We start from the raw sequence: 143,502 nt of genomic DNA on the forward strand, positions 1-143,502 counted from the left end.
TTAGGAGTCTTGAAATGAACGCACATACATTTCTCTCATTAACTAATACTTAACATCCCATATATCAGGTGACATAAAAATGAATATACCAGAATTACACTGTATTAAACTTTTTGCCATAACACTTTATTTCAATTCTTCACTACATGAAAGAAAATGACGTTTAGTAACAATTATTCACTCGTCCATTCCAAACAAACAAAAATAAATGTAAAAAACAGTGTTGTGTTTCAGCCTCCTGCGGGACTGACATGTAAAACCTTGCAGTGTTTGGAGCAGTATGGGCTCGTTGTCGAAGCAAAATGAATTAGCTGCTTGGATAGCCTGATCCTCCAGAGGATCTATCCGGGGAAGGTCAAATTACATTTGTTTGATAGTTGTTCAAGCAAGAACAGAGCACTTAATAAAGACACCCTGGTTCTGCTTGCCTGAATTAATTATACACAGTTCAAAGCTTCCCTCTGCTTTGAAGTAACTACATCTCCTAGCCAGACTCCTGCAGAAAGCGCGTGATACCTTTTGATTTATTCACCGAAATGCCCCACACTTTTATAATGTAAACAGCACAGTCAAGACAAGTTTGTCTTGGAAATTGAAATTAATTATGAAGTTTAAAATCTTTACGCTGGAGGTTTCTTTGAAAAACTAAAATAAGAAAGTTGAAGTCTATTTTTGTTCAGTAGCTGTAGCAAAACATATAAATCTTGTTGGGCAAACTTGCATGCATGAACCGCTGTTTGTTTACTGGAAATGTACATGCAAACTGTTCATTTACAGACGTCAGCTAACTGAAAACTTGGCTCACTGATTCAAAGTCTCTATTGACTTAGCGTCAACTTTATCCACCTGAAAAGGGTCTCTTGTTCTCCTGATAACTGCCCCTCTCCCTAAGACTGTACTGTATGCGATGACGAAAGCAAGATGTCAGATAAAATACAACGTGTCTATGTTGTCAATGCTCTGTGGATGTATTTGTTTTTCACTTTCATGGAAAACTAACTTTCTGTCATGGTAGATTCAACAGAGAAGCACATTCCAATTAAATGGCACTGCTAAGTTTGATTTTCAGTGTCAAACAGAAATGTCAGAACTTATGTCAACATCTCTATTGATTCCAGCTCTGCAAAACAACATGTTTACCTCTGTTAGCTGTTACACATCGTTACGTCCCCACTAGGGATGAGGAAATGCAACACACACCAGTTGGAATTGGTAATAATTATAAATGGTTTTAATGTATGACAGGTAGAATAAAATGGCAGGCAAGCAGCCTGGGACAAACAAAAGGCCAAAAAAACACCGGTTTAAATAACAAACAAAAGTGGCCACAAGGGCGCAAGTTTAAATGGGCAACCAACCAAAGGGAGGACTCTAATAAGTGATCCTACTTAAATACAAAGGTATATACATAACTAAACAAAATAACGCTCACTATGGCAGTGGTACAAACTAAAGAAAAGGAGGCTGTAAGAAAACACAGCTAAGCTAAGTAATACAGTCAACGTAGAGGCTAAGATACTCTAGTCACATCTAATCATATCAACACTACCAAACACAGACCACGCAAGTTAACCACAGCTAACAGATTTATACATGAACGAAGAGCAAGTAGCGAGAGGCTCTGTTCACCCAACAGAGCCTCCAGAGTGATAATTGTCCCCAGGTTTTGTAGTCATCTCCAGCAGGTGCGCGCCGGTGGTGCGCGCCGGCGGTGCGCTGCGATTGGAGTGCGTTGGGCCCGGCGTGCTCCAATCACAATCTTCAGGAGGCGGACCAGGAGATGGCAGCCAATCACGTCAGGGCAACCGCACAGCTCATTTACATACAACACAGATTAACACAGTTAAGCCGACCAGGAAGGCGACAGTTGTAACAACATCTTTTAGAGGAGGAAATCATGTTTTTATAAATGTTCTCAAAACAGAGCAGTAGACAGACACATGGACATATACTATTTGTTAGCCATCTATCCTTTAATGTATCATTTAAACACTTCTATGTATGTCCCAGACTGTATGAGGCACATTTCAAGGAAGAAACTGGGAAGAAAATAGACATGAGACTGGATTTTCTGAAGTTCTTCTCCACTGAAATGTCAAACATGAATTTTCTCCCCCTTTTGATCTACAAACTGATTTGTTGTGCTGTTGCATTCCCTGAATGTCTTTTCACAGTGTAGTTATGTGCTTCTATGTCAGAGCTTACTTGGATGGAGGATTGGTTACTCGGATGTCAACATGCTATTGCTTCAGGAGTTGAAAAAAAGCACAAACATTTTGAAGTGATTTCCACAATGGGGTCAATCCACTAAGGGTTCTCCTGCAGCCTCCTAGTAACCAGTGGCGGCTGGTGGAAAATATTTTTGGTGAGGCTGTTGATATAGTGAGTAAAAAAAAATGTTTTGGGAGAAATGACCCCTTAAATTAGGACTTCTGGTGATGTAATGGCGCGTTTCCAGTGCAGCGCGGAGCTCGCTTTAATGCTGCGTTCAGACCTGACGCGATGCGAATATTCGCTTCGCTCTAAACGCTCCTATCGCATCGCTCTAGTCGCTCGAGTTTCACCGCGGCTGCCAGCTGTGTTTACTCGCATCATTCAAACAAGACGCGCTCGGGAGCTACAACTACAACAACATGAACATATTTTACCGTGATTAAATTGTAATACACGTTTCTAAATGATGCCGACGTAACAACATACTGATACCAGTTAGTAAAAACCATGAATTAATGCTTTGACAAGTCTGCAGACAGACGGCAGGCGAAAAACCTTTTAGAATGCTTGTTTTCCGAATGGAGATTGGGTCGACCAGGCTAAGCTAACGTTGTATATGCTCACTCCACATTCATAACAACGGCCTACAGACATAAATAAACCAGCGACTGTATTCGCCATGACACAGACAGTGCCGAGCCGTGCGGGGCCCGTTTTTGGTTGCGTTTCCACTTGGCCTAGTACCGGCTAGCGGGTCCTAATTCACAGTTTTTATGGCCCCATAAAATCGTGGTTCTAGGGCCAGGAACAACCAGGCTGAGTCGGGCTGAGTATGCTAAACTAGAGAGAGAATCGCTGGCAAGGGGGCTACAACTACAACAAGATGAACATATTTTACCGTGATTTAATTGTAATACACATTTCAAAATGATACCGAATTAACAACATACTGATACCGGTTAGTAAAAATCATGAATTAATGCTTTGCCAAGTCTGCAGACAGACGGCAGGCGAAAAACCCTTTTAAAATGCGTGGTTTCTAAATGGAGCTTGGCTAAGCTAACGTTATATATGCTCCGACCGTCCACACTCACAACAACGGCCTATACAGACATAAATAAACCAGCGACTGTATTCTCCATGACACAGACAGTCTGTGGTTTGTACTTGTTGTAACTTTTGTCTAGTTTATGAACAGATCGTATCTGTCCCCGGCTGTTTGAAGAGCAAGCATGGGAAACAAAAGACAGCATTTACCTGTTTGCATCCAGCTAGCCATGCCTTTCTGGTGTACCAGCTACGTGAGAAGCCTCCTTGATACGTTTTGTCTTTTTCACGAGCTTGCTGCGATATATACAAATCGGGTTGGTCCGGTCCAAGGTCTTTAAGCAACAGTTTATCTCCCAAACTTCTCCTTTCGAAAGGATTGGAGATTAGCTCTTGAACGGAATTGGGCGGGGACCGAGGTCCGGCGACTCCACCTGCACACGAAGCCATTCTCATCCAACTACTGCGTCACCTTGGTCACTCACGAGTCTAAAAAACAACTCACGTCAACGCACGTAAGCAACGTGGGCGCCAACGTGGGCACCAACGTGAGCGCCCTCGTGACCAAAATATTTGACGGGGCTGATTGGCTGAAATTATGTTTCGGCGGCACAGTTTACTATTTAGACTTTTGCAACGTGCTGGTTGCTGCTGTTTGGCTCGGGGGCTCCTTGCACGGCGCCCGGTAATGATAAACTAATGCCACGGGCAAGGCCAGGCAGGAAACATGTGACTTATCAGTAACTTTAGACATCGTAACACAATTTTAAACGAGATTTTATTGTAGATTATACATTTTACTGATACCAATTGTATGATATTTACCTTGTTCATTAAAAATAAAAATATAAAATTTTTTTTTTTTTTTTAAATATTTTTTTTTTATTTAATATTTTTTTTAATATTTTGTTTTGTATGTGGGAAGAGGTGGGGCGGCGCCCCTAGCGCCCCTATGGGCCGGCCGCCACTGAGTACAACTATGGTGCAATGGTTTACTCAGCCTTATTTGTATCTGTTTCTGGGCGTCTTGGAGTTTCAAAGATGTGTCACAGAAAGAAGGGCATAATGTCTTCTCTGTCTCACAGGACAAAACACTCATTGCCAGACGCACACAGGAGATCTGTAAGCCGCCATGACTGGAACCCGGTTCTCTCTCCTTTCTCTACTCGTCTGCTACCCAGTCACCTCCTTGGTGGTCTGTTCACAACCACAAGTGTGTTTATGTGTCTTTGTAACGTGACAGTTTCAAGTAGGCCTAACTAAAGCAAAACCCACAGCATGTTGCGAAAGTGCTGCAAGATTAATAACTCAGGTTTAGAGATGGGGTCGTTACTAAAAAAAAAAGTAATATATTACACTACTTCATTACTCTCTAGGCTACAAAGTAATTTGTTACTTTACTCGTTGCTTTACTCGCAGGGCTGGCCCGCCCCTCCCAGATCACGCAGACTGCGGCGCACCTACAGTGCAAGCGCGTCACAGTTTTGCCTCTGCGAGACTCCACTTGCACCCCCAATTACTATTGCATTAAGGAAGACATAACACAAGTCTTTCTTTTTATATGCTCTTTAATAAAATAGGCTACCAGCCAAGCTAATAGTCTGTGAAACGTAAAGACACTAATTAATGAAACCAGTTCAAGACGCATTATTCTTATCATTCTTTATGAGCGCAGTAACGGTAAGGTATGCAATTACTTATTTATTTAGTATTCCATAACTTAGTAACAGAGATGGTCAAACTAAAGTGGTAGAGACATGGCAGAATTCCTACAATGAAGCGGGACATTGAACTGTTCACCCGTGAGAGGGCGATCAAGAAAAGAGAGCGAGCGGCCTGTTGAGGGAGTTTACAGATGAAAAGACCGACAATGAACCGTGCCCGTAAGGCTTCACTCCTATTGGCTAACACACACACATATACAATAACACCACAAATATTAAATAAAATGTTGACGCTGACATGTGAGTTGTCTTGTTTTGCGACGAGTTTGTGCTCCTTCCCTTAGGCACCAAAGAATAGTTGAGGTTATTACATCACACAGAACAAACCGCAGTCATTTAAAGTGTGAGAAGAGTCAATTTATTACACACAAGATTCATTTATATATAAAGTTATATACAACATAGTTACATACATATAAATATAAACTTCTACACCAAGACTGGGCTCTTCTGACTTTCATTTAACCAACTGAAAAGGTGGATGTCCTTTAAAACCAAAACACTAAAGCCCCAAGCTTTTCACAGATTGCTGACATTCAAAACCCCTAATATGCAGTCTTGAGGCTGTTCGTCATCTTATGTCCACAGAAAAACCACAGGAATGCTAAGGTGAAGTTACGTAACAGCAAGGTGCAGCTTGGTGTTTTACCATTACTTATTGAGAGAACGTTGATTTACTTCATTGGTCAAATTAGTTTGCAAACACGCGTTTTGTTCCACTGGAGAATGATTTGCCAGCAGGTCAAAATAAACTGCCGGTCAACATGGTCACGGCCTGTTCGCTGCCGTTGTGTAACGTGTAAGACAAACAGAACAGTGAGTCAAAGGTTGCACAGGCCTAATTTCTAAAGGCCACCAAACTTAAGAGTCCTTATGAAGGTAAGTTTTCCAAACATAAAGGACAGGAGGGCAGATTCAAGTAATGAAATGGTCGTAACAAGAAAAGATCTTTGCCCTCATCACTTACAGAAGATAGTGTAAGTTTCCCACCCAGACCGAGCTTAATAAAGAACTATGGTACTTGGATTGTACAGATTGACATTTTTGGGACATATATATAATACAATAATGTATAATATGCACATTAGCTCTCTTGATTAGAGTTAGATCTGAAGATTCACAACAATTCCATGTATGTGTGTTAAGTATAAAGCCACAGCCAGAAGCTAAGTTTAGCATTAAGAATGGAAACAGGGGAGAACAGCTTATGTGGTTACGTCTAAAAATTACAACATTTATTAAATAAACAGGTTAAATTAAATGTCTTTGATCTGTTAAGAACTGAAATATAAAGAAAACATGTTGCAGTTCAATGGGGAATTCCAAAAGACTACAGGAAGTCACTGCAAGTCCAATAAATAGTACCTTCGTACAACCGCAGCCATTGTTTTCACATTTAGTTTTTCGTATTGATTTAACAAACAAGTTATTTAGTGAGCTCAAGAAGTTCTTTGGACAGAGCCAGGCTAGCTGTTTCCCTCTGTTTCCAGGCGTTGTGCTAAGCTAGCATGTTGTTGGCTATATTGCTTCATATTGGACCAACTAATATCAGAATCTTCTCATCTAGCGCTCGGCTATTAAACAAATCAGCACATTTCCCAAAATATCTAACTATCCCTTTAAACATTTCAATAAAGCATCACATTCAAAGTCAAATAAAATGATCTTAGTGGTCAAGAGTTGAAAAATCAGTGTGGATATGATGAGCAAAGCACAGAAGGTTTTGTATTACACTGCATGTATGTGCATTTTAAGAAAACATCACAACTGGTTTGAGTGCAAAAAGCTCTTAATATGGTCCCACTTTAAATGAAGTACATAACAAACAGTATGAACATTACGCAAAAAGTTGGATTTATTAAAAAGTATCTACCAGTTCAGGCTAAATGTAAAGGTTGAAAGAAACAGATCAGTTTTAAGTAGTTTTTTCTGAAAGGTACAGCATTTTTTATACTTCTGTCAAGAGTTTGTGTATGCTACTTTAAACCTTTAAGACATATTCCAAAAGCTCACCTTGGAACAGAGGTAATTAAGTGAAAGTAACAAAAAAGTGTTTTGTATATCAGAGCAGATAAGGCACGGCTCTCGCTTTAGGATTGTACTGGCGTGGTTATACTCTCAGAAGGTGGTTGTACGACGTGTTGTCCAACCATGCTAGAAATCTAAAGTGTTAATGGTTATATCCAACGTCAGAAAGCTGTTGGTGTGAGGGGAGTTTCTGAAGCTATTCGACCACTTGGCAAGCACTTCTGATGGACTATACTGGCCCCTTTAAGGATTGGTCAATTTCCACAGGCACTGTTCCTACAACACGACGCCCTCCACATTACAGCTGAGCACCTCGTTGTGTTGGACCTGTCCCAGCTGCCGGTGGAACTGTCCCTGTTTCTGTGTCCTCCAGCATTGGATGCTCCGCCCTAATGTGATACTCTTAATGCTGGGCAGGTGTGTCAGCATGTTATTTGGCAAGGACGCCACAGCAGAGCCAGATAAATTCAGCTCCAGCAGGGAGTCCAGTCCGCTGAAAACTGCGGGGCTTAAAGTCTTGAGCTTGGGGTTGTTTGAGAGATCCAGTACTTGCAGGCTTAGGAGGCCCGTGAAGCTGTTTGGCATGATCTCGTGAAGGTCCTGGAGGCCACTGATGGATAAATAAACTAGATTTTTCAAATGAGCAAAAGCTCCCTCCTTGATCTGTGTGATGGGGTTACCATCCAGATTGAGGTACCTCAGCGGAAGTCCTGCCAGCGCCGGTACGCTCAGCAGCCGGTTTGCTGACAGATTCAAGGTTTGAATGTGCAGCTCTCTCCCACGCAAAGTCGTGGAGACTGACACAAGCCTGTTGTGAGACAGATCCACGCTGACAGGCTCACCATTTACTTTGGTGGCGAACACGTCCATGTCAAACTCTTGGAAGCTGTTGTGGCTGAGGTCAACTTCAGCCAATGGGAGGCAGGAGAAACAGCCGAGAGAGAGGCTCTGCAGGTTGTTGTGGCTCAGATCCAGAGTCTCCAGGTAACGCAGCTTGGACAGAACATTGGCTGTTATCTGAAAATGTGAAGGCAAGATAGAGAGAAAGAGAAAAGAAACCGTAAAACATTGGCCAGGTACATTTTTCAGATGTGAAGATACATTGAAATAACTTGTTCAACTTTTTTCAGTGCTGTGTAGATAGGCAAGTCTATGCGGGACACAATACACACAAATGTATTAAAAAATCCCAAAATATGAATCCGTAATCATTCTTTTTACACTTTTTTTACTCCACTACCCATATCTGGCTTAATTGCTGCTAAGACCTTCACTGTTGAGCTGCTTACTATGTCTCTCTCTACCATTGGGTGCTTGGGAGTTATATTAAGTAAGGTTTAACACTGTTTCCCTGAAAACTGATGCAGCTAAAAACCACTGTAAATGAGAGGTAAGAGTGAACCACCACAACAATAAATATATATCTTATATATCTAAAGTTAGCTAACACTTGCTAGCATTTGCTAGAAGCTGTGTCCAAATATACCACACTGTAGCTCAAAAAGCCCACATTTTATTGATTATAAATGACAATTTTTATAAATACAAATGTGTCGTTAAAGTCAAAGGAAACATAACCTCATGATGTACTAGAGCTCCTTTAAACACTGACCGTTGTTATAAGGTTGCTGCTGAGGTCCAAGCTAACGAGGGTGGTGTAGCCTGGACCGGACAACATGGTGTCGGTGAGTGGGCCCATGGTGTTGGAGGACAGGTCCAGGTGGGAGGTGTCCAGTGGGATGGGGATAGGCATGGTGGTCCCGGGTCCCAGCCCCCGACAGTCCACCCTGGTCAGGCTAAAGCTGTCGAACAGGCCGAAGCTTTCCACCTCACAGTGGCAGCCGTGGTGGCAGTTCTTGACGTTGCTGGACTGGACAGAGGCCAGTAGCGACAGGCCAATGCAAAGGAGGAGTGCCATTATGCTCTGGAAAACATAAATATTTACATAACTTTTTAACATGTCAGTTAGAGAGGTTTTGTAGTTGTTGGGGCTGAATGATTTGGAAAAAATAACTCATTTTGACTGATATTGCGATTTAGAGGGATTGATTGGTTTTGCATCCTTATTCCTATCATCATTAAAATATATTAAAAATGATTATGGTGTGATCTTCTTAAGAGTATCTGTATGAGACAAATGTTTTGTTTACTTTGTAGAACACTAGTTGGCTCGGATATCTTTGCAAGCACCACAATTTTAGCCTTTAACAATATTGAGCTTCCACAATTTGGAAAATGTGCTAGACCATATTACAATTTTGATAAAAGTTTGATTCATTGAGCAGCCCTAGTCTTTATCATGTTCAAATTTGCTTCCAAGCTGCGATCACCATCTGAGAAAAAACCCCAATCAGCAGATTAGATCAGTACGCCTTGTCCAAACTCTCCCAGAACACCTTGTTGGTGGTTTCAGAATAAGAGCTGTTCCTGCTCAAATGCCATCTCCTAGGTATTTGTTAATCTTTGTGATAAGACTTTGAGCTTTTATCCCGGCTACTTGAGTAGCCCCGATTCCCCTCCTTCTTGGCTTCCCAACGGGCGTGACCTAATTTATTTGATCAAGGAGTTCATTTGCACTTTCTAAGTTTACTCACTGGAATGAGTATGCATGGTTGTAAATCAAAGCCCTTAAGATATAGAATCACTGTTCTATCTTAAAATTAGGAAACATTTGTTTTGCTCACTTTATGAGCACATTCTCTAAACCTCAGAGCATTTATACAAAAAATTAAAAAATAATCCAAAAATATAATAGCCCTGCATCTGAAATAATATCATACGGGAAAGCCAAAAAAGAAAGAAAACAAAGCTTGCACATTCAAAATATATGGATCAATAATGTGTAAGATTAATAAAAAATGCATAGTGCAGTTAAAAGCACAAATATATGATTAGTGAAATAAATATAAAAGCCCTGCATTTGAAAAAAAAAAGCATACAGAAAGCCTCAAAATGAAAAAAAGGTAACAAAGCCTATTGAAAAATATGCATCAATAATTTGTAAGATTTATTTAAAATACATAAAGAAGAGAAGTAAATTAAATGTGTACAAATAACGATAAGTGAATTAATAAAATTCAACACATATTTTTTATTTAAAACCAGAGAAAAATACCGTTTTTTAGTTGTTGCTGTTGCTGTAGTCCCTCTATGTGTAAATAATAGCTGAATAGAGCTTACCCAGTTCAACTCAAGCAACGTCACGTGTACACACACACCCACACCCATGCACACACACACACACACACACACACACACACACACACAACGCTGATATAAGCATGAAAATTGGACAGAGGTTAAGAGTTACGTAACAGGTAGAAATGAACAGTCATGTGTCAGTGGCCGAGGCATGACACAGCAAAGCGAGTTAAAGATACAACACAGAGTTTTACAGCATATGTCCCATAATGCAATGCTGTGAGCACTTGTTCACAACTTAAGTATTTTCTCATAATCAAATTCAGCCTCCCAGGGAATTACTTGTTCATATGTAAAAAGTAAAATAACAATGCTTTCTTATCCTTGAACTGACATTTATTTTTCATTCTGTCTCATTTTGGGGTATGCGGTGAGATTGTACTCAGGCTGTTATCAGGTATATCTAACAGGGGTTAGGGTTATTCATCTTGGCTTATGTAAGAGGATGAGGTTACATAGCTGCATAGTGGGTCAACATATACAGGCTGATTACTGTGGCTCAAAGTCTTTTAGTCTGAGCTGATCACCTCTGTGTCGTGTTTCTTTTGTGTTGACCCCTGAACCCCTGACTAACTACTGATAACTAGGGTTGCAAAATTCCGGGAATTTTCAAAGATGGAAACTTTCCATGGGAATTAACGGGAATTTATGGGAATAAACTGGGACATTTCAAAATTGAAGGTTGGCTCTTCATTGGGAACTTAAATGTAGTTGGGGAAAGTATATTTTAGCATAATCTTGACTAAAACAAACAGATGCCATTCAATTCTATTGAGACCACACCCCCTCCACTCCTCCATCACATGCACAGATGAGTAATATTTAACTCAACATTCCTATTTTCGTTCTTCAATAAAACAAATAATTGTTCAATTAAATAATTAAAAGTTGTTCTGTTCTACTTTTAAAAATATTAAAAATCTGTTGAAATGTCATGTTTTTTGTTTAATTTTGCATCGAATATTTCCAAAATTCCCCAGCTTAACTTCCCATGGAAACTTTCCGGAAATATACCGGAAACTTTCCGCCCCTTTGCAACCCTACTTGTAACACTGATAGTAAAACATTTTTTGATGTATTCTACATAAAGGGTGTAACTTGTAATGCTGTAACTTGTAATATGAATATAAACTAAGTTGGTTGAGACTGCTTTGGGGTTCACTTTTTAACGTGTAAAAGTCATGATTTAAAAAGGCAAGAATCCATTTTATTCCCATGTATGTGTGAGTCTCTCCAGCTTCAGGTTTTGACCAAACACGAGCAGCCAAGTTTTATGACTGTCAAATTGAGCTGAGTACACAAATCTCTCACTCACTGAACACAATCTTTTTTTTCTGGTTGAGCTCTTCAGAAGCGAAATAGTCCGCCCACAGAATAAACCACACGTAAAAGGACACAGGTCAAACCGTGATTAATGAATTCTCGATGTTTATCGCAACATAATGTGTCGATACATGTTTTTCAAATTTACAGTTAAACGGCTCAACTCTTCTTGTGTATGACATCATTAGCTGCAGCCTGTTGTGAAATAGGATAATAAAGGTCCTTCCCGCCTTCTCTGCAATTACAAGTTTTGTCTCCCCTCAAGCAAACTACAGGCTTCAAAGGGATCAGCCTTGTTAGTAAACCACAGACGCAATATGCAGACTAAACATGGGAAACTGCCAGTAAAACCGAGCGATTACACGTTCTTTACGTCTACCACACTGGTCTTCAGCCGCTCGTCACCTCCGTGTGGTTTTGTGGCCACATTTGTCTGGACCGCCTTCTCTTTCCTGCATCATTTGCTCCATCTGTTGCCTCGGCGTGGATTGTGAACTCTCTGCACCAGTTGTTCCTCTCGACCTCTCACCAATAAATGTCAGCTAACAGCAAACTGCTGCTGCCGCTGCCTTCAAATCATACACATTCTAACTACTGCAATTACCCAAAAGGCAACGGCAGTTCGAGCTGCAAACCCTCTGAGTGGACAATTGGCAAATGCATGTGAGATATCACGCCCCAACACCTTCTCACTTTCAGAGGTCTTTTGGCACCTCATAACCTGGCATCCTGCTGTTCTCAGAGGATCATCGGCCATTTGCTATTATTTATTTTCTTTCCCGCAGCAGTGATTACTTTGCATGGTGTGTTTTCTTTACAAAAGGATAATTTCCTGGCAAATGCAAGCAGACTTTTAGCCAATTTGTCAGTGTAGAGACAAAATCATTTAGTGTGTCAAAAGCCATTACAATACAGCACTTTTACTTACTCATACATACTTATCTAATGTCTTGACAAGATGTTTTGCCAGCTTGAATTTCTTTATCTAAATGTGTGCAAAGAAGTAATAAACTGCACATTTATGGCAGTGTAAATCTTCAAAATATCAACTTAATTCTCCTAATAAACACATTTCTGTATTTTCAAACAGCACTGATCCTTCAATTTATAAAATCCTCCTGTTGTCTATTATTCATGTTATTGAGACCCCTAAATGAAATCTTAAGGCTAAAACTATCAAATGAAAAAAATGGATGCCGTGCTAATCCTGTTAAGCCAAATGAATGCACAACACTGAGGGGGAAGCGTGAGTCTAAGAAACTGATGGCACTCAAGTGATTTAAAACACTTGAGTGCATCAATGGGACGCCTACAGTTACAGTGAATAAATAGGTTCACAAGAAAGGAGACTGATCAAATGTATCAGAGTAAATCCAAGCAGTTAGAAGAGACAGTATTACAGAAAGTGGTAAAAGATTCACTGAAGGTGTAGCTAACAGCATGGCCAGAATCGAATGACCACTTTTGTCAATGAGACAGTGTAATGTACTGAAATAAGATAACTACCCAGTAGAGTGATCCTTGGCAAGAAGGTGCCCAGACTTGTTGTTATGTGTAAAAAGGCCTATGTCTTTTTGGTCATTTTGGATATATTCCCCAACTGAATCAAGCCTGTACCAGTTATGACAACACATTGGTGTATCTGTTCCTACCATTTGACCCAATAAGACATTTTATATTGAAGTATTCTAACTTAATAGAGTAGTATAAATTGGCCAAAACTTTTAAGGACTATGTGTTTTTCCTCTGGGGATGTATTATGTACCATTTCATGCTACTTTGGCTTTAGTTACACATTCTGTGAATTAAGATCTTACATATACAAAACCTGCGAGAAGTTTGTTATAAATTAAACTATGTGTATTACAAAGTAGCTTAATTTATTTCATCATGAATCCATTAGTATTACTAATAATCCAATAATCCAAAATATAATAACAAAAATAGGGTCTTTCTGAAACTAGTGTTTTAACTTTTGAAAATAAAGTTGTTTGCTACTTATACTTAGTAATACCTATTTGAATAATACTTTACCTTTTATCATTGCAGTATTGCTACTTAAAAACAAGTAACATTCATAATTATTCTACCAATGTGTCCAGTGGTGTGTTCACTTTACTTTAGAAGACAATGTTGTATTTTTTACTCACTACATTTATCTGACAGCCGTAGTTTAATACTAAGCTTATGGCTAATACAACATATAAATCTTGTAAAAAAACATTGGTTATAGGTTAAGATATCTAGCAGCACTATACACATTAATTAAATGCAGGACTTTAACTGGTAACAGAGTGTTTTTTAAGATTGAGTATTTTCTACTTTTACTGAGTAGCCTACCCCCACTAACTCATAGGTCCATCAGAAGGACCTTTTCCATGAAACCCTAGTTAAACTCCTCTTGTTGCCGTTTAACAGTCTGTCTCCAGCTGATTTTCAGACTACCACATCATAAAAAGTGTGACTAACTGTGACCGATGTGTCCTGCCCTGTGTGCATTACCACGCTGCACCGCTGCCCTGGGACCTCAACCAGGAGGCGGGCCGGTGTACTCGGTGTACTCTCACTGCATGGGCACCTCCGCAGATCAAATTTCTTGCAGCTGTACGTGGCAAACCCCGGAGGACTCCACTGAAGCCTTTCTGGATAAAACACCCAAAACAAGTAGCCTATCACTATGAGTACTTATACTATAACAACTTTAACGTCTACCCCGTCCCTCTTGGCTGTCAATCACAGCTCCACATGTCACCACTGTGGGCATCGGACCGCAAGAGTTTGCACACTTCGTAACGTTTCTTTCTCCGTGTGAATAATTTGCGGTTAACGATATGGTCAGTCCAGAACTGTGGGACACCATGCAGGGGCGGTTTCTTAAAACCAAGAGGCAACCGTGAAACCTGATCTGACCACAGCTCTGTGTCCGAAACTATCGCAACACTGATGATAGGCGAAGAGTTAACAAAACCACTTTCTGACAAACAGGGAAAGAAACGTGTGAAAAATATGAAACATTTTGCTTTTTCATTACTTTTCTGTACCGAGAAAGTTACGTGGACTTACTTTGGTGTCTTTCCCCCAGACAGTCCGCTTCTCGGCCGTTTTTTCACTTCACCGCTCCCATTCCCCAGACCCCCGCAGGGCTCCCGTCCCGCCGGTTGCAGTGTGCCCGCTGCTCGGCATGAGCTCTGCGGATCCCTCCTGTGTCTGCCCGTCACAATACACTGTCAGGAGCTGGAAAACACTGGGACACACTCGTCTGTTCCCATCCCATAAAGTCTTGACTTGCTTCGGGCTCGTTTTACCATCGTCAAGCCACCCCAGCGTCCAAATTAAGACCACTTCCTGTTGATGCTTTCCAAAATAAAATGCTACAAATGCAGCCTATTGATACAAATGCTTTGGTTCTATTCAATCACATTTGTATTGTTTCCTCGGCTACCGTTGCCAGGGTGCTTTTGATGTCAGGTCAGGATATTGACAATATTGTTATGTAGGCAACAAGAATACATTAATATTACATAATCATTACATTGTGAAAGGTGTGATGATATCCATCAGTTTCGTTCATACCGTGATTTATCATTGAATACAATTATTAGTCATCAGGCTGTTTGTAGTTGCTCTGTTGTAGCTACCAACTTGCGCAATGACGTTTGTCAATAGGCTATTGTGTTTTGATGGTCATACCACTAAACATTGATGTAATGTAACTATTTACTCAATAACTAATACTTTTTAGTTATTGAGTATGTAGCCTACTTGTACTTTATTCTATAATTTTCACATTATGCTACTTTCTACTTTTTACTCCACTAAATGTATTTACTTATTAAGTTACAAGTTATTTAGCAGATTTAGTTGAATACAACATATACATTGACACATACAGTATATTATCATATTTTATTATAAGTTAAGCTACCCAGTATATAAAGTAGAGCAAATAAACCAAACTGCAACAGTGAAGTGATGAGCACATTAATCAATAATCAAATAGTATTTTTTGGTTATTTTTTCAATTTGTCACACACACGTAACTTTAAAGAATATATATAGCAATGTATATAGACATTTTTATTGATTGGGATAAACCCCTTGAGATGCACCATCTCGTTTTCAAGGGGGTCCCGACAATAGCAACAACTTACAGACATACATAAACAAAAAGACAAAATGCAAAACATGACACACAAGACAAACCACATACAGTCTGTTAAGTACAATTCAAGCAATGCATACAATCATTACAATTTGAGACAGTCAAGCAAATCAGTTTCATCAATATCAGTTTAATTAATAACAAGTACAGACCAGTTGAAAGTGAGATGATAATGCATGTTTAAACATACCCAATGATGCAAGAGATCTAATAGCAGCAGGTAAAGTATTCCAGTCAGTTGGGGCTTTGAACATGAACGCTCTTCTGCGAATCAATTTCTTTGCAGAGGGGACAGAGAAATAAATCTGAACAGAATGTCTAACTTGATGATTTGGTGAGTAGGGTACGAAATACTGCTTTAAATAAGGGGGATAGTTAAGATAAATGCATTTAAATATCAGCTGAAGTCAATGCGTGTGTCTTCTTACATTTAAAGAAGGCCATTTAAGTTGGTTATACATTGTGCAGTGATGTGTACGAAAAGGACAACCAAGAACAAATCTGCATAGTCTATTGTAGGCTATGTTGAGTAGTAAATAGTATTTTTTGGTTATTTTTTCAATTTGTCACACACACGTAACTTTAAAGAATATGCACTGAAACAAACAATATTTTCTCAAGGCAGTAAAGTAATTTAGATATTGAGCTCCGTCCTTAACCAATGTTATGCTTTTACTTTGAAGGCCAACACGTCCAACTTCCGGTGTTGGACTGTATTTCTGACGCTGCTTCTCCATCCGCCCTCTAGTGGAGAGACATTGCAAACAAACCCACTGAGAAGGAAATCTGACATTCAGTATTGCAAAATACAACAAGGTGGCGGTTTGTTTCTATTGGCCTCAACACACATTTTGATTAAACTGATTATGTGAACGGAAACGCAGACTTTTCCTGTTGCTACCCTCTGAAAGGTTATTTTACACGAGGGAACTTGTACTATGGTGGAAATCTTTGTTAAGACAGACCCTTCATATTTATGTAAAGTAATTGATTATAGTGCTTATATTTTCCTTATTATGATGTGTTATGAGGATAACATTGTTTGTAATTAGTTTTCAATAAGAAATTAGATAATTTCAAACACTATTCTAGTTTTCTACAAAGGAGAGCCAATCTATAGGAACACATTATGTTATTGTCACATGCCAAAACTAATCTGTGGAGACATTTGGCTACTTCCTGTTACAAGAGATAATCTCTAGAAGGGCCAGAAATACAGAGGTCAAGTGATGAGTTATGGTGAACATCTGTTGCTGCTCACACAGCACGAAGGGGCCTCCGCTCTTAATTTGAACCCTCATTTTGCTTTCCTCGTGAGAGCATGACAGCATCATTGCACACACCCATTGTAGGCTCAATACACACAAATTCACTAATATTTGCACTCTCAGCGGCACATGCATTGGTCTTGGAAAAAGCGTTAAAAAAACATTTGATATAAAAGAATACAGACCATGATAATGTTGTTCCCTACAAAAAGGCATGTCACACACTGAGCTGTGATAGAAAGAGGAACCTATTTTGACATGTCATTTGTTGTTAGACGTGTAGCAACTTGTATTCACACACACACACACACACACACACACACACACACACACACACACACACACACACACACACACACATACACACGCACAGATACACACACACACACACACACACACACACACAGATACACACACAGACATACACACACACAGAGATACACACACACACGGATATATACACACACACACACACACACACACACACACACACATACATACTATTGCATGAGTGTCTGGAATTCTTCAAGCCTGTAAAGATAAGATAGGGGCACAGGCAGAGAGATTGCAGAACAGAGCATGAAAAACCTTTGAAAGAAGCATGTGAAAGAGAAAACTGATATATGATGAGGCAAACATGACCCAAGTGAACATATATTATCACAAAGTATAGTGCGACACATTAGCCTCTAACTGTCTTTTAATTACTCAAGAAATGAGCTCGCAGTTTTTATTCTAGGTTGTTTACATTTAGCCAGTCATTCCCAGCACACGTAAACGTTATATGTACATAGAAATGTCCATATGATGTTTGCGGCATAAGGTAATTATAAAAAATATACCTCCTTCACAGAACATACCAGCTCTTTTTGACTGATGTGTTACTCTTTATTAAATAGTGTGTTGTTGAAAATATCCCAATTGAATATGGGTTGAACGCATTCTGTTTTCAGCATCCATGGAGTTACATTTAAAGATTAGATATACACACTGTAAATACGTTTTTCTTTCCCAGTGGATAATATATTATGTTCCGCTAGATGGCAGCAGTGCTACAGTGAGCCTTTAATAAAACATTTAATATTAAATCAGGACCTTCACTGTTGTTGTTATCAGGCACGTGCAGAGGATGTTAGAGGGGCATGCCATGAGCCCAAATTCATAAAAAGGCAATCAGCCATTTGTTGTTACTTTTAAATAAATATATGCCTGATATAACTACTTGTGTGACAGTTTGAAGGGATATACAATGTATATATTTAAATAAACCTATGACTAGGGTTGGTTCAAACACTGATACATGACAGTTTATTAATGATACGTGAAGAAATATGAGTTATATTTCAGTACATTCTTCTAACAGATATAGCCCAACTCTGATCTATACATCAGTACTGCCTGCAAAGATGCTGCCCCTCTCTTGCCTCCTTTTTTCTCTTACCACCTTACCAAATGCATCAGGAACAATGGTTCAGTAATGACAGGCAATAGGAAGATTCTGATATTGTACGGCTAAGATACTGCGCCAACAAATGAGTATAACGTAATTCACATTTCATAAGATACTAAAGCACACAATTATAAAAAGCAACACATTAGATAAGGTGTATTAGACACAGGTGTATCATTTTCTTTGCTTTATGTGAGATAATGATACGGATTTGTAAAAACAGTTCATTCAAAAAAGGGCACTTCTCTAATAGGAGAGCAAAAGGGCATGTGCTCAAGCCCCATTTGAGGTCTATCTGTGCACTTGCCTGATTGTGATTTCAGTTGAATCTTCAGAAAATATAGGTTCATTGTGTGGTGTCCGGGTCTGTGGGACCCGTTTTCATTATTTATCTAAAGAAACATTGTATGATCAATTATTTTTTCAAACTCACACTCAATGGCCTTGGCTCATTTTCTGTGAAGAACATATATCAGAACACATTTTCAATGACCGCCCACTGTACACCCCCCCTACACATTTACATTACATATAGGGTGTTCGTGTCCACTGGGGCTAGCAAAAGTGTGGAAATTGTAGGTCCTGTGCACCTGTCTGGGCCTGTGTGTGTGTGTGTGTGTGTGTGTGTGTGTGTGTGTGTGTGTGTATTATGTCTTGCAGGAGCCAATCTTTATTTTTTTCACACTCTATCCAAGTTTCAAATTTGGGGCGGAACACAATAAAGAAAGCTTCGCCAGTTTGGGTCCTTATCACAACTGATCAAGATGGCCAACATATTCTCTGCTCAGAGGGCCTTGCAAATGATTCTGGAAGAGAGAGAACCATTTGATGATGATGTAGAGGAAGAGGTTTCAGAATGTGAGGATCACATTTCTGAGAATTCTGAGTCTGACAGTGACTTTGAAGAAGAGGATGAGATTGAGCATCAGCTAGTTACAAAAAAAAAACGAGTCACAGGACCAGCCGGTCAGTGGGCAACAAAACAAGTAGCACTTTAATTCATTAATGTGATCTAAGAAATGTAAAAGAGCAAATAGTAACCATATGCTGTTTATATTGCTTGTACACAAGGGTTAAAGACCTGATTTTAAATCTGATACCGCATGAATCATGTTGAATATCTAGTTATTAAAGTGACTTGTCATTAAGAGTCAAAGCCACTCAAGCTTTTGTAAGTTGAGTTAAAATGAACAATCCCATATACATCATAATTGCTGGAAGAACCTTCACAGTCTTCATTGATATGGTGTGTTAAAGGACCTTTGTTTAAATATGAATATGCAGTGTGAGTGACTTCAAAATATATTGTTCCCAAAAGTCTTTATCTACGTCTCACATGCGTTTTGAATTCCTCATTTATCCTTTTTTAAGATTCAGAGGATAATAATAATAATAATAATAATAATAATAATAATAATAATAATTCCTTACATTTATTAAAGCGCTTTTCCAGATGCTCAAAGCGCTTTTACAAATACACATTACACATATTTTTTATACATGCAATTGTCACTGTGGACAATACCCACAGGAGCAAGTTCAGGTGAAGTGTCTTGCCCAAGGACACAAGACACAGGATATCATATTACATCATCCTCTTTCAGCCCACACTACATTTAAATGTCCCTTACCGTTCCATACTGTGTGACGAGAGAGTTTTATATCTTAGTTAGGTGGATACTTATACGATTTAGTTATTTTTAAATATACCTCCCCTCCTAATTATTCTTTTTGATTTGCTTGTGGAGAGTTGTTTCATTTCACATGTTCTAACAAAGCACAGAGCAGCATCAGATAGTGTAGTGCTGAGTCATCATTCTCTATTCCTGAAGCAGGACAGCGATGTCAAGGTGTTATGTTTAAGGAGATCATCAGCTTACGTGGAATATGGGTCAACAGAGGTGAAATCTCTCTCGAGTATCATGTTACACATTCATGTTATATTTCTGAATCATGTCTATAACCTTTGTTTACTGGCCCATTGTCCTTAGTAGTCAGGAATCACTTTTAAAGGTTATGTTATTCACACACACACACACACACACACACACACACACACACACACACACACACACACACACACACACACACACACACACACACACACACACACACACACACACACACACACACACACACACACACACACACACACACACACACACACACACACACACACACACACACACACAGGGAGAATGACAGACAAACAGATGGGTGAAGGAGATCGACCGGTCGGATGGGACACACTCTTTGTAACACGCACACACACACACACACACACACACACACACACACACACACACACGGAGAATGACATAGACAAACAGATGGGTGAAGGAGATCGACCGGTCGGATGGGACACACTCTTTGTAACACACACACACACACACACACACACACACACACACACACACACACACACACACACACACACACACACACACACACACACACACACACACACACACACACACACACACACACACACACACACACACACACACACACACACACACACACACACACACACACACACACACACACACACACACACACACACACACACACACACACACACACACACACACACACACACACACACACACACAGCTGATGTCAGATGTTGACTGAAGTATTACCCTTGTGGTTTTTAAAAGCTTTTGTTATTTCTACCTGAATGCAAGTTGAAAGGGATGGTTTTTGTTTACTTCCTCAGCCAATATGCATGTAACATTACTGGGTTCAGATTCAGGATACTTTCTTGTCCATTAAATTGATACATGATGTGTCTTTGGCACTGGCAAATAAACTCACCATACACAGAACCACATACAATTCATACACACACAAAAAACAATAAAAAGGGAAATGTGATATGGCAGTTTACTTAAGTAATACAAAAACGAACAAAGATAAAAAGGAGTGAAGGCATATAAATGCGTTGCTATGTGTCACTAGAAACGGAATTGCATTTGAGAGTGAGGGAGAGTGTGAGATGCGGGCGACAAAGCTTTAAGTAATCTGAAAGACAGACTGCTTTTTGAATACTTACAGTATGTTGATTGATTTTGTACACATTTGACACTAATGACAATAAATACCTTATATTTAATATACTAACACCACTTTTGTGAAATGTAATCCTAGTAAACTACTCTTATATGAAATACATTTAAACCTATGTTGGACTTCACATAAAAAATCAATAGTGAAGAGTTGTAGACTATATGTAATAGTGGTTTACCCTATCACCTTATAATGGAATAATAGAATCAAATATCTAATGTATAATCACTGACATTCACTTGATCCAGGCTTTGGTTCTGGTATATAATTCACCCAGTCCATAGTTTGTCTTTTACACCGTCACCCACTGTTGATGTCGTGGCAACCATTTGTTTGTGACTCATTTGTCAGGCAAGGTTGCTTTACCTGGTGGCGTCTTTTGAAAAAGAGCTGAAAAGACTGACGCAGGCAAAACAGGCAGCAGAACTCAGGGGACCTGCAGGGAAGGTCCTTCGTTATCTTTAATTACTACCACTCCTAATTCACTTAATCTGGAGCCTGCTGTACAGCGTGTATATTATACCAATTAAAGCACGTTCCAGGTGTCCTCTTGCAGTATGGCTGAGGTGTCTCCATGGCAAGGAAATGTCCCCACCTGGAACATCAGGACATGTTTGTTTACCAAAAACAGCATATGGAGGTCGATGCTATGGATAAACTGTATTTCCATGATATACACTTAGTATATTAACATCAAAATATCATTATCAATACACATTACTTCCAGAGGAGTATGGTAACTGAGGGGGAGAGGCCTTGTGTGGCTCCAGCCTGAATGATAACACGGCTTTTAGAGTAGACTAAGGCCTGTTGTCAATCCTCTTACATTGTGCCTCACTGAAAATGGATTAGAGGCTAACACCTACGTTTTAGCCCAGAGTAACTTTGAAGGGATTTGACTGAATAGGCTTGTAGCTGACACTGGCTTTATATATTGACAAATGTTTTCCCAATTTTAAATATACTTTTTCTTAGGGAAGTTCGCTCAAAGTTCGATTTGCATTTCAATTTTCAATTGGATATTTATGTTTGTGATGGTAAGGAACCCCTAGGGGCTGGATGGGATTTGATCTGTCTTTCTTCAGACATGCTTCCCGTGAACAGAAGTGTTTGTGGAAACGCTCAGGAGCCTTCAGAGGCGCTGACTGCGGGACATAAGTAGCTCTCCAGGGTGCTGAAGTTGTCTCCAAACGCGACAGACGCACCGCGCAGCCCTCTGCCTGCAGCCTGTCACTTTCAGCTGATAATCCAAACACAATGAATTGGCTGTGTCTTCAGCGGAGCAACACCGTGGATGCTCGGGATCAATAGCTAATTCAGAATATTTGGAATCAGAAAAGCAGAACCTTGGGAACACGTGTGTGAATGCCTCATTGGACCCTGAAACTGACCTGATGGCACTAGATAAATGGTAGGTGGTCCATTTGTTTAAAATCCGCCATTCACGACTTACTATAGCCTTTTGTTTAAGAATTAGAAATACTTTTATCTTTGCCTGTTTTGCAGGTGTCACTGTTAATTCATTAGTGAACATGAAGATTCATTATCTTGGACATCCTGGAAGGACAATGCAAAATATTCATCCACCTTTCAGAGGGGCACTGTGGGAGTCCAACCATCCATGTATGCCAGTAATTAAAAGCAGACCAACTTTTACGACACTGCCCTTTTATAACTTTCTGTTATGGGTCCTCCTCGGGGTATTGACATTCCCTTGTTGTGTCCGCTGTTTAATATTCAAAGTGGGGGTCCTGGGGCCTTGGAATTGCGACCCTGTGCAGAACAGGGCTCTGCCGGCTACAGCCGCAAGGCTCGCTGTAAACAGGATAAACGGAGACCTCAATCTGGATCTAGGCCTTAAACTGGACTTTATCATTCTCCAGGAACCTTGCGAAACCTCCACAGCTCTCACTGCATTTATTTACAATGAGAACAAGGCGGATGTGTTTATTGGCCCCACAAACCCGGGATACTGTGTTGCCGCTTCTCTGCTTTCCAAGAACTGGGATAAGGCCATATTCTCGTATGGCTGTGTTAACTATGAGCTGGACTGGGTCATGGGATACCCGACCTTTTCCAGGACAGTACCTTTTCCCTCTGAGGTGCTGTTCATCGTGTTGAAATACTTTAGGTGGGCCAGTGTTGTGGTGATCTCATCCAATGAGGATATATGGAGGGACACTGCTGCGAGAGTTGCTACTGCTCTCAGACGTGAGGGGCTTCCTGTTGGCCTGGTTACATCCATTGGCATGAACGAGACGGAGATGGAGAGCACACTGAGGAAAATCCAGGAAGCAGGAGAAATCAGGGGTGAGTCTATGCTGACATTAATACAGGAGCTAGCAATTATAACATGTGAGACTGTATATGTTAAGGTGATACCAGATGATGAAAAAGTAGAATAATATATTAAAATGTTATTATATGCAGTTGTAGTCGTTTTTACAAAAAGAGATAGTAATATAAAAACATGAGGAGCAGGTATTAAATCACAGGTGAACTCCTGGCTGAACTGCAAAACATCAAACCATCATCCGTTTTGATTTTCCCCACCAGGATTTTCTCCCTTTGAAGCTGTAGGCAACACATCCTCTTTAATAGGCTTATCATTCCAAACATGCTTCATTGGCATGAGTGTAACAAAAACAGCCTTGCGAGAGTATCGAGTACGAGTGAGATTAAAGAGAAAATAATGCCATTTGACACTGCAGATTTCACCTTGTGGTTAAGGTGAACTGGGGCAGAAGCTTCATTTGTTTGTTTTAAATAATAATCAAGTGGAAAAAGCTGATAGAAAAGAGGAGTTTGGGAGAAAAGTGAAATTACAGGGAACCTCGACTTCTTATTTTTAACAACTTTGAACACTCGCGCTTGAACACTTGAACTAAATGTGTAGGAATATATACTATAATCAGACTTCAGCTGCATGGTAATGTGCTGCCACTTGCATCTAATCACAAGTACCCTTCTTTCTGATTTGTCTTCAACTTTTGGAGTACATTGTGTAAACTCCACTTGTGCTAACACACGTTATCACTCTACCAATATATAATTTTTACTTATCTATTTCAGTCATCATCATGTGCATGCACTCAGTCCTCATTGGAGGGGAGCAGCAGGCTACCTTTCTTCTCAAAGCACAGGAAATGGGCCTGACCTCAGGGAAGTATGTCTTCATGCCCTACGACACCCTCCATTACAGCCTGCCCTACACGAACGTCTCGTTCTTCCCCCTGCAAAACAACAGCAGGCTGAGGGAAGCCTATGATGCTGTGCTCACCATCACCATGGCCTCTGAGCCTTTTTCCTTCAATGAGGCATTCGCTGCCGCCAAGAGGAGTCAGGAAATCACCCTAGACGTGCAGCCTGAGCAGGTAGTAACCATGTCAAAAGCTAATCATCTACAGCTGGTTTTTTAATTAAAATGTTACTTATTTTATTCTTCCACCACAGCCCCCTAACTGAAAGCGAGTTGACTACAAATGTTGCAACTTGTACTTTTGCCGTGTTTGCTAACACCGCTAGCATGTTAGCATAGATGGGAGTAGTAGTCTACTCAGATCATATAGGGGAGAGTGGGGTCAATTCAGCCATTTTTTAGTTATGCTGTCCTCTAAGCAACGAGAAATGACACATAGTAAACATGAAAACACACACCTATAATTCAGGATGTCTCCTATCAATGGTAATGATAATAATTAATATTTAATCAAGGGCAGTGAAAATATTACTTCTTAAAAAAAAAAAGTCTTGTGACTCAACTTGCCCCAGTGTAGGGGTAAGTTTATCCAGGTCAGGGGGTAAATTGAACCACTGTTCAGACCTGGGCATACCTGTTCAAACCTGGGCATACCTACAACAAATCTTAAAGGTAACTATAAACAATAAATAACAAACCAAATACAAGCTTAGTTTTTCAAATATGTATAAATAAATTTCGATTGAATTGATTGATTTTTTTAAATATGTTAAAAGGAAAAATTATCATTTTTCATTATCAAAAGTAATCATACAAATGGTGATACAATTTCATACATCTTACCAATCAAACACAGGGTAAATTCAACTTTAAATGTAGCCTACAATGAGCTCTTATTATCAACTTGGCCTACTTTCATTCATTTCTCCATTGAAAAACTGGCTCAACTTACCCCAAGGCCCGTGGTTCACTTTACCCCATAGCCACCATTTTAGAAAAAATAGCCTAGCATTAAAATTCAGAGTCATCTTTAGCTTAATGATTCACATGGTTTAATACGCTGCCAACACATCAACATATACAATATATGTGTTTAAACCTAGATACATTTTTTTTGACATGACAGCCGATATAGCTGACATCTAGAAAGTGTACTTTGACCAGCAAAAAACGTTTTTTTGTAAAAATGTTTACTTACCAGACCACAATGAGTATCCCTCTTTCACAGGCAATGAGAAATGGGTGGAGCTTGCATAATATCTGGTCACTTGGTTACAACTATAAGGCGTTGCCTGGTTACAGGGGGTGGTTCAATTTACCCACTGGCTCAACTAACCCCTTCTCCCCTACTTGAGTAAAAGTAGAACATTTAGGAATACTCTGTTACAAGTGAAATTCCTGTGATATGTGCCTTAAAGCACTTTGAGCTGCACCTGACGCATGCAAAGTGCTTTACACATTAATTGTATAGTTAATTATTCAAAGTAAAAGTGCTCATTATGCAAATGTGACACGTATTTGACACATGGGTCATTCCAGAATTGGAGGACAATTTAGACAACAACATTTTTGAAAAATTAACCTTTTATTTTATTGTATTTAGGAAAAACAGATAATAAACCATCAAAAAAAGGGATTTGCCCAGCTAAGGCATCAAATGTACACTTTTGTGCACAGATGGAAGGCTGACAGGCAGGTAGGCCATCCAGTTATTTTAGCCGGGCCGGCTCAAATGATTGGTCGTGCTTTTTACAGTACTACGGCTTCCACAGATTACATTTTTTTATGGATTTTTTGTCAAAGCACTTAAGATATTCATTGCTATCGGGATGTTAAGAGCATTCCATGGAATACAACAAAAAGTGTATCTCGAGCCGGTTTCTCAAACTCCTATGTACAGCGACCTTGGGTCCCTTGAAAGGCGCTATATAAATATCACTTATTATTATTATTATTATTATTACCCCACCTTTAAGTAAAGAAAGGCACATTTACATTAAATACTCATGTCATTTTTGGATCAAATTGGTTTAATCTTATTATTTTAATAGAAAAAATGATAGGCTATAGTAACAGGGTTGAAATTAGAGTAACAGGGTTGCGTAAGGTTTAAATGGCTACATAACCTTTGATTGTAGATCATGACATAAATTAGACAAATAAATACTCAGGACAACAGAAATGTTGTTTGATAATATTTTATATATATTTTCCAATGAAGAATTAACCCTGTTACTCTAATTATAATAACAGGGTTGCAGGCTTTTACCTCAGGAATTAATGCTAGCTGCACAATGTAATGCTATTGTCAAGGAATGGACACACTTAGATATTTAACTAACGAAAGATACATTTGAAATTAATTTGTTTTAGTCTCATAATGTGAGTAACAGGGTTGCATTTGGATGAGTGCCACACTCCTTCAAGAGTGACAAGATTGGAAATATATAAAAAATAAAAGAGAGGACTTAGTTTTGGTCTACTCATGGTAGTAGCACATGGCTTGCTGGTGTCCTTTCCACTGTGTCATGTGTCAAACTGTTTTTTCACTTCCTCTGCCAAGCTAAAAAGGTTTGGGTAACAGGGTTGGGCGCATGTTGAGGGACACACCTTCTGTGCAAAATTACTGTTATTTAAAATGTGTTTGTGATTTAACAAATTGATTTTACCATTACAAGAGACATATATCAATAGAATAATACCAACAAAAGTAAATAAAAAACACATTTTAAATGTTACATTTGACATGCAAGTTGGTCACCAAGAAACTGGGACAAGAGAAAAAGGCAATTTTAGGGGATGCTCGAGAGCTATTTGATATTTTAAATATGATTTTGAAATCACTTTTTCCACAACTTTATATGCACATTGTCTGAAGGCAAGTATATGTAACACAATACGTGCATGTTTTAGCTTTTTGGGCATGGATTATTTGATTTGTTATATGTGGGACATGAAATGTCCCCCAATTCGGGAATGGCCCACATATTGTATGTTTTGATTATAATTATGGAGGCATTCATGCTTCTTTCAAAGCTGGTAAAGGTGCAGCCTTGTACTCTGCAGGGTGGCTTGTGAATGTTACTCAAAGTGTAACTAAAGTCCTTTTAAAGTGTTGTTTATATTTGTCATTATTAATGCAAATGTGCAAAGTAACTAAAGGTATTAAATAAATGTAGTGGAGTAAAAGTACACCATTTACCTCTATATTGTAATAGGGTGAAAGTACAAATTAGCAAAAAATCTCTCAAATGTGACTTTAATACAGTACTTGAGTAAATGTACATAGTTACATAAGACCACTGCATGTTAGCAAACAGACTGCGACAATTTACTGCTCAAATTTCATGAGGGGGTGATATAAAGTTGAAATATAATGCTTAACACATCATGTCTTTTCTTGCAGGTTAATCCACTATTTGGAACTATCTATAACAGCATCTACCTGGTGGCCAAGTCCATCCACAATGTCAGGAAGGCAGGAGAGCTGCTGTCAGGAGTCAACCTGGCGTACTTCAAAAAGAACACAAACTTCACCGGCTTCAACCAGAGGATCACGGTGGACGCTGCTGGGGACGTTCTGACCAAGTACGTCATCCTGGACTCTGACGGCATTGGGAGCCAGCTCTACCATACCTTTCTGTTGGACCTTAAGTCCAGAGTGCTTCGTTTTGCTGGCCATTCCATTCACTATCCTGGAGGATATCCTCCGCCATCTGATTCAAGCTGCTGGTTTGACAAAAAAATCCTCTGCACTGGAGGTAAGGGGCTTCGCTTTGGTGTGTGTGTGTGTGTGTGTGTGTGTGTGTGTGTGTGTGTGTGTGTGTGTGTGTGTTGTGTGTGTGTGTGTGTGTGTGTGTGTGGTGTGTGTGTGTGTGTGTGTGTTGTGTGTGTGTGTGTGTGTGTGTGTGTGTGTGTGGTGTGTGTGTGTGGTGTGTGTGTGTGTGTGTGTGTGTGTGTGTGTGTGTGTGTGTGTGTGTGTGTGTGTGTGTGGCCTAGCATTACTATACTTGTGGGGACCTAAATCTGTTTACACAGTCACGTGTGGGGACACATTGGAGGTCCCCATGAGGGGAATCATTAATTTTAGGGTGAAGACTTGGTTAGGGTAAGGGTAAGGGTTAGGGTTAGGCATGTGTTGGTTATGGTTAAGGTTAGGATAAGTCTCCATGAAATGCATGTAAGTCAATGTAATGTCCCCTGAAGTGATGTTTACATGGTGTGTGTGTGTGTGTGTGTTCATGTGAATGACGTATGGATGTGTGGTTTCTCAAGCCCTTCACAGTTGCATCTACTCCATGCTTTTCCCCCAACATCAAGTTACCTGTTGTCATCCCCAGGTGTGGAGGTCACCTACATCATAGTGGTGTTTGCTGTCATCTTTTCTTTGGCTGTTGGAGGGCTCCTTGTTGGTCTTTACATCAGGTACAGCCTGTAGATAGATATAGGTTCTTCTTTTAAAGCAAACAAGTAGCAGTGTTCCTCTCCTGTGCTTTTCTTCAGCTGCATCGCATTTAGTGTGCACAATAATGGATGTTCTGTGTAGATGCTTGAGCATGAAAAGGGTATATAGAAAAATAGTAACAAAAACAAAAGGTAGAGAATAATATTTGGCAAAAGAAAGCAGAATAACCAAAACATCTATAAATACTGTTGAAATCAAATTAACGTATTTTCCAAAAGTGTATTGCTGATAATCCTGACCCTTATTTAATATCCAAGTACTTTTTGCCGACAGGATACTAGAAGTAGTTCTCACATAAGAAGGTGCATTTATTTTGGTTATCTGTCTTCGCTCTGAAGATAAGAGAATCCTGAGTTAGACTTATGAATCCCGCTACCTACTTTTGTACCAATTCATTTATCTTTTTCTTGATCTAATTTACAGGAGGAGACTCCAACAAATCCGACTGCTCAAAGGTCCTAATCGGATACTTCTGACTTTGGAAGATCTCACGTTTATCGATCCTCAGCCAAGCAACAAGGTAAGCATCAGCAAATCTCTTTTCCATGTGTTTTCTGAATTATACTAAGTAGACATATCACATTGAATGAAACGTTTCAGGATGGTACTCATTCCATAAAATATTCCACTGTTGTTTTATTTCCCTCAGAAACTTAATTTAGAAGATCTAGGCGACTCAAAGAGTGCTATAGAGGAGAAAAATGGAGACCGCTCACACTCTGTTAACAGCTTACAGACAACCACTCATGAGACCACCAATGTAGCCGTGTACGAGGTATGTAACACTGAGAGTCATTCCTCCTGCTGCTTCAGCCTGTATGTGACGTTGTCCTTCTAAAGCTAATGTCTGGGCTGTTAACTCTTATAGGACATTCAACAATGACACAACTCTTGCCATGTTTTTAAGACAGTGTAAACCCATTCGACACTTGGTTTTAATGTGTCATTGATTTATGTTTAAATCAATTTTTGAGGGAGGTTGAGGTTAGGTTTGACTATTTGTTCTAGGTTAGTGAAGATTTAATTTGGCTTTAGTTCTTGTCCTCTCAAATATTGTGCACGATTTAAAGTGGTTTTAAATCAGGAATCACAACAGTACGTCCCAGATACTCACATGAAATGTGGATGGATGAATGATCAGGCGGCAATAAATGTTTGTTTTTTAGTAGTAAAATACATATTTTGTCTAAAAGAGTTTAAAACGTTTTGAAGTCAATAAAACCATATGTAAAAAATGTGAAACACTGAAGTGGATCCCACTGCAAACACATGACTTCTCTTCCAGGGCGACTGGGTGTGGCTGAGGAAATTTAAGAAGGGTCAGTTCAAAGAAGTGAAGCAGAGCACCACCAGGATTTTCACAAAGGTAGAGAAGCATGTCCTCACCTAAGTTCCAGTAGTAATAAGTGCTGTAGCTAACTATTGTAATAAAACATTCATTCATACTTCTGGATCATTACAACATAATTCCTTATCTGCTTTCTCAGATGAAAGACCTGAGAAACGAGAACGTGAATCCGTTCCTTGGGTTCTTTCTGGACTGCTCTATGTTTGCGGTGGTGACGGAGCACTGCTCCCGGGGCAGTCTGCAGGACTTGCTGAGAAGAGAGGACGTCAAATTAGACTGGATGTTCAAGTCTTCGCTTTTGCTCGACCTCATCAAGGTAAACGCTGATGAACTGCCCCATTGGTTTGTTGACATTTATTCTATGGTTAACCTCATTGTAAAACATATTGTGCGTCCAGGGTATGAAATACCTTCACCACAAAGAATTCCCCCATGGCAGACTTAAATCTCGTAACTGTGTGGTGGACGGGCGTTTTGTCCTGAAGATTACTGACCATGGCTTCAATGAGCTGCTGGATGCTCAAAAAGCTCCTTTAGAAGAACCTCCACCTGAAGGTATGAAAGAATGCCTCACTGCTATTCATGACTATCCAATATACAACATTAGCCTTTCAAAAGTGCTGTTAAGATGAGGTTGAATGTTTTAACTTATGCGTGTATTTATATTTGTTTTTATTTATTTATTTAAGAAGGTGCTATGCACATTTGTTGTCCACACACATTCTTCCTCTGCAGTTTCTGGCAGGTTGATGGCATTAACAAAAACATACAAAAGCGCAGTAGCACAGAAAAAAACCCAAGTACAATTACTAAACATAATCAAAGACAAAAACAAATGAGCAAATTGACAACCCACTTGAAGCACAATTACAGCACATACTAGAGCACACCCTCTGAAAAAAGAACATTAAATGTATTATGTCAACAATTTACACATAATTGTATAAGGTAAGTTGCAAGCAATAATATTAAGTTGAAACTAATATTCTTTATTTAAACTTAATTGCTTTTAGTATGTGTAATTTGTTGAAATAATACATTTAATTTAAGTCAATGTTTCACTTTGTTCATTGTATCATGTTTCAAACCTATTTCTTTGGCCATTCTTTTTTCCACAAGAGTTATTTTGGACAGCTCCAGAGTTCTTAAGGGACAATGCGAACTCACGCAAAGGCACCTACAAAGGAGACGTGTACAGCTTCTCCATCATCCTTCAGGAGGTGGTGGTCAGAGGGCTTCCATACTGCATGCTGGGTCTGACACCCGAGGGTGCGTATCCATCACGGAGAGAGAGAGGACTGTTCATTAGTTTGAGATCAATGAGGTGGAGATTTGAGGAACATTTCATACATTTTTACTGCATTCTGATTTGTTCCATGTCTTCTGTCTCCTCACTAGAGATCATACGTAAGGTGAAGAAGCCCCCGCCCATGTGCCGCCCCACTGTGGCCCCGGACCAGGCACCTCTGGAGTGTATCCAGCTGATGAAGCAGTGCTGGAGCGAAATGCCAGAACGCCGACCAACATTTCATGAGATCTTTGACAGGGTACATTTTGATATTGTTTGCACAGTTTAACAGAACACAAACATGTACAGTGCAGGAAGAGGCAGAAAACACACTGGGCTTATTTGAACCCTCAACCTGAATAATGGTAAATGTCAAGATTGATTATACAAAAAGTAATATGAATTCAATATTAATTGCATATTGTCACTATGAGTTAAACAATACAAAGCAAATACAATTATACAATATTGATAGATGGATTTCAAACACATAGGGAAAAGCAGATACACGTTTTTTTTATGTGTTCAACAATTTATAGAGATTTATTTTGTAAGGTGGAAAAAGCCATTTCATAATTAGGTAACCTAATCTATAAATTATTGAAAATGTACTTTGGTAAGTGATACATTTGGGGTGATGAAGATCTGAAGATTGACAAGTTGTGTAAGAATGAATTTTGAATTGCTTAAGATTATTCCCTTCATCAAACTTTTCTTATTTTACGGCCGGTTATTAGAATAGAATTTTACGAGTATCATTTAATGTGATTCTGTATTGTTTTTTATTGCGAGTAGTTCAAGATAATCAACAAGGGGAAGAAGACAAACATAATTGACTCCATGCTGCGGATGCTGGAGCAGTACAGCTCCAACCTGGAGGATCTCATCAGAGAGAGAACCGAAGAGCTGGAGGCGGAAAAACAGAGAACAGAAAAACTGCTGTCAGAGATGCTGCCACCGTGAGTACACACACAAACACACACACACACACACACACACACACACACACACACACACACACACACACACACACACACACACACACACACACACACACACACACACACACACACACACACACACACACACACACACACACACACACACACACACACACACACACACACAACAACATTATGCTCATTTTCAGGTTCATATTAGTATGTTGTGCCTCTACTGTGACATGTCTCCATGCTTTAATGTTCAAAAAGCTCTTTATTTTTCTCATACTGCCTGTTAGCGCATAATAGATCATGAATTAGGTAATTGCATACTTTTTAAACTGTCACTCTTAGCGAATTCAGAGCCATTATTACCAGCTGCTAAAGCAACGCTGGTATTGTTTTCACCTATTGAGTCTGCATGTGTGTGTCGTCATGGCAATGTGGTCCTGAAGACACACAGAGGTGCTTTTGAGTACTTTGCCTAGTGTTTAAATGCATGTGGACAGATTTTGTCAATCACAACCGTGCAAGTTTTAGTGTATCTTCTCATCTTTTTTGCAGGTTCCATACAATATGTGAACTGGTTAAGTGAAGAGCAGAAGCCACTTTTCAAATTGTACACAATCCTTTTCCCATGCCATTGCTGTCAACACCTATCCATGCTGAACGTTGCTACGATATTATTGATTGGGGTGTGGCCAAAAGTGCAATATGCTTCAAAATGTAACTGACAGAGAGCAGTGCTTTTGTCCTGTGTTTTTACACTGTGCCCGTGGATTTTATTTTATTTCAAGATTTTTAATTACGTCGCTAAACTCCTTGAAAAGGTCCTCTTCCTTTTCTCCAAGGTACACGACAAGGCAGCGGTTTCTATAGTTCTCTGCGCACTTCAATTGTATTGTGCTATTTTTGAAAAAGGAAAAAAAGAGAAATGACCTAAATGAATATATTCTGAATGGGTGACTGCCAACAACTTGCATTTCAATGACAACTCTAAATAACGATCCTACCTCAAGAAGCATGTCCTTGATCTGCTTCACCGAGATTCATTTTGAATAAAAAGCGATATCACAATAGTATTTTTACTCTCACAGTAGCCTCTACTACTATGTATCCTCTCACAGAACTATTCACAGTTCAAAGGCTGCTAATGTTGGTCAAACAGCAATTTGCCTATACAGTGCAACTACAAGGCTATCTACTGTATTTGAATGACAAAAGATGACACTCACCTTAAAATGTCCTTTGTATATTTCTATTTGTCTTAACTGTGGGAACTTGTCCAGGCATGTTAAGTGGGAGTGGACTTGAAATCCTTAACTCAAGGTGCAGAACCATTAAGTTATCAAGCCAATTGCATTACTTACTACAACTTGAATTTAGCTTTAAGTAAATTAACGCAGAAATCAGAGTTCAAATTACACACAATATTAAGTTGATGTAATTACCAACATTATTACGTCAACACAACTTATAAATTAATGTGTGCAACTTAAAATGTTTATCTAAATCAATTAACTCACATTTTTATCTTGCAACCATGCATTTAATTAAGTGGAGGTGAAAGGTCGCCTGAATTCGTTTTTAGAGTGTAGAGATGTCGCGCAGTGTGCTGTCAGTGATGTCAATATGTTCAGGAAGTAAACAAAGCAGTCCCTTTCGATGCAATTTAGAGATGTTACCCTTTGCAAACCATTTACATTCACAAAAAATAACAGGAAAGGGAAAACCCCAAAAGCATACAAGGGCCCCTTTGAGATAAAACAACTGACTATCTGTTTCTTGTCACTGTTCTGCCCGTCTTTAGATCTGTGGCCGAGGCCCTGAAGACCGGAGCCACAGTGGAGCCAGAGTACTTCGACCAGGTGACGATCTACTTCAGCGACATTGTAGGTTTCACCACCATCTCCTCGCTCAGTGATCCCATCGAGGTGGTCGACCTTCTGAATGACCTCTACTCTCTGTTTGACGCCGTGCTCAGCAACCATGATGTCTACAAGGTCAGAAAACATGCTCGATATTTATAAGGGTCATTTAAGTGTTAACATGCAATTCAACAGCTTGTGTCTACAGTCCAAACACTGATTCAAAATCTAAGATTTAAAGGTTTTATTGTCAAACGCACAAAAGTCACAGCGTGGTTGTTGGCAATGGAAACTCCCAGGCTTTTCCAACAGTGCAACATACAGGACATTCAATGAGACATAAGTGACACAACGGTGCAAGAAAAATGCAGAAATAAGTGAACTACTTCATTTCAAATATGATGGAGAATGTCAAATAAAATACTGTACAGTGGAATAAAATACTTTTGACTGTGCTTCAAAGAGCTCAGGAATGTTACAGTCTTATGTGCCCATAACTGAATAAATATGTTGATAATATCTAGGTGGAGACCATTGGGGATGCTTACATGGTAGCATCTGGTTTGCCCAAAAGAAATGGCAACAAGCACGCTGCTGAGATTGCCAACATGTCCCTGAACATTCTCAGCTCGGTGGGAACCTTCCAAATGCGGCACATGCCAAACGTGCCCGTCAGGATACGCATAGGCATCCATTCAGGTGAGATTCTTCACATTGTTATTGTTCTAACACTCGATAAGCACGTTGGACGAATACATTATTTTCTGATTATCTTTGTTGTGTTTCAGGGCCCTGTGTTGCTGGAGTGGTCGGTCTGACGATGCCTCGGTACTGCCTTTTTGGAGACACCGTCAACACTGCGTCCCGTATGGAATCCACTGGGCTGCGTGAGTTTCCTGGGCACACATTTAGTTGTGTAGTTTCATGTTTTGTAATAGTGTAATAACTTCTTCCCCCCTCTTTGTCCCTCAGCTTATAGAATCCATGTTAACATGAACACTGTGAAAATCCTCCATTCCCTAAATGAAGGTTATAAAATAGATGTGAGAGGCAAGACAGAGCTGAAGGTAACGTGGCATTTTACAAATATGTAACTTCAGTGTTTGGTATGTGGACAAATATTTTGAAGGAGACCTATAAATCCATGTTTTCTCGTTTGTTTTTTAGGGTAAAGGTATTGAAGAGACATACTGGCTTGTAGGGAAAACAAACTTTACAAAGCCTTTGCCAAGTCCGCCAGAGATCAAACCGGGGTAAGACATTCAAATGTTGTTACTTCTTTCACCTTTTGTATGGCTTAATTCTAAGATAATAAGTAAATGTATACAAAATCCCAAAATGATTACCTGTCCCCAAGTTGAAATTGCCAATTTGGATGTTACGTTTCATTAATGCTATCAATCCATGTCTGCCTGCTGCCTCTGATACACTTTCGATGATACAAATTATAACTATCTGAATGTTACTTCAGGGAAGATAGCCACGGTCTGAACCCTGAGGATATAGCTGAGTACAAGAGAAAGAAAGCTGAGAAAAAGGCTTGACTCTCTCAGTCCAAACACAGGAGGTTAGAGACCTGCATGGCAGCCGGTGTTGTGTTGTGGAAATGTGGCTGTGTCAGTTTGATGTGACCAGAAACGACGCCTGAGTCCGACCTCTCTCATTTATTCTGTGCTGTATTAGTCTCAATAATCTCTTGATCTTATCACCTTCTACATCTTCTTAAGCAGATTGGGGAAAGCCCTCTTTGTTTGTTTCACTCGTTTTTACTGTGACTAACTCATTTATTCTACTGTGTTTTTGTGTTTCTTGTGGCATGCCTTCAAGTGTCTCTGTAAAACCCAATATCGGTCTTAACTCCACCATCTGCATCTCCTAGGGACAACTGGCAGGAAATGGTGACTGAGGAGATCAAGACTCTTTTTCGCGAGGCCAACAGGCAGGTGGATAAAAAGACCTGAAAGAAAGGAAGAGAAGGAAAGATGTTACAAAGGAAGGAAACCAGAGGAAGGATAGACAGAAGGACACATCCTGAGGAATAGAGAGCTGGAGCACCCAGGCTCTCACTGTGGCTTAGTGCCGACTTGTTTAAGAGGATTGTCCCCGGACTGGCTAATCCACCTGCAGCCAGCACAGCAGAACATTACGGTGCTAATGTAATGAGAGTCGTCCTTCGCATTACCTATCTACGTACAAGCTGCAACGCGGGGAAGGTGAACCGCTCCTTAGTGAAGGATGCACTTATTCACTCCTCTTATTCACTCCTCCGTGCACTCACCGGCCACTGGGTGGTCACCTAGCTATTTCACCCATCAGAATGATTGCCCCAAACGCCTGTTTCAAAATGAAATGTAATTTTTTTTGGGGGTAATATCTTTTTTTGTTTGCCACGAAAGCTCATAATAGAGTTGTGGAGCTGAGGATGTTACTTTGTTGTGGCCAGGTTTAAGTTATTAGACGTTTGAGACAATGGCTGCTATTATATGATCATCAAAAGAGAGAATATTTAAAACACTCATCATACAACAATATATTTCTACTTTGATTGAGAAAGATGACAAGGAATATTAAGAATGAAACACTAAAATAGAGCTTTAACCTTTTTTTACACTTATGAAAGTGTGACTCAGTAATGACAATGCAACAAACATATTCTTCTTTCATATAGATTTATATGAAATACAGTTTTCAGGTCCTTTAGTGATATGTATCGCTATTCTGTCACATGTGGTTCATCCTAACTCTTTGAACCAATGACACACTGCTGTGCTTAATCTAAATCGTTCTCTCTTATTTTAATGATGAAATATGAGTCTGGGTTTGCATTTTCCAGAGATATTTTCAGTGAAGTTCATGAATATATTGAACAAACCCAACACACAAGGTTAGTACTTCTCTTCATAATGTACATTTGCAACTCCATGCATTTCCAAAGGTTGCATTTTGCAGAGTAAATACAAACAAACACATTTATCTCATAAACATAGCAAAAACATTCATGGCGACCAAAAAACAGGCATACTCACCTGTTGCCTTTTTATTGTGCATAAATGGATTGATTGGTGAATAACTGCACGCACCAACGTGTCTGTACACCTAACAGCTGTGTATCAACATAGGAAAGAACGCAGCATAGGAAAGTATGTTGTACATCAAATCAATGTCTATTTATATAGCACCAAATCATAAAAGAAGACCTAGACCGTAAACGGTTGCATTACAATTGCAAAGAAGTGACATCAAGTTATATCTCTGTGTTCAATGAAGAGAAGTGTGTTTATTGTGAGGCTGATGATGTGCTAATTGTTGTGCAAATCTGGGCTACAGTTTTTCTCTTTGAGTGTCTATATCAATGATTGTATGTCATTTCATTGTGTTAGCAATACAAACTAGGGTTACAGATTGTAACCCAAGTTCTTTAAGCAGGTATGATACATTTAAAGATTTTCATAACGATGCAAGATGTGTCTGAAAGTTGTCCAGCCGCTGAAGAGCCCCATCTAGTGTTCAACATTACGATTTCTAAGGGGCATTAAGTGGATTTGAATGCTTCCGAGTAAACAATATTAATCAATATGCAATTTATCAAAAAAGGACATATAGGTATATTATAAGGGAATACCAGAGGATGCACATATTTCAACCTAAAAAGATAATAATAATGAAATGTGTTATTTGATAGAAATGTTTTTGAAAAAGCGTTGTTTTGATCCAAACCCCTAGATATTGAGTCAACGGTAAATTAAATTATACTCTTTTTTTTTTTAAATAACTTAAAATCTTTATGTCAACATCTTAATATTGGTAATATAAGCATGTTTTATTCATGTTTTGGTGTTCAAAACAACAACAGTCAGTCTGAAATATGTATATTGTGTAATTTATGTTATTTGTCTGTAAATATAGAAAGAAATGCAAAGAATACATTTATGAGAATATGACTTCATAAAATAATTAAATGATTCAAGATCTATTGTTATTTGCATTTTTGACACATTTATGTGTTCAAATGTACAATAAATGAAAAGTAGGCTTAAGTAATGCTTGGTCTGTATGGGAGCACCTTTGAGACTTCTAATTTGTTTTTGGTCTAATTACTACACCTTTTTATCTGCTGTGCTGGAACTGCATGAGATTGCCACTCGCCATCAGAACCCTGCACTCCAGTTCCTGCACTGCTGAGTCTGCTTTTCCTCTGTTTGGGACATCCCAACTGAAATCCCACTGACTTTCCCAGTGGTGGTTAGGGAAGTGAACCACGAAATATTCGGCATAGTTTTCTACGGGAGATTAGCAATGACCCCTACATTCCAGACCTGGAGGTTTTGTTCATCCTCCAGCCGACTGGAAAGATTGTTTACCTTTTCCTTTCAGATGTTATCTCTAGCGAGCTCACACTCCTCTGCTTAAACCTCCAGAAGACTCTATCAACTGTTTGGATGGTATTCAGACATAACTTGCAAAAAAAAAAAACACACGCTCGTTTTGTTTTTTTATTGAAAAACTCATATATGACATAACACGATTCCAACAGCTTTTTATGTTGAAAATACCTACAGCAACAACATGAAACAGTATGGTTGGCAAGTGAACATGAATAAGGCACAATAACAAAAACCAGCATGTGAAGGGAATGAGTGAGACAAAGCTTGTGCAAAGATCTTTCTTAACTTTAAACATTAAAGATGATGCAAGAAAACGTACATGGATCAGGGTCAAAGCCTTACTTACAGGTTGTGAAGAAAACGCACTTAGTATAAGCTTGTTGTCTCGCGTTTGTTCATAAAGATCTTAAATAGGGGGACTAAAGGTTGAAACCTAATGTGTTGGCTTTGAGAAATTGTTCCCTGGAAAATTTGATCTTGTACAAAAACAGAGGGCTAAGGAACTAAGTCCACAGATTGCCAACAGGAATGTGCTCACGAGTTAACAGTCATACCAAAAATACACAGTTTCCTGCCACCATTTCAGAAATAACTAATCTACCCAACCCAATTCCCATTAACATTACAACTCGTCGCGTAACACGTCACCTTTAGGTCTGACCACCCTGCCAATGTACAGGATAGAGTTACTCTTGTTGTCCTTCAACAGGAAAATGAAGGGGTGATCTACGTAGAAAAGTTGGGGGTTGCTCAGCTTTCCTGAGCTGTAGATGCTGGTGTCGAACGGGTTTCCTATCACGTCCATCTCCATGGCTGACGCGTGGAAAACGTTGGACAGGTACAGGTCTTTCTTTCCGGAGATGTTGGACAGGTCAGCCTTGGCTTTGTCCACAGCCTCGGTCAGGCCAAGCTCAGCCAGGTGTTTCTAGAAAATACAGAGATGTTTTTTTATAATTCAAATGGCTTCTGGTTGGTATTTAGACTATCTTCTCACAACCATCACATTTCCGACACTTACCTGCAGATTGTGGCTGACTTCCATTGCGATTTTTGGCAGGGAAATGGCCACAGCCCTGTTTTCCAACTTGCTGATCCAGGTGTCCACCTGCTTCCTGGTCAGGAGTTTCTCTAGGCGTTCGAGGGGCTCCAGATAGTAGGGCATGATGAGGATCAAAGAGGCCTGCTTCTGACCCAGAGGCATGTTCAGCACAAAGACACGGTTCTCCTTGTCCTCGTGGAAGTCATACAGACCTGCAGAGAGCACAACAATCTTGCTTGCTCTCATTGGCAGACTTTTTAATGACATAATGAGTTAAGGTCCAAAGTCTAGAGACATTGGAGAAAACCCACCTGTACGATGCATCATAGGAACTCCAATGGTGAGTGATCGGGTAACCAGGAATGCACGCTTGTCCACCATGTCACCATTGAATGTCTCAAACCAGTGAGCTGTGGGACAAAACAAACACAGTTACTCATCTGCATTATGTATTTTAAAAATATCAATAAAAGTCAGTATTTATACTCACGCTTGAAGTACATAGCGTTGACAATCATGGCTCCATCTGGGTTCGGAACATCCTTGGTGACCTCAGCCAGTTTGCCGTCTGTGGACTTTGCTGCCCACTCGTTGATGGAGTTCACTGCACTCCTCTTGTCTCTGATGTTTATTTTTGAATGGTCGTAGTTGTAGTGCTTCTTGCTGTTTTTCACAAAGTCATTAGCAAACGAGACGGAGCTGGGACCATAGAGGCGGTTGTTGATCTTCCAGGTAGTGTTGCGTGTCTTGGCATCGCTCACCTGAAAAAGGTGTAACATACATAATAGTGACAAAAGAGCAATACATAAAAAGGAATGAAGGTGTCCTTTGAGTTTTGTGAAGAAATAAAGTCCAATACGTACTGTAGGATGTAACATTGTTCTTACGCCAGAGAGCAGTTCTGAAAGGCCTGCATGCAGATGCTCATCCTTCATATTGTCAGCACTGAGGACCTTTTTGACCTGGGAGGCAGTGGAAGACTTGCCCCCAAGAGCCACCATCCCCAGGGAGGAGGCCACCACCACAGGAGAGATGAGGATGTTCTCTGTGCCTTTCTCCTTTGCCATTTTGTTGTAGAGGCTGAAAGGAAATCACAAGAAGAGATGATTTGCTTTTGTTTCTAACCAGAAAAATATAACAACAAATGGATAGGAAAAACCAAGTGAAGCTAAGAGTTGATTTCAGACCTAAATGCCAGGTTGGCACTTTTATCAGCCAGCGTGGTGGCATGGCTGCTCAGCTTCTTGTCCTCTGCAGAGGCCACGAGGGCCAGCAAACAAAGAGCGACGACGTTTGTCATCCACATCCTGTTTGTCTCCAAAAGCAGCTACAACAGCCTGTGAAAAAGGAACAGAAGACACAGCTAGGGTTAACATCTTTGAACCTGACTTTGTTTTGTAAAATCTAATAAATGTGTATGTTTGAGATGGAAGGCACACGTCAGAATGTTTCCTCAGGGGGAGTCTGTGGAATAAATGATTCATCAACTGAGAAATTCTGAATGCCATGACATAGACTATATTTGAGATGTGGAGCAGATCGTTGAAGGGCAGGGCTGGCTGAGGCTAAGCTGTATAGCTGGTACGTCCTCTCAGAGTGAAGCTGTGCAGACACTGAAATATGATGCCTCTTTGTTCTCTACATAGATTCGAACCACTGCACGTCTGCACTTCAATGACTTTAAAAACCTCTTTTCCACTTTGACATGTTCGCTTTAGCAGCACTCGGAGCCATGTTTCTTCCTAGAGAAAAGTGTTGTGCCTGCAGGTAACATCTAGCTCATCCCATACGTTTTTCAAACAAAGGACCAGATTTATAGGACTGTAATTATCGCCCTGCATCAGCATCTTGTTTCTGAGCCTTATCCACCATTCTGAGAGCAGAGATATAATGTCTTCATCTCTATATTTGCATTTTTGTGATACTTTGCATCATATTCGGATACCTTTAGATGTTTTCATGTCTGCCATTTTCATTCTGAAAGACAAGAGGTGTATTTAACAATCTCCATAAAGCAGGCAGAAATATTATACAGGCTCTGATGGAGTTTTGTTTTCACGTTTAAGTTATTATGCATGTTAGTAATCACTATCAATGAGACACTTCATATTTTGTATTCCTCGCTTTGTGACCCAGAAAAAAAAGGTTCATCTAGTCAGCTGGGACACAAACGGGCAGTTTTGACTTCTCTACATTAAAAAGTGATGGATTCAAGTATTTAAAAAAAACAAAACACATGGGTGCATATACGGTACTTCTCATTTCAATGCAATTAATGCATTTAAATGGACTGGAAAGGGACATGCAAGAGTCAAAAAACTTCAGTATCCTCATATATATTGTATGACAACAATGCAATGCAGATAAACTATAAAATGATGTGTGCGGGTCATGAAGATAGTGAAAAACGTTTTGAATGTTTGAGGGTTGAATTGGAAAAATGCTGCACTGTAACGATGAAACAAATTACTCCATTACTCTGCATTTCTTCCTGAATTAAAGACAATTATCTTCCGATCCTTACCTGGCAAAGATTAGCAGGGTTCTCTTCTCTCTTCTGACTTGTGTCCTGTGGATAATGTGACTGTAACAAACTACCCTGCTTTTTATAGCCAGAAAAAGAACTTTCTAGAAGTGGGAATGGGCAAAAGAGGGTGTGTGTCTTTCCTCAGGAAGCTGGGAGCAGGGAGCTGGGACGTCCCACTTCAAACCACAGGCTGGAATGAGAGGGGTTGCCTGAAATGAACTCCCCAGCGCTGATCTGGGTTCAGCTTTCAAACCTTTCTTGCTGTGGCTTCAGACAGAAACACAGAGAACATCTGATTCTGGGTCAGAACAGACAAAACTCCTTAGCCTTTAGCTTCTTACGCTGCTTGCTGACTCAATCTCTAACATGGGTTTCATCACATACAAAAGATGATTTTTTAATTTTAATAATTCTAATAATTCATGTTAATATGTCGCATGTAAACACTTTTTGCAGTTGTTTTACGAGTGCATTACCCTCTTAAATGTTGTTTTATAAAATGTAATATTGTTTTATAAAATGTAAATTTGTCTCTAGATTTGTAGAAGTGTTTCGCATCTTGTTAAAAAAATGTTGTCAATGTTAAATTGATTTTTTCCTTGTTTAAAGTGTTTTGCTAATGTAATTTTGTTTTATATAATGTATATCTGTCTCAAGCTTTGTTTCACGCTTTGTAATTATTGTTTGCCCTTCCCAGCCACCGTACATAATCCTTCTGCAATCTCAGCAGGCAAGACATCAGTGAATGGGCACGCACATTGGTTGCCAATGTAGAAGAAAGAAAAGCATTAATTACATTTTTGTTAACATTGTTACACATATGTCTCATTTAAGATGGGAATGAGAATACATTTGAAAGCTCACCTCTGTCGTAGTCCTATTCTTGCTTCACAGAGGGTCTCCAGCCCTTCCCCCACCCCCACAGTGCCACGTCTGTCCTGCTCAGCTGCTGGAGCACAGCGGTGGAAGGACGGGGGTTTTAAATAGAAACACTGTCGTAAAAACTGCTGTGTGCAGAGCAGAATCTCTTGTTCTTGAATTGTGGAAGAACATCATGTAATTAAATAAATTGTAAAGACTTGTGTCAAACAAATCAGATTGATGTCATTTACATAATCTTAGTTATAAAGATACTTTTTCTGCTGTGTAATCTGTGTCAATAATCTACAATCAAAGAGGCCCGCAAGAACATGAATAGAATGAAATAAGGTATATACAATTAGATTGATAGATTAATTTACACAATGGTAGTTTTAAAGTTTCCCCTGTATAATCTGTTATTTGTCCACGGAAATCAACGACACATTTGCCGAATCACATAGAAGGACAGGTAAAGTAATCATTCTGAAATACACACTATCCATTTTGATCATGGTGTCTATTTTCCAACTCAAGGAATTCCTTCCATCTCCTAATCCCACAAACTCCTCCTCTTTTACAGCCCCTGCAAATTGTCCTGACATGCCATCTGATGAGTGGCTTCCATTCTTCAGGGACTTGTTGAGGCAGGTATCCAGAGAGCTCTAAGAAAGAAAAGCTCCCCAAAGGCTAACACCACATATCTCTAGTAGATATTATAATAATACAATGATTGCAGTCTATGGACTCAGCTAACAACTTCTCCTTTGAAAGGTTTGACACAGGATTGAAGCCCTCTTCCTCCCGTCAGGAGGTGTTTGTTATTCTGAATAAACCCCTAGTTTACACTTAGATTCCTCACCCTGTAAAGAGGGTTACTTCTGGGTCAAGCAAGTCTGGTCAAATCTCCCAATACACACAATTCCCATTTAAATAGCAATCCTTAAATTGCCTTCCTTTGAGGGGCAAAGGCCTGGAAGATCCAATTAGTAAAGGAAAGGGAAGAAAATGAGGTTCACAACCGCAAAAAAAGATTTGTTTAATATATTAATTGTGTCACGTCAATCTAGATTTATGTTTGTGACTCTACATTATCATACAGAAAATGTTCATGCAACAGTAGTGCACATTGGTGTGGCAAAATAATATATATGTCATTCTTTCTTTTAATGGATGAGGTTTGTGTTTTGTGTCTTTACATGAATCCACTCAAAGTACCTCCTGCACGCTGACTAAATACTGACATTCTGTGTGTGGACGTGATTGTGTGAGCTTATAGAAACTTCCAGTACTTTTCCAAACCACCACATGCAAACAGTTAGGAAGGATTCAACATATATAAGCACAATATCAAATGATGCAATATTTCACAACCTATCAAGATAGTAAGGAGTTTGCTTTAAACTATAGTCGTTACGTGATGAACCACGCATGTTTTTGTTTTTTTGACAGACATATATATTCAAAAGCAGACCTCAGAGGGTGGAGCGACTGCATCTACAGTAAGAAAGGGTTATTTGACGACAGGAGCCAATTCAACATCTGGAAGTCATTACACCTCAGCACTGAGTGTGTTAGCACTCTGTGGGTTGCAACCAGTTGTGTCTCTCTTAGTGCTGCTAAAATACAAATATATCAATAAGGTTAATCTTGTCTATTTTTTTATTAATTTCTAGTCTATTCACTTGGATTTAAATAAGAAAGTATGTATGGTCAACAGAAAATCAATACATATACTACAGAATGATATTATCTGTATACGTTGTACATCTTTGCTGTTTGTTAAAGTTTAAGGTTTGTGTTGTAATAGAATAAAACAAAACAGATGGCCATGCAGCTGCATCATGGTTTAAGTGGCTACTGTCGTCATGTGGGGGATGTGAATAAACAGAGGACATCTGTGTTAGTCCTTCAAACCGATAGACTGACATGGGGGGGGGGGGGGGGGGGGGGGGGGGGTTCTAAACACCTCCCTTTCTGCATATCTCTTCCAGAAGGTTCAGTGTTTGGTTTCCACTCCAGTATGCTTTCCAGATGGGCTCTGATTTTGTTGTTTATTGTTTCCAATGGTAGACTTTCCCCAGGTGCATCGTGTTTGAAGTATTCTCTTAAAAAAGTTTGTTATCATTCAAAGTTTCCAAAAAACACAAGTTTTTACACTGTTTTAAAGATGAAATATATATGATATATTCTTCTGTCTCAGTTGGATGTAATCATGCAATTCTGTCACAGGCTGCTTCGACCATGAGGGGACATGTTGGACACAAAGACTCCACTGAAGGAAGCAGAGCGCAGCAGCTGGAACGCCATGACGCAAGACCTGAGAAATGTTTCAGTCTGCTGCGTGATGTAACTTTCTGAAGTTTGATGCCTGGGATCAAATGGAGTTTGTTATGTGCTTTGTCAATCTAAATCCACCGGATGTTAAAGACATGAAGTGTGATGTAACTGTATAGCAACTGCCTCTTTACAATCAAAACAGTTTAATAAATTGTCCCCCGGAAACTAAATTGTAAACTACATTTTCAGTAGAATAATGTAAAGAAAAAAGAAGGTGTATCTTCATATCAGTTACATCCTGTTGCTAGACAGTTCTTCATCAAGTTATTTACTAAAATATTAAGTCTTAAATGTATTTAAAAATATTTTTGGGGGGATTGTAATGCATTAACCCTCCTGTTATCCTCAAATTGACTATACACCCTTAAACTACTGGGGTCAATTTGACCCCAGTAGTTTAAAACTCAAGACAATGATCATATTCCAAATGTTAACCAACATGTTTGTCTCTAGGTATCTTAGTTGACTACCTACATAACCATTTAAATAAAACATTACCCCAACCTTCCCCTCTACAGACCCCTTTATACATTCGGAATTCCTATTATGTGAATATCGAAAAATATATAAATCACCATAAAATCTCACTGACTGATATAAAATGTTAAAGTAAGATCTTTTTGATGTTGTTAAAAGACCAATAACTAAAGCAGAGGGTAGTTTTGTTTTACAATGATACATTTGCATGTAATAGTCACCTCAATATCATCCTACACAATCTACACAAATGTGTGTAAAATATTGACATTGGTATATGTTTTATACTACTAAAACAGACTGGGGTCAAATTGACGCCAAGGAACACCGATGCGTTCATTTTATGTTTACCCATTAGTCCTCACTAAATTAGGAAAAGTCATGAAATACTAAGCAAAATAATTATAATGTCAACCATTTTTTTAAAATACGTTAAACATTGAATGGGGTCAAATTGACCCCAAGCATAACAGGAGGGTTAACTGTATTACACAAACACTATTATTCTGGCCATGTTGACCACATGTTTTAAATCTTGGTTCAGGAAAAACAAATGCAAGACATTTTTGTTATTTACATCAGAATCAGAAATTATTTTTTCGTCCCACAGAGAGGATGTACATTTGAGCTTGTATCAGAAAGAGCAATGACAATGCACCACACATTCATCTTTCAAATGGTTTCATACTGATCGATTATGCCCCCTGGTGGGAGAAACTAGAGAGCTTCCTCTAAAGGCATCAACGTCTTTGTAGTCAGTAATAAGATTATATTCGGGTTGGTATTTTACTTTGACTCAAAATAAATTTTTAAATGTAATGTGGAATTTTGTGTTTTTATATTATCTACTGTATGTGCTTGAGGAAAAATCGAAACCAATAATGCTTGCTCAGAAGTAAAGACGCAGAACTCATTTAAATTCTTTGCCAGCTGCAGTTTTTGCTGCTGCCTTGCATTGTTGTCAAACCACCGCTAGATGGGGTAAAAAGAAACCAAATGAATGTACACCCACTTCATCAGATAAAGTTATTTGCTTAACAGGACAATTTGGTCAACAGGAGGAGTTCAAGTAACAGTCACTTCCACTTTCTCTCAAGATCACACTGGCACAATACCTCTGTTTTTATAGCTCCATTGTGTCAACATTAAAATAAACAGAAAGTTAAATATTCAAGGCCAGTACATTTGGGACAGCATGTAGTCTGGTGTCTACCTGTGTGATATTTGCCTTTGAATAAAGTGTTCAGATCAAAGTAATATGTTTAATACCAGTTCCCTTCAGAGATCGATATAAATCAAAGCTGTTTCAGTTCCCCCTTAGATGGCCTCTGAATAAATTTCACCTTGCTGTGAAATTCCAGCAGACCTTCAAAGTCATAACAAGCTGGTGGATTGGCATTTAGACGATACAATCTACAAGTATCTGTGTTGGTACTCTCGTTATTTCGTCTCGCTCCCCCTCTCTCACATTCGGTGACCTTTCAGACGGTGCAGTCACAAACACTTCACCCTGCTGACACACCACCTGCAGAGGAGACCCCTACCTGCCATCCTCCTTCCTCCCCTGCCTGTGGATTCTGTTTGTCATTTTAAATTGGGTGGAGACCATAACAGAGCGCAGCTGCTGGATCTGTTTGTACAAGACCAGAGAATCCTGCACTGCTCCATCAAAAACCTTCACGAAAGCAACATTTTCCTTACTTCCCCACCTGTAAAGATGCTCTTAAGGGGCATTGTGTGTGTGTGTGTGTGTGTGTGTGTGTGTGTGTGTGTGTGTGTGTGTGTGTGTGTGTGTGTGTGTGTGTGTGTGTGTGTGTGTGTGTGTGTGGTGTGTGTGTGTGTGTGCATGAATGTGAGGGTGGTGATATTATCTCACACAAATGATTCCCTTTGAAGTAATGTTAAATGGTTAGAATGAAGTGGTGGTTAAAGTGCTGTTATTATTATGCAATCCATCTGAGGAAAGACACAGATGCACATTAACATGCACAAACTCCTGTTTTTCTTCATATGATGCTAATGTTTCCCTTCCCTCACTGTTTCCTTGGTGATAGATATGATCTCCTTTTATGTACAACTCCTCCTACACTTCACATAGAGATAGTTCAGGCAAACCACTTGAATACAAGTGATCTGAAAAGGACTGAACACCCCCATTATTTATTGGCTTTGGTACAATTAATACTGGAATGTGTCTACTGGTAAAGCTTTTGTGCAGTGAAACGCAACAGCATTGTATATTGGTATTCTTCAACCCAATGACACAAGGACAACTGGAACGTATTAAATAAACATTCAGTAAACTAAACACCTTAGATGGTCAATAATAAATGCACTTTAATTTGCAATTGCAATTGACGGGAAAAAAATGAGCCACCTTAAATAAATAAAACTAAAGCCATTGTAATGAACACTTTTTTGTATGGTAACATCCTTCAGTTTTAAACAGAAGAGCACTATCTGGATTTCCAATTTAACAAGGGATTCAAATGTATCAATGCAGTCGTTGTGTTTCTTTAAATGTTGTTTTTATCAGTATTGATACCAAAACAAAACCAATCTTGAGGAAAACACATTTTATTTGATTAATTTCTAGAAAAACATTCCCTTATACAGGCGAACATTCATTTAAAAACATCCACCAGTAGTATTTAATGCAGCTGACAAAACAAATTAAGATAAATACTCAATGTGTCACAGCGTGTGTAAATTGGTTTATTATGAGACTCTCCTAACATATGTCTCTGTCTCTGAATATGACTGCAAATGGTGTTCTCGTAACAAAAATTCAATATATTTTGTTTAATTAGTTATCTAATTCAGTGTGTGTCAATATGATTGAAGGTGAGTGACAAAGTCTGAACCTGGAAAACACTCCTCTGGTGTGGGAGGACTGTGACCTTTTTGTTGATTTGATTATTTGCTTTGTTTGTTGGCCTGATAGAAAATGAGACTTGAGTAGTGGATAACCATTAAAGAAAAAAGGGATACAAAAGCATGCAATTCACATGATGCGTAATCAAACAAAAATGTTTTAGTTATTTTGAGGTCAAATAAAAAAGGTGATAAAAGAGGATTGGTTTGATGGAAATAAACCTGGACTGTTTGTGTATATGGCATAACTCACCTTCCAAACAGACATGGCTGCTCATGACCTTTAATCTTTGTCATGTGTCAACAAGCACAACTGCTTCTTCTTCATTAAACCGCATTATCATCAACGTGTTTAAAGTATGGTGTTAAAAAACAAAAATAGCAGATTGATAAAAAAAAGAAGCCTTTTAGCTGAAATTACATTTGCACGTTGTTGCGTTCAGGTAACATCCGAATTTCAGCTTACTGTCGATCTGTCGAGTGGGATGGAGAAAACCAATGGTAGTTGAGTGCCATTTGGCTTCAATTTTACATTTAATAATTACAAATGACGTTTGAAACCTTAAATAAAGTGCAATTTATTAAAAATATGGGTAATAAGAGTTTGTTAAAACGGTGTTAACTGTTTTAAAAGTGTAGCTCTTTGTACTTTTCGCTGCGCCCTGAACGCGCAGACATGGGAGTAAAGTCAGCCAGGACGGTGACGCTCACTGTACAGGAGGACTGGAGATAAAAAGACCGAAATACACTCCTCCCACTCAGTACATTGAATTACCGGTGAATGTGTCTCTGCTCACACTGATAACGCGGAGCTTTTATTTCCAAAGCGAACCAAAACACACACAGAGGACGGAGAAACTGACATTATGAAACGGGACTTATTTTGGCCAACGTTCCACCGTTGCCATTGACACCGTCCGGTTTTCTCCTTTTGTTTTTCGGTGTAAAACTTCGGCTCTGTCAGCATTTACCGCTACCGACCACCCACCTCTCACTCGGTACCTTTCACACGGGTTGTCCCCGTTTGACTTTCGGGTGTGGTGGCATCTTTAACGGGCAGAAAGAAAAAATAACTTCACCGTGTGCCGTAAAACGAACTGAATCAAAGAAAAGTGGGAGCAGACAGGTGAGTGTGCGTGTGTGTGTGTGTGTGTGTGTGTGTAACGGTATTTGCGGTGTTTATTTACCTGTCGTTTAGTTTTATAGCATCATTAGTAGACAGTTTAACATTTCAGAACATTTTTGCACTTTATTTCTATATGTTCAGAAATAATGTGAATAGGAGTTTATACCATTCCTCTAACGTGCCTACAGTTAAACAACAGTCTAACAAGCTAATGCCCACCAGAAGTTATTAAGATTTAAATGTTTATTTTCCTGTCTTTATAATAGTTTGGCATTCTCACTTTATAACATATGTGGCTATTGTGTACTAGTTTCAACTATTTCTTAATTAATGTAATCATGTTTTACCCTGTATCACAACCCTGTAAACTCAGTAGTTATCCCACTGTTGACTGAGGTCTCATGTGCATCCAAATACATTGGACACGCCCATGATGTTTGTATGCCATACATTCCTGTATCTCCCTTTTTATGAATACATAAATTGATTCCCACATTCCCAGTTTAGTGCATATTACAAAATAGCATGTGTATTGGCATAATGCAGGTTAAGCTACAGAGTCTTCAGGTGGACTTCTTCCATATGCACTTGCATAATTGATGACACCATTAATTTTTCTTTGGAAATTGAAAGCTTGTTATATGGCTTTCCAGTTGTGTTTGTATTCCAAGAAAGATTGCATGCTGTCAGATAGTGCAGAACATGGGATCACTTACAACATTTTATATTATTTAGAACTTCATTAGAGAGTTTAATCTAGTCACAAAAAACCTTTGGCCATTGGAGAAGATCCATTTGGTGCATGGTCTCTTACTGTTGCATCCTTCTTGACTGTTTGACATATCCCATCTGTCACTACTACACCTCCAGTAAAAACAGCTTACACTTATTTGATTTTGGTGAAGCTCTTAAGTTAAAGGTGACCTATCATGCAAAATGCACTTTTGTACGTATTTTATACATGAATATGTATATATCCAGGGAACTCACCAAGTATCAGAAAACACAACCCTCTCTATTTTCCTCCATACCCAAATCTCTAAAAAAGGGGCTGCAAAGGATCTGATAAAAACTGATCCAGATTTGAACACTGTCCTGACGTCAGGACGGTGGCGCTACGGCTATTGGGCCAACTCTCCACCTCCACCTATCAGGGGAATGTGGGGTTGGGCCACGGCCGGCCATTGCCGCTCGAAAGTGCTGGAGACGCTGTAGTACATATGCCAGGCCTGTAAGTGGCGCTGTAGTCTGCCACAAAAGCAGCGAAGAAGACTTCCCGCGCATGGTTTCCATGGTTGCCCTTCTGTTTATTCTCCGCTGTGGCTCTTTTTCTCCCTCAACGAGGCAAGCGTTTGCTCCCGCTGCTGTAATTCAATGCAATCCCTCCCCGTCTAGGCAAGCACTGTAATTCTCTCCGGTTAGTCCACCAGCAGATGACAAACACCCACCTCTCCGCCTCTTCCAAGGAACGAGGGGACCGTGCGGCAGAGTTTCAGTTAGGTTTTCTTTCGCCGGTCAACATGTCCTTAAAGTTTAAATCTTCCGGACAAAATTAGAAAAGTGCCGGTCAAAGGTCTTCTTTGTTATTTATTGAGCTTTAAAACAAATGAATAACGACTCTATATAATAATATAATAACACACGGAGGACGGAGATCTATTTTTATCCCCCTCTTCTGACTTGATCAGAGCATGCTCCCCTCTCCTGCAGGGGGGCGTGGCCAGCTGCAGCTCACAGAATCAGCCCCCTGCAAAAACAGGGCTGGAGAACAGCAAATAGAGCGAAATGAGGCATGGCTAAAATGCATGATCTGTTTGGTATTTTGAAAACAGAAACGTATAAATATACCTTATATAGGTATGGCCCTACAATATAGCATGATAGGTGTCCTTTAAGATGACATTTAATTTGTATCTTCTCGGCATGCCAGTAACTGGTTTTAAAGAGATTAGAAACAGTTTGCTTTTAATAGACGGATAACTCAGGCAGGACATGTTGGGACTAAAAGTGTCTAGGCTGGTTCTTTTTTTATTACTTCTTTACAGTATCTATAAATGGATTGCAGAAGCTTTGGGCTGGAGTGTGCAGAATAGTACTTTGCTAACTCATTTTGTCTCATACAGTACAATACTCTATATGCCGTCTTCATAGTAAGTGGGGCTCCTGTCCTGAAAGCAGCCATCACTATGAAAATGTTTTCAGATCTTGACATTGAAACTCAGATTGTATGACACTTGGGGATTTCACAAAATGATTCAAAGGTTGACATTTTGACGTTAGTTGAGAAACTGATGTAACGTACTGTACACGCTTCTACAGTTCTTGGATTGGAGTTACGGGTAAGGTGTAATGTTTTACTAATGTACGGCCCAGCTGAAAAGACTAGGCTTGTTTAAAGCTTTAAATATCCGTATTGTTATTTTAGAAGAGTCAATCCAGAATAGAGGGTGATATAATAGGTCACAATAGGGAGGAATGTAATGCTGCGTTCACAGGAGCGAGCCACATACTGGTTACCAACTCTTGCACACAGTTTTGTAGATGAAGCTTTTTAAATCTTTCCTGATCTAGTTTTCAAGTTGTGCTGAACAACTAATTAAAATTGTATCGAATATACACTATATTCAAGAAAACATTTGTTTCAAAATGGCATTCTGAATGAATTGCTCTCTTGTGTTGCTGCAGTTATTTCCCTGCCTCCAAATTGTGTTTTCAGTCTTAAGACAAATGCAATATCACAGTTAGGTATTAAAAAATGGTTTAGCCCTGCTTTCAAATAACATGCATGTTGTAGTTGTTGCTGATTACACATTTTTAGTTGCTCCGTGTAGACCGTAGTTGACCCTATTGTCCATTTTAGTCGAGTATTGATTCTGTGTCCTCGCCATTCTGCTTTGCCCTGCTTGTATAACTGCCACAGTGTATACAGTTCCCGTAAATAGCTGCAAGAAACATACCCAACTAACAATAAATCCAATATCCTTTATGATCTTTTCTGCCTTCATAATACAAAAGAAGCATCACGAGGTCCGTCGAAGTGATGCAGCGTTATCCAGAGGGAGTGCAAGTCTGACTTGTTATAAAGGATCTGTTATTATTGGCTGCTCTGTAGCAGTGAAGTCCAGCTCTCTCTGGCTCTCTCTCACTTGCAAACAAACACACACATGCACTCATCTTCGGTGCCTTGCCACAGTTAGGATAATGAACTTCCAACAAGAGCTGGCACTCTTCTGCGAGCGTTTGCTATACATTTCTATTACCTTTTTATGAAAAAGAAGTATATGATTTCCACGTGGTTCGAACTAGGGCTGCATGATATTGGAAAAAACTGACATTGCGATATTTTCTTCCCCTGCGATATATATATTGCGATATGAAAAAATACAGGTTTTTTTGTCCGCAAACACATATATATTTGGTATAATTGTAACAATAGTTAACCGGATGAAGGATTTTAGTCACGGACTTCTGGATCTTAAATTATCAGAGCAACAAGCTGAGCTAGCTCGGTTATCCTGCTGTGATCTGATTTTCTGTGCATGCAGAGCCTGCATGTCACAGAGCCGCGCAAGTTTTCCTTTTGTACCAAGCAGCTAAATAATTGTAACATGACGTGTTTGAGTTAATTTGCCTAATTAATATCGCATGTCCTAAAAAAAAAATCGCACATCCTGCGATTATCGTCACAACACGATATATCGTGCAGCCCTAGTTCGAACCACAATAGCAGAAATGCAATGCTAAAGTAATGGCAAGTAAATTGGAGTTATTGACTTTTGAAAATAAGAAATAACCCACATGTACATAACAGCCTTGACTCAGTCCAGGACTATCATTTCCATAGTACTTTAGGTCAAGCTCCTAGTTTATTCAAACCAATTTTCCTTTGTGCAAATACCTTTTCTCTCAATCTTTGTGAAGTGTCACTGAGCAGTGAAAGGCTTTGCAGTATGAGCTGATCTGATTGTGATTGGTTGGAGGCAGTGTTTCCGCCAGACCAGAGCTGAAACACTGGTCTGGCGACCCCCCCCCCCCCCCCCAATTTTAACTTGAGCCGTCCCTTATAAATATAAGTTTCGCCGCTGCGAGGCTCTGGTGCTCGCAGCTCACGCGCGTGCTCCACTAGCACGGCTTATCGTGTCCAAATTGCGCACGTTCCGTGTCGTCCTGTAGCAGACACCGCCGATGTCGGGGAAACGATCCTCAATACTCCGAAAAGAATCCCACCAGACTCCTGTGTCCTTGTCCTTTTTCCTTTTCGTCATTTTAAGCGATACAACTCTCGATCTTTTCTCAAATTATTAATATTTTTGGACGCCCTCGGCTCGCCTTCAGGGCGTCCCGAGCTGAATAAGGGCGTCAAATGACGGCAAGACGCCCCCCTGGCGGAAACTCTGGTTGGAGGTTTGTAAGGTCTATACCAGGGGTGCCCACCCAGTCGATCGCGAGATGTGTCTAAAAATAGAACAACAATATTCTGTTTTATCGTTAATGTCCTATATAACATAATCTTCCTGTGCCAGAATAATGCACTTGAACGCATCAAAGCTTTGTGATTGGCCGGCGTGACCCCATGTGTCGGGGCGTGGCTGGTGGGAAGTGGGCACTATTTTGCTGACGTTGTCCGTGTCAACAACAGGAGTGACAGTCTGTACACACACAAGACCGCAATTATGGCAGAAGCAAAAAAGCCCAAAATATATAATTTTCACTCCGAGTGGGAGGATGATTATTTTTTGTATCTATTCCAATTCAAAGTCCATCTGTCTCATCTGCAATGCGAGCGTGGCTTTATCGAAGAAGGGTAATTTAGGAGCGGCATTTCAAAACAGTGCACAAACGCTACGAGACGGAATTCCCTCCTAATTCTGCCCTACGCTCCCAAAAGGGGAGGGGCCTGAAAGGACAGCTAAATGCACAGCAGTCCATTTCCACCAGGCCCAACAACAAGAGCAAGGCTGCTACCAGAGCATCTTAACGTGTCAGTCACGTTCTTGCGAAACACATGAAGTCTTTCAAAGACGGCGAAGTTGTGAAAGAAACATTCCTGGAGGCTGCCGACGCGCTTTTTGGGGACAGTAAAAATAACAGTAGCATTTCAACAGGTTTTTGATATAATAAAAACTCAAGTTAGATACCGTTATTAATCAGCTGTAAGTTTTAGTTTGTTTGAACTTATTCATTATAATTATTGTACAAAATGGTATAAGAATGCAAACATTAAGATCTGTTCTGTTTACATTGATTTTAGTCTATTATCAATTCAGGTTAAGAAACTAGTGTTGCTTGCATCCTATTTTAATGGCATTTATCTTTATACTCGACTAAAATGCAACAAACGATTCTATTAATTTTGTCTTTTTTATTGCACTGTTGCAGCAGATTCCTGTGTAGCTTCAGATCTGAGTTGTTTTATTAGTAAGCCTAATTTATACTTTTGTAGCAACACTATTTTTATATAATGGCAAAGAAAGGGTTCAGAGTCTTTTCTTTTTGTCCTGTGTCATATGTGGCAGCACTGTTCAATGTTTCTTGAAAACATTACCCACTGTAGTATGTGACGTGTGAATAAACTCCAACTCTGTATCAACAACACAGTTGTGTAACTTCAGTTAAATACTTGTATGTGTGTAGATTAGAAAGGGGTAAGATAAAGGATCTGCAGTATTTTATGAAGTTTTAATCGTACAAAGGTCAGTTTTATACAAGTAGAAGTGTGTATTTACCTGGAAGTAGGCTGTCAGTAATGGCTACGCCTCTCTATTTGGACTGGTAGATCTCGGCAGACTGGCAACTTTAAAAGTAGCTCTCGGTTAAAAAAAGGTTGGGCACCCCTGGTCTATACGTTCTGAAGGTTTCATGGAAATGTAGATGACTAAAACTAGCACAAGTCTATTATAAAGCGCTAGTCAATGACATGCAGTCACATAATAGGGTAAACAAGCCTTCTCAACAGACACTGAATATAACCAACAATATATTAAAGTTGGATGATTGATTGGCTAAAATGTCGAAAATCATAGATTTTTGTCTGCATGTGTCATCAGATACTTACTCGGCATCTTTCAGTCTGCAGTTCTCTATCTATCAAAATACATGATGGGTTAGGGGTAGGGATGCTCCGATCGCTAATTTCGGGGCCGATCGCCGGAATGAGTATCGGCCGATACCGATCGCCGATCCGATCAAGTGGGCGGGGCCTAAATGGAAGATTTAAACATCACTTTAAATCTTCCATTTAAAGTGATGTTTAAAACTCAGTTAATGTGGCGCATTCACTGGAGCTTCCACAAACAACAATCAACTTAATTATTACATTCAAATGATGTACATTATTCAAGTTTACATTCACTTTGGATAATAACACGGGAGAAATGAGCGGAAGCGCTCTCTTTCCCTCTCTCTCTCCCTGACAGCCTGTCAGTATCTCATGCAGCTCACTGATCCAGTAATGAGTGACCCGACAGTGAAGAATAAATATATTTAAAATAACTAGTTTAGCTTGTTCCAGAGGTAGATCAAATAGCTAAGTAGGTGTTTTGCTCCGCTCACCGGTCCGTCACAGCGGGTGGAGCTGCAGGATTTCTGCTTCACACACGTTGCATCCCGCTATTTTACTGTCTTTTTCGGACACCTTGAAATACTGCCAGACCGGTGAAGCCATTTTGGCGAGCTTGTTTTGCCGCACACAGAGAAAAGTGTCATGTATTTTACGTCATGCGATCGGCTCTCGCGATCGGCATGTTTAGAGAGCACCGATCGATCGGTAGAGAGTGAGTATCGGCCGATCTCGATCGGTGACCGATCGATCGGAGCATCCTTAGTTAGGGATGTGTAAAGCAACACTAATGCAAAGTTACCTTCATGATGAGTGCAACATTTCCTAGAATATCTTTTACACTGAGAGTTGTGAACTAAACATATAAGGGTTTGTTCACATTTACGGAAGCTTGGTTTCCAGAAAAATAGTCATAATACCTATTTGGCAAAGTGTAATGTCCTCTGAACAAGTCCCCTTTCCGTCAAAGATGCTTGATATTTACTATTCATATCAGATACTTTCGTTATGAAGTTAAGCATTTGACAATGAAAACTGTGAGACGATACTAAACCTTCTGACAGATTGTTGTAAAAGTCAAACTTATAGAAAACGTCACTTTCTTTGCCTCACCTTGTTTGTTCAGGTAGTATTCCCAAGGCTAATTGCTATTAATGTAACCCTCATAGGAACACAGGAGTCTTTGGTTTGCCCTCATTGCTGGTTTGCAACTTGAGCTCTCTTCAAAGTCCAAGGGCTCAGACAAACTGGGAGGTGCACAGTTATTTTGTCAAAGCTGAGGCTCCGCTTTGAAAAAAGGCAAGAATACCTACTTGACTGGATAACAAGTCTGCTTGTTTTTCTTTCATTCTTGGGGATATTCCCACCACTTGAGACCCACCACCACTGAGTTCAAACGTAAAAAGAGAATCAGATGTCTATTATAGATTTTCATAATGTCTGGAAACTGGAAAAGCAAAGTCGTTTTTTTTCAAATGTAAGTTTCATTAAGCTGATGCTTTAATCCAAAGCGACTTACAATACGTGCATTAAACCATGAATATACAAACTCCAAACAAACAAGCATCCTATAGGTGCATTAGCTTTTAATAAGTGCTACTGCATTGGCTTGAAATACGCCAGACTGTTCTAGGTTCTACGTAGAGAAGTGAGATTTTGTATTTATTTCTGGCCGGTTGGCAGTGGAAACAGGTGGGTTTTCTGTCTGCGACGGTTGTGTTGGATTTTCTGCTGTCCTGATATCAATGGGAAGCTTGTTCTACCATTTCGGAACGAAGAATAGCAAACAGCCGTGTTTCTGTAGAGGGGTTACTTGGTTTTTATAATGATTGTATTATTGATATTTGTTTCTTTTGTGTAATTATCTTTGTTATAAAATGTCAGACTCCACATGTTCGGATGAGGAAGAATCTCTCATGCCAAGTCCACCATAGTGGCACCTGCTGGTCTGGCCCTGCCTCCGGGGCCCAGGCAGCAGGCGCAGTAGAGGACATAACTTGGTGTGATGTCAACACACAGATGGTGGTGAAGAGCCCTCATGTAGACATACAGATGGCATCTTGATAAAAAACATAGTCCAACTACAACAGTCAGTCAGGATGCCGGAGTGAACTGATCCAATGGAGTTGTTCATTTGCCACACACAGTATAACAATGGTTCCCACCACTTCTCTGCATGCCACGGATATCTTTGTCAGCTGTTTGCGTTCCAGGCCACAGTATCAGCACTACAGTATCACCTATGATTATGAACCAACCCAGAATCCTTTCTCCTAACCCCTATAGGCAGACCGGCCAGGAGGGGTCCAGACATTAGCCTTTTTTTTCAATTCTTTAGATTTGTTCTAGCCCGAGTAAACAGCAGGCCCCATTGGGTCATGGCAAGAATGATTCATTGCTACAAACTGACGAGTCAATAGTGCTAAGAATACAAAACATAGTTTTTATCCCATCTTTTACAACTTAGCAGCCCTAAATAACCATTCATTAACATCATTTGGAAATCTGTATGTTGTCTGCCTCCATGAAACCAAGGCAATTCTCAGCAATGTATGCATGTGATTTTGACTGGTCAGGGGCCCCACATCCCCCTCTCTGTTGACTGGCATTTTATGGCAAAAGCAGCTGTGAAAGCAGAAACATTTGTTGAATAAAATGGTGTAGGTTCAACTATATGGGGGAACTGTAATAAAGTTAGTGAAGCCTCGGATGAAGTGTTAAAAGTAGGCTGTGGACTAATTGGTTGTAAAGGAATGCATTTTTGTTGCAGTTACACTTTTTCACATATTATGTTTTATATAGATGTGTAAAAAGAAATTTTTCCAGAAAATGGAGTGGACTGTAATCGTACAAACCAAGTCAAGGTTGTGTCAAAGTGAGTAGTTAAAGCCTACCAATTTAACTTAGGTTACAGGCAGCATTTATTTTATGTGTAACTTTAATTTGTTGTTTTTGAAGGATAACACTTCATAGAAAAAAACATTTTGCTCTGAATAATTATCAAAATCCATTTTAAATCTAAATCAAATTATGACCCAATTACCAACATTAGATAACAAGATACCCAAAGATTCCCATCCAAAAGTAAAAAAACTGGCTAGGTTTTCTCACCTTTTACCAAATGAGGGTGCTCATACCGGGCTAACTGTGCATGAAATCTTAAAGCTTTGTTGTCTTTGATTATCAAAGCTTTAATAACTGACGAGAGAGAACATCAACTCCAGATGAAAATGTGGTTCTGAAGCTGCTTAGCAAGAAACCTCTTCATATAAGGCTTGAACACAGTATCCAGATGTAGTTTACCTGTGGCTGGTTATAACGCCAACACCAAGCCCCCCCCCAAATGCCCTTTTGACCTGGCTTTCTTTCTTTTCTTTCTTTCTGCTTTATTCTTTTGCATTTGGTACCATCCTAGTGGCATGTCTCTACGGCAATGCGGTCTGCCCGTTGGTCCAACACTTACGGCCTTAATGAAATATCCCCACAGTTCGTTCATGGATTGCAAACTGAGGATATTCCTGTAAACCAGCCTCAGCTGTCATTTGTTGATACTGCTAATTGGCACATTTTAGCATGGTAATATGCTAACCTAAGCATGTTAGCATTGACAATTGTAGCATTTAGCTTGAAGCACCACTTTGCAGAGGGCTGCCATGTTTTCCTTAGTCACATCCAGACATTTAGCTTTAATTGATATATTCTTGTCAGCTTAAAAAGCAGTATGGGCAGCAGGAACAGACATCCGGCTCCAGTCTGTCCATCCAACTCAATCCTAAGTTCTTTATTGTCTGGCACTCTTCTCTGCGGGATCTATCTCCTGCCCTGAGTGCTTCCCTTCACTATCCCTCCAGACATTGGAAATCACAGACTGTACTTAAGTTGATGAGGAAAGTGTGGTGCGAATGTGGACTAGGATCAGTGTCTTTTAGGGCTGTCCCGAATAACATTTTTCGTGCTCCGGATATTCGGTAGTAATCAGCAGCGAATATTTGGATATTCGGCCTGCGCTGGGGGGTGGGGGGGGAGGGGGTGCCTAGTAATCAGCAGCGAACCGCTTCAACACGTGTATTTCGGTTTATTCACGGCATTCATTTTGTTATTCTACAGTATTGTTGTTTTATAGTTGTTTGTTAATGTATATAACCCAATTTGTGTTCTTTGAAATTGAAGAGGATGTTGCATTGTGTTTGTTACTTTCGTTGCAGTTGTCTATGTCTTAAGTGTAATTTGGCTTGGCTTCCTATTTTGTATGGACATGCTTTTATTTTGAAGGAGAGTTAGCACTGTTGACAGGAAGTTGTTGTTGCTATAGAAACAAGGTGACGGAGATTAACGGAGAAAAAGTTATATCTACATATAAAGACGGAGAAAGTAAACAATAACGTTTATGGTTAAGTGTTAGCACCCCCCGAAGAGGCACAAGCTCTTACGTTGATATTGGAGATTTCAATACATTTAATTTGGCAGCCGCAGTGCAACAAAAAAAACAAATATCCGAATAACGAAATTGAAACCCGAATAGTACTCCAACAAACTAATATTCGGATATTCGCGTACAGCCCTAGTGTCTTTACGGTGATCATTGTTCAAACCCACACGCCATCAGCTGCCTGGCTCCTCACAGCAGGAAAGGGATGGGATCGTTTTCTGGGGGGAAGTTGGCACCTTTTCATTTCCACCTCTCCAACAGAAACGAGTTTATTGGTGGTCCCTTGACAATATACTTGAAAACAGAGGAATTCTCCCGCCTGTGGACTTACACCTAGCAGATTTCACTTGATGGATGTTGCTCATATTGTAGTTTCTTATTTGCTTGATACATTGAGCCAGACCTCAGGGGAAAAGCACAGTATTTCCAGTACCTGAAACACCTAAATCAATAACGACCATCCCCGCCATCAACAAGGCTGCACAAAGCTGCTTATTTGGCTTAATGTTTCTCTTTACCTACATTGCTTTGTCAAGCACTGTCCCTGCAGCATCACATCAAGACACTTCTCTATCAAATCACCTTTTCTCATAAACCGAACCATTCTTCAGTCAATGAAGACGGCTTCTTATTATACTGTATAGTGAAGCCCACCCTTCAGAGAATATGTTTCAAATCAAATCAAGTTTTATTTATATAGCACATTTATAAACGATTTTTGGTCGAGCCAAAGTGCTGTACATAAAATAAAAATAGCCTACAGTAGAGACACTTTACAGCAAATACAACAGCACAGATTGTTCAGAATATCAGTATGAGAAAAACGACACCCTCTATCCTTAGACCCTCACATCGTACAAGGAAAAACTTCCAGAGAAAACCCACAGTTTAAAGGGAAAATGGGAGAAACCTCAGGGAGAGCAACAGAGGAGGGATCCCTCTCCCAGGACGGACAGACGTGCAATAGATGCCGTGTGGAAATCGAAGAGATAATACATTTTACAGCATATAGACCGAATGTTAGGATATGCATGTGTCTGTAATAAGAAGATGAATCCACGAGGATGTCAGCTACAATCCTGTTGAAGCCATCAGGGAAGCAGCATGACGAGACCCAAGGCAGGACCGCAGAGACAGGTTCAGCAACGACCCGAAACGTCCACGACTTAATCCAGAACTCAGGATAGAGGATCCAAGACACAGGACTACAGCAAGAGGATCAGCCTCGACTCCGGATCCCGGCGTAGATATAGATACAAAACAAGAAAAAAGATTTGGCTGGGTTAATCGGAACAAGAGAATACACAGACACAGACAGAGAGGGAAAAGGTCATTGGATAAAAGTTATTCTTGATAACCCTCTAGAAAGATCTCATGAACTTCCCCACTCAATCTATCAAGACCCGAGCAGTTCTATTAGATATAGGATAAGAAACAGAGATAGGGTTTGCCTCCGGATGAAAAACGAGAGCAATATCTTCACATATCACTTGACCTACTTATGCCTCCGTTGTTTCGTCCGCACTGAAATGATTGGGCGGATTTCTCTCTCTTTTTCCGGTCATGCATTTTGTTTTGTTTTGCTATATAAATGGAAATGAGTGACAGTAATGATGCTTCTCTTCCTTTCTGTCATCAAAGGTGTAAATGAAGAAACTGATGGAGTGTGATTAGATAAATGTTTCCTCGGATTATCTCTGACCCATATTTGTATTGGATTGATGAGCTGTCACCTTGATAAGCAAAGTGTCAGATTGTCTGGATGTTTATCTACAATACTCCTTCCACCAGCTTTACTAATTCTGTTATTATGTGCAAATACTGTGGTTGACATATTGTCAGTCGTTCCATGCTGTCGGCCAGTTTGAAAGTATCTCACCTCAAAATAATTCATTCTTCTCAAATGCTTTGAGTTGCAGTTGCACTATTTGTATGGCACAGCGCTAGAGCCTTTTTAAATCTCAGGTTTAATGTAAGACTTTGAAATTGGGAGCTGCCGTGAAGACTCCTTGGCTCAAAATTCAGTAGAAAAAAACTCCAGTCTTTGTAACAGTTAGCAGTTTAATGATCTCCATCAAACACTCTGGTTCATTATGTGTTTTTGTTTTATGGTCATATTTATGTATTGCCTATTTCTAAAGCTCTGCTAAGTATCAAAGAATACATTTCCCTAAATATATTGCTTACAAATGGATCTATTTGTTTCAGAGTCAATAACCATTCAAAACAAATCATGACCTGTCAGAATAATGAGCACAGAAAGGACATTAACACCCAAGAACCCTGGCATAAGAGTTTTGCAATACTCTATCATCGTTTGTGAGGCCAGAATGTTCTGGCACCATTGCCTCTCAACAAGTATGTGTTGAATACTCAATTCTTTTTTTTTTCATCGTAATGTCACTAGCCTGAGAGAGCAGTAGAACATCGATGATACCGCATATCAACCTACCTTGGGTCCTGTATGCTTGGAAATATATCTGCATTAATTATCATGAATATTCTGGCAGAATATGTCAAGGAATATTCCCTAAGGTCATCAAGACGACTTCAAACAAGTATTGCTGGCCAAGACCCATAAAGATGTCGCCTCTCACTGCAGCATGCCGTCTGTTTAAACATTCACTGCACACCACACCTCCATCCAGACATAGACTCTGGCAGCTTACCTGCTGAAAAGTAACAAGACAAAGGATTTCATAAAGATATCTAGTCATTGATTTAATGAGTATTTATTAAGTAAAATCATAAATCAAATACATAATACATCTTTCAATTAAACGGATGGTTGTTTAGAAATGACTTCGCATGAGAAAATCCCCCTTATCCGGTGTTAAAAATAAAGACCTTGGGAGTCATTTTCCTGACGTCAACCTTTTCTAAAATAAGGGCCAAACTGCTCGTTAGCCAGGATGCACTTAAGTCTGCATACTCAGTGCTTACTTGTGTTTTTGCTTACCGGCAGCTACCTAATCAGTATCTCCACCTTCACCTTCTAAAACGGTGCTAATGATTACACCTTTCTACTTGGGGGCTCTAGCAAAGTGTAATCAATCAATGGGATTTGTTCCAACATATATCAGTCATGTATCTCCCAAAACAAGGAAGTGCCCAATTAATCCAAAGACGAGATGCTTAGATAGAGCTGATATATCATTTATTTAAAAAAAACGTTGCAGATGAGTGACACTTTTAGCACGCTTAGAGTATATCATTTTCTTTTACAATATGTATGCAATGTTTGTCAGCAACTGGCACATCTGAGTGGACAAAGTGAGAGTGGTTAGTGGTGGGACTTAATGGTAAACTGTGGATAAACAGAAGCTGTGGGCTCAAAGCCTTTTTGGCATCGACTCATGGGAGTGATTTATGTTGAGGTTTGATTAGAATGATGTTAATGAATTGTGTTGGGCTGATTATATTTATGGTTGCATTCAGGGTTAGATTGAAGCATGCCAAACATTGTTTTAGTTGGGTAATGCAGAGGCTTTCTGCAGGAACTGGCATAAACAGCTGCATTTATATTGCACTGCATTGTTAATACATAACCTACAACACCTTAAAACCACCACAAGTATTTTGTACGCTCCTTTCCTGAGCTTACAAGGTCTAGTTAGTTCTCACATGTTCCTGTTACAGTGTCAAGTGAGTTTGAAAACACAATGTAAAAGAAACATTTTCTTTTTATTCATTCTGGTGAGCCAGATTTCTTTGTGTAGCAATAGGAAAATGCTGCTGGGTGCCTGAACTAAAACATTCCTATCTTTTCCATGTTCCCACAAAGTAATCTGGTAATGTGCTTGTGTTGTCATATGAAATGATTGTTGTGAAATTAGAGGTTTTCCATTGCTCTACGATCGAGAGCGACCCAACTGGTGTTTTAAGGTTGAATCTTGCTGCTGTGTTAAAGCTGGGGTAGGTAATTCACCTCAGAAACACTTTTTGTTATATTCCATGGAATTCTCTTAACATCCCGATAGCAATGAATTTATTAAATGCTTTGACAATAAATACGTAAATGTCATCTGTTGAAGCCGTGGCGCTGTAAAAAGCTAGACCAATCATCTGAGCCGGCCCGGCTAAAATAACTGGATGGCCTACCTGCCTGTCAGCCTTCCATCTGTGCACAAACTTATCTCGTGCCCTCATTGGTCATGTGCGCGTTCGTGTGTGTTGGAGGAGGGGCTCTGTAAGGAAGTCTGAAGGAAGGGGCAGATTTTTTCGGTTGTGTACTTTCAAATTCTAGCGCACTCAAGCTGGTTTATCCATTCTTACCTACCCTACCTTTAATAAGACAGTACATGATGTGAATGCAGTTTTTTGTCTTAGTATTTCATCAAAGTAGAAGAAACTGAATTCATAATGGGAGGGCCTCAGACGTCATTTACCGTGAATAGCGAATGCTCTAATTGACCCGGCGGAGAGAAGCCTTGTTACCTCAACTGTTATCTTAATCTACTATTTATTTTGAGACCATAGTTTCCCCCTGCATGAGATATAGCAGTAAAGTGTGAACATTCATACTCACAATATCAGATGTTTGGTTTCCGAGGAAACAGCCTTGGCTTTGACGCATGGAAAGAGAAATGAAAGTAAGCAGTGGGAAGCTTATCTTTATTATCTCTGTACTCAACCTTTGTTTAAAAAGCTGATGACATGTTCTTATTTAGCCTTTCAGGATAGATGAAGCCAGAATCGGCCTTTTTTAGACTTTTCGTCAGAACGTAATGCACTTGTCATTAATTCTTCAAGTTACATTTGAAATTAGAAAATCTTACATTTTGGACCGTTGATTCGCACTTTACGACACTGTTGCCAACTGACACAACACAACAATGACTCAACCAATCGCGGATACATAAACGCCTGTTTGTTTACTGTTCTAACACAGTTTGTTTAGCTCAAACAGAAAACGAGGTGAGTAACATGAGAGGTACCAAGAGTATTACTTGGAAGGCAAAGGATCTTTTGTGAGTTTATTTTAAATATTGCCAAGACTCCAAGTATATTTTCTACAGCGAGTGCTGAGGCAGCGCCAACAGCTCTGATGTATAATGACTCACTCATTGCTTGTTATAATGAGCTTTATCACCCATGTGTCACTAATCAACTCCCTCACAGCATCTTCTGATGCCACATGGTTCAGCTAAGTCTCCATGGAGCTTTGTTACTCGGTATCCAATACACATCTTAGCAATTCAGATCATTCAAAACATGAAGGGGATCAGGAAAGGACTAAGTGGAGGACGATTTACAGAGAAGAAATGGATCACTGAAATGCAGGTAGGAATGTGTGTGTTGTGAATTTAAAAACAGATTGACGCTTTAATGACCTTCATCAAAGTGAAGGTCATTAAATATATATATATATATATCATTATATGTTGTCCTTGTTTTTGCAACAAAAAAAAAAAACCGCCTTTGGTTGTAAGTAGCAAGATATATCATTAGGATTGAATTGATGCTATTACTCGATAATCAATACTCTTTAGCGGTCTGACGTATCAATACTATTACGGTTTATTTTTCATTACTTAATAATTGCTAGTATATTTACACAAAAAAGAGTAAAACCAGACCAGGATAATCATTCATTTATGTTTAAATATATCTGCATGTTTATTCTAGAGCAGCAAAATATATGTTTACAACAACAAAGTCTATAAACGTAATATCATCTCACATTACTGCGTGAAGTTTAGAAAAGTAAAGAACGAAGACATCAGTCAATAATATCATTCTTCCTGTTCTTTCCTCCTTTCTCCCCCATCAGTGTTGAGGAGAAACCCTGCCTGCAGGTAGCGCTGGCGGGGGGTGGGTGCTGCTGCGGGGGCTGCTGCGCTGGGCTGCTGCTTTGACTCATGCCGAAGCTATGTTTACAAGAATTTGCCAAATGTTAAGATATCTGGAAATAAGCCAGGCTAGTAATGTTTGTTTAAAACAGTGGAATGAGATATACTAAAAGAGCAGATCAAAATATACCGGTTTTCTGTTAACCCTTATTGGACGGGTTTAATTATGAATTATTCGCTTTTTACAAATTGTCATCGCAATTATATTAACAATGAGGGTTGAAAGAGCTCATCCCCGACACAGAGAGTAAATGAGATGCTGCAGCATGATAGTTAATGACAGCAAACCAAAAAAGGAACCAGAATTGTTGGAGCTTATTTAGCTCAGTGTCTCATTTAATACTGTGTATCGTACCCAAGTGTAACTGTGTAATGCAGAAGTCTAATTTGTTGTGCATGTCGATTCTCAGAATGATTCGAAGATGGGTTAAATGTTTGAGTTTTGGAAACACAATAGAAACATTGACATTGTAGTATTATGTTACAGTCATCAGATCAGACACATTTTGTAGAAGGGTTTTGAAATGCGGACGTGTATTTTTCCCCCCATAAGTGTGTTGGCCTTGGATCACAGTCCTCTGCTGCTTGCCCTCTCCCTCAGTTGCCTGGTCAGGAGAAGACACTGTTTTCGGCTGGGAAAGTGCTGAAGCATTTCCTCCCCTGCAGACTGTTTTCCCTCTCTGTGCCTGTGATTGGAGGAAATGAGGCAGCAGAAAAGGGGATGACAACAGCCGTTTAGGGGTTTTCATGCAACCCTCAAATCATCTCTTGTTCAGAGTCAGACAACTTGTGACAGACGCAAATATTTTACGAAAGCTACTCGTGCTGCGGTGGAAAGCTTTGTTCACTATTGATTTCACCGGTTTAATCTGATGCAGTCCTGATAGGATGGGTCCGCTAATACAATCTGAAATGGTGTTTAAACTCTCGGCATAGATGTCTTCTATAAAAATGTGTGATGTGAAGCTCACCATTTCAGCTGAGCTTTTTTTGGCTCTAGAGTTAATCTTACAACCTCATTGCCCATGCTTTATTAAACTTTAACTTTGCCAATTCATCACAGTTTATAAAATATGTAATTGTGTCCTCTGGGTCATTTAGCTGATGAGTTTCTGTCAGACACTTTGCTGATAAAAGGATTAACTGCAGCACATTTCCTTCTGTCTTCATACAGCTCTGATGAGGGTTGGGGCAAATTAACTCGGAAGTAAAATATGGATGACTCAAGGTGACAAATATGTGATCTCAGTGCTGCTCTCTCTAATTATGATAATATTGAAATGAATGGGCTGTTTGATGTTCAGCTCAGTTGAAGGAGCAGTGAAGTTTGTGATATAAATGACACAACTGGCACAAATGGAAGATTTAAGAGGTAAACATGTTGTGAATTAAGCCGCGTGAGCCACTGTGCTGAAACAACATGCTGTGGATACAGGTCTGAACGTTACGATTTGTCAACAAGTGACAACACGACGTGCTGAAAGTGGTTGTTACGTTGCCTCGATGAACACGCAAATGGAGCTTTACTTTGTCAGCTGCACGATTGTTTTTGTCTTGTTCAACATGCCCAGACACAAACACACGTTGTCCTACGTCATTAGGAACCGTGCATCATACACGCCCATCATTACAGCTCAGGCCTGCTAATATTAATATTAACTAATTTAATCAAATGAATATGTTATGTAGTGTTTGGGTTTACATACTGCAGTAGGAAACATTAATTAAAAATCATATTTAAAAATGTTTATTGAATTGTCAATGGGTTTATTTTCATTTTTTTGAATTGTATCCAAGTTAATTTACTCCTATAAAACTATAAAGTGAACAAAAGCTGAGCTGACAAAACAGCTTTTTAGTGAACAAATGATAAACCTGTGCCTTGTGTTAAAATAAGTGGAATTCAAAAAATAATTCTCTTAAAAGTAGGTCAAATTGTTTTTGTGCTTTTAATATCTACAATGAATTTCATGAAAGTGACTGGGACATTTTGATATTCCATGTCATAAACAGAAAGTCTGTCTAGTGAAATGCTCACCTGTTGTTCGAACCTTCTTCAAACTGCTTGACTCCTTAGAGCCCTGCTGCTAGATTCAAGGCTGGAAATGACTTGCTTACAAAGCTGTGATCCCCTTCAACCCGTCAGACATGATTTATTCATGAGACGCATCAGACAAGCATAATTGCTATGCTTGTTATCAAGCAGTTCCTGATCTGATCAAGGTTCAAATCCCTGGTTGGCTGCAGACAGCTTGAGAATACAGCGATGCAGACTCTCAATAAGATAATGTGATTATTTCTAGCACATTTTTCAGATTGTTTTAAACCAGGTTTTTTTCTTTCAATGCCTTCACACATTTCTCTGGCTTCATGTAGAGCGCTGCAGGGATGACAGCTGACAGTTAGCTTTGCACTTGTATTTTTCTTTTGGATAATTGCAGCAAATATTCTCTGTCAAACACATGTCTAGACACATTCTTCAGCTGGTTAATCTTCAGATATTAAAAGCACTTTTATTATTTTTGAAGCGTAAATGCAATCGCAAATGGTACAGTAAGAAGCACAACCAGAGGTTAAATGGAGGGCTATAAACAAAACCACCACATTATTTCACGTCACTGCTACTATGATAAAGACAGTCTTGTGTTCACTGTGATGCTGTTTAGTAGAACATGTTAGCTACTGCCTTTTTTATGACACTTAAACGCTTCAGAAATATCTGACTGGAATCTATTCTGACATATCGTACAAATTGCTTAAAAGTAGTTTTACCTAATTTCAGACTTCTAACCAAAAACCCAATCACAAAACCCATTGACGTCAAAACGAGGGAACCGCAAGTACTCAAATGTTATCTTATTTTGGGGGTTTTAGTTCTCATTCTTGAGAATGCAAAAGATGTTGAGAAGCCTTTGTAGGTGGTAGATTACAATACAACATTTATATATGTAAGGCATTGTCTGTCAAGAGCATTGTGGTCCTGCTGAGGTGGGCTGGAATCGTTGTACCCTTGGGTCAGGCCCACCCTCCTCAGAGCTGTTAATAACAGGAAACATGGCCACTGCAGCAGATGCTAATGAGCAGCTGCCTAGAGTCTGAGACAGCCAGATTACAGCAGGAAGAGTGTAGTTAACATGCAGACCTGCTCTGAAACATCACATCTGACTTAGCCGCATGCTAGCTGTGCTTCACAAACTGTTAAGAAGTGGTGTCGCCAGTGTAAATGCTTCAGGGAACATGATTGCGTGCTTATAAAAAGTTGTAATCATGTTTGTTTGATTGTTATCAGCAGAGATAATCCATTCATTACACTCAGAATGTTATGCTTTCGATGTCACCAAGACGAACTTTTAACTGCAGATTGATCAGAGGCAGTACAACGGGCTCCACCATGTCTCAGGGGAGTGAGGTAAACTTGTGATAACAGCCAGCACTGCTGTAATACCGTTGTTATTATAGCTCATTAGAGCCTCAATGCCGACACAGCAGCATTTCAAAGGGAGGACCGAGTTGTAGCTCAGCGTTTTCACGTCCAAAGCAGCCTGAATCTTTCTACCATTGTCAATAACTCAAAAATAGAAAGGCATAAAAGTAGTGCTGATACATTTGATCAGTATCATGATTCATGGTGCTCTGCTGCTCTTCCTGATTGAGAGGGTTTTTTGGTTCACTGCAACACAGAATTGGCTTTGTACCGCTCGCAGGTCTAGTAGTTGGCACGTGGACCATTAACACTGTTAAAAGCGGGATGCATCGATTTTCATACTGTAAGTTGAAGGGCTTTGCTAAAATGGCATTGTTGCATAACATCCTTGTTACGCCTGCTGGCCTGTTCTCTGCCTGGCCTTTCTTCTGGGCCTGACATAAAAGGGAGGGATGGGGCCTGCACGCTGTCTTTTGACCTAGATCTGGAGTGCCTGTGTGATATATTCATGGTCACTGTAATTTAATAAATGGTGGGCTCACAAGGGCCTGTTCAAATGAATGTTCTTTTTTTTCTTTCTTGATCATATTGATGAAAGCTCCTAGCAGTCAGTTGTCAATGGAAACTAGCGCTGGGTAACGAGGTCTTAATTTAAGGCCGGGCTTTGTATCAGATGCTTTTCAGGTCAGCATGTGTTTTCCATCAAAGTGCCTGACGTGCTTCACTGTTTGTTCCATGGATTGATTTTTTTTGTCCCAACACTTTTGGCCTCATGTTGTTAACATTTGAAATGCTTTTTTTTTTTTTTTTACAGGATACCCCATAGACAGTGGGATGTTCGAGCTCTGGATGCAGGACTGACTGAAGGAGCATGGTGAAACACCAACCCCTCCAGGTCTATGAGCGCCAGCTGTGTTTGTCCTGTATCACTGGGATCTACGGTTGCCGCTGGAAACGCTATCAACGTTCCCATGATGACACCACCAAGGTGAGAGGGGGGGGAAAAATACGGTTTTGTGATGAGCTACACCAATTTGAATTTCTGCATTTCTGCTTGTACAGACAATACAAAAAAACCATTGTAGAAGTTGTGAGAAGATTGAGATGAACAACACATCTAAAAGCTCTCCTGAAAGCTGTTGGAAAAAAGTTACTCGACAACATTCGATGTCTCCATAGTAACACACTCAAATGTTACTGTGTTCGTATGAAAGTGAATCATCACAGAAAAGGCACGCAGGTTGATTGCTTGTTTTTAACCAAATGGGAAACAATGTCCTTCGAGTACGCTACATCAGTGGTTCTCAAATGGGGGTACACGGACCCCTAGGGGTACGTTGGAGTACTGCAGGGGGTACGTGAGATTTATTTTATATAACATAAGTAATGCGTTTAAACAAACTACTAATAGTAGATTAACTACTTTATTCAAAGGTTTACAGTCATTCTGGATAATAAAATGGGGGAAAATAAACTGGGTGCTCTCTTTTCCTCTCCCTCTCCTGACAGACCGTCAGTCTTGTGCAGCTCGCTGAACCTGTAATAAGTGACCCGAAAGTAGTTTAGCTAGTTCCAGGGTAGATAAACGAGCTAAGTGTGTTAGGTCTAACTCTTAGTTTATTTTGCTTCGCTCAACGGTCCGTCACAGCGGACGGAGCTGTGATAATGCAGAGCTGCTTGTTCTCCGTCAGCAGCAGCTGATCTGATCTCTGATCCCTCTCTCGTGTCCGATTATACTTCACTCGCGTTTATTTCCAAATCTATCAGATCTAGCTAGTTCTAGTTAATGATTTGACTGCCTGCTTATCAAAGGACCTAAACAATAAGCGTTGCTCAGTGTGGCCGCAAAGTATAGCGCTGCATTATGCATATGTTTATATGAGGGTCAAAATCCTCATATATTTTTTTCTCTTCATTCCCCACGCCCCAAAATAAATAAATAAAGAAAGGAAGTTTGAGCAGTGTGGGTTTTATATGAACAGAGTTACACATATTTCAAAACGCGAAGTGTAATAACTGCAGTGGCCTCCCTGTCAGAATGACAAAGATCCTCAGTGAAGCACAAGCCCACGTTTCTCACTACATTGTAAGTACAACTTATTAAAAAGATCAGTTCAAGGCAACTAATGTCGTCTTAGTGTTATTGCATGATGTTGAAATTGGTTTGCCATGAATTTAGTGATGGATTGTAACATTTGAAATGTAACATTTAAGTGTTTCTCAGTTACAAGGTTGTTGTTTTAATTATTACATGTTACTTGTTAGACGCTTTTATCCAAAGCGACTTACATACTCAATACTGTGGACAATCCCCACAGGAGCAATTTGGGTTGAAGTGTCTTGCCCAGGGACACAACGACATGTTGACGGCAGTGGGGTTTGAACCTGTGCTCCCCTGATCCAAACACCAACGCACTAATCCACTGCGACACACGCCTCCTAAATAAATCAGACACTGATGGTGCAGCGCTGTACTGTACCTCTTTATATAGGCATTTTTTCCCTAACTTTGTTTTTGCGCTGATCAGGGGGTACTTTTTTTCAAAGGGGTTACATTATTGAAAAAAGTTTGAGAACCACTGTGGTACATCATTACTTTTTTTTAGTATTTGGTCACACTCCTATGTTCATTCTCTTTCAGCAGTGAATGATACATGATAATGTCAGTCTCTGTCATTTCTCTTGTCACTGTCATTTCAATGAGAGCTGTACTACCCAGGGAGATCGATGGAAAATGATATAACTTTTCAGCTTTTTAATAGCATGCCTCTTTTAAAATGTGAATTCCTTTTAGACGTTACAGTTTTTCTCATCTTCTCTCTACCTACATTTTGACAAACGTATAAAAAGGGATGGAAATCCTCTTTTTGGCTGCTGAATTGAAATGAGTCTTTTCACAGCTCAGAATAACAAGATGTTTGTGTAGGAAGGGTGAAATTATTGAACATGTATTTGTTTCTGTACAAACTACATAGAGAGGCGAAGTCCCTCCCTTTCCGGTGACCTCCATGGGACCTTATTTCGGAAAAATCATGTATTGAAGTCAATGGAGAGAGAAAACGTATCTTTCGAACCCGTTTGAATTGTGCCACGAATTACACATATGATGTTTGTCAATCTTAAATAATAATTTCCATGTCAAAAATGTCACATTTTCTCGTAAAACTGTTGAAATATAAGACTATGAAAAATACGCAACTAGAAAGACTACAAATCCCAGAGTCCCGGTCCCGCATGCTGGCTCTTACGGAACCGACTAACTCCCCTTGTGTGTATGTGCAGCTCTCAACATGCCCAGACTTGTAGTGATTTTCACCTCGTTCAATACTTTTCGCCTCATTCTGAAAGAAAGAAGTGAAATGTGCCAACGTGACGGCCATCTTGGTGTGTGGTGCGAGACGGGAAATGTAGTTCATTGAGCGGTTTCACACAAAAAAATGTGTTACTTCACAGTTTTACGACACATTTTTATTTTTTTGACTTGCAAAATTATCTTTTTAAGATTGACAAACATCATATGTGTAATTTGTGACACAATTCAAACGGGATCGAAAGATAATCTTTATCTCCCCATTGACTTCAATACATACTTTCTCCGAAATAAGGTCCCATGGAGGTCCCCCAGAAAGGGAGGGACTTCGCCTCTATCGGAAAAACGTTATAAAACCCACACATGTCTCTCCATAACTGTGTGCTCTTTCACTTCAATGTTCTCTAGTTACCTTCGACATTGATTTACAACAAACAATTCCTTTTGACCAAACATGTCCCTGCTGGCTCATCCTCCATAAATAACCTTGAGCTCTCAACATAGAGGTTGATTTGCCATGGCAATACTGCACTGTTCCAAAGTGTCTGTCATCTCCTACACTGTGGACATTTTTAATTAGTTTAATCAAATGTAGTTATCAATATCATCCATCAATTATTTTATTTACTTTTCTCCAGGGGTAGTTTATCGAGCCATGGCCTTGCAGGTGTTCGTGTGTCTGCATACGAGTCACATTTATTATAGTCTGGAAAGACAATGAAAGGTTATGAGATGAGTTTCTTTTGGCATTGAAACAGTTTTAGACAGTTAACATGTATGCCTATTTATGGTCACATTCCCAATCATGTCAATATATTCTTAATCAACATTTGTCTATACATTTTCTTTATAAAATCTCAAGTGTGCATCTAGAATAGTTGCAATTACCTCCCTAACAGTGTTATTTTCTAGTATTTGGCACATCTCAGGATAAGTATTACAGCCTACACAAGATAAGGAATTTGTCCTGACCTTTCCCTTTTATCTCTTCCATTCCGTATTTAGGAAGGACACACAGTTTATGTTGCTGCAACAAACTCAAACACAGCGCATCTACCCATGTGTGCACACTCATGGACGCAGGCACTAGATTGGATCATTTATTTATGCCCACATACCTCCTTACTGTAGACAAGCAGAAGCCTAGGACACACACAATCAACTTGTGGCAGTCAGCAGACGGATGCCAAAGAAAACATGTGGTGTGCATTTAACCTACATTGGGTGTATAAACAAACAGACTCAAATAACACGGGTGGTTATATGTGAATAGCTCTCGCATCATATAGAGAGCATTGCAGGACATAATAAAGAGACATAGATGTTTTCCCTGTCCTGTTTGCAGGAAACTGGACACCGCGTAGCTCTGTTTCCTGTTGAGAGTGGTTGTTCTTTCAGTCCAAATTATAGGATAGTGCCGAGTCAGCATTCTTTGTTCACCGGGCTCATCCTTTGTTTTGACCGTGTGGTGGCGGAACGCACTTGTCTTGACCCCCGCTGTAAGAAGCACACAGTCATTCACTCTGCGGGCTGTTTAGCCGAATCAGGATGTGGATATATTCCCCTCAACGTTCTTTTAAATTGTCCCGCATAATTAGTGATTGAGCCAATCGATACATACAGTCTTCTTGATTGAATTGTAGTGCAACTCCACTACAATTAGAAGAAGAATCATTCCTTAATTGTCATTGCACCAGGGACTACGACAATACAAATATATATATATATATTTCTTCCTGTAATTATGTCCTTTTTAATTATAAGATTCAAATTCAGAAATGCTAAATCTGTCTTTTTTTAAATTATTGTCATTTTAATGTATTGGGTTGCTTGTTTATTAGGTACTGTAATATACGTGGTGCAATGACAATAAAGTCATTATATCTTTTGGAATGTATGCGTTCTATCACTATTCTAAATATAGATAACTACTAAGCCTGCAGCCATGTCTTAGTGATGTCAGATGCTGCTATTTATTTGTATGACTTTAGAGTAGAGAGCTGTCTTTGCCATTGTCTTTTCCATGTGTCCTAGTATAGGTGCAGGTGACTGCATCTTTAATGATCCCAGTAAACAAACTGTGGCCAATCAAGAACAAGTATCAGCTACATGTAACCGGACCTGAGCGAATCACAGAAGCGTGAGAACTGAGAGTCTCAAGTTGAAACGACTGTAGACCCGTTCATAATCCACCTGCGTCTCGTTCAATAATCCCCCCCGTTTTTCATCTGTGTTCACTGTAATTAGCCATTCAGGTTAACTGCTGGCTGTCTGACTGGACGTTCTTTCGTCTTCATTCAAGGTGCTTTGTAGCAAGACGGTGGACGTCATGCAGTGCAAGCCGATCTGGCCTCTCAGTAATAATTGAAAGTATTTCCATTTAGCCAGTCTATACCATTCAGTCACACAAAGGCCTTAAAAATAGAAGCAAAGCTCCTCTGCCTTCATTTGTCAGTGATCCTTTGGTCTTCGTAAGCCGGTCTCTGATATATTGGTCATATTACTACTAGAGAGTTAAAGAGAACAAGCAGTTAGTGATGATGACTCCCCCATGTTACAGTGTTGCTTTGGATAGCAACAGTTACATTGTCAAAAGAAAGAAGATTAAATGAGCAGAGACATTATTGTAGTTCTTAATCATAACATGTTTCCATCTTCTCTTGCATCCGCTGAGATGTAATTTGTTGTGTAATATCAGTTTTTGGACAAGTGACCTTCTAAATGAGTCAGCTAATTTATTTTGCTTCTTCACATTCTTGTCCAGTCCTACTTCCAGCTGCCAGACTGAAAGGTCATGATCTTAAATAATCAGTTGTGAGGCAACTCAAAGAGGAGGCTGAGGGGATGGATGGTTTGAGATGTGTTTTATGGAGGAAATGGCAGCAACTCATATTGATTTTGACTCAAGTAGCTAGTGAATGTGAATGCACATGCATGTTCCAGATAGTGAAACCAAGGCCTTGAAAGATAAGGGATTTATCGTAGCGTTACTATTATTGACAGAACATGTCAAGGCAGGATTTCAATCTTTAAGAAAAGTAGTCATTTAACACTTTCCTTTAGTTTAAGGGCAATCACTTTATCATTGTGTGTGAGCTGCACATAGGTTGCTCTGCAGAGTACATACGGCGTAAGAATGAAAGCAGCTGTCGCTAAGAGACTGAAAGAAACTATTTTGAATCTATAGTTTCCCACTGTTAATGACTGAGAGCTCTGATAATTTATGTGGTCGCTGAACGACATATTTACTTTATCTGTTGTAATTATAACATTCCCAAGCTACTTCCTGGTGTGTGGCTGTTAAGCCCGGGCATGGATACAGAAAGTGACACCTGCTACATTTTCTTGTGCGGGGTCTTCATTTTTAAAGAATTAATCCCACATTTTCTGTAATTGCTAAACAGATCATTTGAAAAAAGAAATGTAAAGAATGATATTTGAATGTCATGAAGTGTGAGGACCTTCTGACTGGCTGGGACTGCCTTTGATCAAAGTGGTCTCATCTTGAGCTCATTTTCGAGTGTTGATCTTTCATGTGGGGAAAAAAATGATCAGATTTAGAGATCATTTGAAAAAGGTTTTTATAAAAGATGTATACATTCTAACACTCTAGAGATATTAAAAATCTCTGTAAAATACATCAACAGTTTCTGTATTCCACCACCCTAAAATAAATAGAGAAGTGGAGTTTCGGTCAGTATTAGTGACAGGATAATTGCATCGCTGTGGTGGCATGGCCGCATTAAAAAGCAGTTCTGGCCCTTTGTGAAATGCCTGGGACTTATCTGGATATGCTCAGGAATGTGACGGGGGACTGAGGTGTTAAAGATAGACGCCTGTGAGGCTGTGCCTGAGCCTCACAGAGAGAAAAGCTCTGCTTTAGTGAGTCAGAATCTCTCCTACCTTTCATTGCGTTACAAGTTTATTCACGCACACATGCCATGTTTGTGTCTGTTTGTCTCTTTCTCTCTGACAGCAAATATATTCAGGGGCATCCCACTGAATATTTTCTCCCCAGTGTTGGCATGTTAGCTGAAAGCATACTGAGCCAAGCTGTCAGACCTAATTGAATGCATCATTTCATTTTGTGATATCTACATAGGAAAATCCTTATATTGGCTATTACAACATAGTTTATATCATATGCTAAATGTGTAATGCATTTTGCATGATCTCCTTGCTTCTGTAGAACATGTCAGGATAGCTTAGTAACGTGCCAATGCAGCAGTTACTATTCGCCTTGTTTTATGACACATACATACTGTCGCCCACATAGATTGAGTTTGCAATCCCCAATGTAAAAGTGTACACTACAGTTTCTCAGCTCACATTAAGTACCAAGCACAAACATGCTTTATTATTTTTTGCCCTGTCAGCGCATACTTGGCTCTACGAAAGAATGCTCTGCTGAAATGTGTGCGGTTATTAATATAGTGGTAATCCCAATGCTTCCCTGTGTGATGTATAGGCTGTGGGGCTGTGTTTGTTCACAGTGTGCTGCTGTTAACAGGTCAGAGTTGAGCTATGTAAAGCTACTCTAGCTGCAGTTTGACATGTTGAATCTACACAAGCAGTCACACGTCAATGTGCATCTATCTCCATTTTTGGCCTGGGGGTTGACTTGAAAATATATTGTAAATCAAAGCACGGTATAAAGTATTGTCATTTGCTTTGTTCAAATAACCATATATAATTGTATGTTTTTAGTTAGCATGTACTTCATCCATGCATGAATAACCTGTTCTGTAGAGCATGAATAATAACCCTCCTATGGATACGACACCGCAGCCTGGATCCGACATGTTGAAGCATTCTTGGACGGATAAGAGCTCGTAGATCCTTCAGTCACGTTGGCATCATCATTAGTGGTTGCCCTTACAGGGAATGTAGGGCAAATGCACATCAGAGAATCTCTGCAACCATTATTAATGTTGCACGCCTCATTTGCCTGGTTATAATCTGATCGGGATTGTCCCAAAGGAGCTCAATTAAGGCGTCAGAGTATTTAGAAGTCAGTTTATTGCACATTTCTTTACACCAATCTTCTATAATTACATTAAATACATGTGATTAACTCCACCCGCATGACTCTCAAAAAGACATTCACCACACACAATGAGATATTCACCACAAATTACTGTGGTTTGACACAATTAAGTTTTATTTGCTAAATTCAATATTCAATGCTAATAGACCTGATGCCGGGGAGTGTAACACTGAAAAACAAGGGGAGCAATAATCACTATTTGATGCTGTGATCACGTACTGTGAAGAAATATTGGATCGAGGGTGTCGGCTCAACAAGAACAATTAAAGAGGCCTCAAAGAGTTATGTGACATTTTGAACTTCAAAGGATTACGGCTGTAAACAGATTTGAATAATCCAGTAAGCCTATTTATTAAGTGTATCATTAGCTGCTTTGATCGTAAGCCACTACAGTGGACCCGCTGTGAGCCACTTTAAAGGTGGGGTAGGTCATTTCGGAGAAACCAGCTCGAGTGCGCTAGAATTTGAAAATACGCAACCGGAGAAAATCTGCCACTTCCTTACAGAGCCCCTCCTCCAACACACACGAACGCGCACATGACCAATGAGGGCACGAGATAAGTTTGTGCCCCGATGGAAGGCTGACAGGCAGGTAGGCCATCCAGTTACTTTAGCCGGGCCGGCTAAAATGATTGGTCGTGCTTTTTACAGCACTACGGCTTCCACAGATGACATTTTTTAATAGATTTTTTGTCAAAGCACTTAAGATATTCATTGCTATCGGGATGTTGAGAGCATTCCATGGAATATAACAAAAAGTGTATCTCGAGCCGGTTTCTCAAACTTACCTACCCCACCTTTAAGTTAAGATAAATACAAACTGCAGGCAGAAAAGTAAAATGATATCGGCTGAATTTAATTTGCTCAAATTCTTTGTTGCAGTCATTTAAAGGTCCCATGTCATGCTTTTCCGGTTATTACCCGTCCCCTTGTGTGTTATGTAGCTTTTTCTGCATGTCTGCAGAGTCACAAACCCTCAAAGTACACCCTGTAGCGAGTAAAACTCTTAACACAGAAAATACCTGTCTATGCTGCCCTAGAACGCCTCATTGGAGATTTCTCTTTTTACATTTTTTTCTTCCTGGTCATAGTGGCGTAACGGCTCCTCACACATACACACTCACTCAGCCTTAACTTTTCTCACCCGCGGCTCTGTGGATCTCAGCCTGGCTGTGAGTGTGTGTGCTCAGGCTGAGCTCCGCTGTGTCTCGCTGTCTCGCAGACCCCACGCAGCAACCAGGAAACGACACCAGTAATCCAGCTCACACTGTCCGCTCCTCGAGCCCCACTGGGCGCAGCAGCGAGCCCCGCAACGTCCCACCAACACAGCATCCAGACCCCACGCAGCATTCTCATCTGTTTGTCATTACTGGTGTCATTTTCTGGTTGCTAACGCCATGGTAACACATAATCACTGTTCCGCTGTAACAGTTGTGGACTCATCAGAACAGAGTGGGCTCATAGGGAGGGGGGGGGGGCAGGAGCTCCAACAAGGCGTGTTGGACAGAGAGTGAATACACATACTATACAGAGATGCTGTATGAGAAACCAATGTGATTTTGGAACATTGAACAATGTAAATCTATTCTAGTAGACCTCAACAATGGAATTATGATCAGTAGAAATGGCCTTTAAATCTTTGAATATTTCTAAACAAAGACTTATGTGGCCCTCTCTCTCTCTCTCTCTCTCTCTCTCTCTCTCTCTCTCTCTCTCCCTCTCCCTCTCCCTCTCCTCCCACCTGCTTTTCCCAGATGTTAAGTGACTGAGTTCTCTGACGCATTGGTGAGTCAGCGAAGATGAATCAGTGTCACACTATTCTTAGTGTTTTCCTCAGAGACTCAATGTATTTGTCATAGTGTAAACAATTTTGGGGAATCCCTTAAGCCTCGTGAGTGCCAGAAAGCCCCTTATCAGATATATTTGTTAAGTGCAAGTGTTTTTTTGGGAGTGTATGCTTTTATAGGTTTTAAAATAAGAAGTTAAGATGCTGCAATGAATGTCCCTTCTATTTTTAGCAGCGTCTATTTTTCAAAGGTTCATTATCTATAACATCCATCCTTTATTACAATTTGAAAGACACATTTGTTCAGAAATGATAAGAAATAAATGGAATCTTAAACACTGCAGCTGTCTGAATGAAGTTCCTGGGACTAGCTGGAGAGAGCGTCCTTTGTGGTTTTGAAAAGTAATTCCAAATATTTTAATTACAGTTTACCACATAATTTGATTGAATCAAAGCTAATCCAATATCTTTGAGTCTTCCAAGGAAGAACCTGTCCTCCGTGTCCTCTAAGATGTCTCCAAAGGGCAAACAGCGTGGCACCAGTCAGAATAACTCTTAGAACAAAGCACCAATGACTGCTGGCATACACCGCTCTTTAAACACTGAGACAGAGATTGAGGTTTTCTCACGGATGTGTTCTGTTGCTGCCGGTGCCATGGGGTGGTGTGCCTGGACAAAATGCCAGCCATGCAGAATGGTAATGTGATGTCACGGAGTCGATCTCTGCTGCTGAGTAAGCCGTCGAGCAGGAAGAGTACATCAGATCCTAAATCAAAAATGAGAAATCAGTAATTTTGTCAATACAGATTTGTCTCAGTTTTAAAACACTATCACGGCAGTTTTTGAGCAGAAATTGACAAAGGGTTCTTTTTATCCTGCAAATATTAGGATATGTATGGCTGGGCAATATATCAATGTCATATTGATATTGTGATATTTTTGGATATCGTAATAACTTAATATGGCATTGTCTTATTCTACTGTAAATTTCAAGGCTGGATTACAGTAAAGTGATTTTTCGCATCTTCCGTTTTGCCTTAAACCACTTATTACTAATACTACTCACATCACTTATGAATATTGATCAAAAAAGGCATTATGGTAATAATTTGAAAGCACCAATAATCAACTCTTAAATATTGTCGCAATTTTGATGGAATGTTTTTGGTTTTATCATCTAGCGTGACACATGGGATCATATGGTTAATACACTCTATTGTATGCTGGTTAATATATATGGTTGTTTTTGTAATTTGAATATAGTTTTCAGTGCATGAAAGTATTCATTAGAAATCGTAAATGAAACAGATGTGTATTATCCAAGCTACTTTAGCAATGTGCGTATATTAAAATCTATCTCTCCATCTTTAGCATCCGATCTCTGGGATTCAGATTATTATGAGAGCCAATTAACACTGCATGAAAGCAACTTATTAACCATCACAGCTCTTCATGGGGCATATCAGGTCGCATCATCATAATCCACAGGGGAGGGGTGGTGGGGGGGACAATGTCCTCTCAGGAGAAAGGTCATATCTCAGAGGTGATTGCAGGTAGCCATTAAAGACCATGGGAGCGAGGGTCTCTGCCCCCTCATCAATAATCTGAGTTGATCCGTTACACACACACACGCAGAGCTCCCTCTCACAGAAACCATGGTAACCTTATTGTCGGTGGAATAGATTTGCTTTGCTCTGATTAAATGGTTAATCATTGTTTTCTCCTGTACAGGACAATGTGATACTGATGATAAAAAAACACCTGAAGTGTTGAATAGTATTTACTTAATAAAAGAAAAGCGGGAAGTGTTTTTCTAGAAAGACTGCTTTTACTTCAGGGTCATTTCCTTCAAAGAGGAACATGTGTATCCAAACGTATCTAGTGCCAATATCTGATGAAAGCAGACCTTCTTGCATAATAAGATTTTTTTTTGTCTTGCAAAGTCTGAAAATATGCAAAACCCATGTCCAAATAAGAGATGGGATTAAATTGGCATTCCCTAGTGCTGGTTTTCCTTTTTTGTACATCTGATCTCGGTTATGCTATAAAACCATGCCAACAAATCTAATAGTATCATCAGTTTACCAAACCATCATGACTTCTACTTCCAGTCTGACGCGGGAAAGCTCTACAAAGAAGCTTTAATGACCTTCAAATGCTGCACTGTTTGGATAAGTTGCAGGCAGTGAAATGTGATTGTGTCATGATTCAGAACTTCCATATTTAGAAAAAAAGTCACTGACCTTTTTATATCTCTCATTCCCAGACAGACCGTCTTACCTGGGTGTCTCATCAGCTGACTGAGGCGCTGATAATCTGATCCGCAGCACACACAACAACGGTTTACTCCCGTGAAATTTAATAAATAGCCACGTCTGGGTTTTTGGAGCTCAGAGGGACAAATTGCGTGTTTGTCCAGGCACTCGTCCAAACCCCCCCAAATGCTCAATTTGAAGTGATGTAATAAAACAGAAAAAGGGAACTAGAACTATGTTATCTTTTGCATTTTTGCTTGTTAATCAATTATCAAAATGCGTCATCAAATTAAATAATGGACCTCATAATGGTTTTAGCCCGGACAACATATTGATGTCATTTAAATACGTCTTTACTGTTTATCCAAAAGTATGTTTTCCTAAGGACATGCTAGACAGCTATAATGACTGTAATACCAGTCAACCTTTAGATGTGTTGTGACTTGTTTTTCTTCCCAGTAAAACAGATAATTTTTCAGATTACCTAGAATTTACGTCACAGAGCCTCACTACTTTTTAACAATGTGGTCAACATGTGCGTGGTTTTCTCACACCCTGTCCCTTTCATGTGTTCACTGTAATCTGATGGATTAAAATCCTATTAATATCTAGCCAAGAAACTACTGAACACTGCGTGTCTGTGTGTAACCTGAGGGTTATCGGCACATTTAAGTCCTCAAACATTTTCTGCTGCTCTGTTCCTTCAGGTGTTTTAAAAAATAAAAATAAATCTGTGCATTATGAAAAGGTCATATAAGTCTCTTGTTCGAGTAACCGCAAAAGCGTGGCTGCTTAAATACGCAAAAAAGAACGAGGCGAGCACACCTGCTTAATGTTCCCGCCTGAGAGTGACCCAGAGGTGTGTTTCCTGTATTTGAAGAAGAAGCCAATTTAATATCTGCCATAGTACGAAAGTGCAAAGCGAATGAGGACAGTAATTAGCTGGCTTGCTTGTGAAGTTATTAAAAGTAATTTTATCATTATGAGCAAAGTGTATAAGGGAATACTCTCTCCAAAGGTCGGCAGCCAGGTTGAAACCATGTTGTGGTTAGCTTGCATAAAGTTGTCATCTAATGAGCTCTGGTGCGCTCTGAAGATCTTCTGGAAAGTTGTACAAATTACTTACAAATATTCAACCTAATAGCTATGGGTAAACAAACGCAGACTAAGTCCTAATTTTGGTTTTGGCAGCATTTATAGCTGTTCTGTAATGTGTCTTTAATTCATTCAAATTAAACAAGTGTATCCACAGAGATAATGAGTTTTATTTCTTCCTGTGTGTACGCAGTGGGAGCTGCTGTGGTCCATCATCCTCCTCTTCACCTTCTGTCTGCTGCTGGTCTGGTTCTACTTCTGGTGGGAAGCACATAACGACTACAATGAGTTTAACTGGTGAGTACACAGCGAGAGCCACACTCCCATCAGCATATTGTTTCCGCAGTAAATACATTCTATCCCAGCTTTTCGGCTTGTTGATTTCCTAAATCGTCACTTTAATCTGCCTTAATCTGACCCAAAGACCACCCATCCTTTCCACAGATTACACCATTACATAATATGGTTTTCCCAACATTTACTATACTATAAATGACTTGGTCCCATGCCGCCTTTGTGACCACATTTATATGTGAATGAAAAGATGTGAAGCCAACAACAAAGCCTTATTTCAAACCTCTAGGCGGAAACAATTGCATAAAACCACGCAAACAATTTTCGTTAAAGCACAAGTGATTTTATGAATTTATACAAGAACATTACATGTACATTAGATACTTAAGGTACAAACTATACTGGACATTAGTGATCAAAACACCCTTCAAAACATTATTCATGGCCAAAGATTCAGCACCCTTCAAGTTGTGAATCCGACTGACATATTATGTTTGGATTAGCATTAAATCAAACATTTCTTGATTTGTGGTGTTATATTTCTGAAGTGATTTGTGTTCGGCATGTTCTTATACATGCTGTAGTATGAAATGGTTAAAATGGCTGTGTCCCAAAATATCACATCACATGCTCTGCTCCCCCTCCCCCGCTCCTCCTGCTCTCAGTAACCTCTACAATGTCACCTTTTCCTCTTATTATCCTCTGTCTCCTTCCATTACCTCTTCTCACAGCCAGTGTACTCTGTGATTTCACAATGCCCCTGTACTTCTCTCATTCATCATTTTCTTACTTTTATTCAATTGAACCTCACTTCTTTTATTAGCAATCTCCCCAGTGTATATTTATCTCTGGATGTCATGTGCATGACATTTGCTTTTCCTTTCTAATAGGAAGTGTTCACATTTCCTGCTTTCTCCTTCCTGCTTGTTGTGGGATTTCCACAGATAATCACACAGCTGACATCCCTGCCCTTATGTGTTCTAGTGATTTAGCAGCAGGGAGCGTCCTGCTCCATCTGCAGTATCAATTTATTCACAAAGGGCTAGGAGCATCAGCGCTAAGTGACCCCGCTGTGGCTCTGTGCCACTAGAATCACTGATAACGCTTCAAAGTAATTAGTGCTAAAGGCACTGGCTGTCATGTCAAAGCCCACATGGGCACACACACTCACACACACTTGTCTTTGCTCTTCAGATGTGGATGTACAGATACTGTCAGCCTTTAAAGAAATATAGCTCAAAGCGACATTGAATAAACATTTTTACAACAATGTCTTCTGTCTGCAAAGAGAAGCTGACAGTCAGTGATTGCTAGAACCCAGATAACCAGCATGCACTTGTTTCCCATACTTAAGCTCCATATACGACAGAAAACCAGCTGTCAGTAGTTTTCCTCCCATCCATTAATGATACAATCACATTATCTCGTTGGTCTGATTTCTCACCGTCGCCCGACAGTAGCGTCTGCGGTCTGTCACGGAGACGGCTCCCTTTGATGTATCTTTGTTACCTTTATTGCTACGATAAAGCTTGAGGCTGCTCTATAGGGGCCTGCATGAACGTTAAAGGCCTTTTGAAACACCAACAGTCTTATATTCCTTTCCCTCACAAGCCTTTTATTTTGTTTGTGCCTTTTTTTTTCTGGTCTTGCAGATCCATTGTAAACTGATAATGCTATAGACCCGGCAACTCATATTACACCGCTATCTAGTGCTGACAGAAAGCCTGCTAATAGCAACCTTTTCACCCTGCCATTGTCGAAATAAATCAAAGTGTATATCTTTAAGCTAACTTAAAGGTCCCATGTCATGGCCATTTCTACTGATCATAATTCCATTATTGAGGTCTACTAGAATAGATTTATATTGTTCAATGTTCCAAAATCACATTGGTTTCTCATACAGCATCTCTGTATAGTATGTGTATTAGGGTGGTCCTTAGTGCCATGCACATTTTCAAATTCATTTATTTTAAGCTCCAACCACCGGAATTTGTCAAGAAAACTCTCCAGGTGAATTTTATTCAAATTCCAACAACATTTACCCTCCCTCATCAACCTTGAAGTTTAGCCTCAGTAGGGTGGTCCTTAAAATTGAAAGTCGGAAAGTCTCCAACTATTGCTTTTTTGACTAATTGAATGAATTATGGGGGTTGGAGCTTAGACTTTCCGACTTTCAATTTTAAGGACCACCCTAATGTGTATTGCTGCGTGGGGCCTGGGTGCCGTGTTGCCGCGGGACATTGCGGGGCTCGCTGCTGCGGACAGTGTGAGCTGGCTTACTGGTGTCGTTTCCTGGTTGCTGCGTGGGGTCTGCGAGACAACGAGACACCGCGAAACTCACCCTGAACTCAGCCTGAGAAATCCGCAGAGCCGCAGTTAAGAAAAGAGTGAGTGCGTGTGAGGAGCTCCACGGGTTGGTTACGTCACCATACTCGGGAAGAAAAAAATGTAAAAAGAGAAATCTCCAACAAGGCGTTCTGGGGCAGCATAGACAGGTCTTTTCTGTGTTAGAGTTTTACTCGCTACAGGGTGTACTTTGAGGGTTTGTGACTTTGCAGACCGTTAACATGCATAACAAGCTACATAACACACAAGGGGACAGGTAATAACTGGAAAAGCATGACATGGGACCTTTAAGGCATTGTTTTATTGAAAAAAGAGAAAATATAAAACTAAATGCTTGTTGCAGCTCAATCGCATCTATTCTTTAACCCTTCAATACAATTAGTAATAATGAAATGCAGGTGAGCTGTCGTTATGAGATTTATTTTTCACATGTTTTTTTCTCCTCAGGTTCCTGTACAACCGCTCTGGGGAGTGGAGTGATGGCACTGTTCCCATCCTGGCCACCACTGCTGCTGGCTTCACCTACATTGCATTCTTAATGGTCAGTCCTACATCATATATTCCCTGTGGGGGTGTTAAACAAGTCGTGTTCATCATATTGCCTCTGTAGTGATTGCTTGTGTTGTCAAGACCATGGTTATGTTGAACAATTTGAGATTGTTAAGCAGCAGATCATTTAAAAAAAGTTCTAACTTGACATGCTTTTCTCTTTTTAGGTTCTAGCACTTTGCCACGTTGCACTTGGGCAACAGCTAAATTTGCACTGGCTCCATAAGGTAATGTGCCAAATGTGAGACGGAGCGACTGTGTTGGCGTGTGTGTTGTGAAAAATGGGAAGTGGAAGGTGGTTGATGGGTTTTGCATTATGCATTATGCATCTATTTTTGTCTGTGATGTGTATTTCTGTTTCTATCTGTCACCATTTGTACGGAGTCTAAAATGTTATATGCAAATCAAATGCATGGACCAAACACTGTTTGGGGTGTGAAAGGGCTGAGGGCCATTTGGAGGTTAATCTGGTGTGTGAGTGAACATGTATTTATCCAAAGTGAAAGCCCCTCTGATTTTTTGTATCTCTTTCTCTCTCTCTGTCTCTACAGATAGGAGTGACTGCTGCTCTGCTCACCACCGTTATCGGGGTGATATCTGTCAATCAAACATGGGGGCAAGAGTGGGATGTCATCCCCATCTCGCTGCAGGTCAGCACACTGAAACACAGCGAAACCACAAAGTCATGTTTCACGGCTTTTACATCACTGATGATTGAACGTTTAAATACTTAACTGAGTGCGACACAAAGTCAAGGCAGTTTATTATTCCTACTTAACAACCTAGACTTTGACCATTGGTTTGTGATCAAATATTTGAACTGTAACCACTTTTACCTGGATGAGGAAGTGAGGGTTGAAAACATCTAGTTTCACTTTTGTACCTTTTTTTTAGCCTGGTATCAATCTGATATTAATAAATAAGTATCGAAATCAATCAATCCTACCTTTTAATAGGTACATGAAGTTTTAACAGTAAATATCTATATATATTATTTTGTTGTTCTCTTACAAGAAAATCCCTGGTGCTGGTGAGAAAACAGTCAATCCACATTTATCCTCCTAACCATTAACAGCTATACGATTTTCGAGGAGTTGTGAGAAGCTTATAATTAGTGTGTCCCTGTGAGATTATTTCACCACCATGACTGTGATTGAAGTGGACGTGCTACTCCTCTGAAACTGATGCCATTGAAATTGAAAGCCCCTACAAATTATAGTTATTATCTCTGAGTGATGTCTTAACCCCAGATAATGTGTGTAATTCAATGACTCTCTGTCTTTTCCTTTTGTTTCTCTTCTCTTTTGCTGACTTTCTTTCCCCTTTGTCTCCATTCCTCTATATCCTATTTCCTTCATCCTCCCTACTCTTCCTCACCTCTCTGTCCAGGCCACAGGTCCTTTCCTGCACATAGGGGCTCTGGCTGCGGTCACAGCGCTGTCGTGGATCGTGGCGGGACAGGTCGCCCGCTCAGAAAAAACAAGTATGTTTACTTCTGCAACAAAGAGTACAAGTTACTCTTACCCGCTGTACCCTGTCTGCCACACACACATCAACACACAAACACACACACATGGTAGGAAGAGTGGTGAATGATTAACTCTATGTAGACAGAGGCCAGGACCTCCACCCAGGGTGTCGGAGATAACGAACATTCCTACGGGCTCATGTGATGTTTTCCAGTCGGTACACCTTGGATTGTTTCTCCTCGAGTCTTTTTGGGGATTAGGATCTCTTGGTGAGTGTTCTCACTCTCGCTGCTATTGGTGTAGAATATAATCGAAAGTCATTTATGTACCAGTTTTATTGTCTTCTGAACAAAGAGAGCCTTGTAGTAATATTGATTTAATCATTGTAATCATTCATGTAAATCATAAAATGTACTATGAACAGTTTGTGCTATGGGAAATATTAATGTTATAAAAGTCCTGGATATATTTTAGTTTCTGTTTTTGGAGAGACATGATGAGGTGGAAATGTCTAGGCCACACTTAAGCATCTACCAAATACCAGAGAGGATGTGAGTGAGTGTGTCCGTGTGTGAGTCTCCTGTTCGTAACAAGAGTCAACCCCACCCTGACCTTGAAACGAATACATTCCCATGAGTGTGTGTGTGTGCGCGTTAGTGTGTGTGCTCCCACTTGCAGCCTTCATCTCTCACTTCCGTTGAGCTGAAAGCAGGGAAAATGTCTCCTTGGCCCCTGATGGCAATGTCGCCATTCACTGTACGTACCCATGCAAAATGCTGATAATTAACTTCAAAATTCACCATCCTCTTACGTCAAACATTCCTTGTGAAGTTCAGTGCTGTGGATTTAATAGTTAATCCAACTGTAGGATGTTTGCTACAAGAGACTACCTTGGCGTATGTACTGTATTAGTCACCCAGGTGAAGGTGCCAACATTGTTATTGTGCAAAAAAATGTATTATCCGCTTATCCGTGGTCGGGTCGCGGAGGTAGCAGTTCCAGCAGAGAGCCCCAAACTTTATTTTCCCTGGCGACATCAACCAGCTCTGACTGGGGGATCCCAAGGCGCTCCCAGGCCAGCGAAGAGATATAATCCCTCCACCTGGTCCTAGGTCTACCCCTTGGTCTCTTCCCAGCTGGACGTGCCTGGAACACCTCCCTAGGGAGGCGCCCAGGTGGCATCCTAACTAAGTGCCCGAACCACCTCAATTGGCTCCTTTCGACGCGAAGGAGGAGCGGCTCAACTCCGAGTCCCTCCCTGATGACCGAACTTCTCACCTTATCCCTAAGGGAGACACCAGCCACCCTGCGGAGAAAACCCATCTCGGCCGCTTGTATCCGCGATCTCGTTCTTTCGGTGATGACCCATCCTTCATGACCATAGGTGAGGGTAGGAACGAAAATGGCCCGGTAGACAGAGAGCTTTGCCTTCTGGCTCAGCTCCCTTTTCGTCACAACGGTGCGGTAAAGCGACTGCAGTACCGCTCCCGCTGCTCCGATTCTCCGGCCCATCTCACGCTCCATTGTTCCCTCACTCGAGAACAAGACCCCGAGATACTTCAACTCCTTCACTTGGGGTGTAATGACTCGCTATTTATTATAAAAAAGCAAACAAATAAAGACATAGCTACCAGTATGAGGAATGTTTGTGAGTAATATCAGTAGTGTAGATGTGAATGTGAGAGCATTATGTAGTGCAAGGTGTAAAAACCAAAGGAAACACCAAACAAAGGTCCGGAGCTGCTCTCAGGAAGGAGATCAGGGAAAAAGAGTGAGAGCCACTCGGGATAGGAGCTTTTAATCTCCAGTAATGTGACAACCAGGTGCTCTCATCTGACACTCCCACGATCTGTGTTACATTCAGGGACAAACAATAATCAAGACTTTAGGAGATAGGCAGGAGCTGTCACAGTCACCATGGTCATTGTCCCATTTTTAATATACGCCTAAAGTGCAATATAGGTATGTCAGTGCTTTAATATTCTCGCAAACTTTCATCAAAACTACTTCAGGCTTTGTTGGTGTTTTGCTGAAGACAGGAGGAGCAGTGCTGAGTGCAAGCTCTTGGGATATATGGGAAATGTTTTATTAGTGCGTTAGGTACACTGTGTAATGTACACAGAGATGCGTGCAGACTCTTGGTACACGCCTTGGTACAGTCTCTATGTTCCTGTGAGCTTCTGCACCCACATGACATGAACGCTCTATCATCGCTAAGAGATGCAGCTATGTCATGGCAGGTGCATTGCTCAGGAACCAAAAAAGGGCAATGAAGAGTTGTTAAGAAGATTGAATGATTAGTTGTTTGAACAGATACATCAGACAAGTTAACGGTTCATTAGTGAGCATTAGATGGGCTGTTATGCTGGTTATTTTCCCTTGGACAGTGCTAGGCTAACTGTTTCCCCGGTCTGACGTCCTAATGCTAAGCTAGCTGACTGCTGTTGTAGCTTCATATATACCTTACAGACATGAGGGTGGCTTTCGTGTCTGCAAATAAGCACACTTCCCAACCTTCAACGTTTGTTATCACACCATATATATCAGTCACAATTGTATTATGGTCTGTCTTCTCCCAGTGTTCCAGGTGGTGGTGGTGCTGCTGTATCTCAGTGTGCTGCTGGGTCTCTACGTGGTGCCGCTGTACATCTCCTCCCCCTGCATCATGGACCCCAGCACCCTCAAACAACGCCCTGATGTCATTGGCCACCAAGGAGCCCCCATGGTGAGTCTGCTGACAACTACCATACATCTGAATGTGGTAATAAACCAGGCAACAATAAACAAATTGTATTTTCATATCTTTCACACTGCCACACACTCTACCTGCCTTTTAATATATGGTGTCAAAGATTGTGATTTGGAGAAGGCAGAAGGAAAACTGCCTACAGATATTTGTTCCTCTTGTTTTTTATTCATTTTTCTTCTTCTGCGATTCCCAGAGCTATTCTAGTCTATTAATGACCTTGGTGTAGTGCAACTGAAAATAGTCTACAAACATAACCCAGTGGGAGCTTTGCGCTCTCACTGTGTGATGTATGGGAGGGAAATATGTTCTGCTGGACTTGGCAACTTGCTGTGAAAGAAAATCGATTTAGACATTACTAATAATCACGTTCACTGCCATCACTTCACATCATCTCTCTCACAGCTAACATTTTAGACTCAAATACAGTTTTAAAAAAACTCGTATTAGAGCCTGTTAGTTAAGTATGCATCAGAAGGCCATGTTCAAATCTGATGAATGCAAACATAAGCACGTTTTTGCTTTTTATATTTGATTTATGTGCTTGGATTCATGTTATAGCTTCTAAATATTACCTGGAGAGTGATTGATGTTCTTGGCACAGCGTCTGACTCAGTGTTATGCAACACTTGGAAGGGAAATGAAGGAGGATTCCCAGTTATTCGTGACAGTTACTCACGCGATCCAAAAACACACCCTGCTGCTGTTTGTGGTATTTGTGTTGAGCGATCGATCCTTTCAGCGGAATCTAAAATTGGGAGTGGTTCTGCGATGCTGTGAGAAACGTGGTCACATGACTGACATCTGTTTACCAGAAGTACTCTGTATTGATTACGGCATTATTCCTCTCCTGTGTTTCCAAATCATTAGCTTTACTCATAGGAAAATGCTTTTCTAGTAAGTGATGTTAACCTAATACTGTGATATGGATCATAGCCTTGACTTGAGTTACAGAGCAATCCTCGTCTCTGCTCCTTCAAAATGTTCAAAAGGAAGGAGTCTATTTTCACATCTATGAATCACCACATTATTTTTGATGTTGTAACACAACTTAATTGATAATATGTATAATAATAATAATCAGCATTTTATCTGTGATTTTCTTCAGCAGTGGCAGGGTTTTCACTTTCTGATGAGGTGTGTGTGTGTGTGTGTGTGTGTGTGTGTGTGTGTGTGTGTGTGTGTGTGTGTGTGTGTGTGTGTGTGTGTGTGTGTGTGTGTGTGTGTGTGTGTGTGTGTGTGTGTGTGTGTGTGTGGTGTGTGTGTGTGTGTGTGTGTGTGTGTGTGTGTGTGTGTGTGTGTGTGTGTGTGTGTGTGTGTGTGTGTGTGTGTGTGTGTGTGTGGTGTGTGTGTGTGTGTGTGTGTGTGTGTGTGTGTGTGTGTGTGTGTGTGTGTGTGTGTGTGTGTGTGTGTGTGTGTGTGTGTGTGTGTTGTGTGTGTGTGTGTGTGTGTGTGTGTGTGTGTGTGTGTGTGTGTGTGTGTGTGTGTGTGTGTGTGTGTGTGTGTGTGTGTGTTTCCAGCTTGCTCCAGAGAACACACTGTGGTCTTTCCAGCGTGCTCTGCAGATGAACGTCACCGGGTTGGAGGCTGACGTGGCTATCAGGTACACACACACACACACACACACACGCCAAATAAATGAAGAGTTATTTAGTATCTCTACATTCTTCTTCGCTGTTTGGTTTATGGAAGCCAAGAGAGGGAAATAGGAACAAAAAATCTAGTTTTAAAAGTCTGATTTTAATTATTTTTGTTGTAATTAAGAAAGGGATTTTGTAGGGATAATCCTTCCGGGTCGCTCTGGAAAAATGTGTCTTTAAAACAGTAACAAAAAGGTTTTGGCAGGTGACTTCTTCTTATCACGTGTTTGTTGTCGTGGTACTAACTTTCGTCACAAGAAGCTAACCTGTCCCACTGCATTCATGTTTCTGTCATGTTGAGTTTTAATATCTCTATGTACTTTAAAGACAAGGTACACATATTCTGTGTTAGCAAGTTGTGTTACTCTCTCGTCAGACACTTAGAAAGATTACCCAGAAAAAAAGTACAGGAGAGAAAAGTTTTTTAAATCAGACCTAGCTTACATGGAAACACATGTGTTGATTCCCATTTGATAAAACTGTGGACAATCAACTGTGTATTGTTTTTTGTCAAAGGCAAATGGGCAAGGCAACATATTCTTTCATCATAAAAGTCTCGTAAATAACAATCTAAACACATACTGTACTTGGGATTTTCTCTACAACAGTCACACATTTGTGTGTGTGTGTGTGTTTTAACATAACATTCATAATAATAGAGCGTTGGACTCACTACAGTCTATCAGCAGGCAGTAGATAGAGGCACGACATCACATAATGGGAGGTGACAGACTATGTTCAGAGAGACACACTTGGAGGAGGGAGGGAAGAGAAAAAATGGGGGGGGGGGGTTCTGTATGGCCATGGATAGTTCCTGTACATGTCTACTCATGCATGTGCAGTAATGGAAGATGACTGATTATATAAAAGTGTGTGGGGGGGTGTTGCCCTGTTGTGAGTTAGAGCTTTTGTTTGGACTCCACGTTTTGTCATCTTCAAATCTGACTCTATTGCTGTATGAGAAACCGGTGTGTGTGTGGGTGTGTGTGTTCGCTCACTGTAGAGGTGACTGGGCGTGTGATCGGTGCAGGCCGCTGACAGGTGAGCTCCTGGCTGTGCTGAGTAATTAGACTTGATGACAGCCAGAGCGCCTGTGAGACTCCAGCAGATCACACACACACACACACACACACACACACACTTGTATCCACACAGGGAAGGCATTGTTTTTTTCTGCAAATAATTTGATATGCAAATTAAGTAATGGGAGGGCATTTTTATTTTCTCGTCATAAAAGAGAAGTCATTTGGTATTCAAATATTGATCAGCAGCTTTGTTTAAATAAAGACTCACAATTCACTTTTGTCTTGTCTCTACTCCCTTTTCCTTTTTTTTTTGTGACATTATTTCAAGACTTATCCGCTCTAACCAAGTCTTGTCTGTTCTGCTCTTATCTGAATAAATATGACATCCTTTTGAGAGCTGTAATTCCTTTAAGCCTTCACTAGAGAGACAGTTAACTCTGCTGATCCTTTTGAGTCCTTTTTAGGCTTGCTCAGTTTGAATTATTATAAAAATATGTGTGACCCTGTTCTTGTATTTGATGTCAGCGGGTTAAAAACAAATATCTAGATGTTGCCTTACCATAAAGTGCATCTCCTAACTCTGCTCCCACCTCTGATCATCAGTGTGGACGGAGTGCCTTTCCTGATGCACGACCGCACCCTGCGGAGGACCACAGACGTGGGGAAGGTGTTCCCCGACAGACACATGGAAGACGCCTCATCCTTCAACTGGACAGATCTGCGGCAGCTCAACGCCGGACAGTGGTTCCTCAAGGTAGTTAGTGGTTGCTGATGAAGCCATTTTAACTGTTCGACGGCATTGTGTGGTGTAGTGATGTGAGATAAAGGTCATTAGCCTATTGAATCATCAGTATGCCTATTTCATCTGCATTCTGGGATCCATCAATGCTTTTGAGAAGTTCTTCTGTTTGCAGAGGGTCAACTAGTGCTTCAAAATAATTGTTTGGTTTCAACCTGCTGAATTATTCTTCCCTGCATACCATACTCTACAAGAAATGTAAAATTGACCTGCTTCTTTATTCTTGTTCAGCCACTTGCTGCAGATTGTGTAAATCCATGTTATTTCACATTCTGTGAGAAAGAGAATCAGTATAAACTTGACCAAGATGCAGTGATGTAGAAACATTGCTTTTCATGAACTGAAATACTCTGCTGTGTTTTCTACAGCACCCTCCGGTCATGTATTTGCTTTCTATTCAATTTAAATGCATGCACTCTAAATGTAGGTTCAAATTCATATGTTGTTTTGAAATACAGTTTGTTCTTCTGAAGTTTATGTTTCGTCATTCAGATTAGCGTGCAAAGACAGTTGGCTGTGATGCCTCTGCTACGTCAACATTTGTCTCAATCTAAATTGTTTTCCACACTCACTCTCAGTCTCTCTACATTGCATGTGAGCTGGATTTCAAGGAAAGCCTCAGCAGTTCTGTGCATAATCATGACAATTATCTGCCATAGTATGATGTCCACGTGTATATTTGTCCTGATCTGTATTAACATGTTGAATGTTAAGATGACAGAGCAAAAAGGAAGGAAGTGAAGCACACTATGGAAGACCTATATAAGATGCATCTCGTCTTCCTCTCCTTTATCCTTTGACAGGAAGCAGTGAAGCAAGAAGGGATGTGAAGGAAACAAGGAATATATATACAATATATTCCACTAAATGTATCTGCTGTAGGCTTCCATACGCACTACTTATAAAGGATAGAAGCTTTGGTTTAGAGTAACTAGGATAAAGAAAGCAGGTTTACAGATTTTCAAAATATGCAAATTAAATTACTTAATGTTATGATATACTATTTTGTTTATTTTTGTAACTGTAATAAAACTGACACCTGTGTTAAACATATATCTGATCTTCGTCCTCATGCATCTCCCGTCCTGTGTTTCAGGATGACCCTTTCTGGACGGTGCACACCCTGTCGTCGCGTGAGAAGCGGCTGATAGCCAATCAGAGTGTGTGTAGCCTGGAGCAGCTTCTGCGGCTGGCTTCCTATCACAACAGCACGGTGGTTTTCCGGCTCAGGAGACCCCCTCCGGAGCACCCCTGCTACGACAGCTGGATCAATGATACACTGCAGGCTGTGCAGGAATCTGGGGTTCCTCAGAGCCTGGTGAGTAAGGACTGAAGGCTTAGATACACTCGATCCGCGTTGTGTTGTTTCCATAGCAGTATGTTTAGATGTCTATTTTGAGCAGCTAGATGTGTGGATTTATTCTCCCATATTCCCAGACCCCACTCCCAGAGAAGATTTTTTTTTTTAAATGATGAAGTTAAAAATATCAATCTGGTGCACTTTGAGAGCAACATCAGGAGATCTATGGATACCTCTCTCAACACCCAGATGAAACAGACCTGGAAGCAGATTTATTTTTCTTTATGGATATTTTACAAATCACTCTCCTTTCAAACTGTATTCTTGTTTATTAATAACAACTTTTTTTTACTGTCATATAGTATTTTATACCTGTTTACTTTATTCTCTTATTTTTTTGCAACTATAATGATCATATAAAGATGTGCCTTTACCTCACTGAGCTGAGGTTATTTGAGCCTCTCAGTCAGGAGAGCTCTCTTCCACCTGGTTGTAGAAAAAGCTCCTTATATTCGAATCCCCGGTACCGCTCTCTCTCTCTCGCTCAAACAAAATGTGGCTCGTGCCACACACACACACACACACACACACACACACACACACACACACACACACACACACACACACACATATACACACAGACACACACAGCCGAGCTTGAATGAAACACAAAGACCCAGAAGTAGTTCCACTGTAATGTAGCATATTATTTTCGATGGCGTTATTGTATGATCAGTATGTCAGATGAACAGATGCCACTGGGCTTTCAACTAAAGACACAGCTATATGCAAAAACTGCAGCATGTGTACGGCTCCTTATGGGTACTACAATTTCTGAAGTGCCGGAGCGGCGTTCCGGTGCTCTCCGTCAGAACTAACTCTAACCCTATACCACGTGATGACACGTAGGCTCGTGTTGTGTTCTAGGAACCTGTCCTTGGCCAGGAAAAACAGGCACTCGCTTGTTTAATTCTTTTGCGGTCTAGATTTCTTAAACATTTTTTTTTTTGCGTGTGTTTATAAATTACCTCGAGGGCCGTACCAAATTGTCTCGCGGACCGTATACGGCCCAGAGGCCCCACCCCTGCTTTATGGCAAGGCTACCTTGTGATTGACAGGTGGCTTCCACGACTACCTCCTGTCTTGTTGATTTCCTTTTACTATGCATGTTCATTCAGACCATGCTTCATTAATGATGTGATAAATGACACAAAGTGTGATTGGGACCAGTGTAAGAACAGTTTGTGTTGTGCTGTGTGAAGGTGATGTGGACTCCAGATGAACACAGAGCTCAGGTGAGGCAGCTGGCCCCCGGTCTGATCCAGACCTCAGTGGAGAAACGGAGACTCCAGCGCCTCCATCTGGACGGCATTAGCCGGCTGCTGCTCCGATACAACCAGGCCAGCACGCAGGAGATCGGGTAGGAACACACACATAAACCTGACACTGTTATCAGGTGGGCACAGCTCCACACAGATTTAAATTAAAATACGTGCCCTTATGAGATTCATGCGAGGGGGACCCAAGTTCCCATCAGCAAAACACGTGGGTTTGCTATCCTGGCTCCAAAATGGTGGAATGAGCTCCCCATTGACATCAGGACAGCAGAAAGCCTACAGATCTTCCGGCGCAGACTAAAAACTCATCTCTTTCGACTCCACTTCCAGCGATACAATTACTAACAAAGCACTTATATACTAATAAAGGGCTGGCTTATCTAAAGCTAGTTGAGTAGCACTTGAAATGTTTTGGCTCTATGAAACCTGATGTACTTATATGATTCTGTATTCTTCAAGTTGTATCTTCTTGGTCGAACACACTTATTGTAAGTCGCTTTGGATAAAAGCGTCAGCTAAATGTAATGTAATAATAAAATGTGTATTTTTCTTCTTCCTTTCCTTCAGAAACTTCTCCCAGAGTAACATCAGCATCACGCTGTACACCATCAACGAGCCCTGGCTGTACTCGGTGCTCTGGTGCAGCGGGGTGTCCTCCGTCTCCTCCGAGGCCTCACATATACTCAAAAAGGTGCCTTACCCCATCTGGCTCATGGTAAGGACACAGGACATGCTGTTTAGCTTCTTCTTTGACTTTTTATTCTTGCTCTCAAGTGTGAGGCTTTCTTTTTTCCACCATAGTCTTTCTATTTGACCTTCCAGCCTGTAAGATCTGCTTGGTAACAGGATTTCAAAGTGTAAAATCTCATTAACTGGCTATAGGTTGTATCATGTGATGGTATTAGATGACAACCTGTCTCATCTCCTTAAGCTTCCTCACCTCTGCATGACTAAACAAGATTTTAACAAATTATACCAACAAGGGTTCTTAGCTTTCAACCGAACTCCTTTATTTCCTGCAGCGAGCATAATATACTCTAAGTTTTAAACACTCATTCGAGGTCTCTTCACTGTAGAACGCTGTAGTCGTGCATGACTCGTCTTTTCTAGTTCAATCCCCTTCTGAGAACCTGGGTAGCACCCACACTGTGCCGCTCTGCTATCGTTTCACCAGCCTGCTCTACCCGTCTGTAGCACCATATGGGGACCCTGCATGACAACATGTGGAAGTGACCCCGGCCCCCCCGCTGTGGTTCAGGAAGAGTTTAATCTGCTGGGCCATCTGCTGTCAACTGTGAAGTCAAGGGAAATCTGCCATTGGATGGTGTTAAAGTCAATGCTTGTTTTGCTCTTGTTTACAGCTCAGATCGTGTCGTTTTTCTTACTGACGAAAACATCTTTCTCTACCTTGTGCTTGATCTAGTCTGTTTATCATTATGTCTAACCAAGTATTGCTCAAGGAGAAGTCTCGTTTTGAAATCTCCTAAGAGGTTTTTGACTCATCCACATGGTATAAATCAGCTAACATGGAAAGTGTTTTTGATAACGCAAAGCTGCTCTCCAAGTCTCACTGACTCCAAGTCACGTCTTATTGCGTGATTTCAGAATGAGATTACTCCTTGAGTGGGACACAATACAAAACAGTACACATCAAGAGAAGGATATAGTGAATTCATTTATGTTATTTTCCATAGTGTTGGAATTTGTAATAACAACACAAGCCTGTTAGTGGCAAAACAAGCAGTGGACGTACATTGACAGAAAAGCCTGTGTTCATACCCTTTAAGGGGGTAAAATGTATTTATGCAGGTTTTCAACTTGTTATATTACATTACTGACCGTTTTTAGGATTATGTTCAAGTGCAATGCCTTCTGAATACACTTTGACATGAATGCACATCTTAAAGGACTGCATAATCCCCTGTTTCCCAATTCAAATGTATTTTCTTTAATGTAGATTTATGAATCAAAGTGTGTTTGAATGGGGCTGCTCACATAACCGATTGTTTTGTTGACACAAGGCGCCACCCAGTGGTGGATTCTGCCATAAACGTGTGTGTGTGTTTCCAGAGACCAGATGAATACTGCCTGATGTGGGTGTCTGTGGACCTCATCTCCTTCGCTGTAGTCATAGGAATATTCATTTTCCAGAAGTAAGTACAGCCACACAATGACCGCACGGTGCACAAAGACTGCTCTTTGGTTTTGTTTTCCATGTGTGTATTCTCTGTCACTAAATACTGAATATTAACGAGCACTCTTCTCTTAAATCTCCCATGCAACGCGACACACTTTTTCTCAATCTATCTGACCCGAACACAAACTAGCAGCTCGTACATAATTATGCTGTTCTCTTGTGTTTGATCCCTTTAAAACAATACTTTGCCAATAATGACCCTACAGAGGAGCGGCTGACTAAATGGCATTGTGTGTAGTGTCGTGTGTAAACTGTAATGATGTGCTGTGTTCTCCTCCTGCACTTCTGTGTAATGAAGATGATCCTATGAGCATGTGTTTTCTAAGCTAAACGATGTAAACCCGACAGCAGCACTTGCTCTTTGCGTCGGAGAGAGACAGATGGCTTTCCTCCTGGTGCTTCCGAGATGAAGGGCAGAGATCTCTCCTTTTTGTTTTGTCTTTTTCTCTACGATCCGGTGCTCTGCTCTTCTGCAGCTCCTGCTGGCTTTTAAACTGACCTCTCTTGTCTCCTGCCTTCTTTTGTCCTTTTTGCGTCCTTTCCGCCTCTTCCTCGTCCTCTTCCTCTGCCTGATGTGCATGCTCTCCTCCTCTGCTGCATTCTGGCCTCTTCTCTCAGCTATCACATGATCAGGTAACTGGGTCACCTCTCCTGACCCAAAGTCTTCTGTCCTTTCACACTCTTTCTGTCTTTTACCATCTTTATCCATCGTTCTTTTTTTTCTCACTTTTTTTTGCCTTCTTTTTGACTTTTTTCCCATTTTGTTCTCAGTTGTCTTGTCGTTCTCTCTGTTATGACATTAAACTTCATCAGATTTTTCTCTCTACCTTTCTTCCTATATTTATTTTCTCTGTCTCCATGTCACCTGAATCGTTGTACTGCACTGCTGCATCCTTCCTCTAGCGGAAGAAGCTCACATCCTTATCCCTACGGGCTTAATGCTTTCCACCCACACAGCACAACATATCCGCAGCATTAAGTCGCCAATGAGATTTAAATGTATTCTCCATCTTATTAAGCCCAACGACTAAACGTCCAAATGAAGTAGGATTGTGCATTGATCAGGGGAAGTGCCTCAGAATAGACTTTTATTGATGCTGACCAGCTAAGAGCTTGCTCTTTTGCATTTCGTCACTTACAGTTACTCTGAGCAACGCTTCAGAGTTAGAAGTTAATTAATTGAAGTCAAAGTTGCTTTCACTGAAACAAAGGCGCCGCTTTCACGTGCAGGAAATGAATCTCTTTGCTTTGACACACAAATAATGATTAAATAAATACAGACTGGAGCAAACGTTCCTGTATTTAATTGTATTAATTATTATTCATCCAGAAAGTACATTCAATAGATATATAGTGAATGCAGGGCACTATGAACAATGACTTTCAACTGAAAACATATATCTTTTTTGAATCTCTGCAAAGTGTTATTTGCAGATCACACTGTTTTAAATAACAATCTATTCAACTAAACGGACCGTTTAACCACTTACTTTCTGGAAAGGGCTAAAGAGGAGTACATATATACAGAATATATGTATTACTACTTCCAGATAAATATATATAAATATCTGCGATTGGATTATTCACAACCTAGCAACACATAATGTCTTACTGACTCATGAAGTACATTATTGATCAACCATTAAGAAACCTGTCAGTTAAACAATACACACCTAATAAAGAATGCCTTACAACAAAATGTCCTCATTGTTTAGTGTTCATCTTAAGGCTCTGCCCGATACACTAACAATGAGCTCGTTTCTGAACTGTAGAAGTTTTCCCTCTACGGACCAAAACTGTCCCTGAGCTACAAACTGCATTATTTAGGGATGTAATTGTTGACTCAAGGTAAGCCAAGTTTATTTATGTAGCGCATTTAAACAACAAGGCAATTCAAAGTGCTTTAAAATAAAAACATTAAAAGCATCAAGAGACAGTGCTAAACAAACCAACAATTACATTTGAGAACAATCATTAAAAAAACAAGATTATATATATAAATAATTTAAAAAAGCTAAAATAGAATAAGATATACAAGTTTAAAATGCACGAAAAAGTCTCAGATATAAGAGTTATTTAATTTAATAAAAGGCAACTGCAAAGAGGAAATTCTTCCTCCTTGATTTAAAAGGAGAGCAGCAGTCCTGCAGTTTTCTGGTAGCTCATCCAGATGTATGGAGCATAGCACCTGAGCGCTGCTTCTTGAGACGGCCTCTGACCCTAACCGTGCCCCCCCCCAGGTATCGAACCAGCGGCATGCGCAGCTACAACCCGGAGCAGATCATGCTGAGCGCGGCCGCCGTCCGGAGGTCCAGCCGAGACCTGAACGTGATGAAGGAGAAACTCATCTTCTCAGGTGAGAGCCTCGCAGCCAGAGGACGTGTTTACGCCCCGGATGTTTTGTACCGTGTTGTTGTTGTTTGTTGTGACTTTGAAATTCCTCTCTTGTCTGTTAACCTAAAGATGAGGAATCATAAGCATGTCTCTGCATCCCAGCATGCATCTGTCTGTGAACGCTCCTCCTCTTCCTCTCCTGTTGAAGGTCACCCCCAGTAGCGGCCTGTGTGATGTGCTCCACCTCCTCTCCATGTTTCCACCAGCAGGGACTACTTCCTTTTATTCCATTGCATCCCTCGTTACCTGACTACTCTCCGCCTACACTCCCCCTCCCCCCCTTCATCAATCCATCCATCCCTTCATGCACCAATCCTCCCCCACTGCCCCCCCCACTGGAGACTACGGCATGTGTAGGGGAGCTCATAGACGCCCCAGTCTGTCTAGACAGCCTCTAGAGCTGGGGGTCAAAGGTGAGTCATTTCAGTCCCACCTAATTCTCCCGCTCATGATTTTCACCCGACTTTCAACTCAATCGCTCCTTTTTCTTCTATTTTCACATCTTATTTGAGTGTAACTGCAGAAATGCGTTCATCATCGCCGACACGTGTCTGTTTTTTTCACAATCGGGTAGAAACACAAATGTTTAACTTAAATTCAAATCTTGATTAAATACGTTCTTCTTATCCATTGAGATTACTGTACTTTTAAAATACTATAAGAAGGGAAAGCGTGTTTTTATTGCAAACTGATGTGGTTGTAAAGTTAGTCACAATATCAGATTTTCACTTCACGATTATAGTTGCTATGATGATTCACAACTAAACTATAATGATATTTATAGCATTTAAAAAAAAAAGCTATTAGCCAAAATCATATTGAACTGTCTTTATTGTGCGTTGTTTTATTGAGATGCTGTCATGACATAACGTATATGCAAGTGGGATGTTGAATCAATGCACGCAAATTCATAGGCTATTTCATCTTATAAATGACTTGTAGTCCATTAAAGATACGTGTTATGGGGCGGGCAGTACTACTGGTCGAATGTACATGTACTGGTACTATAAAAGAGGAACCGGGGCCATAGTGTGCAAAAAGTAATACATCTCAAGGACTGATTCATTTACATTTGCCAACTCAAAGAAGGGCTGCACAATTTGGGAAATATAAATAATTGCGATTATTTTTGACAGATTTTTGCAATTGTGATAAGATTTGAAATGTTAGTGGGAATTGCTCCTACTGCAATTTAAATATTGCACTAGTCCATATTGAGATTGATAACATTTCCATAAATTCTGCAGCCCTAAAGGAACCAATACTTTGAACAGCGTTGCTCACAACTGCACACAACTAACAATTACATAATACATTGTGAAAAGGCATGAAGAAATCCACAAGGCCTAATATTAGCTAACACAAACAAACCACATGTGTATTATTAGCATGGTATCAATACTTGTTTTCTTTTGAAGCCCCCCTCCCCTATTTGAACGCCCTGCATGATGCTTATTGCATGTCATTATCCAGTACACTGACTGTTTGTCTCACTCCTCTGGCGCCCTCCAGAGGTGGGGAATGGAGTCGGCAGTGCGGAGGAGCTGTACGAAGACAACGGCTACGACTACTAAAGCAACCAGGGCATCAGCCAGTGACCGACTTGTGTGGACAGACCACTCATCATTCCTCTGACCTCCACCTCTGTCCTGCTGAGAAACTGACAGACTGCTGTATCTGATGGAGAGAAAAAAACAACCACTCAGTTGTGTACATTCTGTAAATAGTTTTGAGTTTGCTTGTCAGACATACTGTATATCACACGGGACTACACGCACTTTTTATTGACGGGAGTCGCCAAATCTGTGGCCCGGAGAGGCCCCTCTGAGTTACAATTAACGCTTGCTTCACTTAAATATGTTTCCAGATTGTTTATTTTCAGCTAATTTTCCAAAGCAGTTAATTGTTTTTAACCACTGTTCTTCTCGCGGCAGATTTGTTTAGCTTTTAACGAGGCTTGGACGCAGCATGACACTCGCTAACCGCTCCTTCCATCAGCACTCCACTGTGCTGCTGTTCATTCATATTTATATTTAAAGAGAAAAACAAAAAAACACCAACAAGCTGTTTACAGAAGTCCTGCCTTCTCCTCCAGGTGAAATATTCACATGGTGTATGTAAGATAATTATTTTTGAAAGAGCCTGAATGCTCGCCCCACCTTTGACCAGTGCATGTGACTAATAATCATATCAGCTGATGTATGTGTTGGGGGGGTGAAGATTTGTGCAGTCTTGTTATTGTGAATGTGTTTGGACTTTTTTTTTTAAAGATGTGATTGTTGTATAGTGTGTATTCAGGCTGGGTATATATGTGTTGCCCTGTGTGCAGTGCTATGTTGAGTGTGTTATTGTACATACAAAGGTGAACCAGTGTGTTTGATGCTCCAGCCAACTAAGCATTATATTTCACAAATAATTATTGAACAATGTGACCGTGATGAACAAAAGCAATATCCGGGTCATGATGGAAGTCATGGCACTGCCTCTGAGTCGCAGGGCAGTCTGCAGTGTGTTGTTGTTGACAGCTGCATGCATCCACGTGCTGGTTGGTGTCAAACGGACTGCTGAAGTGGGTGCTAAATGTGAAAATAAAGCTCTAAGCTATTTGAAGGGACGCTACAGGGATCACAACAGGCAGCACAGGGTCAAGGAAATGGATTGCCTTTTGTGTTTTCTTTATTTGGGTATTACTGTGCCTCAGAAGTAAACAATACAAACAAATAATCTAATAAAGGAGATTTTAAAATGGCATCTTTTGTTTGTTTTTTCAATGATGAAATGCGAACAGGAGGAACTGGGGATTAAAGCAACAATCTGACTTTAGACACATCCGCTACATTTCAGCTGTGGTTCTAGACTAATTTCACTGAGAGGGGGCACATCATTTAATGAGATGGGCACATTTAATGCATTTCTAGTCAAGCACATAAAATACCATTATTATAAACAGCGTTGACTAACAATGACTGTTACAATTGATTTGAGTTACTTTGGCCCAAGATACAGAACATTAAAATAAGTTTGGCATAATAAATACATTATTTATGCAGCCAAACTTTGTTTTTAGTTTCCACTTATTAAAGTACATTACTGAAAAAATCCCGTTGGCCCGGTTACAGCACAGTAAGTTAGTATTTTACATGAATTGCATCATAGATGTATTCTTTTGGAGGGGAGAACCGCCCATGATACATTTGGAATCAAATCAAAAATAGTTTTACTGCCTTAAGTTCTCAAGAGCATCCTCTTTCCCAAACACCGTGAGGATCAAATGTGAGGATCAGGAATATGAAATAAAGAGACAAGTGAGTTAGCGAAGGGAAATCATTTTAATTGCGGCTTGTAACAGTTCAAACTTCTTCATCAATGTTGAGGTGGCTGGACTTCAGTGAGTGTGACACGACATATAAAAATAGATCTTAGTCACATCATTTCTCCCTCTTTCAAAAAGGGACTAATAATGATGTACGGTATCAAAGGCAATCTGCTTCTTTAGTTAAAGGCTCCATTATATCAAGATCTTAGTTTCAACATGAGAAAAAAAAGTCAATATAATAAATAAACTGATTCATGAATGAAATTGGGCAACATGTAGTCTTAATACTTTTTTAAAGGAATGAAGGTAACTTGAGTTCTTGGTTGGAAATGGTTGTATTGGACCACACTGGATTTTCAGTAACCAGCCTAAAATCCACCACAAAAAGAGCAAGATAATTTTCTTCAAAGTAAATTATTCAATACAATTCTGTCAAAATTGAAGGCGGCGTAACAACCAAACCCATTCATCAGGTCCATCAAACATCCAAAATGTGACTTAACATCCAAATCCACAAAGCGTTGGTCCTCCTGCAGGTCTATAGTCACCTTGCTCTACCTAAAGCAGAAAAAGCAGGCTGCTGTTTCTACTTCTCACATGCAGCACACACACAAGTCCCTGCTACACAAATGGCTCACTATTGCACAAAAACAGTAGGTCAACAAGTGGAGGTGCAGCACTGAGCATGAGCGAGAGGTGGTGCCAGTGATGTGAGATGTTACAGTACTGTTTGAATAGTTAGGCTCTCTCTCAACACACATCATTACCTATTAGCTGAGTCAACCACACCTACTCATTATGGAGGGGATTCGTCTGTAGGCAATGCTGTGAATCTGTTTGAAATGAATTATACATCTTTAAACTGTTACACCTCCACGCTCCACTTCAAACAGTATAGCAGCTTTCTGAACAGGAACACATTGTTTCCACCTCTGACACTCACACACCGTTTATGAATAAATAAATACATAAATAGCAGAAGATTTACTGGCTAGGTTGTAAGTCCTTGAAATGGTTGTTCCCTGAATTGAACACCATGAGAGTATCTACCATGAAGAAGCATCATTGACGCAGAGAAGTGTCTCCTTCACATTTTCAGTCATTATTTTCTTTCTGCGGAAGCTTTGTGCAAAATAAAAGAATCTGTCCCTTTACAAAACAGGACTGTTATGTTGTGAAATGCGCCACTTACCCAAACAAGAATCACGAGTGTTTTGTTGGCAGTTCCTCATACTTCAGCAGGTTTTAAATGACGCACATAATTAAAGCGTGACACAGCTATGAAGTCTTTGAGGCATCCCTTTGATCGTTCACTTAAATAACCGATCAGCTGAAGTTGGTCTTGCGCAGGTGTCTGTTGGGGATTTCGATGGCGCTCACTTGCAGGGGCCAGGACCCCCCCATGATGCCGGCCTGGATGGCGACCCCTATCACCACGGCCAGGTCGGGGTCTACCGACGTGTTGGGCTCCTTCCCGAAGAACTCGCTGATCAGCCTCCTGATCCGCGGGATCCGGGTGGAGCCGCCCACCAGAACGATCTCGTCCACTTCCTGTTTGTCCAGACGGCCCTCGGCCAACACGGTCTCCACGGGGACCAGGATCTTCTGGAAGAGGTCCTCGTTGAGCTCCTCGAACAGCTCCCGTGTGATCGCGGTCTGGAAGAGAACCGGAGGAGGAGCGGAGCCTCCGGGGGACTCTGAGCTGTCGGGGGTGTGCAGGTGCAGGGGGACGCGGATGGAGGCGCTGGGGTTGAGGGTGAGGTTGAGCTTGGCGGCTTCCACGGCCTGACGGAGGCGGTGGATGTCCTCTTTCAGAGTGGGAGGGACGCCAAACTCCTGCTGGGCTCGCTCCATGGCGTACTGCAGCAACCTCTGGCTGAAGTCCTGACCTCCCAGCTTGTTGTTCCCTGCCATGAAACACAGTTTAATCATGATAAGGTTATAACAACACATTTCACTTATACTAGTTTTTTTTGCAACGTTACAGAATATATAGATGCTACATTTTACCTGATTATTGTCTGAGCGAATTCTAAACACCTAGTCTATCTGTATGACAGACTGACTAACAGAACCAAGGTTTAACTTCCCAGATTATGTTTCAAAGTGTAAAGATCACAGACCTAGGGCTGGATGATATGGAGTATATCAATTATCACATTTTGTGACGATATGTTGGGTTGAGAATTGGTCATTTCATAGAAATATTAACACTGACATTTTTGATGAGTGATCATCAGTAAGGAGGAGATGTGGGTAAAAGACAAAGACTAAAACATTTGAAAAATACATTACTTAGCGGAAATGCAGCCTTTAAAACCGGGAAAATGCAACATTGCCACATTACGATCCAATATCTAAGTGAACTGTGTGAACTAATCTTATTCATGTTATACTGTGAATATACCTGCGCACCCCTCAGAATATTTTGCATATTTCTGTTCAACACTTCCTCTTTTAAAAACTTGCAACTTTAAATTATTGTACTTGTCATATTTTTACTGTACTTAGTTTTTTTGCATATATATATATATTATATATTATATATATTATATATATATATATTAGGGCCGGGACTCGATTAAAAAAATTAATCTAATTAATTAGAGGCTTTGTAATTAATTAATCGAAATTAATCGCATTTTTAATCAGATATACATATTTGACCTGAGAACAGTGAGAAGCAATTTTTTTTCACATGGATTTTAGTATACCATTAGGCGCATTCACACCGCAGTACTTTTCCCACAAAGGTTCATGAGAATTTAGTTCATGAGAACTCTTTGAACCTGGGGGTGGATTAGGCAAATGAAGCCGCTGACGTCACTTCTTCTTCTTCTGCTGTGGGTTTACAGGCAGGCCGCAAACCACTTCACGGCGTATACTGCCGCCCAAAGTCCCCGGCCGGAAGTCCCCGGAGTTGGGGACTGGCTTCAGTAGAAGCTGCTGGGAGTCCCAGCAGCTTCTACTGCAGCCTTCCGAGTAAATCGCCAGAACACCGACACCTCCTCATCTCCACCGCTCCCATGTTTTATTTTGTGTTGCCATAAGTTAGTCTCTCTGCGTTTCTGCGCTGGGCTAATGCTAATAATGCTAATGCGAGGATAATAAAATGGCGGCTTCACAAAACTTTTTGGGAGTTTTACGGGGCGTGGTTTGCAATCCGCCCAGCCAATCAGAAATATAGCTCTTTTCTCACAAGAGAGCCGCACGAAAGTCCCTGCTCTCTAGCAGCTCTCTGCTCTCTAGCAGGGACTTTCGTGGGGGTAAAAAGGTTCTCATTAACTAATTTTAGTACCGGCTCTTTTTGGTGTGAACGCGATAAAAGAGGCTAACGTCCACGCTAGCTTCCACGCTAGCTGCTATATGTTTTGCATTGAGGTGATACTTGAGGCTTGATGTGCTGCGGTGATATGCCAATTCCTTTTTGCATAATTTGCACACAACCGTGCTCTTATCGACGCTTCCATCCGTCCGTTTTTTAAAACAACATTTCCCACTGTTGTTCACTGTGGTTTGTTGTTGTCTGAAGTCATGAACGTTAGTTGGTGCTCCAGTATAATCGGTACGCCTGAAACTCATCCAGTGAGAAACGTTCCGTGGTGCAAAAATAAGTGCGATTAAAATGCGTTAATTTTTTTAACGCGTTAATTTTTGTGTAATTAATTAATCTTAATTAACGCGTTAAAGTCCCGGCCCTAATATATATATATATTATATATATATTATATATATATATATATATATATGTGTTTATTTTTATATAGTTTTTGTACAGCACAATTATTGTTCCTTTTCTATGACGTATTCCTCTTATGTATGCACCTTTCACACCAAAGCAAATATCTCCTTTGTGTGAAGCTAGTCAGCAATAACCCTGATTCTGCTTCAAGGACGTGTCTAGTCTCCTTTTACAATTCCCCTGCCAGACACAGAGGAAATGATACTTAAATCCTTTAACTGGGACATGAACTGCACAACAAAAGCTGAAGCTCCAATTTTCTGACAAAAGCGGGCTCATATCACCTCATATCTCGCATCAGTGAGAGTCCTTACCTGCCATGGCTCTGGTGAGGAACATGCCTCCCTGTTTGTTGAGCAGAGAAACGTCCAGGGTCCCCCCCCCCAGGTCCACCACCAGCACGTTGAACACATCCACCTTGTGCAGGCCGTACGCCATGGCCGCCGCTGTGGGCTCATTGATCACGCGCAGCACCTCCAGGCCTGAGGGACACGGGAAAACATGTAACGAATGTGGCGCATGTGTGTGGGGAAGAAAGGCTGTTATGGATCTTAAAGGTTTCCTATCATGCAAAATGCACTTTTTGATGTCTTTTATACATAAATGTGTCCCCGGTGTGTCAGGGAACTCACAAAGTGTCAGAAAACAAAACCCTCTCTCTTTTCCTTCGTACCCAAATCTCTAAAAACGGGGCTGATCCAGATTCGCTGCCGATATGACGTATTATCGGAAATGTGGGCTGGCTTTACACCCACGGCCCTATAAGAAACATTGCTATCAGAAACAACATGCGATGTGTTTTGGACGTAATATGGTCTTTGTTTACATTAGCAAGCATCGCTAACACTCAGAGCTAACCTGTACTGGAGAGAGTGCAACAAAGCTTTTTTATAAAAAAAGGAACTCACCTCACAAAAGAAGCATTTGAGCTCCATACTGTTACAGAAATAATCCTTGATGTGGTTTTGAACATGATATGGCGTTTAATCACGGCAGCATTTAGCTGAGTCTCTGGGTAGAATTCTCCTGCATAAGCTCCCCCCTGTTTTGTTTAAAGCTAAGGACCCAGAATCAGCACTTTAGTAACAGGGCTGAAATAGAGGAGTATGAAGCATGGCTAGAATGGGACATCTGTTTGGTATTTTGAGCAAAACACTTCATAGACATGTTTTTTATATATTTGTATATATCTGAGACCTATAATATATGCCTACAAATAGTATAATAGGAGACCTTTAATTAAAAATATCCAAGTATAACAGTAGCTATATGTGTTTTAGATGCAGGTGCAGCTTTTCCAAATGACACATACAGATATGAAACTATCAGCTTAAATAATAAGTGAACTGACCAGCGAGGTTAGCGGCCCTCACGGTGTAGTTCCTCTGTCTCTCGTCAAACTCCGCGGGCACCGAGATGACGGCCCTCAGGATGGGGACGTCCAGCTGTCGTTCGGCCATCTTCTTCATCTTCAGCAGCAGCCTGGAGCCGATGAACTCTGGACTCACAGTGAAGGTGTGGTTGGTGGAGATCACAAACTCTGCACTTCCGTTATTGTTTATCACCTGAAAGAGGCACAAACAAGCAGAGTCAGTGATGATGATAGAATAACAAAACTGAGAGTAAGGGGATATATCAACATGATTTGGTAAATTAGCTAAGTACATTTACTCAAGCACTGTACTTAAGCGCAAGTTTGAGGTACTTGTAATTTACTTGAGCATTTCCATGTAATGCTACTTTGTACTTCTACTCCACTACATGAATATTTCTTCCACCACTGCTAATTTGCAATCACATGCAAAGTAGTTCCGGTCAGTCACTGGGAACTAACCCCATCACGACCCACCTTGAACGGGTACCGCGCGCTCTCCTGCTCCAGAACTTCCGGCTCAAATATCTTCCCTATGAACCTCTTAGCATCGTAGATGGTGTTTTGAGGGTTGTTGTCGGCCAGCTCCACGGCTTCATGTCCGGACAGCACCGCAGTGGTGGTGAAGGAGACGGAGCTGGGGATGCTCTTCCTTCCCTCTTCATCCGCGATCACCTCCACCTCCCCGCTGCCAGGATGGAATACGCCGACCGAGCAGAAGGTGGTGCCCAGATCCAGGCCGATCACTCTGGGCTTGGGGGGCGGCAAGTACTGCTGACCCAGGTATCCTGCCAGAAAGAGGGCCAGGATAACCGAACCTAGACCGGGACAACAGGTGATGAAGACCAAGCAAGTTAGCTCATGTGTTAGCATACTGTCACCGGCTAATTACTGAGTGGAAATAACCGTAATTTAACTTACCAATCATAGAGATTTCTCCGGACATCGTTACAAACTGTTTCGAACTCACCAACCGCTTAAAGATAACACAATGTCGGTCAAATGTTCCAAGTGTTGGTTAAATGATGTCGGGCTGTGACAGCTGTGTGATGCGAAATAGGAGTTTTTCAGACTAGCAACAAAATACACGTCAACATTGCATGGCGCCCTGTGGATGCTGGGTAATGTAGTCTGAGACTCACACCATAGACGCCACGAATATTGTAGTTGATGTTGCCGTTATACTACACTTCCCATGAACTCTAGCGACATGCAACGTAATACGAAAGTTTCAGACGTTTCCGTGTTCTCAGCCAACCAGACAGAGCCAGGGCATTTCTCTTACAACCATTACATTACATTACATGTCATTTGTTAGACGCTTTTATCCAAAGCGACTTACATAAAATAAGATAAGATAAACCTTTATTAATCCCCGAGGGGAAATTCAGTTGTGCAAAGCAGCAACAGGTAAGCGTGAAAAAACAGGACAGCAAAGATTCACACAGATTAAAAAATGTAAATAATAATGATAATAATAATAAAAGACTATGAAATAGGAGATGAGTACAAATAAGAGTAAAATAACTGTCAGCATATATACATATTTGGTCATCTAAGTTATAAAGTACGGAATAAGTTAAAGTGACAAGTGAAAAGTTAAAATGGACATCTGTACATATAGTGACATATCTACCTATTTGGTCTACTACTAATAATATGTTAACATGGGTTGTGGAAACAGTGTATATTTATGTCCAGTGATTTAATTGTATTTATTTTTCATTATTAACCCCTTATTGTGCAGCCTGATGGCTACAGGCACAAAGGACTGTCCGAGGCGCTTGGTGCGTTGTCGTGGAGGGATGAGTCTGTGGCTGAACGTACTCCTCATCTTCACTAGCTCTGCGTGGAGTGGGTGGGAGGGGTTCTCTAGGATGCTGTCGAGCTTCCTCCTCGTCCTCCCCTCTGCCACCTCCTCCAGATTGTCCAGTTGTACTCCCACTACAGAGCTAGCCTTCCTCACGAGCTTGTTCAGCCTGCCAGTGTCCCTAGTGTTTGTGTTACCACCCCAGCACACCACGGCAAAGAAGAGCACACTGGCCACCACAGACTGGTAGAACATCTGCAGCAGCCTCGTGCACACGTTGAATGACCTGAGCCTCCTCAGGAAGAACAGCTTACTCTGTCCCTTCCTGAAGAGAGCATCAGTGTTGTCTGACCAGTCCAGTTTATTGTTCAAGTGCACTCCCAGGAACTTGTAGCTGTTCACCACCTCCACATCCTTCCCACTGATGGTGATGGGGGTCAGAGGCCTCTTCCTGCTCCGCCTGAAGTCCACCACCAGCTCCTTAGTCTTGCTGATGTTGAGCTGGAGGTGATTGTTGTCACACCAGCCTACGAAGTTCTCAACCAGGGCCCTGTACTCCTCCTCATTGTCATCTGTGATGCAGCTGACAATGGAGGAGTCGTCAGAGAACTTCTGTAGGTGGCATGAGCCGGAGTTGAAGTGGAAGTCGGAGGTGTAGAGGGTGAACAGGAATGGTGACAGCACAGTTCCTTGGAGGGCTCCGGTGTTGCTCAGCAGCACATCAGACACGCTGCCCTGCAGTCTGACATACTGAGGTCTGCTGGTGAGGTAGTCTGTGATCCAGGCCACCATGCTGCGATCCACCTGCATCACTGACAGCTTCTCAGCTAGCAGGTGTGGCTGGATCGTGTTGAAGGCGCTGGAGAAGTCGAAGAACAGAATTCTTAGTGAGCTGTGCGGCTCCTCCAGCTGTGTGTAGGCTCTGTGGAGCATGTAGGTGATAGCATCCTCTACACACCAATGTTTTCCTGGTAGGCAAACTGTAGAGAGTCCATGGAGTCACACACAAGGGGTTTGAGGTGCTGCAGAATCAGTCTCTCAAAGATCTTCATGACGTGTGAAGTCAGAGCAACAGGCCTGTAGTCTCCTGGGGTGCTGGGGCGTGTCTTTTTGGGCACCGGGACAATTCAAGACGTCTCCCAGATGTCCGGCACCTTCATCAGCTTCAAGGAGAGACTGAAGAGGTGCTGAAAAACTCCTGCTAATTGACCGGCACACGCCTTGAGCACTTGGGGATTGGTGTTGTCTGGCCCACCTGTACGTCAATCAAGTGGCAAATGCCATAGTAAGGATGGATGATAGGATAACTTTGAAACATTTTTTATTAATCTTCGAGAGCTGATGTTAGCAGTAGTAGTGTTATAATTTGCATCATTAATTAATATTATATTATTATTGTATCTATTTTTATAATGAATCAAAAGGTTGACATCAAAAATATGACAACATGAAAAGTAATATTCTATCAACATATATATTTCATATAACATAAATAAAAATCACTTTTTATATATTTTTTGTTAATTTTCTGAACAAATTCAATCAATAACTATTATCAGACACTGGACTGCATGGTACCTGAAATAAATCATTCTGAAAAATAATATTTTATTGCTTTTATTTTATTTACAAAAAGTTTTGAAAACATTTGAATGCTGACTTTAACATGAATTCATGCACAGGCACATCTCTCTCTCTCTCACACACACACACACACACACACACACACACACACACACACACACACACACACACACACACACACACCACACACACCACACACACACACACAGAAAAAATACATTTTCTCCTGTACAGTATACAATATAGGCAACATTTGAATATGCATTTTTCAAACCCAGACGCCACATTTCAAAAACATCCTTCACTTCATTAATGAGAAGAAAAAATATACCATGAGACAGGGTGAAATAATACAGATGTGATAAATAAAAGCTTTTTATGGAAAACACACTGAATGATTTAGAATGCAATAAATACAAATGACATTAATTCAATAAAATGTCACTTTTTCAACAACATGAAATAAAGAAAACTCTTTATATCAAAACGTACAACTTGATTATTATTATTTTAGCGACAAATGGATAAAATGACTGAGTACAGGTTGTTTGTTCAATTACTCTTAAAACGCTTCTACATTAGGCAAGCATGTGCTCAGAATGTTGTAATAAGGGATATTAACTTGACATTTTGATAATTTTCTAAACCATCACCCCTAAGAAAATACTGAAATCCCAATAGTCATCGTATCCATCTGAGGAGTATTCTCACTAAGAGTCCACAGCCTCTGTGAGCCGCTCTGTGTCTTCCTTGCTCTCTGTACATTCAGATGGAATAAAGCAACCCGAGTCTCTGGGACAGTCGCTGTCTTCTTCCTGCTGACTGTGGGAGGATCTCTGCTCCTCTGTTTCCTTAACTTCGTCACCTGCGGTCGAAAACAAGTTAAATGGAATTTAATCAAATGTCATAATATTAAACGTCTCTGTCTTCAACCGCATTAAAGGAGATTAAATCATTTCCAAGTCAGCGGAAATCAACCCACATTTAAAGGCTGAGTCTATTCTTAATGATCTATTTCTGTGATAGCAATACTTTATTTTTAACATTAAAGGTTATAATTGCTACATTTCCCAGGAAACAATGAGAATGTGTTGCTGGCTGGCTTTGATTGTCTTAATAACTTAATGCTGAAGTTACTTCTGCAAATGTCACAAACAAAATACTTTTTTATCCCAGGGAGAATTTGTATTTTTAAACATTTATAGTTACTCCATTTGAATAATATTTAAAACTTAGAAATAAAAAAAATAGAATTAAAATGTGGGTATAAACATGAGATTTTTAAGTAAGAATGTGCAATACAAATATAAAATAAAGATATTTATAAACAAAAACAGGTAAAGTAACCTGTCCAATAAAGTAGAATATAATAAAAATAAACAAAAACACATTGACATTTTAGATAAAGACACCCCAAAATGTAATGTCTTCTGAGACTTTTATTCCCACTCTCAGAGATTAGTCAAATAAATGTTAGACTACTTAGATATATGCAATGTGCAATATGAAAGAAATCTCGTCCATCAGTTTGCTTTGGACACTTTGATACATCCAACACCTCATCAAAGCTTAATCCAGGTGAGGCGGTGGCCGTGCTGCATTTTTCACTCACACAGAGTACAAATATTCTGCCATTCTTTAATAGTTCTACTCCACTGATGGAAGCTGCTAATCCTCATGTCCAGGTTGCTAAACCATTAACCTAATGGAGTTCAGCTTGATTAAATTGAGTCAATAAGCCTGGCAGAGGCACGCCGCAGCTGCCGCCATCTGTTTACTCGCGCTGTCAACCAGACAACAAATACAATGGCTTTTAATTTGCCTCGTCTACAACTGCAGTTTAACAACAGCCTGAACAAAACTAGCAAGAGGATGTTGTTCCTCTTCATGCTGAAAAGTAGTTTTTTTAAATATCCAGCGATAATCAGCCTTCTGCTTCGAGACATCAGATTGGAAGCACTTTATCTCTGAGTAACAGGAAGTCAGTGATAAGCCTCTCAGAGCACACAGGATGTATTTCTCTTCTGTCTGGCACCCATGCCTCTGTTTTCACATTTCAAAAACACTTTTGTATTTCCTGGCAGAATAATAGCTTACAACAAAGTTATTGAAAAGCACTGAGTTACACCTGCCTGGTTTTATATTTATGTTAAACTCTAAGGTTATACTATTGAAATGTTTTAGGAACAGGATGTTCTTATGTAGATGTGTATCATGGTCTCTGTTGCTGCTGAATGCTACTAAAGTCACTAAATATGTTTGTAAAATGACTGTTAGCCATGTTGAATGCTCATTTCTGATTGGCTGATTGAATATTGGCAGTTTGGTCAAGATGTTGGTCCTAGGTTTGTTTTTGCAATTTGATTGACTGGTGAGCCTTAGGTTTAAAGGAACCTTTGGGTATGCTAATGTGGTTAGCATTTATTTGCTAATTACAGCTTTGTCCATTTGCTATTTGGAAGTTTGTTGTTTGTTTTGTGAAAAAGCTGTATTGATAGGCACTTGACCTCAACATTTGGTTTTTAACTTTCACCCTTCACCTCCTTTGCCTCGTCGATAACCAGGGCTCTTTTGCTGAGAAGGGTTTCCACAGCTATCAATTTCCAGTGTTCTGCTATCTGGAAATGTTACTTTATGCTGTTTTGTCGAGTTGTACGTAATTTTGTTGACTTGTAAGTCTTTTTGTGGAGGTGCCTCTTAGCAAAATACTCTTGTAGGAAGGGATCATGTTTATGTCTAAGTCCTTTATTGTGAAAGACACATTGCCATGCAGAGGCAGACATGATCTCAAAGTAAGAGCAAGGCTTAGGGAACCAAACCTTTGGTGTCATTATTCAAAGGCCATTACATTACCACATATGATAAGTTGAAACAAATATGTAATTTATTACCAACTCAATAGAAGTGATAGTCATTGCATGGATGTTGCTGACCTGTGTAGCAGCACTCAGCAGCTGCGAGAATCTTGCGTCTGTCCTCGGGGTCGTGGACGTTCAGCTCTATCAGGTGTTTCTCCTGCAGGTGCAGAAGGTCCTCCACTGTCTGGTAGCCATTCAGCAGCAAGGCAGAGGCGTACTCCTGCAACAACAGCGGCGTCTTCATTACCATCAAACCACAGAGTGTACATGAGCTCAGAAAAAAAGTGTTTTCACAGTCACCTTTCATCCTTTGAGTCTCTGAAGTTTCACATAATGAGTGGAACAACGTGTTCACAAAGTGATGGTACAGGTTTCGAGAGAGACTTGATAATGCCAGGTGTTTAACCTTTATACATCGTTGCAGTTGAATATGAGATAGCAACATGTCATGGTTAACTTGCTGAACTCTACCACAAGATTTATTTTTTCTTTATCTCTTACTTCCTGCTCAGAAGGGCTTACTCTAATAAATGCTTTTATTTTATGCATGTAACGATCTGTAAACTACGGAGCCCCTAATGGGACATGGAAAAAAAAAAAGAGAGAGAAAAAAAAAAAGTCAGGATAACGGGTTTGTTAAACTAATCCGTTATCCTGACTTTATTTTTATTTTTTGAGAAAGTTACCGATGCGCCAAGGAGGAACTGGAGCGCACAGGAGACAACCATTTCATTGCAGACTGTTATGTTTACGTGGGGAAATGACAGTGCATACATTATTTGAGATATATTTCGAACTCAGACTTAATTGTATGGACATTTCGGCCAGGGGTGTAGAGCTATTTGTTTAAGCACCTGCTGCCCCCCCCGTTGACAGTTTACGTGGGCTGGGCTGGGTTAGATTCCCGGGCTGATTTTTAGTCTCTGTCCGCCCATCATGCGCCCTGGTGACCGAACATCTCCTTCATAAAACTAATAAAAGGGGGAGAATTCGGGCAGTTCAATGTGTATAGAGGTGTGTGTGGTTAAAACGTAACAGCCTGTGGTCACTCTTTATAGCTGTTCAATCAAGGTAAACACAGTGTAGGCGGTGCGTAAAAGCTCTTTGAGCACTGGTTGAGCTCTTCTCTGAGTTACATGTCCCGCTGCCTCCTGGAGTGACCACACACCCCTGGCCGAAATATCCTTAAAGTGAAGTCTGAGTACGAAATATATCTCAAATAATGTATGCACTGTCATTTCCCCACGTAAACATAACCGTCTGCAATGAAATGGTTGTCTCCTGTGCGCTCCACTTCCTCCTTGGCGCACCGGTAACTTTCTCAACAAAAAAACAGTTAGGATAACGGGTTAAGATAACGGGTTAGTATCTCGTGCGCACAAGATACTAACCCGTTATCCTAACCCGTTATCCTAACCCGTTATCCTAACTTTTTTTTTCTCTCTGTTTAGGGGCTCCGTAGTAAACCCTCTCACTTGTAAACAGAATAAAACATGTTTCCTCACCTCCAGATTCAGTCGCTCCAGTAACTCGAGCAATGTTTTAGGCCGAGGTCTTTTGCACAGCTTCTGTTGTCTGATCTTGGGAGCTTCCTCTTCTTCTTCCTCTTTCTCCACCAACATGTCTACGTAGATGAACTTGAAGTTGCCCACTTTGTTGTTAAGCATGCCGATCCAGATGCCCATCGGAGGCTTACTGATGATGTTGATTATGTCTCCGACCTAGGAAAAAATAACAGTGAAGATTAAAGGTTATGTTTACCTTGTAAAATAATAATTTAGATCAGAGCTGTGTTGTTACTGAATATTAAAACACTGTGTATTTTACTTAAGTGCTATCTAAGTGGTTTAATGTTCGAAAAGGTCTTTATTGTTCTCATACTGCCTGTGCTGCAGCAGCCCTTTCACCCTCTGTCTGAAACCAGAGCCTATACTCTGCTCTCATTAGTTAACTGGATGGCTCTGTTATGATTGGTCAACCGCTAAAAGATGTCCCGCCCCTAGCCTATCACATACAATGTGTTGGAGTGCTAGCCAATAGAAGTGCAAGTGTAACATAGTGATGTCATTATGTTGCGGACGTAAACAAAGGAGTCCAATTAGAAGCATTTCAGGCTGTGTGTGGGAGAGAAACTCCCTCTGGAGGGAACTTTGGGATTTTAACCTTTGCAGACCATTTACATGCACCTATATAACACATTACAGGAAGGGTAAAACCCCTCATAGCATAATGGGGCCTCTTTAAGTGCTTCCGCCACTTCTGCTGTGTTGCATCTTACCTTGAGTTTGAGGGAGTCTGTGTCGTACGGGCTGGGAACAAAGTCTGTGTGGACCCGAGCTCTGCCGCTGAACTGTCCCTGATACGATCCGTCCTCCTCCAGCCTCAGACTGTCTCTCTGACCAGAGCCATTGGACTCACTGGTCACACCACCTGAACACACACACAGTCATGCTTATCTAATCATTGTACCAGTTTATTCATAGATACACAAATCCGCTGACCTTGAACGTTTTTTGTTTTTTTTAATTAGTTATATAACTCCAAATATTTGTTCACTATGTTGGCTAAAACTACCCAGCACTCTGTGGCCAATACATTGCAGTGCAGGTACTTACTGGAGGAGCTCTGGCCACTGTAAAGACTCTCTAAGGAGTTGCTTGTCTTTGCTGGGTTGTTCTCAGCTGGAGGGCAGCTCTCTGTCTCTGCTTCTGGGTCTTTGTGAATGTCATCACCCTGCGAGGAAAATAACAGATATACAGTTTTTATTGAGATATATAAGAGAGTACGGACTCAAATATTCTTATAGTTCTCAATGGATCATAGACTAAAGTGTGCAAACTCCAGTTAACTAATGAAGTACATCTACATGAAAGTGAAAAGCAATAAGGAAACTATAACAGAGAACTTCCAGTTAAGCAAATTCAAGTTAGATTCTTTCTCAAAACACAAGGGTGCAAAAATACGTGTTTGAGTGTAAGTCGGAGCGAAGTGCGTCATTTGAATATAGCAAACAGCGTTGAGCCTGAGGATGTGGGTTAATAAGAGATGAACGTGATAGGACTCTTGAGAAAGACGGACAGGTTTACTGTAACTGAGGTAAAGTGTTGTTTGTGTGAGTTCAGTTTTTACACACTACCTCCTCAGACAATGACTTGGCGTGTTTCTTGCCCATTTTCCTGCACATGGTCAGAGAAATTGCCTTCATCTTCTTCCCAAGTCCAGCTGATTTGTTTGGGTCCAAAGTCTCGCAGTTTTCTGTGTGCTGTGAAAAGAGAGATAATTTAGTACATAAATAGTAGTACTGTGATATTTAAGACCTTGACATATTGTATTTCTCCCATCTAGTACAGCAAAGGTTTTTTTCCCAGCATTTTTGTTTTGTTTTTTGCTGCATACAGCAGATTGCTTGCTGTGCAGGTGGTGGAAACCATTTTTGCCCTTGAAGGCATAGATAAGGCTTGAAGATCAAGTGTTTGTGAGGAAGTGTATGTGCATGTGTTTGTAAATGCTTTGGTCACTTCTTTACCTAATTTGTGCTTGTTAATACAAAACACGTCACAGCACCAATGGCTGCAGATATTTGAATATGTAAGCATACAGTGCAAAAGGGGAAAATTGTTAATGCAAATGTTTATATTGAAATACTTAACATGAATACTTGTTAAGTTATTGACAAGTAACTGCTTTCATGGGTGCTGCTATGATATGTTTGGCAGTTAAGCACATACAAATACAAAAATTAAATAATAAATCCACATACCACGGTTGTTCCATTTTCCTCTGGTTTGGCTTGTGGAGAGTGATTCCTGATGTCAAACCTGCCAAAGCTGGTGGAGCGCTACAGGGAGGATTAAAAAGCAAAGCATGACATAAAGACAAATGGTACTGTTTGTGTAACGAGCATTACATAACATCAACTCATTGCATTTGTGAGTCCTTGTCCCAGCTGTCTTAAGTACAAAAAACAACAACAAAAATGCGCCAACTTCACTCAAGAGTGGATTTTACTGACAAAATATGATTAGATTTGTACATGGTCTCTACCCTCTTTATGTCCCTTCTCTTATGGAAAGACAAAATGTTCTAATTATTTGTTAGTGCCCTCTGTAGATGTGTCCACAAAATGTACACATGTTGTGGTCATGTTGCAGCAGAGAGAATATTTGGTTGTATACAGCAACACTGGCTAACATGTCCGTACTTAAAAAAGAATTGATTACAAAAAACAGTTTTGTCCTCATGACATAGGTCTCATATACTCGCAGTAGCTTTCCTCCGGTTCATTTTTTCATAAAACTAAAAGTCATTATAATCTCTCCCAACTCCCCATCATCTCCGAATTGAATAAATTAGTAATCCCTGGAAATCCTGGTTAAATATGAGCTCCATACTCCTAGACAACCCTCTGCGGATTGATTAAATGCAGCGTCCTCCGTCAGGCGAACACTTTACCCCACAGTACAGCAGCAGAATCAAAGACATTCAGTTTTAAATCTATATTCTTCCCGCTAATTGCAATGTTTGTGGTATTGCATTTTAAGTATTTGAAGCCATTGTGGTTTGTCTGTTTTGCATTATAAAAAATCTTCCAAATACAATTTACTTTTTACATTTGGAGAAAAACACCCTACATCAACTATGAATATGTTTTAATGGTAATAAGTGTCTTTTGCATAAAATGCACCTAAAACCTGTACACATTTGTAACTGTCTCTTTTTGCCCCTCAGGACATTGGTCATTTCCTAATGTCAAAATTGATATTCGACATCTATACTTTTACACATACTTAGTTTGAATTTTGTTCACGTACCTTCGGCTTGCAGCTCTTTGTTTTGTCGGACACATTGGAGGCCTTCCTCTGTAACATTTTCTCCTGTTTTTAAGGTTATTTTCAAATCTCAGTGTTTGCTCCCCTCTTGTCGTTACCCCTCTCTCCTGACAGTGATTAACTAACTCTGTGGCTGCCTGTCTGATGGGCTGGCTGTTCCACTTCCTCACAACACAGGATGTGAGGCAATTGACACTGTGTCCCTCACAGCAGTGTTGCTTTGAAAGGGGAAAATACAAGTGCTTGAGTTTGCATTTTGTGGCGCGTTCGACGAAAACATAAAGAACCGCTTCCAGGAACGGCTGATTTTAGGTTTTATAATTGTGGTAATTGTTTTTCAGAAGATATGTGATAACGTGGTGATGATGAGATTGTTTCATATCGGCTACTTAGTTTCATTAGTGGGGGTGTTCTGCTTAGATTTGGGCTGTATTGTCACCAAGCAAAGCTCAGTCATATAACCACTGGAGTTAGTCATAAAGTATCAGGGTTAACAGAACTGTTAATCTAGAGTAACATGTTTTATTATAATGATTAAACGAAAGGAAATCATGGAAAAAAGATGGATAAAAGTTGAAAATTCCTCAAATGTTTAGAAATGGGGAACTTGGATATGGTAAATGATGCAGGCAATTATGTTATCCAGTAAATGTCTTAATGTGGGGAGGATCATTTTGAGGAAGTGCTGATGTAGGACAGAGGAACAGCTGAAAGTGGCAACTTAGTAATGTCGAAACACTTTCCGGTTTATTCCTGCTCTCAATGTGGAAGTGAATAGATTTATTTTCATCTCTTAGAAACATCAAGATGTATCTACAGGTAATTATTAGTAGTTTTAGTTCTTGACAAAAGGTTAAAAATCACTAGCCTTTACTTTACCATGTTACAAAACTCCCCGGTGAAACTAAGAGACTCTCCACAGGATCCTACTTTGCTCTCATTCACTGCTCTGATGTCGCCATGCAGGGATTTGCCTCTGTGTTTTCATTGTGGGGGATTTCAATTGATCAATTGTAAAAAATGGAATTCAACGGACAAAACCATTGCCTAATCCCACTGAATGCAATCAGTCGTAAACTCCAGTCGATCCAGATTAGAGTTTCTAATCTATTTTACTTTAGAGGCGCTTGACTCCCTGGAGAGGCAGTTGTTCAGAGTTACACATTTATTTTTTTAAAGTATCCTTATCTTCTTCTCTTTTAAAATATAATTATTAGGTTGGTTTTGTCTTTCTTTCTACCAGAACTGAAGAAGAGGATTTAATTAGTTTTTTAAGTCTGTATGGCATATTTACAATTTTATAATATTGGAAAATGTCATTGGACATTTGTTTGACTATGTGATACAGGTCACATGGTACATGTAAAGTGAATCCAGGAAACGGATGGATAGAAGAGCTCTGACTTCATTAAATAGGGAGCACAATGAGTCTTGACCTTTACACCATCACTTCTATACTCTTAAGAGGCTTGATGTCAAATGAAATTACATTTTATTTCTGAGAACCAATGACACGATAGATCTATAGAGATTTTGTAATCTCCACACTGGATCATCCTTTATGTCTTTGACAGTTTTCCACAAAGTAAGGTTAAGCTTTAACTGCTTTGTGTTGCGCTGGGTTCACTCTGCACACACTCTCTGGGTATCAGCAGAGGTCTCCGTATTGATAGACGTCTGCAGAGACACTGACCCTAGAGGTCAATCCGCACAATGGAGCGGTATTAGTGCTGTGTGACGAACGAGCTGTACTGAACAGCAACTGATAGAAAGGATCCAAATGGGAAAATCTAAGGGCAGATTCCCAACTAAAGGATCAGTTTCTGAATCAAACGATGATGCATTGTTTCAATGTTTCACAAAGATTACCAAAGGCTGAATTCAAATAGGTTAAAACAATGGTTCTTCGGCTGTACTCCCCACAGTTTAGAGACTACGCAAGTTCTGAGTTAAGAGCCTATGGGATAGCGACCTATCTCCTAATTAATTGTTACATTTGTGGTCCGATAAAATCTGTAAATGTAACAATTTCAGTAGTAGCAGACATGCAAAAAGGGCACCAGTTTAGCAGTTACCAAAACAGGGAAAGAAAATGTTGTTTTAACCAATGAAATGACAATAATACATAATATGCATCCTAATATTGGTGTTAACAAAATGATTGAACCAATCAACACTTGACACGGTCTGAGAACACCTACTGGAGGCAGAACCAAAATAAACTAAGTAAAAGTTCAGTTAAACAAGGCTTTAACACTCACTAAGATACATTTACAAATGAATTACCAACTGAATCCCAGAAATGTATCCACCAGATGGACAAGAACCTCCCTATGGGTCTCTCTGCCTATCAGCATCCTTTAGACCCATCCAAGACCATTGCATTTAGGGCACGAGTGCATCTAAAAGGCAAGAAAAGTTTATGCTTGGCCGCATTGGGGCTGCATATTGACCAGTAATGTAAATCTGTAGTTGCACTAAGCTGTTCTGATGCGTGAACGTGCATGATGCAAAGTTAAGCTTCAGAATCTCTACAGCACTGACTCAAACCATGTCAAAGCTCTTGGAAGAACTAACTAATGGTTTCCAAAACACATAGTGACCGTTAAAAACTTACATCTGCTTCTGATAGATTCACATCCGTCATAGATCGTGGCACGTTTGGGGAAGTCTGGGGTTTACAGTCCCGTTTTAAGCTGTCCCCTTGGGCCGCTACCTGCTGCTGTCCCTCTTCCCACTCCTTCTCCGGGGACGTGCTGAAGTCAGGGGAGAACATGCGATACTCTGTGAGCGGCCGGCGGCAGGTGTGCTGCACGGACCCCCAGGAAGGGCTGCTCTCGCCTGGGTTACTCCAGCGCTGGTGGTACGTATGGGTGGGGGTCGCTCCACCAGGGAGGCTCATCATGTCTGTGCGTCGGCCCGGGGTCGAGTTCTCCTGAGTGGGGACTGGGAGGGTGGCCGACTTCCCTATGTAGGGCCTCCTGTCTGACCTGTAGGGCACGTCCAGATAGTGGGGTCCCAGGGGTGGGCTCATAGCGCATGGTGGGGAGTTCACTGCAGAGAGAAGCATAAATGAAATACTGACAATTCACAACTTTCTAAGGCTGGTGAAACGGGATGTTGACATTGACACATGAGTCAGGCTTCTGCGTCACGCCGAGGTGTTGCTGCCACAAAACATAATTACCACAATAAAGAGTGAGTAATTGTTCTGCAAATTCCCACTAAGTGTTGTAACACCATCACAAGTGTCGCAAGACCATTAAAAAAGACATTGAAGAAACCTTTTACACTGGAAATGGGCATTATCTGAGACCACTTTACTCAATAAAACAGCACCGGAAAGAGAGTAGGAGGGAATATTAAAATGGCCAAACAGAAAAATAGATTCTTTTGTGGTCTGTATTAGCTATAAGTAGTTTAAGGATGCTTGTTTACTCTAAAGCAGCCCTGAGTACTAAAGGCATCAAAGGCAACTACACTGAAGGAGTTAAGAAACTTCAGAGCAGAAGTCAAATTCATCAGAGCAGAACAATCTTGAAATCCTATTCTGCAACTGTAAGCATGACTAAGTTTAGTCTTGGAAATGAGTCATTCAGTCGCTGGAGAGGGAGGTTACAAAAGGACAGATGAATCTAGGGAATAGGGAAACTGCACAGTCATCTCGTCGTTGGTACAGAAAGTTGTCTCACCTCTTGAGTTGTGGTTTTTCTTCGACCCATCTTTCCCGCTTTTTCCACCAGCTTTCTTTCCAGTCTTTTGGTTTCTTTTGGCTGCAGGTTTAGACTCACCATTGGCGTGTAGATTCTGAATAAATACAACACACGACATTTTAATTGTAACTTCTAATTCTGTTAGAAGATGACATCTCTTCTGATTGCTCGACGAAATGCACTTTATGCTAATAGAAAAAAATGTTTAGCTCCCACCTCTAATTTCGCCTTGCTAGTAGCATTAATGTGTCTGTCGATATGTCTACAACTTGGTCCAGATTGAATTCAATTGATATCACATTTTTAAGACACATTCATTGTCCCAAGAGAATCAATCCTAGCTCTTACTTTCCTTTAGTGTCACTAAGAGGTTGAGATTTTAGTTTTTTGTGAAACACTTCAGCTGTTATTTCTTTTAAATATTTATCAGCATATGTTAGCATGCTAACATGATGAACTGGTGGTAAGAATACAAAGTAAACACTATACCTGTTTAACATCTTAGCATTGTCTTATGCAGCCTCGTAGGGCTTACAGCTTTAGACATTTGTTTTGGTTTTAGAGGTTATTTATAGAAAGGGCGGGCATAATATCTTCTCCCCATTTGGGTCACTCGTCCTTTTAGCAGCTACATAGTGAGACACTAAGAGCTGCTGCTGATCCACTACTGGCAGGCTCTGCTTTGTTTGCTTCTCACTATGATGGGCATTAGTCAGAATGGGCACTGAGTGACCTGCTACAGGCTGCTACACACACACACACACACACACACACACACACACACACACACACACACACACACACACACACACACACACACACACACACACACACACACACACGCACACACACACACACACACACACACACACACACACACACACACACACACACACACACACACACACACACACATCACTTCAGGGGACATTACATTGACTTACATGCATTTCCTGGAGACGTATCCTAACCTTAACCATAACCAACACATGCCTAACCCTAACCCTTAACCTAACCAAGTTTTCACCCTAAAATTAATGATTCCCCTCATGGGGACCTCCATTTTGTCCCCATAAGGGAGGCGAGTCCCCACACGTGACTGTGTAAACAGATTTAGGTCCCCACAAGTATAGTAATACTAGGCCACACACACACACACACACACACACACACACACCCACACACACACACACTCCTACTCTTTCACATCTCTCTCTGGACCACAGATTACACAGTACCCTCTGTGGGCCATCTGCACTGTATTAATACTAAATAAGCATTTATGTTAAATTGTGCCATTTAGGCCACCATAGGCTCTCTGGATGTCACAAGCAGTTGGCAGTCTGTTAGACACACAATGGCCTGTTGCGTCATGTGACCCCCAGTCTGCACTTGCAAACATTTGCACATCTACTGGTGCAGCAACAGGTACATTTGTATAGATGCTTAGGTTGTCAGGGATGCATCAGTATGTTAATGCTGTGTTAATAAGAGTGGTGCAGAGATAAAGGGGGGGCATTTTGTTTAAAGACGACATGTTATGATCATTTTGGAGGTTCATATTTGTATTTTCTGTCTCTACTGTGACATGTTTCCATGCTTTAATGTTCAAAAAGCTCTCTATTTACATGACATAGTGATGTAATTGTGTTACAGAAGCAATCAAAGGAGTCGGCTTCAGTTCAGGCAAGGGGTTAAAATATTTCTATTTAAATGTACTTTTACTTTTCATTAGGTTACCATCAATAGGGGAACCTGGCTTAGAAGACTGTAGTGATTCTGTTTTATTCTTACGTGGCTTGAGTGTGGTTTCTCCTTTTTCTTTGTGCCTGAATGAGCTCCTTTCCCATCTTTGGTTTCTGTTTTGTGTTTAGTCTTTTTCATTTCTGCAAACAAACAACATGTAACAATCATCAGGTTAGTGAAACACTGCAAAAACATATACCCCAACAAAGGAAAAACCAGGAAGCTGATTTATTCATGTCTCGGTTTCTCAAGATTAAAGGACAAATGCACCATTGTTCAAGTCCATCTTAAATGGGGCGAAGCCTGCGAGCTAGTTCAGGCAGTCAACTCGAGCACTAATGCTGCATTCATACATAACGCCCCTTGCCACTCTACAACCAACCAAACAGAGTCTCCTTAATATGCCGCTCTATTTAACCTGCCAGATCTCTCTCTATGTATTGCTTGCTGCTGCTATTGCTGCAGCTATCTCTACGTCACTGCTGCTTGCCTGCCCCACCATCACCCCAGCTTCCCCCCCAGCTTCCACCTGTAGGCTCGGGGGTTAGTTATTTAATCATCACTCATCGTGCTATCTATCTCTATGGAGTGATGATGCCCGAGCCTAGTCGCCAAACTCAACTATATGCTGCTTCTAATAAACATGTTAAAGGAACACGTGAGTTGTCTGACTGAAATAAGGCAATTCTAAAATAGCTTTTGCTGTAATCATTCTTTCTTTTCACACTGGACATTTAACATCCCTTCCTCATGTGCCTCAATAGAAATGATCAGGTACAACATTCACAGTGCTTGTTTCGTGCAGCATTTAATCCCCAGCCAAAAGTCTTTGGACGTCATGCTGAGATTCCAAATGAACATTGCCATATAGAGGAGCTTAACCTATTTATTTCCAATGTACCTTCATTGTGATTGTTAGGGATGCGGACTAAATCTTCTTGGCTCTTGGCGGACGGCCAAACTGCAGCATTACAGCCGGGGTTATCTGCCGTGGAGGGAGACAAATCACAAACATTTGGGTTTTTAAATGAATCCACAATAAATGAATGAAATAGTTTTCGGAGTCACAGAAGGTCATCGGAGGTTTTTAATCTAAATAATCCACATAACAGTATTTTCTTTCCAACTTGGAGAAGTTCAAATATGGTGCTGCAGTCTTCCTTAAGGTGTAGGGTAGAGGTCCAATTGAAAGAAAATAAATACCCAGAATTAACAAAACCCAAAGGACATTGTTGTACTCACCTAGTGTGTCGTTATCTGAGGCATATTTGGATATATGTGTTCTGAAAGTAAAATAATCAAAGATATTATACAACTGCCTCTAATAAGAGTATTTTAGGGTAGACCCCTAAGTGCTAAGTAAAACAATTCTGGCCTTTCAGCCTGACAACAAACCAAAACAATCCCACCGATACAAAAAGTATTAGACAGACACTTCAAAACAAAACCCAACCACCATAGAGCACATAACATGACTAAACTGAGGAGTCATGACAAGCTATATATCGTGCAGAGGTGCATGATCTGTTCCTCAAACTGTGCCGGGGAGCGAAGGTGTTGAGGTGACTGCAGACTGTAAAAAAACGGGCCTTCGATCCTCTTAGTCAACCAGCTATAATCTGCCGTCTGCTTTTTCAACTGTCTGCAGGAGGCTGCTTGTCAAAGAGCATTTACTAACAATCAAAATAAATATATATATATTATTTGTTTCCAATGTCTAATGGGCTGTCGATCTTCTTAAGATACATGATTGAATTGTCGAGACCAATTGAACTAGACATGAGAATAAGACGAAGAGCACAGCTGTAGCAGGAAGGATTTCCAGTGTTACTGTAAAAGGTGGTGACAATAAACAGGGAGCCATATTATTACTCTATGGGAGACAAAAGCCCTTTCACTGCGTGATTTTCTCTGCAGTTTACACGCACGTTCAACAAAAGAAACAGAAAGAAGGTTTTATAATAGAAGCCTGCAGGATTACAATGTTTTGTATTCAGTTTCAGTGCCTGTTTACAGCATAATGACACAACGAGTAGTCACAAAATACTCTCACCTTCTTTTATTTTTATCATAGATGGTCCTATGCATCTGTGGCATCTCCTGGATGAAAACAAAGCATTTTCAGTCAGATGTTAGTTTATTATCTGCACAAATAATGATTTAATGAGTAAATGATTGTTCAATTACATGTATTTCACAATTCTGAAGTGTGTGGCTTCAGCAGCAGCTTTCAACCGTTTCATAATCAGCTTTATTTTGAAGGCCAAAAGTCCCAATTCCTCTGTGGAGTGACCCGTACAATCTGGTTATGATTGTTAGCAGGCCGCCTATAATCCGTATGTCATGCATACAGTATGAGTGGACACACAGTGTAGGTTCCTCCTTTTCTTTCTCCTTTCTCCCTGCAGCAGTCAGGCAACCACCAAACCAACACCGAATATATCACATTGTTTTGTAGGAGCGTCTATGTGCAATATATACATGTATATAGCTCATTGCCATTTCTACACGTGCATATGACAATAAAACCTTTGAATCTTTGAAATATAGATTTTACTTTTGTTATTACTGGCTGCTGCTTCACTTCCTCAGACTGTTACACTACTGTTGTTCAACATATACCTTTACATACACATTACACACTATTAAAGTGGTCACTTGCTGATGCCTCATTACTTTTATGTTCAACGCTGCTACTTATTTTCGTTCCATTGTTGTTTATTTTCTTTCATAAACGTGTGCTTGCCTCTTTTTCTTTTCTACTTTACTCGTCTTATTTTGGGCTGTTATCCACACTGTTTCTTTGCTGTAATGATACATTGCTGGATCTCTGACTCTCTCACCATAGAGATGGATCTTCCCGAGCTGTGCCACTTGTCGTCCAGCAGCACCGCCGGGCTGCAGGAGCGGCTGCATGTTCGGCTGGAGGCTCGGCTGGGGATGGGTGGGGGGGGTCCGTCACCGGAGCTCTGCACCGCCTCATACAGGCTGTCCATGGACCCCTCCTGATGTCACGTGGGCAGACAGAGAGACAGACAGACACTCAGTTAAACTTTCTCAGCTTGATTCATGAATGGGTTTCCTCCGTACTGATGGATTACATCTGATTAATACTGATGATGAAACAAGTAGTGCCCACATATTGCGCATGATTTGTAGGTTGCCTACTTCCTGTTAGTGGTGAGGAAATGTCATACAGGCTCACACATCAGCTTAAATGATTGTTTCCAGGGCCTACAACTGAGGAAAACCTCAATGGTTGAACAAGACATACATGTTTGCTGTATTTCAAATAGACGTACAATTAGAGTTATGAGGATTTGATACGACTGTAGGGATATGCTGCTCCAAAGCTCTTTTAAATGTGCTTGTCAACCAGGGATGTAGTGGAGGATTGAAATGTACTCAGCAAAGATTTCAGTCAGGATTAAAATGTGTGTGGCTTGTTTGGATTCCTTCTAGGAACAATTTCTTTCTTCATCCCTTTCGTCTTGTCTGTATGTTGACGTCTTATCTTTTTACTGAACAGACGGACATTTTCAGTGGCAACAAAGGAGGAGATTTGATGTCATCGTCAGTTGATGACTTTTTTAGGTTTTAAATCTCAAAGAATGTTTATTATCTCGTCGATATTGGACAAAAGCCTGCGAGCTAGTTCAGGCAGTCAACTCGAGCACCAATCGTACATGAATTATTATTACTTGTTAGACACTTTTATCCAAAGCGACTTACATACTCAATACTGTGGACAATCCCCACAGGAGCAATTGCCCAGGGACACAACGGCATGCTGACTGCAGTGGGGTTTGAACCTGTGCTCCCCTGGTCCCAACACCAACGCACTATTCTACTGCGCCACACGCCTCCACATGTGACGCACCTCGTCCCTCTTACAACCAACCAAACACATTCTCCTAAACATGACGCTGTATTTAAGCTGCCAGGTCTTCCTGCCTCTGCCTCGCTATGCTGCCACTGCTGTGTTCACTTGCTTGCTGCGTTCATGTTCATGTTGCTGCTGCTTGCCTGCCCCACCACCCCAGCTTCCACCTGTAGGCTCGGGGGATAGTTATCTAATCATCACTCAACGTTCTTTGTAAATCTGTGGAGTGATGAGGCCCGAGCCTAGACGCCAAACTCAAATATGCTGCTTATAATAAACATATTAAGAAACACGTGAGTTGTCTGACTGAAATGTGAAGAAACTAAAAGAAATACAGATATCCTCGCATTTGTACCTTTCTACATAATTACTAATACTTTAGTTGTAGGCACTTCCCTTCATTCGCTTACGTATGTTGAATAGTGGAGGAAATTCATTATAAAATTATTTATATTTAGATATCCTTCAAGATAGATTTTCCATAAAGCTGTACGTTTGTTTCAAAAAGAAACTCGAAAAAAAACTTTCAAAAGTCCTGCATCAAAGAAATTATACGTTTATTTCACCTAATTAATTTCAATTAATGTGCCAAATGATGACCTAAACCAAACTACATGGTAAAATAGGTCTTAGTTTTGATATTTGTTGCATTTGTCTTTGTACTATGACTCATCACAGTGAGTTGAATCAACAGCACCAGAGAGGACAATGAGTGCAATCACAGTTCACGCCTCTGACTGTAGAACGACGTTAGTTAATAATCCTGATTGTTGGTTAACATCTGTCCAATTGAATAGTTCGTATATACATGACCTTGTGTCAGCGTTTAGCGTGACAGCTGCAGCAGCATCTGGGGGACCATATGTGGGAGGGAATGGGAAAAGGCTTTTGCTTCAATTATCAATTATCAATCTGCTTTGTCCTCTAGCATTGTGAACGCATCAACTACTACATAAACTATGGCATTAAAGTACAAACATATAGGCATATTAGGTCATTATATTCATATCATGTAGTTCATACATGGTGAATCCAAAGAAAATGTAACAACAGTTTTTTAGAAAAGCGTTTCTACATTTTCACATTAGAGTTGTGCAGAAAAGAGCAACTATCAGAAGGATATTTATAATGATTAACCAATAAGTGGGTTAATGATCTGACTACAAATAAGAATAGTAGGAGTTTAAATAGTTACATTTCACTGTTCTCTAACTTATTCAGAGGCTGATAACAACATTGTACTTGTTTTCCCAAACGACTTACCCAGCATGCCATGATCAACAGATTTATAATGTACTGGTTGCATTTCAATCACATGGCAACACTTCTCTTTCCCTCAGCCTCTCACACACAGCTTGTCAAGTAGACACAGAAAGGAAAAGTGTGTCTCTTACCAGCGAGAAGCAGAAAAGGTTCATGTTGGCTGCGAGGTGTCCTGTGTGTGTCGGAGCGTCTGATGGAGTTGGAACAGCGAGCTGAGTGACGGCCAGAGACTGAGAGACACAACAGCTCAGCGTGAGCCCGCTCTCCTGCTGTGTTCTCAGATTAATACCACAGTGAAATCCCTCCACTAATCCAATAGATGGACCACCATTACCCGACCAGCTAAAGCAGAGCTCACTCTTGACAACAGGCCCTCCATTGGTGGAGCAACAGAGTGAGTCTTTGTTTTGAATCTTTATTTTTTAAGCGGGGAAGCTTTGTGCAGCCGACATGCTCTTTTTTTGGATCCTAAACCTATAGCAATGGAAGAATCGTTATATCATTTACCCAATTATCAAAACTAATGTAGAAAAAACAAAATATAAAATCACAAATAACAGTCCTGCAATCAAAATCTTAATATATGATAGTATTATCAGCCAAAATCCATCAAAAATATACATATACAGCAAAAATGAATGTATAAATGTAGTTATTAATACTGCTGCATCAATGTGTTTCACTGTTGCACTGTTCTATGGTAGTTTTAATCCAGTTGGTCCAGTTCAAAAGGTTACAAGATAATGGTGGCAGGAGGGGTTGGCCTTCAGAGATGACTAATGGGGTGAAAAAAGACAAAATAAACACATATAATACGTTCGGATACAAAAACACACCTTCTTTATGATTTTATTGGATTTGTTTCCTATTTTATTACATGCATTGTTCAAAACAGTTGTGTTCTACTAATGATTGAAATATTAGCAGGGTTATTTTGACGAGGAGATTCTTAAAGGCATTATCTATTATCTCAGTATAAAGAAGAAGCACGTGATTTAGAAACTCCGTAGTAACAACAAAGCTTCAAACTGTCCAACTGGAGCAGTGCCAAAAATGTTGCAAGATCCTTGATTAAATCTAAAAAAATCTCAACGAACATGATTAGATGTCCTTTAAGAAAAACAAAGACACTTAGCATGAGGCATTGAGGCATGATGCTAATTCTCACACGCTCAGCAGCAAAGCTCTTCCTGTGTGGGCAGCAGATGAGATGTAGTATTTCCCTCATGCTCTCAATGTGGCTTTCTGCACACTGACTTCTTCAGAAGTTTCAATAATTCCTCTAAATCATGGAAAGTTGTAACAGTTTTGTTTTGGGGTGATTCCCCCAAATTTGGTTCAAAAACATAAAGATGATTGCATTAACGTCCACTGTGTGCATCTGTGTTTATTTGGGACATGTACCACATGTGTGTATTTATGACACATTAAGTGTAAAAGGTTGTGATCTACTAATCCACCAATCATCCACCATCTGAGCTGCTCTAATGTAAAGGAGGAACAGCCGGAGAGATTAACACTTATGACCTATATTTTACAGAATTATTTGCCTGATATCGAGAGGCCCATGCGGTTGGGAGGTATTTTGAATCCATGCCATTAAATCGTTGAACGTCTTTGTGTTTTTGGGGGAACAGGAAATGCATTTAAGAAGGAGATTAAGTGGAGTATCGGCTAATAAATAAACAAACTAGCATTATCAAAGGGTAACGTTCCTCTTTAATTAGTAAACCAAGCTTTAAGATGCTTTCTTTGTAGTTATTATTACTATTCCTGGCCTCATGTTGAACCATAACTTTGTAGATGAAACACGCTCCGCAGTGTTTTGATGGGCATGAGTCCAGCACCGTGCATGCCTGACAGTAACAGGGTGAATGAATGCTGCCAGGCGAGATTCACTCACTGAACAGGAAGTGAGAGAACAACTTTTGTGAAGAACTTTTATTTGTTTCTTTAAAGATAATTAATGTGCCTGGCTCAGTGGTGAAAAGGGTGAGGATCATCAGATGATAATGTACGTATACTCATCACATTTCTGTTACCATATAAGTGCCTTTATTTGATCAATGTCTGTTTGGTTAAATGCCAATCTGTCTCTTTGTTTTTTTAGTTGAGTTGTTATTGGTTTTGGGTTATTCTCATTAGCTCACATAAATGCACACAAACTAGACCAGAACACCTCTCCTATGTGGAGATGTTGGACAGAATTAATTGGCTTACTATAATTTATTACCCAGTTTAACTTCATGAAAAAATTAGACAATTGGCCGACAGTAAGCAAGAGTAAAGACAAAGTGTTTGAAAATAAGTCTTAATACAAAATGTTGGTTGCATTGTCTTCCCTATAAAACATTTGCACACCAGATTCTTTAAAATATTTAAAATTGCATTATTCTCAAAGGCTCCATGTTTACATCAGCAGTCTTCTATTGTTGCTACATTTCACATTACGTCCCAAAATTAAATCGTGAGGAAGTCAGCACATGTGAGCTACACTGTGTTTTTAAACCCATGTCAACCTCACGTGGACACATTTGCTGGGTATAATTGGTTTAACCTTGTACATCAGAACAATAGGCCTCTGTCTAACCTGTAACAAAAGACAGCTGAAACAAATCTAGCAGATCAATTAAAAGCTTCATTTCTTTCCATTACATGTTTTGAAACAGCCAACTTCACATTACAGCCGACACAGACAGCGACCCACGTAGCACTGACCCACTAACTGACATCAGGAAGGATTAAGTGTGTGCATGGCTGTGTGTCTGTGTGTGTGTGTGCGTGTGTGTGCCCTTTCGCCATCACTAGATCTTTGAAGATAAAACATGGCTGTGAACCAGTGCAGTTTTGGCTGTGAAATGAAGAGTGAGACTAAATCATTAATCATAATTTCAAGATTGAATTGAAAGTAAAAGCAGGATAGGAGTGTCAGATTAACAAATCATTTTCTATCAGATTCAGACTCAGGTAATTATTTGTTCTCGTATTATTTTAATTCATCTGGAAGTGGAAGTGAGCACTTGTAGGGAGGCCTCAGGGTCCGCAAAGGTCTTCAGAGCAGCAGGTTATGAAGTCATCATCATCTCCGCAAAGGTCCTCACAAGTTCGACGAAGTTCTTCTCCTGTCGACAAAAAAAACCAATGTACAATGAGTTTACAATCTATGTGTCATTGTACCAGATAAAAATGGCTTCTCTAAAACTGCCAAACAAACATAATAAAACATACACATTAGATATAAAGTACAGAAAGAGCTTAAGTACCGTGCTCCATGGTCTTGCAGTACTGAGAGGATGCTGGGCAAACTGTCTCCGCCTTACAGTTCACGTCTCCTTCGCAGGTGAAGCATGTGAGTGAGAGCACTGACGGGAAAAGACAAAAGCAATTAGAATGACTTGCTACAATAGTGTGACGTTTTAAAGACAACATCAATGTTAAGTTAGTGGTAGTACTGCATAGCCTTTCACACGATAACACACGGTATAATGTACGTCGACACTCAGGTAATTCAAGATTCAAGGCTTTTATTGTCATTCGTACATAGCTACAGTTTAGTTATGTCGATGAAAGTCTTAGGTCCCAGGCTCCTCCAACAGTGCAACACAATAAAACTGATAAAATAGTGCAAGTACAATAAAATAGAAGTAGTGCCATAAGAGTCAAGTGATACATAATTTGTAAGTTACAAACAGGTGAATGTTACAAATGATGTATCACTTGTATATAGACTCTTATGGCACTAATATAATGGCATTAGGTAATGCAACAGTGATCAAATAAAATGCTTCCATTATAGATTAAATGTTTTTACTTCATATTTCATATTTTCTTTATAAATACGTTGCTTTAATATAATTATAATTGGAATATGGCTCACCTTGAGCGCTAGACAGCAGGAGCACCAGCGTTAACAGCAGGACCTTCATGTTGTCAGATGGTATGCGGACAAACCCCTTGCACTCGCACCTTTATACTGCCATTCCACATACCAGTCTTTTATTTAGTTGGGCACTTCCTTGTAAATTGTGTTCCTTTCCTGTAAATGGGTTTTCATTTAAGCTCTATTGTCTCCAGGGAAAGGTGAAACCAAAAAAAACAAATAGGTATTTTATTTCTGGTGACAAGGTGTAGCAGGAAGATCAGCCCCCCACTTATTTTATTGAAAATGTTGTTTGTAAACTTTGAATCTCTGAAATGAGCTTTATGTCTTACTTGTGAACAGAATGTGAGTTTTTTTATTGTATCAAATTAAACTAGACGATGTCATATATTTCAGCAAAGCAGCCTTTTCTGTCCATTCTGTAAAAGCATCAGACCTTATTTTGTCCTGCATTTTATTGAACAACAGTTCAATTACAGTGATTTGTATTATTTCTAAAGGATTGGAAGTGGACAATTTTAATCTATCAATCTATTCAAACCAAACAGCCTGCGGGGTTTGGCTGCGAAAACAGAAAAACTAAAATAACTTTGTGGAAACTCCCCTCCTAAGTAGCCTACTTCCAGTCCAGCTGTGCTAGGAGCTAAATGCTAATGGCAACATGTCAACTGACACCAAATTAAAAGAGAACATGGTGATAAATGGCAGGCACAAGATTTAATTAACTTTAAACATTCCAGGTAAAGGAGTTCATACTGAGTTGGAAACATGAGAGTTGTATTAATCCCTACTTGTTCAAAGCTCTGATGCTGTAGTTCAACAATATCTTCACATGAGTATATTTTTGCTTTAAAGTTTTTGTACTATTTTCTTTATTCAAAGCTCGAATGTGGGATGTATAATTAAAATGGAAAAAAACTACATTCACACACTGTATAGTGTTGACGTGGTTCTGAGGCTGCTACTGAAGCTGTCCTTTAGTAACATCTGTAGGCAACAATGGTGTAGTGCAAGTGTGTGTGTGTGTGTGTGTGTGTGTGTGTGTGTGTGTGTGTGTGTGTGTGTGTGTGTGTGTGTGTGTGTGTGTGTGTGTGTGTGTGTGTGTGTGTGTGTGTGTGTGTGTGTGTGTGTGTGTCTGTCTGTCTGTCTGTCTGTCTGTCTGTCTGTCTGTCTGTCTGTCTGTCTGTCTGTCTGTCTGTCTGTCTGTCTGTCTGTCTGTCTGTCTGTCTGTCTGTCTGTCTGTCTGTCTGTCTGTCTGTCTGTCTGTCTGTCTGTCTGTCTGTCTGTCTGTCTGTCTGTCTGTCTGTCTGTCTGTGTCTCTTCTTGTGTTTGTTATTATAATAAACAATAATGTGATAATTGCATATATTCAACCACGTCAAGTGTTTTATTAAAACCTCTATTTACATCAACTTATATACAAGCAGTGCTCTGTGTCAATAACACGTTTAGTTTGTTACTGATGTCACTGATCTACAACTCAAAAACAAGATGGAAGAGGAAAACTGGCAATTCATTTATGAGGTCATTTTCCTTCACATTAATTATTGATCTTTGCAAATCAAGCAGTAACCGACATCACTGTCAGCTTTTTCTCAGTGAAATACTTTTCCAAGAGAAGTTCAGATGTTCTCTTTTGTTTTTGTTTTTCTCTCACTTGCATGCATAGCTTGAATACTGTAACTTCATTCTAGTCGTTTTGACTTAACCTGTTATAAAGTTGTGATTTTGTTTTGTTTTTGCAATTTCAAATATGTAAAAATATGTTTTTAAAAATTGAAAAATAAAGTAGCAACTGATAACTAACAACTTCAGACTCATATTTTGTTTCCTTTTCTTATTAGAGCTTCACATAATATTAAACTGCTCTAAATGTCATTTTTTACATGACATGTTTTCTATGTATTGTTTTACACAACAATTACAAACTCATCTCGTGTTAAAAAGTAAAACATGTCAGTTTCTCCTGTACTGTGGCAGCATTTCTGTCTTTAGCTGTTGATGTCTTTATTCTGTGGAACACATACCTGTTAAACTACATAGTATGCACACTATTAACAAAACCAATTACAATTCGCTTTTTGAGATAAGCCATGTTTCATGATGTGTATTTAAAAAATAAATGCATGTTAAACCAGATATTATCAATCAAATGCTTCTGTGTCTTTGCACTAGAGAAGGTTCTTATCTTTACAGTATAATATGCACTGTGATGCCTCATAGATCTCAACCCATGTGTTGCTTTTCCTACTTTGGTCCTTCAAATTTCCTTTCTCGATAAGAGTCGCTCTTCTTCATCAGGTAGAGGAGGATCATGTCACAGAAGAAAGCTCCCTGTGAAATTAAGTTTTACTGAGTTACCGTCACAACTGGCAAAATCTAAAATCCTGTGCAGTTATTTTCAAAGCAAATGATTATTGATGGTACTTACAGCTCCCATTAAAGCCAGTCCCGAACCCACGTTGATGGCTGTTGGGATAATGCTGAACATCCCCGCCTATGAAAAGCAGAGGAAATACAAGTTATGTAGAATGAGAAAGTGGAAAATTACCAATATAAAAGGTTATAACTGTTGTTTATTTATCAAGAGAACCTGCATCATCATGCTTTGGCAGAGCAGAGCAGTATTTCATGTATTCATCCTAAAAAGAAATGCATTTACCTTTCCGTGGACCATAATGTTAAATCTGACACCGTAGACTTTGAATAGAGATCGATAGCTCTCACCGGCAGCATTTTTGAAATAACGAGTGTGTCTGTTGAGGAACAAATGGGAAATTATAGAGGCATGAGAATGACAAAAAAACAAGACGCAATTAAGACATTCATTGAATTACATTACATTTCATTTAGCTGACGCTTTTATCCAAAGCGACTTACAATAAGTGCATTCGACCAAGAAGATACAAACTTGAAGAAAACAGAATCATATAAGTACATCAGGTTCCACACAGAAAGCGACGCAGGTTCTGGTCCAGGCTCTCGTCATCTCACGCCTAGACTACTGCAACTCCCTCCTGGCTGGTCTACCTGCATATGCCATCCGACCTCTGCAGCTCATCCAGAATGCAGCGGCTCGTCTGGTCTTCAACCTTCCTAAATGTTCCCACACCACTCCGCTCCTCCGCTCCCTTCACTGGCTTCCGGTAACTGCTAGAATCCACTTCAAGACACTGGTACTTGCTTACCATGCTGCGAATGGATCTGGCCCCTCGTACATCCAGGACATGGTTAAACCGTACACCCCAGCGCGTGCACTACGCTTTGCATCAGCCAAACGACTCGCTGCGCCCTCGCTGCGAGGGGGACCCAAGTTCCCATCAGCAAAAACACGTGGGTTTGCTGTCCTGGCTCCAAGATGGTGGAATGAGCTCCCCATTGACATCAGGACAGCAGATAGCTTACACACCTTCCGGCGCAGACTGAAAACTCATCTCTTTCGACTCCACTTCGAGCAATAGAACTATTAACAAAGCACTTATATACTAATAAAGGACTGGCTTATCTAAAGCCAGTTGAGTAGCACTTGAAATGTTTGGCTCTATGAAACCTGATGTACTTATATGATTCTGTTTTCTTCAAGGTTGTATCTTCCTGGTCGAATGCACTTATTGTAAGTCGCTTTGGATAAAAGCGTCAGCTAAATGCAATGTAATGTAATGTAATAGAGCTAAAACATTTCAAGTGCTACTCAACTGGCTTTAGATAAGCCAGGCCTTTGTTAGTATACGAGTGCTTAGTTAGTATATAAGTGCTTTGGTAGTATATAAGTGCTTTGTTAGTATATAAGTGCTTTGTTAGTATATAAGTGCTTAGTTAGTATCTAAGTACGTTTTTAGTTTTTTTATTGCTCGAAGTGGAGTCGAAAGAGATGAACATTTGAATAATTTCCTTACAAATGTGTTTTTGAATTGTAAATACATTACATTGTTGAATACAATTGTAAATATTTGTCTTTGCAACATACTATAGAAACATACAGTCTGCAGTGACTCTGACCTGAAGTTAAATCCAGTTGAGATTGAGTTGTTGGAGACGTCCAGACGTGTGAAATGGTAATGTGGATTACAGTTAGAGTAGCCTTTGTCAAGGTCACAGTCCCACTCTATCAAAATGCCAATGGAGCCACCCTGGGAAACACAATACCAAACAACTGTGTTAACTAATCATAGTAAACAAATGGAAAATGGTGGGTCTTAAGGGGGAAAAGGGGGTAAAGGGGGGAGCAGTTCCCCTTTTAATATTAAGCCTTGACCCCTCTCCCTAATTATGTACAACTTTTTTTATTAAAGGTATTTGTGTGTCTGTGTGAGTGCCTTTATTGGAGATGTGTGGAGTTTGAAGGGGGCGACAGAGGGGAGGACATTGCCTGACATGTTGTGATGTTGAGATTTACACTTTGTTTTTTACACTTACAGTACACTCATTCTGTAATGTTTTTTTGAATTAGGGAGAGGTAAGGTTTTACATGTTGGGGAATTGTTGACCCTTAAAGTGTATCAGCTTAAACAGAAGTCCTGCAGATATTTCATTAAAATGAAGGTTTCAGACAATCAAAAATAAATAAAAGTTCAATACTAACAAATGTGGCCATCTCCTGGAAGTTGTATCCAGCTCTCCTGGTGATGTCCCCCAGGCGAAAGATGGGGCAGTAAGGGTAGAGCTGCTCATCAAATCTGCATTTTTTCAAAAAGGAGTCGTCACTCGTTTCGAGCACGTTGGACCTTATAGTTGAAAAACACACACAGTTGTACAGTGAGAATATAAATGTGAACTGCTTCTGGGACACTAGCAGTACAAGGAGTGTTACACACAGAGGTATAGATATTGGCCTACTTTGAAAATTGGAATTTGGGAAATAAGATGAAATTCTTGATGTAGATGGTGAAGTTTTCAGCATTTAACAGCAGAGGTTTACTGTAAAAAAAACAAAACAAGCTAATGCCTTGAGGATTTTGTTGAACTAATTTACAGTACATCAAATATGTATATACAATTGCAAGAGTTTCTCTGTGATTGCTTACCGCGGTTTGAATTTTCTTTCAATGGGACACCAGCCGTATATTTCACAGGTACCAGTGGAGTTTTCATCTTTTCTTAAGCATCGTCCACTCTTAATTCCTTGAGAAAAACAGAAATTCCCAAAGCTTATCACATATGAAAAGACACTGTAATATTGAACTTACATAATCAGTTCAAAAGAGATAAAAAAACAATCACAAAGGCTTGAAAGACACTTATCCTAACCTAATTGGGTTTACCATCATAAATGTTGAACTCATTTTCATTTGAGTCAAAACATAGTGACAAGAGAATTTATATTTAACCCATAATTCAAAATGGAGCTAAGCCGACAATGTTACTTTCTTACCGTTACCAGCTATTACCATCTTCTCCTCTTCACAGTCCTCGTCGTCTCTGCAGTGACCATCCAGCACTTTTGGGCTCTGAGAACAAAAGACACAGTAATACATTTTTAGGAATTATCCCGATCCTCCAGTGTTTATGCAGTAATATTGCCTGGTTTTCCTTTGACCTAGTCTCATTAAGACCCTGCCCCCAGGAAGCAGGGCCGTCCATGGCCAACATGAGGCCCCACGCAAAGTTATATGATGAGGCCCTCTGTTTCGCGAGCGTCGCAGCAGGCCTCGCAGCGGGCCTCGCAGCGGGCCTCGCAGCGGGCCTCGCAGCGGGCCTCGCAGCGGGCCTCGCAGCGGGCCTCGCAGCGGGCCTCGCAGCGGGCCTCGCAGCGGCGAAACCGTGCCGCGCCACACTAATTGCGCCGCATAAGCGCATCCAGTAGGTGCGCCGCATTTTCGGCTCAGTTGAGGCCCCCTCCGCAAAGTCAGGCCCCACGCAGTCTGCTTGATCGGCCTGTAGGGAGGGACGGCCCTGTCAGGAGGCCTTACCTCTTTGAATGCCTCACACACCCACCTGCTTCCCATTGCCTCCTTAACCTCGCAGCTAAATGGTCTTCTGCATTATAAAATGTGCAATAGCATGTATTCCTGATCCTTCCTCTCTGACCCTTTGCTTATTTTTTGGATTCCCTGCCGAACCTTGTCGGTAACGTTTACCTTTGTCTGTTTTACATTTTGGTTTTGACCCTTTCTGTTTAAACCCTTTGCACTTAGATACTCACCCTGATTGTTTAATAATCATGCTTGTGTGTTATTTATGGCAAGCTGATTTAGCTTTTAATCATTTCTGGAGGATATCAAAAACTACATTCTTACTAGTAATAATGTTTATTTCTGATATCAAAAATATAATTATAATTAGTTAGAATGCGAATTCTTGATATCAGAAATGTGATTTTAACTAGTGAGAATGAGAAAAACGATGTAAATCTCACTAGTTAAAATCGCATTTGTGATAGCAGAAATGCACATTACAACTAGTTACAATTTAATTTGTGATATCAAGAATTTGCATTCTAACTAGTAAGAGATATTTTTTGATATCCTCCAGAAATGAATACAAGCTAAATCGGCTTGCCATAGTTATTGCCTGTTCTTTCTCAGGTGTTACAAAAAGGGCTACACAAACAATGAAACTACGGAAGCCCATTTCGGCCAAGAAAATGTAAATATAGGTGAATGAAATAAATAAAAAATAGTAAAGTATTATGCCTTCTTCATCGACTTGAATATGACTTACTAATTGTTATATATATGAAACTATACTTTTTATTTACCATTTTATACTTTTCCCTTTTAATCATTTAAATGAGGTTCCCTCACACCTTTGACATATGGTGAGTTAGCGAACATTGTGCCTTTCCTGTAAGGGCTACCTTACATATCATATTTTGGCTGTTCCTTTTAGAAAATATATTGGGAAACATTGTGAAATTATACATTTTATGAAAAATCCCAACATTCAAAGATGACGTGACCATACACTGGTGACACAACAAGGTCAGCTTACTTTGAAACAGTAGAGTCCCGTGGAGTAAGGGTAATCAGTTTCATCGCAACACCATTAAGATGAAAGTAAAAAATGTACCTTGGGTTTGTTTATGGACACATATGGACACTTCTCATAACAGATGTGAACCTGTGAGTTTTGACTGCCTGGCAGAACATAATGAATGATGGTCCCTGCTTGAGTGTGGCAGCCTTTCAGACGGGCACTGCGATTGGTGAGAGCCGAAATGTTTACAAGAGCAGTGTTTTATGGCTGTGTGCCACTTTCTTCCTGGATGTTGCAGTGACACAAGAGACCAAAAAAGACTGAGTTTACATACCGGACACGTTCTGTAAATGTGCAGCCAAAGATAGTGCTGAGAGAGAGGATGAACAGTATAATTGGCACACACACAAGAAGGGTTAAAGGTATTTTGTCATGACTAAGAGCTGTGAAGAAAATGCAGACCAGTGCCTCTGATTTTCTCTCTTCCCATTGTGTGCACTATTGATTAATTGACATTGTGTAACTGTGTTCTTCATCCTGATTTGTGAAGCTTTCGGTAAAGCTAATTTGCTCAAGAAGCCATTAATCGTGAGAGAAAACAAGCATATTTCTATGGTTCATTGAAACAAAATGATAGGGCAGAGAGAAGATTCAGTTTGTGTAATTTCTTCCCTAAACTCGGTCACTCATGGTGGCCCTCTGTAACTTTGAATCATGGCTGTTTGGAATAGTTTCCAGATTATCAGCACTCAAACAGTGCAAAGTAAATAAACCTTACTTTAAAATAAACACAGTTAGTGTCAGACAGTTTGAAACTACAGGCTGACCGTGTCTTCTCCACAGTCTAAACAGCACATTATGCTCTGTGGCTAATACTAAAACAACTTCAATTCCTAATGTTGAAATGTCTCAAAATGCAATGCCATGTATCCCGGTGCAATAAAGACAACTGCAATCACAATAGATAAAATACATGAAAACGTGTGTGAAAATGTTGTCTATTATGAACCAAACACAT

The 143,502-nt window shown here is 40.2% G+C and overlaps 9 protein-coding genes across 15 annotated transcripts in view; 2 read left to right on the top strand and 7 right to left on the bottom strand.

Moving 5' to 3' along the window:
* Positions 1-5,320: 5,320 nt before the first annotated feature.
* On the bottom strand, positions 5,321-14,849 carry tsku (tsukushi small leucine rich proteoglycan homolog (Xenopus laevis)). Of its 2 annotated transcripts, none has more exons than XM_034224713.1 (3): positions 14,601-14,849; positions 8,626-8,937; positions 5,321-8,030 (listed from the first exon to the last, which is right to left on the bottom strand). In XM_034224713.1, the coding sequence occupies exons 2-3, from the start codon at positions 8,929-8,931 to the stop codon at positions 7,290-7,292; spliced, it is 1,047 nt and encodes a 348-aa protein (XP_034080604.1). In that variant the 5' UTR covers positions 8,932-8,937; positions 14,601-14,849; the 3' UTR covers positions 5,321-7,289. The 2 variants fall into 2 exon arrangements, with proteins under 2 accessions (XP_034080604.1, XP_034080605.1); XM_034224714.1 differs by lacking the exon at positions 14,601-14,849 and adding an exon at positions 10,129-14,006.
* An 8,205-nt stretch (positions 14,850-23,054) lies between these two features.
* gucy2f (guanylate cyclase 2F, retinal) lies at positions 23,055-36,606 on the top strand. The gene is made up of 19 exons (XM_034224763.1): positions 23,055-23,796; positions 24,559-24,860; positions 28,092-28,446; positions 29,026-29,110; positions 29,574-29,670; positions 29,800-29,925; positions 30,436-30,516; positions 30,638-30,814; positions 30,897-31,053; positions 31,618-31,767; positions 31,897-32,045; positions 32,582-32,745; positions 34,538-34,730; positions 35,120-35,294; positions 35,384-35,482; positions 35,568-35,662; positions 35,763-35,848; positions 36,067-36,162; positions 36,475-36,606. The coding sequence occupies exons 1-18, from the start codon at positions 23,055-23,057 to the stop codon at positions 36,137-36,139; spliced, it is 3,306 nt and encodes a 1,101-aa protein (XP_034080654.1). The 3' UTR covers positions 36,140-36,162; positions 36,475-36,606.
* Positions 36,607-39,085: 2,479 nt separating this feature from the next.
* On the bottom strand, positions 39,086-42,664 carry serpinh1b (serpin peptidase inhibitor, clade H (heat shock protein 47), member 1b). 3 transcript variants are annotated; one of them, XM_034224640.1, is made up of 8 exons: positions 42,544-42,664; positions 41,965-41,996; positions 41,207-41,356; positions 40,883-41,099; positions 40,510-40,780; positions 40,331-40,429; positions 39,999-40,231; positions 39,086-39,905 (listed from the first exon to the last, which is right to left on the bottom strand). In XM_034224640.1, exons 3-8 carry the CDS (start codon positions 41,323-41,325, stop codon positions 39,603-39,605), a joined length of 1,242 nt encoding a protein of 413 aa, XP_034080531.1. In that variant the 5' UTR covers positions 41,326-41,356; positions 41,965-41,996; positions 42,544-42,664; the 3' UTR covers positions 39,086-39,602. The 3 variants fall into 3 exon arrangements, with proteins under 3 accessions (XP_034080531.1, XP_034080532.1, XP_034080533.1); XM_034224642.1 differs by having other exon boundaries at positions 39,603-39,905; positions 40,907-41,099; XM_034224641.1 differs by lacking the exon at positions 41,965-41,996 and having other exon boundaries at positions 42,544-42,607.
* A 7,162-nt stretch (positions 42,665-49,826) lies between these two features.
* On the top strand, positions 49,827-104,324 carry gdpd5b (glycerophosphodiester phosphodiesterase domain containing 5b). 4 transcript variants are annotated; one of them, XR_004569844.1, is made up of 18 exons: positions 49,827-50,221; positions 70,799-70,972; positions 83,671-83,774; positions 86,565-86,658; positions 86,834-86,893; positions 87,218-87,316; positions 88,056-88,149; positions 90,715-90,860; positions 92,402-92,484; positions 94,150-94,300; positions 95,442-95,663; positions 96,908-97,065; positions 97,550-97,697; positions 99,053-99,135; positions 99,798-99,812; positions 101,420-101,535; positions 101,722-101,986; positions 103,086-104,324. XR_004569844.1 is itself a non-coding variant. In XM_034224729.1 (17 exons), the coding sequence occupies exons 2-17, from the start codon at positions 70,856-70,858 to the stop codon at positions 103,145-103,147; spliced, it is 1,752 nt and encodes a 583-aa protein (XP_034080620.1). In that variant the 5' UTR covers positions 49,827-50,221; positions 70,799-70,855; the 3' UTR covers positions 103,148-104,324. The 4 variants fall into 4 exon arrangements, 2 of the variants coding, with proteins under 2 accessions (XP_034080620.1, XP_034080621.1); XM_034224729.1 differs by lacking the exon at positions 101,722-101,986; XR_004569845.1 differs by lacking the exon at positions 99,798-99,812 and having other exon boundaries at positions 49,829-50,221.
* A 558-nt stretch (positions 104,325-104,882) lies between these two features.
* On the bottom strand, positions 104,883-111,109 carry hspa13 (heat shock protein 70 family, member 13). Its single transcript, XM_034224792.1, has 5 exons — positions 110,925-111,109; positions 110,481-110,821; positions 109,983-110,196; positions 108,946-109,113; positions 104,883-106,796 (listed from the first exon to the last, which is right to left on the bottom strand). Exons 1-5 carry the CDS (start codon positions 110,947-110,949, stop codon positions 106,216-106,218), a joined length of 1,329 nt encoding a protein of 442 aa, XP_034080683.1. The 5' UTR covers positions 110,950-111,109; the 3' UTR covers positions 104,883-106,215.
* Positions 111,110-113,414: 2,305 nt separating this feature from the next.
* samsn1a (SAM domain, SH3 domain and nuclear localisation signals 1a) lies at positions 113,415-121,244 on the bottom strand. The gene is made up of 8 exons (XM_034224788.1): positions 121,067-121,244; positions 120,016-120,093; positions 119,392-119,517; positions 118,871-118,988; positions 118,534-118,685; positions 117,761-117,976; positions 116,331-116,475; positions 113,415-114,262 (listed from the first exon to the last, which is right to left on the bottom strand). The coding sequence occupies exons 1-8, from the start codon at positions 121,121-121,123 to the stop codon at positions 114,108-114,110; spliced, it is 1,047 nt and encodes a 348-aa protein (XP_034080679.1). The 5' UTR covers positions 121,124-121,244; the 3' UTR covers positions 113,415-114,107.
* A 2,445-nt stretch (positions 121,245-123,689) lies between these two features.
* LOC117551713 lies at positions 123,690-131,882 on the bottom strand. The gene is made up of 8 exons (XM_034224686.1): positions 131,821-131,882; positions 129,387-129,548; positions 128,597-128,643; positions 127,786-127,826; positions 127,445-127,528; positions 126,592-126,683; positions 124,777-124,891; positions 123,690-124,138 (listed from the first exon to the last, which is right to left on the bottom strand). The coding sequence occupies exons 1-8, from the start codon at positions 131,842-131,844 to the stop codon at positions 123,690-123,692; spliced, it is 1,014 nt and encodes a 337-aa protein (XP_034080577.1). The 5' UTR covers positions 131,845-131,882.
* Positions 131,883-133,615: 1,733 nt separating this feature from the next.
* Positions 133,616-135,708, bottom strand: ly6d (lymphocyte antigen 6 family member D). Its single transcript, XM_034224647.1, has 3 exons — positions 135,567-135,708; positions 134,953-135,051; positions 133,616-134,811 (listed from the first exon to the last, which is right to left on the bottom strand). Exons 1-3 carry the CDS (start codon positions 135,613-135,615, stop codon positions 134,723-134,725), a joined length of 237 nt encoding a protein of 78 aa, XP_034080538.1. The 5' UTR covers positions 135,616-135,708; the 3' UTR covers positions 133,616-134,722.
* Positions 135,709-137,795: 2,087 nt separating this feature from the next.
* The window catches only part of LOC117551714 (P2X purinoceptor 5-like), an 8,577-nt gene continuing 2,870 nt past the window's right edge, over positions 137,796-143,502 (bottom strand). Inside the window, 8 exon segments of the mRNA XM_034224687.1 lie at positions 137,796-137,903; positions 138,001-138,066; positions 138,232-138,325; positions 139,569-139,699; positions 140,152-140,293; positions 140,406-140,486; positions 140,594-140,690; positions 140,941-141,016. Of these exon segments, the coding sequence (XP_034080578.1) occupies positions 137,796-137,903; positions 138,001-138,066; positions 138,232-138,325; positions 139,569-139,699; positions 140,152-140,293; positions 140,406-140,486; positions 140,594-140,690; positions 140,941-141,016 (795 nt within the window).

The sequence above is a fragment of the Gymnodraco acuticeps genome, unplaced genomic scaffold, assembly GCF_902827175.1.
Source record: "Gymnodraco acuticeps unplaced genomic scaffold, fGymAcu1.1, whole genome shotgun sequence".
NCBI classification, from domain to species: Eukaryota; Metazoa; Chordata; class Actinopteri; order Perciformes; family Bathydraconidae; genus Gymnodraco; species Gymnodraco acuticeps.

What these genes read in the sequence shown, in the direction of transcription:
- ly6d (XM_034224647.1), bottom strand. Translation starts at nt 135,615, where the DNA reads ATGAAGGTCCTGCTGTTAACGCTGGTGCTCCTGCTGTCTAGCGCTCAA. An exon ending in CCTGCTGTCTAGCGCTCAAG is followed by an intron (nt 135,052 to 135,566) that starts GTGAGCCATATT and finishes TTTTCCCGTCAG; the next exon opens with TGCTCTCACTCACATGCTTC. An exon ending in CTGCAAGACCATGGAGCACG is followed by an intron (nt 134,812 to 134,952) that starts GTACTTAAGCTC and finishes TTTTGTCGACAG; the next exon opens with GAGAAGAACTTCGTCGAACT.
- tsku (XM_034224713.1), bottom strand. Translation starts at nt 8,931, where the DNA reads ATGGCACTCCTCCTTTGCATTGGCCTGTCGCTACTGGCCTCTGTCCAG. An exon ending in GCAGCAACCTTATAACAACG is followed by an intron (nt 8,031 to 8,625) that starts GTCAGTGTTTAA and finishes TCACATTTTCAG; the next exon opens with ATAACAGCCAATGTTCTGTC.
- hspa13 (XM_034224792.1), bottom strand. Translation starts at nt 110,949, where the DNA reads ATGTCCGGAGAAATCTCTATGATTG. An exon ending in GCGCGCGGTACCCGTTCAAG is followed by an intron (nt 110,197 to 110,480) that starts GTGGGTCGTGAT and finishes TGCCTCTTTCAG; the next exon opens with GTGATAAACAATAACGGAAG. An exon ending in CCTCACCAGAGCCATGGCAG is followed by an intron (nt 106,797 to 108,945) that starts GTAAGGACTCTC and finishes GTTTCATGGCAG; the next exon opens with GGAACAACAAGCTGGGAGGT.
- LOC117551713 (XM_034224686.1), bottom strand. Translation starts at nt 131,844, where the DNA reads ATGAACCTTTTCTGCTTCTCGCTG. An exon ending in CCCTAACAATCACAATGAAG is followed by an intron (nt 126,684 to 127,444) that starts GTACATTGGAAA and finishes GTTTGTTTGCAG; the next exon opens with AAATGAAAAAGACTAAACAC. An exon ending in GAAAAACCACAACTCAAGAG is followed by an intron (nt 124,139 to 124,776) that starts GTGAGACAACTT and finishes TTCTCTCTGCAG; the next exon opens with TGAACTCCCCACCATGCGCT.
- samsn1a (XM_034224788.1), bottom strand. Translation starts at nt 121,123, where the DNA reads ATGTTACAGAGGAAGGCCTCCAATGTGTCCGACAAAACAAAGAGCTGC. An exon ending in CAGTGGCCAGAGCTCCTCCA is followed by an intron (nt 118,686 to 118,870) that starts GTAAGTACCTGC and finishes GTGTGTGTTCAG; the next exon opens with GTGGTGTGACCAGTGAGTCC. An exon ending in TGCTGAGTGCTGCTACACAG is followed by an intron (nt 114,263 to 116,330) that starts GTCAGCAACATC and finishes TTTCGACCGCAG; the next exon opens with GTGACGAAGTTAAGGAAACA.
- gdpd5b (XM_034224729.1), top strand. Translation starts at nt 70,856, where the DNA reads ATGGTGAAACACCAACCCCTCCAGGTCTATGAGCGCCAGCTGTGTTTG. An exon ending in GACTACAATGAGTTTAACTG is followed by an intron (nt 83,775 to 86,564) that starts GTGAGTACACAG and finishes TTTTCTCCTCAG; the next exon opens with GTTCCTGTACAACCGCTCTG. An exon ending in CGCCCGCTCAGAAAAAACAA is followed by an intron (nt 88,150 to 90,714) that starts GTATGTTTACTT and finishes GTCTTCTCCCAG; the next exon opens with TGTTCCAGGTGGTGGTGGTG.
- serpinh1b (XM_034224640.1), bottom strand. Translation starts at nt 41,325, where the DNA reads ATGTGGATGACAAACGTCGTCGCTCTTTGTTTGCTGGCCCTCGTGGCC. An exon ending in GAACAATGTTACATCCTACA is followed by an intron (nt 40,781 to 40,882) that starts GTACGTATTGGA and finishes CACCTTTTTCAG; the next exon opens with GTGAGCGATGCCAAGACACG. An exon ending in AAGTCAGCCACAATCTGCAG is followed by an intron (nt 39,906 to 39,998) that starts GTAAGTGTCGGA and finishes TGTATTTTCTAG; the next exon opens with AAACACCTGGCTGAGCTTGG.
- gucy2f (XM_034224763.1), top strand. Translation starts at nt 23,055, where the DNA reads ATGCAAAATATTCATCCACCTTTCAGAGGGGCACTGTGGGAGTCCAAC. An exon ending in ATCCTCAGCCAAGCAACAAG is followed by an intron (nt 29,671 to 29,799) that starts GTAAGCATCAGC and finishes TATTTCCCTCAG; the next exon opens with AAACTTAATTTAGAAGATCT. An exon ending in CCGCCAGAGATCAAACCGGG is followed by an intron (nt 35,849 to 36,066) that starts GTAAGACATTCA and finishes ATGTTACTTCAG; the next exon opens with GGAAGATAGCCACGGTCTGA.